The following is a 140848-nucleotide window of genomic DNA, read 5'->3' as shown; positions in this document are numbered from 1 at the left end:
GCTGGGAAGCCCAGACGTGGAGCTGAGCCCTTCGTGTGGTGGGGGCAGGCTGAACTCCCAGCCAGGCCCGAGATTTAGCACGCGGTTCTTATTCCTCCAGGCAATTTAGAAACTGTTCCGAAACAGCTTGCCTCTGAGAGATTTTTAATGATTTCTTCCTCGCTCCTTCCTAGTAGGTTCTGTGAGTCACTGGTGGCCAGCCCAGGCTTCTCCCTAGAGCCTTGCTCAGCGGGGCTGCCGTGTGAGAATGGCACCCTCCTCCCCGGCATGGGACACAGCTGCCCTGGTCCAGGGTCAGAGAAGCGAATTAATTACAGCAAGGGATGCGCTAGGGCATTAGTGGTGACAGACCCCCCTGAGCACAGCCATCATCATCATCATCGACACGATTATCATTAGAGTCGTTTCCACCACGTTTCTTAAACAGCACCCGGGGGTCCCAGGAGTGGCCAGCCAGCCTTCAATTCAGGAAGCATGTCATGCCCCTGGAGAAAGCCAGGCCTCAGCTCTGCCCTGCTGTCTCCCTCCAGCACTGTGGGGAGGTTGGGGTGTGATGGGAGGTTTGGTGCCCTCAGACCTGGACCTGAGGTGCTGGAGCCACAGGGAGAAGGAAACAGCTGCTTGTGGGGCACAGACAATCTTTAATGTGGCGGGCAGTTACTGTGGGCGCCAGGCACTGGGGTAGTGTGACCAACTGTCCCAGTTTGCTGGCACTGAGGGCGTCCTGGGATGCGGGACTTTGAGTACTAAAACCTGGAGCATCCCAGCAGACCGACAGTTGGTCACCCTGGGGACAGCAGGGAGCAAGACAGGTGGATCCCGCCCCTCTAGAGGGTGCCCCCTTCTCCCGGGGAATGCCGGCAAGGGAGCAAGTGGTCACATTGTGAGTGAGAGCCAGCCCCCGGGGCCGTGAGGGCAGCCTCACCCCAGAGCAGGGCAGGAACCTTGGCTGGGTCCTCTGTCCCCTCCCTGGGCTTCACCCTACCCACCCACCCCCCAGCCTGTGGAGCCGGGATCAGTGTCCCAGTTTTGCAGACGTGGTAAAGGGGACTCAGGTTGGCAAAGGGCCTCCCCCAGGATGAAGAGTCGGGGCAAAGCTGAGACCCCAGCCTAGCCTCCTGTTGAGCCAGGGGCTGGCTCCGTCCACGCCCCCTGCCACCCTGGCCTGACCTTGAGACCACAAGCACCCCCTCCTTCTAGAGAGAGTGCCAAGGAAAGATTCTCACCAGGAGCTGTGTTCACGGTCTCGTCTCCCCCTTCGCATTGCCCTGGAGGGCCAGGCAGAGCTGGGGGCCAGGGAAGGGTTAAAAAGGGCACTGCCAGGCAGGCTGGGGGCAGCTCTGCAGAGGAGCCAGAGGCCAGTCCTCAGCTGCCCTAGCAGCCGTGCAATTCTCTACAAGGGAAAAAAGAACAGAGACGTAATGAGCCAGCTACCCTTCACTGATTTGCACATAATCATATCTTTCCCTTAATGGAACCAGCAGCCGTGGCGCCCTGACACCTGCTCTCTCCGTTCTCCCATTTGATTCGAGAGGTTCAGACTACGCCTGGCTGGGTTCACTGTTCAGCAAACATTACTGAGGCCCACCTGAGCGGGGAGAGGGACTTCAGACTGACTGGCACTGTCATCATCCCCACTTCTCAGACAGGAAACAGAGCCCCCAGACGGAAGCCACCGTCCTGCCAGCTCTGGACCTCAAGAAGCAAGTCCCTCAGATGTTCGCCGTTTGCTGGGATGGGGGCAGGGATGATGCTGGGATGAGGACCCTCTAGAGAGACGTTTCCAGAACAAGAACTCACACCTCTCACACACTGTGGCCCACAGGGCCGTGCAGCACACGGTTATGTTATCTCATTACACTGTTAGTGGTGGTATCAGCTCCATTTTACAGAAGAGGAAGCTGAGGCTCAGGAGAGTGGTGATGTGCCTCAGGTCACACAAATAGAAAAGGCCAGGCTTAGGTCCCTCAAATCCCTGCTTTTACTGCATCCTCCGCTTTGGGATGTGCAAGGACACCTGAGCTGAGTCTCAGCTCCTGTGCAAAACAGAGCAGCCAGGAGGAACAAGAGCCAGTCTCTGTGCCCACCTGCTGTGTGTCAGGCACCCTGGGAAGTGCTTTATGTGTGTGGCGGATAAGTGGGTGGAGACCCGGCACCCTCAAGGTCATCCCAGCCTGGCCAGACTCGGCTCAGGTGTCCTTGCACATCCCAAAGTGTAGGATGCAGTAAAAGCAGGGATTTGAGGGCAAATCATGGCCTTAAAAACATATGTTGGGAAAGAGAAAGGTGTCCTCTCCTCCAGGAAGCCCACTCTGATGCCATCCTATGCCTACATTGAGTGAAGGGCCTCTCCTCTGGGCCCCATAGGAGGCACCCCTCCACACACACCTTTACTCTGTCACTGCAGCGTCAGCATGGCTGGACTCTTGCTTACCTCTCTTTGTTTCACTGGATCGTGAACTGTCTCAACATTAGGACTTGTGCGTCTCTGTGCTTCTCATCACCTTGGCCACAGGTGCTAGCAGGGGTTGAGGGGCATGGCGGTGAATGTTGGAATGAATGATTGCCAGCCAGTGATCTCTGCAGCCTCTCCCAGCTCCCACACAACCCTCCCCAGTGGAGGCTCTGCCCCTAGATGGGGTGGGAGCTGGTCTGGCCAGATGTGCACCGGGGTGGGGTTGGAGCATGGGGTGGCTTCTCCACCTGGGGAAGGTAGGGACAGCACAAGGTGCAGGCCCTGGAGCCTTCCTGGAGGGCAGTCTGCCCTGGTATCAGCCACTCTCAGAAATCTTTTTACTTTTGTCCCAATAATTCCATTCCTGAGAGGGTATCCTAGGAATCCAGACAGAGCTCGATGTAAAAAGTGTACATCAGAGGTATTTATATACTGAAAAAGTGGACACAATCTAAGAAGGGTTGAGTCAATAAATTATAATTTATTCCTTTAATGGAAACTTCTGCAGACTTTGAAAACGTCCTCACAAAAACGTCCACACGTAGGACATGCGTATGTTCTCAGGGTCCCAGAGAGCAGAACGCAAAACCATGCGTCAGCTCCCACAGCCACATTAGTAAATAAAGATGGAGAAAGATGAGGAAATATTCGCCATAATGCTAAGAGTGGTTGCTGGGGGAGGGGGCTAGAATTATGTAGGATTTTTTAAAAAATTATTTTTACTTCTATAAACTTTCCAAATTTTTTTATAATGTGTTGTAACAGTTTATGGCTTTAAAGAAACAAAATGTCGGGAGAGGCTTGACCTCAGAAGGCTTCCCCGGAAAAGTGGGCTTGGTGGGGAACTTGGCGGGTGGTCCTCTGACCTGCAGCTACCCCCCAGCCCACCCCCTAGCTTCCCGCAGAGCCCAGGGCGCTGGGTGCTCTTGCCCCCGGCCTCTCCCCGTCTCTCGTTCCCAATATGTTCTCTCTCTGCACACGACACTCTCACACACACTCAGCCCAGCCCTGGATTTGCTCCGGCAGCGTCAGCTGAAGAGATGCACACTGACCACGTCCGCATCCAGGGCTGCCGTAACAAATGACCACAGATGGGGGCCCTTAAGACAACAGGAATTTACTCTCTCGGTTCTGAAGGCCAGAAGTCCAAGTTCAAGGTGTCGGCAGGGCTGTGCTCCCTCCGGAGGCGCTGGGGGAGGATCCTTTCTGCCTCTTCCAGCTTCCTGGGCTGTGTCTGCATCGCTCCAACCCTGCCTCTATCTTCACGTGGGCTCTCCTCTGAGTCTGTTTTCTCCTCTTCTGTCTCTTTCAAGGACATTCGTCACTCCCAAATCCGAGGCTGTGCCTCCCACCTGTGCCTCCAAGCAGGTCCCCAGACCACCCCCGCCCCGCCATCCTGCTGGGATGTTCTGGTGGTCTGAGGAGTGGGAGTCGTGGCACGGCCCTTTCCAGTCTGCCTGCCCCCAGGCTCCCCGGCCCCGCTCCCCCCTTATTCCCTGCCTGAAAGGCTCTCATCCTCTCCGTGACGCCCAGACCTTTCCCCAGCTAGTGTCCTGCCACCTCCACGGTGCCCCCAGGGTGGCCCCAGCCCTCACCGGGGCGATCTGGGCAGGTCATTCTGCACGTGACTCAGTAGGAGCATGTGTGGCAGGGGCCCAGCCAGGTGCCTGCTGGCTCGTCGACCTGGACCTGGTGCACGGCCCCTTCCACGTTCCCTCCCCCGCCCTCTCCAGTTGCTGAGTCTCTCACCTGGCTTTCCTCCGCCTGCAGGAGCCCCTGGGGGCCATGGGCAGAGCTCAGCCCTTCCAGACAGGAGCATCTAGGAGGTCCTCCGGGCTCCCAAATGACCTTGGGGCCCCTGTGGCCTCGCTGGTGTGGCACAGACCCTCTGGGTTACAGCTCTGGCCCCCGCGCCAGTCCCTGCCAGCCTGCACATCAGAAGAGCAGGGACTGGGCCACATATCTGTGTCCCAGCACCCAGCCTGGCAGATGGGGCGGCAGCCTTGGTGGGTGAAGGAAAAGGAGTGAATGAATGAATGAATGAACAGGCAGTGGATGGATTAGTCAGGGGCCAGCTAGGTGGTACCCCTGACAGTCTCTGTCCCATGTCCCTTGCAGATGTGCTGGTGGACGGACAGCCTTGTGACTGCGAGGCGGCAGCCTGCCGCGTAGGTGACCCCGTCCGCCTGGAGGTGCGACTGACCAACCGGAGCCCACGCAGCGTGGGGCCCTTTGCCCTCACCGTGGTCCCCTTCCAGGACCACCAGAACGGCGTGCACAACTATGACCTGCACAACGCTGTCTCCTTCGTGGGCTCCAGCACCTTCTACCTCGACGCGGTACGTGGTCTGGGAGCGCCCCACCACCCCCACTCCTCCCCCAGGCGGTGGACCTAGGGGTGGGCAGACACTGGGGCTTCTCTGGGTGGACCGTCGTCTACTCGACTCGTGGAGAGACCTCAGACAAGTGCGTTTCTCTGTATCCGAGGCCTGGGAGGGAAACCAGGATGGTGAGGCCACCCCCTGAAGGTTGCTGAGAAGATAAGGTGAGCGGAGGGAGCCTAGGAAGGCCTTAGATCCCGCTGTGTTGCTATGGCAGTCGCCCTGCCCCACGTGGTCAGCTCCTCCCTGCCCAGCGGTGACTGCAGTGGGTCCCAGAGGGACTGATAAAGTCACAGCGCTCGCCCTGGCCCCCTCCTCCAGCCTCGCATGGCACCGCCCTCACGCTCCACTCCCCTGCTGAAATGGTGCCTTCACCCCAGCTGCTCCCCACACTACCTGAACCCCGAGGCAGCCCAGGGAGGGAAGTGCTGTGAGCTGTGTCCAAAGACGGAAGCTGAGGCTCAGAGAGGGGCAGCAACTTGCTGGGGCGGCACAGCAGGGAAGCCCTGGAGGGGGTATGGGAGCAAGGCCTGGGGCCCCCCCCGCCCCCTCCGTTGCCCCCACGTCCAGGCAGGGTCAGGGGTCTCCCGGTGGCTTTGTTGGCCTGGACCGACGCCTCTTCCCCTTCCCCGTCAGGTGCAGCCGTTGGGCCAGTCAGCCTGCCTGGGGGCCCTCCTCTTCCTCTACACGGGCGACTTCTTCCTCCACATCCGCTTCCACGAGGACAGTAGGAGTAAGGAGCTGCCGCCGTCCTGGTTCTGCCTGCCCAGCGTGCACGTGCGTGCCCTGGAGGCACAGGCCTGAGCCCGCTCCTGCCTCCTCCTGGGTCCCTGTTCCTGCGGGAGAAGTGACTGGAGAGCCACATGGCGGGGCAAGGCCTTCCCTGCAGCTCCGTCCCCTCCTCCCAGCCCCCACCCTGTCCTCCCCTTTCTCCTCCAGCATCCTTTCTGGGCTGCACAGGAGCCCCTAGACATGGCAGCCTCACCCCTTCCCATACTGTCCGCCGGGGCCCTTCTGCTGGAGCCTGGCGCTTAGGCGGACGCTGACCAAACCCCAGAGAGTGGTGCCCACTCAGCCCAGGTGGGGGTCCCTGCACCTGTTCCCGTGGCCTGGAGCTCACAGCCCAGCCAGTAGGAAGAAAGGCAAGCGTGAGGGAGGGGCACAGCCGGGTGGGCGTGGGAGCCTCCGTCAGCCTCCTCAGCCAGCCCTTGGAATCCCCTGAGGGCTGGGTTTTCTCCCAGAGGCCCCAAGGCAGCATAGGCAGGAAAGATGGTGCCACTATTGACACCGAGAGGGGCCACCTGCCCTTGCGGACAAATGCCTGGGCCTATGCTGGCTGTTCCGGGCCCTGGGCTGTTTCCAGGGACCGTCGCCTGTGTGTCTGTGTGTCTGTGCGTCTGTGCCAGATTCTCCAATAAAGACCTGCCTCGCTCCTCTGCTGGTCCACCTGCATCCATGCATCTGCTTGTCCAGTGCGGCCAGGGGCCACCCCACCCAGCCCCTCAGCCCCCAGCTCAGCCTTTATGACACACGGCTGGTGGCCAGCAGAGTCAGGCCTGCGTCTGGCTGTCCCTGGGACCCCCAGTCCCCTCTCATGCATGTGCTCTTTGAGCCTGGCCCCCCAAGCTGTCTCAGAACACTGACTCAAGCCCCCACGCCAGGGTCCTCAGCCCCCACGCCAGGGTCCTCAGCCCCCACGCCAGGGTCCTCAGCCCCCCACACTAGGGTCCTCAGCCCCCCACCATGGCTCTGGCCATCTTGGCCTCTTGCTTTCTCCCATGAGGTCCACACAGCATCTGTGTCTTCCTCCTGTTCCACACAAATACTCAGGAAATGCTCAGGAGCACGACAGCAGGAGTCAAGGAATCTGATGAGGCCACAGCGGCCCTCGGACCCACCATGAGGGCTGGATCTCCCCTACCCCCCTTCCCCCTCACTGCCCTGGGGGTCCCCCAGACCCCCCCCCCCATCCCCACCGTCCCTGGAACAACCGGCTATCTGCAGCCCTCACTTCCAGTCCCGCAGCTTCACAGAGTCCCTCCTCGGCCCAGCATCATCAGTCTCTCCAGCAAACATCACTCCCTGAGCAGAATTCTGGGGCCAGAGAGAGGGCAGGGGTCCCAAGGCACAGAGCAGGGTGGGGTGAAGCCAGGGGCTTCCAAGGCTCCTGGGGTCACCCTGTTTCCACAAGGCCACCAGGCAACAGGCTCAGTGCCGACTCACGTGGGGATGGAGCAGAATGGACAGTCATGGGGCTGTGGTGGGGTCTGAGGGGCATTGGCCATGGGAACCCTGTGACTCTGGGGACAGGTGACCTTTCACAGGGTCCGGTATACCCCACTTAAAAAACATCCCGGCGGGAGCTCCTAGCTCAGGGCAGGAAGAACTTTCCGGGCCCCACCTCCCATGGGGCTGCACCATGTCCGCTGGGTCAACGCCTCCCTGTGCCAGGCGTGGCTGGGACAGTCCGTCCCTGCTGTGCATTCTCAACTGCTCTGGGCTCAGGGGCCAGTGCCCCCATCACAGGGTGGGGAACCGAGTCTCCAGGAGCCCGGAGCACATAGCAGGAGGCGGCTGAGCAGAATGACACTCCTGTGTGTGTGCTCCCCACTGCCCGGGTGGTGTCACCCCCGTAGACACCGGGAGCGGCCACCTTCTCCCACATGTGGCCCTCTTGATGAAGTTTACAGTCCCTTGGGGGCTCCCGGGGCCCAAGCCCAGGCCTCACCGGCCATACTGCCGCTTGTGGTTTTCAGGCTGCCTGCTGCCCAGCAGCACCCACCGGGAGGGCCAGCCTTGTCCCGTGCGGGGCTGCACCACCCAGGGAAGGGGCACCTTATTCAAATTGCACGAAGCTACCAGACAGCCTGCAGTGGCCAGTTCCCTCTGCTCCATCGGCCCCACCCTCCCAGCCTCGCTTCTCAGAGAGCTCGGCCCTTCGCCCGCCCTCCCCTGCGTGGGCCGAGCTGCAGCTCCCTCCGCCCAGGGCGGGAGGAACTGTGCAGAGCCCTGGCCACACCTGGCTTCTCAGCAGAGGCCAGCCCGGGAGGGTCCTCGGGGTGCCCCACAGCAAATCCTGAGACCGAGAGCCCGAGCACAAGAGCTTGAGTGCAAAGTGAGGGGCCAGAGGGAAAGGACCAAGCCAGCACGGCAACATCGGGCCACCGCTGCAGTGGGAATCCTGGGGGGAGCTCAGGGGACAGGGAGAACGGACACTGCGGGACCCCAGCCCCAGGGCCAGGGGGCTGGCCTGCGTACCCTCCACCCCCTAGAGTTCACTCCTGCGTGCCTGCCTGCCGCAGGCACGAGCAGACCAGCGCCCCACACTTGGGGACGAGGGACACAGCACACGGCACTGACCCCACAGTCTCAGAAGCATGTCAGCTGCCGTGGCTTGCGACTCCTCAGGGAAAGCAACCCCAGGAGGCCTGCCCGTGGGTGGGGACCTGGGGAGGTCTTTTCAGCCCTCCCATGTGGGACATGCCAGGGCAGGAGTGTCTGTAGCAGAGATGGCCAAAGCCCTTTGCTGAGGACGCTGGAAAACCATCCATCCACGGCTCCCCCAGGACAGGGCCAGGCCTGACCCGCTCCCCATCCAGGGCGCTCCACACACACAGGTCAGATGGACAGGCCCCGTGCAGGGGCCCTTGGCCCGGGTCAAGTCCCAGGTCAGCCACTTCCCCAACTCGTCACCTGGGGTGACTCCAAAGTTAAGATTAGGCCAAGGATCTAAGCAAAGGGCTTCTAGCAATGCCCAGCACGTAGTAGGTGCTCAATAAACGGCCAGTCAGCCCCTTGGGCCAGGGTCTGAGAAGGCACCTTGCGTGTTCCCGGGCAGCCGGGGACTTCGGGCAGGAGGCCCCACTTGTGTGTGTTCTGGACACGCGTTACACGTGAGTCACCACCGGGGGCGGGGGCCATGTGAGGCTGCTCACCACTGGCTCGTGTCCAGAGACACCTTCAGAAGGAAGTCAAAGCAGTCCCCTGGCGTCATGGCTGAGCTCTGGGGGGGCCCCTGCCCAGCGCCAGGCAGGCAGTAAAGTGGAGCAACTGAAGGACAGGTCGTACCCCGCTCCCGGCCTGAGGAAGGAGCCCAGGACCCCTCCCCCTAGGTTTAACTGGACTGAACTGGATGCTGTGCTGAAAGCAGATGGGAGGCCCCTGCCCCAGCCAGGAAGTATAGGCGGGCCGGTGGGCAGGCGCACAGTGCCCATCAGTGGTTCCCGGAACACAGAGCCCGCAGTCTCAGTGGAGGCACCTAGGGAAACAAAAGGGTCTGTAGGCTGGGCCTGGGGGCCGGAGGATCAGCGAGGGCTTCCTGGAGGAGGTGGCATGGGGGTGGAGCCTGGATAGGTGAGAGGAGGAGGAACGGCTCTCCAGGAGTGTGGGATGGCTGGGTGAAGACCTGGAGGGAGAACAAGGGGCTTGTTGGGGACATGGTTGGCCCAACGCCACTCCACTCAGCCGCTGGTGACTGGGCCCGTGCTCTGCTAAGACGGGACCAGCAAGGCGATGACCTTGTGGGGACATGGAGGACGGGGGCCAGCTCTGTTTGGAGTCAGAGAAGCCTTCCCAGCAGGGGTGATGCTGAACTGGGCCTTGCTGGAGCTCACCAGGGGGAGAAGATGGAGGAAGGGTGTTCGGATAGAGGAACAGCATGTGCAAAGGCCTGGAGGCACGGGACAGACCTGAGGGGAGTGCACGTGAATAATTAATATGACAGGAAGTGCATGGTCCCGGGACCTGAAGAGAGCAAAGCCGTCCTGTGAGATAAAGTGGGGGTCCCTGGGGCAGGTGAATGCTCCCCAAAAGGATCCCAGGAGACGAAGATGGGGACGCACATGGCAGAAGAATGAAGAAGAGGGGACCCAGGCCAGGTCTGTTTGGCTGGGTCATGGTGACTCTGCCCACTTCTCTGCCTCATGTCCTCGCGCCCCCACCCTGCCGTGTACACAACGTGCTCCAGCCCCACCAGCCTTTTCTCTCTTCTGTCGCCGAGCCTGTTTCCTCCTCGGGGCCTGGACCACCCTCTGCCGGTATGGATGCTCTGCGCACAGACCCCACACGGCCACTTGCACTCCAGTCTCAGCTCCACGTCACCTCCCTTGAAGGGCCTTTCCTGACCGCCCTGGCTGGGTTGGTCCCAGCCCTCATGGGGGAGACGGCCCAACCTGGAATGATCTGTTTGCTCAGGCATCGTGTGCTCTGTCCTCTGCTGCAGCGCGAGCACCTGGGAAGGTGGCCGGCACCTAGAGGGCGGGGGTGAGAACTGGCTGAGAGCCATCCTCAGCCTGGGAGGCCCCCTGGGAGCACTGCCCTGCGGAGTGGGCGGAGCACGAGATGTGGCGCTCAAACAGTGCTCCAGCTCTGCTTTGCTGTGTGACCACGGGCCGGCCACTTCACTCCTCTGAGCCTCGATTTCTCATCTGTAAAATGGAGGCAATAACACCCACCTCAGAGGGCGTTGTTGAGGATCATATCTAAAGGGCCTGGAACAGAGTGGGCATGTCTGGGTGCCCAGCAAACATTTGTTGAATGAAAGAACAAACGGAGCCATCCACTGGCTTTGAGGCAGGCTTGTCCCTGCCACCTAAGAAGTGTGTAACCTCAGCAATGTCACTTCAGCTCCTTGGGCCTCAGCGTCCTGCTCTGTAAAATGGGATCTACCCCATTTCAGCCTCCAAATCCACCCCCGTAGAAGCAGAAGAGAAGGTGCGTTTGTGAGGGTCTCCTGACCCCCAAGGTGCTCTCTGGCATCAGATGGGGCCACTCCAAGGCAGGCAGGACCCCAAATTCCACCATGTGCAAAACCAGAACAGGATGCTCTTTGCTCTGTATTTGCCTATCCGCCCCTCATCCCCCAACACACACACACTCAGTGAAGAGGCCACAGGGTGGAGGAGAGGAGGTCTGGGCACAACTGTGCCTTAGGGGATGAGGAGCCTCGAGAGAAGGAGGCCCAGGGTGGTGTCTGGGCTCTCTGTACAATCCCGAGCAAAGCCAACTGCAGGCGCCCTGTTTCACCAACAGGTGTGACCCTGAGGACCCCTACCCACCCAAATAGAAAGAGGGGATTGGAAACCAGGAGAGGGGAAAATAGGACAAAGAACTTGGTCACCCCACAGAACTCAAGACGCCTCTTCATCACAGCCTGGTTTGTCGAGAAAAGATTAGTAACAACGTAAACGACGACTAACAGGGGGCTGGATGAATTAGCTGTGGCTTACGGAAACGAGGCTAAACAGAACCAACCACGTCTACGTACATCAGCCTGGCCCCGTCCCAGAGATGTGCCGTGCAGTGAAGCAGCATGTTGCTGCATGATGGGTGCAGCCCGACCCCACTCGGGGAAACTGCCCCCAACAAAAACATTATACATTTTCTGTGCATCAAAAGTGTCAATAAAAACATGTTTAAAAGAGTGAAAGGGTACACACCTCCAAGAGGGTGTCAGGAGCCAGCCCTGATGGCCTAGCGGTTAAAGTTCAGTGCTCTCACCGCTTCGGCGGCCCGGGTTCGTTTCCTGCGTGTGGAACGACACCACCAGTTGCCATGCTGTGGCGGCAGCTCGCACAGAACTAGAAGGACCTGCAACTAGAATATAGAACTATGTACTGGGGCTTTAGGGAGGGAGAAAAGAAAGAGAGATGAAGATTGGCAACAGGTGTTAGGGCAAATCTTTCCCAACAAAAAGAAAAAAAAAGGTAAGAAAAAGGGTGTCAGAATGGGATGCAGGTTGGGAGCACTTTAGTCATGTTGCAGTTTCTTTTTAAAAGTACAATAGAGAGAGAGAGAGATGATGGAGATGGAGATGATAGAGAGAGAGAGAGATGATGGACGTAGAGATAATAGAGATAAAGAAATAGAGATAGAGAGGGAGATGGAGATAGAGATGGTAGATAGAGAGAGAGACAAGAGAGAGATCATGGCGATAGCGATGAGAGAGAGATCGATTGAAGCTGAGGAGAGCTAAGACCCAACAGGAAAACGCTGACGTGTTTGATTCTGAGTGGTAAGTGTATGAGCAATTGTTATTCTTCTGTGATGTTTTCTATATTTTTTTAGTTTTCAAAAACAAATAAAAAAATACAACAGTTACCAAAGAAGAGACCGAATGCAGCGAGAGAAGGCTTCACGGGCAGGAGGCGAAGTTGTCTTCATGGAGGAGGGCGTGTTAGAAATAACCCAGGCACCCAGAAAAATGACCTGGATGGGGCCTGTGCTCCAATGCCCCCGGCCCTTTCCCGGCTCAGAATGCTCCCCACCCTGTCCTCCAGTGGAGGAGATGAACCGAGTCAGGACAAGGACAGCCTCGAGTGTCCTGTAGGAAGCTGGAGCTCTGTTGCAGGGTGGGGGAGCAAGGATCTACGTAGAGCAGGGGTGCTGGTCGGCCTGTGCGTGGCTGAAGCATTCCGCTCACGGGCTGTGTGGGTGGGTCGGGGCTGAGGCAGGGCACACAGGAGCAGCGTCTTGGTGATGGCACAATGTCGTGATTCTTCCAGGAGCTCCTGGCACCGCAGTCCTACAGCTGTATATCTAGAAGCTCCCTCCCTCCCCAGGGCCGGAGGATGCTGAGCCAGGAATAGACCTTGTCCTTCTCACTTCACCAGCAGAGCCCGCCTGGTGTTGTTCCCTGACATTTGCCCCTTTGGCCGGGACAGGCCTGCAAAGGCCCCACACTCACCTGGCTGTCACACTCTGTCATCTGAAATTCACGAGCAGGGCAAGGATCCACGGAAGATGTCCCAGGAGCTGAGCCCCAGCTCAGCCCCATGTCAACTCTGTGACCTCAGACAAGTCACTTAAATTGAGCCTCATTTTTTCTCATCTGAATAAATGGAGACAAAAGACTTATTTTCACAGGCACTTTTATATTAACAGTTTGATTTAATCTCCTCAGCGTTCCTACACGTGACAGCAACTCCTCAATAAAGACTGGCTCCCTTCTCCCACTTGTCCCGTCGCCTCTCTGTGTTCTCCCATCCACATGTCCAGCCCTGTGCCGGGAATCTCACCATTCCTCTAGGGAGCTTACCACGTGCCCTCACCGTTCCCCATCAGACCCCTGCTCGGGTTAATTCAGTAGGGAACATGAAGTAACATAAGGCGGATCTTTCTAACACAGATGCTCAGATAGGAACGGGATTGCCTGACAAAGGAGTGAGCTCTGTGGCTTTGTCACTAGAAGCTCTTCGCATTCAAGCAAAGGCTGGGCTTGTGGATGCTCTCAAAGGATGAGGCCTCTGAGCCTGCCAGCCCAGAAACCACTGTCGTCACAATGTCTTAAGAGCCAGCCTGGCCCCAGTAAGCAGAGAAGAGAGCGAGGTGCACGTGGTCACCTGCCTCCAGGGCCTCTGAACAATGTCTTAAGAGATTAAGACAAATAATAAATAAAGATCAAAAGAGGGTGTCAACACGATGGACTAGGGGCCCAGATGAAGCCTCCTACTGAAAACAACTAAAAATGACAGTAATTATATCAAAAATACATTTGCAAGTGCACCCATGGGCTGGTAGAAAAGTGAGAAATACTCACCCAGTACCTGTGGGAAGGCAAAATCCAGAGAGGTTTGATGCCAACTTTGACTTTGAGGTGTTTTGCCAAAGCAAGAGCATCGTTGTTGCAGTCTTACAAAACTGGAAGGAGGAAGAAAGATCTCAGGACCCACCGGGTGGGGAAAGTAATAGGAGATCGCTCCCCATTAATGTGGGACCTCAGAGGATTACACCCTTAGTAAAGTGTGAACTGAAAATACCCCAGACCCTACTTAGAGAGTGGAAGTAAAACTTCCCTGTGTCAACCCTTTGATTCCAACCCAAATTGGCCCCCCCATGAATCTGCAGTCCCAAGTCACTGTCCTTAAATGCCTCCCCCAAACCTCGAATCAGTCATTAATTTGAAAGTGGTCCTAGACACATAGTACCCCCCAACACATACCAGACATCTTACAGAAGGAAACACATCCTTTGTGGAGGAACCCACTTTCGTCCCAAATCTCCACGGGTTTCTACAAGGACAATGAATAATTCAGAGTTTTAAAAGAAAGAAAGTCATCAAACACACAAGGAGACAATACATCCTGTGTGAGAGCCAGAAGAAACAAAATCAGCAAACTCAGGCTTGAAAAAGAATCAGATATTGGCTTTATCAGACTTAGACTATAAAGTAAGTATGCTTAATGTGTTAACAAGAAATGAAAAGGAAGATTAAAATGGGTAAAGATCTAGAACATCATAAAATAATCAAATGGAACTCTTATAACTGAAAAATACAATTGAAATGATATACTTAGTGAGCGGGTTTAAGAACAGATTAAACCCAGCCGGAGGAGAACTAGTGAATGAAAGAAAGAGCTGAAGACGTTAAAAAAATGCAGCCCAGAAAGACCAGGAAATGTGAAAGAGACTTAAGAAAACATGGAGGACAGAGGGAGAAGCTCTCACATATCTAATCAGCATTCCTGGAGGAGAGGGTAGAGAGAGCAGAGAAAAGGCAGTATTTAAAGAGGTAACGACTGAGAACGTCTCAGAGCTGATACAGATAAAAATCCGCATATTTAAGAAGCTGGACAAATTCTAAGTAGCATAACCTTGAAATACGCAATAGATGCAGCATAATATAATTTCAAAGACTAGAGGCAAAGGGATGATTTAAAATAAGTTAGAAAGACAGACAAATTACCTCCAAAGAAGTGGCAATTTGACTGAGAGCTGACTTCACATTAGCAAAAACAAAGTCCAGAAGTCAGTGGAATAATATCTGAGAATGTGCTGAGTGACACAAGTACTTTTCAACAGGTGAAATAACAATATTTATATATAAACGAAAATAGGGTTTTCCACCACCAAAACTTCATTAAAGGAAATTCTAAAGAACGAACTCCAGGCAGAAGGAAATTGATACAAAAGAAAATCAGAGACGCAAGAAAGAAGGAACAACAAATAAAATGATGCATACATGAGCAAATCTAAGCAAACATTTACTGTATAAATAATCATAATTATGAATTATGGTGTTAAAACATAATAGAATTAACTTATATACCAAAATAATGAATAAATGTTGGTAAGGGGATAATTGGAATCAAAGTGTTAGAACCTTAGAAGGTGCTTTAATTTTAATTTCATAGGTTCAGGAGGAGGGTAAAGATATTGATTAACTTAGACTAAAGCTTTGGTCCTCTAATTATGGAAATTTCAATTTCTGGGGTAACCGTTAAGACAATGAGAAACAGCATGAACAGCTTCTAAAATAAATGCTCAAAAAAATGGAATACGGGAAATGAATTATTCAGTCCAAAAGAGGGCAAGAAAGGAACAAAAAAGGGCAAAAGAAATAAATGGAAATAGCTGAACAAGTAAAACCATAACCATAGTAATATTATTATCCTCATATTACAGTTGAGAAAAATGAGGCACAGAGCCATTAAGTAACAGCTAGAAGTGGTTATAGAATAAGTTGTAGAAACAAATTAAAGTATATCAATTAAAATAGACTAAATATCCCAGATCAAATACTAGACAAAACCCACAAAATCAGGCTTATGATGTTTACAAGAAAAACCAAAACAGAAGGATATAGAAGGTTGTAATAAAATGGTAGGAAAAGATGTGCCAGAAAAATCATAAGAAGAAGAAAGTCAAATCAAAAAGTAAATTACTTCCAGAAATAAAGACAATAGCATCATGATGACAAAGGTAATAACTCACCAGGAAGCTATAATGACTCCAAATATGTATGCAACCAATAATAAAGCCTCAAATACATAAAGCAAAACCTGGTAGAACTACAAGGAGAAGTAGGCAAACCTCTCTCAGTGACCAAAGGATCAAGAAGACAAAAATTATTAAAGATATAGAAGATTTGAAAAATTCAATCAATAAATTTGATATAATGGACTTATGTACAATACTTCTCTCAACAGCTGTAGAAAGAAATTTTTATCAAGCACATATGCTGAGATTTGCTTTATGACCTAGTGTGTGGTTGAAGGGCTGTTATCATACAGATACATTCTCTGAACCCAATATACTTAAGTAAGAAATCAGTCACAAAAATATTATCATAAAAGTCCTTGGAAATTAAGAAACACGTCTAGATAACTCAGAGTTGAAAGAAGACATCACCATGGAAAGTAGGAAATATTGAAATTGAACAATAATAAAACTATGTGTCAAAACTTGTATGATGCAGATGAATCAGTATTTAGAGGGGTGTTTTTGCAAACTTAAATGCTTATATTCAAAAGAGGAAAGTGTGCAAGTTATGAACTAAGCTACCCAGGAGCTGAAAAAGATGGCCGAAGAGATCAAAGAAAATAGAAGAATATAATAAAGATAACATCAAAAGTTAATAAAATAAGAAACGCACAATAGCAAAAAGCCAAAGGTTGTTTCTTGAAAAGGCTAATAAAGCTAAGAAACTTCTGAATAGGTTAATAATGAAAAAAGAAAAGGCACAAATAACCACATCACAAATAAAGAGGGGACATCAGATACTGCAGACAATAATAAGAGGGTATCATAAGAGGAAACCATGAAGAAGTTCATACACATAAACTTGAGAGCATAAATGAAATATACATTTTCAATAAAAATGCAATAAAAATTTATGATGATGATAGAAAGACTGAACAATCCTAAAGCCATTAAAGACATCAAATCAGTAGTTGGAAATCTTTTTGAAAAGAAAACTCCAGGCCCAGATGGTTTTTACCAATGAATTCTAATTCAAAGAACAAAAATTCCAGTGATATGATACACAAAATATTTCTGAACGTGGTGAAAGGGGAAAAACAGATACTTTTATGAGGCTAATATGACCTTGATATCAAAATCTGACAAAGCATGAGAAAAGAAAATTTCAGGCTAAATCCTGCATCAGTGTAGATGCAAAAAATTGAATCTAAATGTTAGCAAACAAATCCAGTGATATGTGAAAAGATAGCGTATCATGACCAAGTTGTATTTATTCACAGAATGCAAGGTTGGTTTTAAATTGGAAAAGATATTAATGAATCCACCACATTAACAAACTAAAGAAGAAAAATCATACGATCAGCCTTACAAACGTGGGAAAAGTCTTTGATAAAAGTCAACATCCTTGCATGACTTTCAAAGCCCCCAAAAGACTCTTAGCAATGTAGGTCTAGAAGAGAGTTTCCTGAACCTGATAAAAGGATATCTATATCTATATCTGTATCTATATCTATATCTATATCTATCTATCTATATATATGTATAAAGCAAACCTTATTCTTAATGTTGGAATGTTGTAAGCACTCCCTTTAAGATCAGGAATGATCAGGATACTCATTATCTCTTCTTTCATTCAACACTGTATAAGTGGTCCATGCAGCACAGAAATGCAAATAAAAGAACAAATAAAAAGCATAAGGGCCAGAAAGTAAGAAACAAAACTATCATTATTTGCACATTATATCATCAATTACATTTTTAAAAACGCTAAAGAATCTTCAGATTTATTAGAATTAATAAGTGCTTAGCAAAGTTGTTAGATACAAAATCAATATAGAAAAATGTATGGCATTTTTGTACCACAGCAGCAAACAGCTAGAAAATAAAATTATAAAAGTTACCATTTATATAACTACAAAAAATATAAAGAGTGTGATGGCCAGAATAACAGCATCTCAAAGATGTCCATGACCTAATTCCCAGACCCTGTGAGTATGTTGGGTTATCTGGCAAAGAGTAATTATGGGTACTGATAAATTTAAAGCTGCCAATCGTCTGACTTTAAATAGGGACATTATCCTGGATTGCCCAGGTTGGCCCAATATACTCACAAGGATCCTTAAAAGGGGAAGAGGGAGATAAAAGAGAGTGAGAGAGATGGCAGCGTGAGAAGAATTTAGCCCAATGTTGGTGGCTTTGAAGATGGAGGAAGGGGCCACAAACCAAGAGCTGCCCCGACCTCTAGAAGCTGTAAAAGACAAGGAAATAGATTCCCCCGCCTAGGACCTCCACAAAGAGTACAGCCCAGCCAACACCTTGACTTTTGCTCGGTAAGACTCCTTTTGGACTTCTGACTTCCAGAACTGTAAGATAAATTTTGCTGTTTAAGCAACTAAGTTTGTAGTAATTTGTTCCAGTGGCAATAGGAAACTAATACAGAAGCAATGAATAAATCTTTTCTTTAATGCACAAGAGCATTATGGAGAAAGTTATACAAATTTATTGGAGGACATTAAAGAAGATCTAAATAAATGTTTGGAAGACACTCTCTCATAAAGATGTAAATTCTCACTAAATTCTCACTAAATCTGATCTACAGATTCCAATGCAACACCAATAAAAATCTTAACAATTTTTTTTGGTGAAACTTGGCAAGCTGATTCTTAAATCTATATGGAAATGCAAAGGCCCAATAACAGCCAACATACTTTGAATAATAAGTCAAAATGTATTAAATGCTAAACAGACACTGTGGAATAGAAAAATGGACCAATGGAGAGCCCAGAAACAGACCCATGCATATATAAACACAAGATATATGAAATATTGCCATCACATGCCAGTGGGAAGAGGATGGATTTTTCCTTAAATAGTGCTGAGAAAGTAAATGAGTAGCCACAGGGAGAGAAAGACAGTGAGTCCTACTACACACCATATACAAAAATCTATTCTAGGTTGAGATCTGAATGTGAAAGGAAAAGTATAAAACATTTAGAAGACATTATAGATATGTTTATGATCTTGGGGTAGAGATGTACAGTATCCTAAATAAGACACAAAAATCACAAGCCATAAAAAATGATAAATTCCACTATATTAAAGTTAAGAACTTTCATTCATCAAAAGATACCATAAAGAAGGTAGAAAGACAAGTTACAAACTGGGAGAAATATGAGGAGAGTCTGACACTGTAATGAGATTACTCAACCTGGAAATAATGTAAGTCACTTATGCTTACAATCCATAGAGAAGAGAAAGTTACGTGGCCCCACCTGACTGCAAATGGGGCATGTCTCCTATAGGGAGGAGGGAAGAATGGGATAGAGTGATACACCAGAAGTCTCTACACTCCTCGTAAAGTTGAACTGGTTGTACCCTATGACCCAACGATTCCGCTACCATGTACGTATCTTAATGAATACTTTAGTGGCTTCTGCAACATGAGCCATGTACCAGAATATTTATAGCAGAATTGTTTATAATAGGAAAAAAGGACACAAAGTCATATGCCATGTTAAGAATGAAATGTATAAATACATAGCAGCATGTTTATATAGCAGAATACTATACAATGGTCAAAACACAACAGCATGGATACACTTCAAAAACATAAGACTGATGGAATAAAGCAGGCAGTGGAATAACACATGCAATATGATTCTAATTACATGAAGTACCAAAAGCAAACCCGTGTATTTATTAAGGCTATCTACACAAGTTTAAAAAAAAAAAAAAAGACCATAAACAAGTGAGTAGTTGACATAAAACTTAGCATCTATTCCCTCTGGGGTAAAGAAGAAGGATGGGATTTGAGAGGGGCAAACAGGGGGCTTTGGGAATTAGGAAACGTTCCATATTCACCTGGGCAGTGGAAACTTAATTCTATGCCTTTCTCCAAAAATTGAGATGTTCGATTCAGGTCCAGGCGATGAGAATTGTCAAAGACATGGCTTTTGGTAAAAAAAGAAAGATCCCTTGGCACTGATTCAGCAAACCAATAAAGAATTCTTCCCTTCTTCCACCTTTAGAATTTCGTTTGCCATTTCAAACCTGCTGATTAATCACGGAGTGTTCCTGGCAGCCGCCCAGGCCAGCTCCTCTGAAAACGGGTGAAGCTGGAGCCCTCGGGCAGGAGCACCTTCAGCACCACGGACAGCGACCCACAGCCGGCCCGGGAGAGACCAGCTTTACAAGGATCTATCTCAGAGTTGCACAAAGGCAGTCTTCAAACCCATGGCCCAACCCGCCAGTAAGCTGGTGGCAGAGCATGAAACAGAGCCCAGGTCTCCTGATAGCTAATCCAGTGTTCGTTCCTTTGCTCCTGGCTTTGGATAAACAGACCGGAACTCCTCCATGAACCAGGAAGTCACCGGGGGACTTCCACATGTGGCTGCCATGTATGCCACTGAAAGCTTGGACTTTGCAGCCGGTCTTAGCAGGGTTTAGATCTGGACTCTGCCCGCACCACCTGAGTGCTCTCGGAAGTGACTTCACCTCTCCAAGACTCGGTGTCAATCATAGACCCAACTCCCCAAAGAGTTGCTTCAAGAATTCCATGACATTAGATGCATCACACAGTCAGCACTACATCTTGTGCACTGGTGCTCAGTGAAAAACAAGAAAATTCCCTTATCCTTTTCTTGGTGGATTTCAAATTGAAAAGGAATTGGTTTTACGGAAGGTTTTAAAGATACTGAAACAATATTACCTTTTAGAGCCTGTTTTGGAAATAAATCCCATAAAATTCTGTATAAAATCTTGGCATTTGCTAATAGATATTAAAACTCCCTCAGATTTCTTAGTTCTGTTCAGTCCTGTTCACTTGAACCCCCTATCATCGCCTAACCTCCTTACTCTGTCACATCAAGAGAAGCTCAGAGAAGCAGGGTGACAATACGCCTGCAAAATGTCCCCAGAGCCGAGACGCCTCAACCGCACATCGCATACCACAGTAAACCTGAATGGTAGCATGCTGTTCTTTTGGTTAGTTACTGGATTCCATTTGCTGGCACTTTATTTAGAAATTTTCACCTCTATTCATAAGTGCCATTGGTCTATAGTTCCCCTTATTTTGTATTATTTGTATTAAAGTTATTCTAGATTCACAGAATGAATAAGGGAGTTTCTCGTCTACCGTTTTCTATGACCCAAAATAGTTTAAACAGCATTGAAATGATTAGTTCTTTAGCAATTAGATAAAACTCAGCTGTGAGCCTGTCTGATCCTGGTCCTTTATCACTGATAGATCTCCAGTCACCTTCTAATCTTTTCTATGGTAATTGGTCTATTAAAATTTTCCATTTTTTTTCTTGGACTGATTTTGGTAATTTACTTCTACTAGGCAATCGTCCATTTCCCTGAGGTTTTCAATTTGTTATCACAGAGTTGCATATCAAATTCTCTCATAATTATTTTTATCTCTCCTGTATCTGTAGTTATGTTGGTATGTCTGCCTTCTCATTCCTAATCTTGTCTAATTTTACTCTCTCTGTTCATTCTCCATAATTGGGCTCACGAGAGTTTTTTCTATTTTATTAGCCATTTCAAAGAACAAGCTTTTGCATTTACATATTCTTTCCACTATTTTAAAATTTTTTCTATTTCATCAATCTCAGTTCTTATCTTTATGAATTCCCTCTTTCTTATTTCTTTTGTTGTTTCCTTTCCTAATTTCTTGAGACAAGTACTAAAAATGATGGTGTGTTTAGTCTTTCCTCCTTTCTAATGAAGGCATTTCAGGCTGTGTGTTTCTAAGCTGTGTTAACTATATCTACTCCGTACGTATGTTTTAGCATGAAATCTTTTCTTTCTCTTTGTTTTCCAGATAGTATATAATTTCTCTGATTTTCTCTTTCATCAAGAGTTATGTAAGCATGTTTTAAATTTGCAAGTAGTTAAAGTGTTTTGGGCTCCTTTTATATTATTTATTTCTACTTGCCTTAGATATGGCCAGAGCAGGAGGCCTGTGAAAAACTCTGTTCTTGTGTTCTTGAATTTGGTAGAGTTTTCTTGCTGACCTATTATGTACTGATTTTCATCAGTGTCCTTTTGGCATATGAAATTGTATTCAATGTTTGAGTATATATATATATACACACCCCCACACACATTCACACTTATTGCTTGTATTATTCAATTCTGGTGTTATTACTCTGTTGTTTTTAAATTTCCAGTGTACAAAAAAGCTGAGAAACAAGGATAATGCATACTATATACCCATCACCAAGATTCAATAATTGTGTACATTTTGCCATACTTACTTTTTACTGGGGTATTTAAAATTAAATCATGGGCTTTATGGCATTTCACCCTTAGAGACTTCAGTCTGCCTCTTTAGTAAAGAAGGATCTTCCCTGTATGAGCATGATACCATCATTGTGCATGAGAAAGTCACAGTGATGTTCTAGGATCTTCTAAAACTCCATCCATATTCAAATTTCCCTAATTGTCCCTAAAATGACTTTTTAAAATCTGATTTGTTCGAACTAGGACCCAATCAATGGCCCTGCAATACATTGGATTGCTTCTTAATTTCTAACTCCTTCTTCATTTCTAATATGTCTGTCCATTTCTGATAAAGCTGTGCAGTTCCCTCTCATTATAATTTTATTTTCATCAACTTCTCTTTCCTTTTCTAATAGGCTTTGCTTTATATATTTAGCTCCTCTTTTTAAAAATAAAATACAATTTTATGGCTGTTTATCACTTCATTGTATAATGTTCTAATTTATCACATATAAATATTTTTAAACTTTTTTGAGATTAGTATCTGCCACTTCTACTTTATTTCCATTTGCTTTATCCTTGTAAATATTTTCCCAGCAATTTATTTGAAATATTTAAAATATCACTTTGTTTCAAGTGTACTTCTAATAAACAGCTTATAATTGCCTTTGTTCCTTTCTTTTGCTTGTTGAACTCAATATGAGTGTCTGTCTTTTAATGGGAGAGTTCAGTTCTTTGCATTTAAGATATTAACTCATATATTTAATGTGGTTTCTACAGTATTCTGTTGTTGATTATTTTGCATCATTGTTTCTTCCTCATTTTTTTTTTAAAGATTGGCACCTGCACTAACATCTGTTGCCAATCTTTTTTTTCTTCTTCTTCCTCTCCCCAACCACCTCCCCCCCCCCCCCCGGTACATAGTTGTATATTCTAGTTGTGAGTGCCTCTGGTTGTGCTATATGCAATGCTGCCTCAACATGACGTGACAAGCGGTGCCATGTCCACATCCAGGATCCAAACCGGCGAAACCCTGGGCCACCGAAGTGGAGTGCGCAAACTTAACAACTCTGACACGGGGTCAGCCCTGCTTCATCATTTTTGATGGTTTGATCAAGTTACTGTTCCTTCCATTCCCCTGTTAATTTGGAAGCCCTCACTTATGCCCATCTGTTATGGACAGAATGTTTGTGTCTACCCAAAACTGATATGTTGAAGTCCTAACCCCCAGTGTGGCTCTCTATAATTGGAGACGGGGCTTCTAAAGAAGTACTTAAGGTTAAATAAGGTCATAAGGATGGGGCCCAGATCCCATAGGATTGGTGTCCTTACCAGAAGACACACTGGAGCTCTCTCTCTCCGATTCCTCTCTCCAGTGGGTACACAAAGAAGAGGTCATGTGAGCACACAGCAAGATGGCGGCCGCCTGCAAGCCAAGACACGAGATCGCAGAATGAAACCTACCTTTCTGGCCTCTTGAGCTTGGACTTCCAGCCTCCAGATCTGCAACAAACAAATGTCTGTTGTTTAAGCCCCCAATGTGTGGTCTTTTGTTAATGGCCACTGGAGCAGACACGAAGACACCTATTGCATTGATGGCCACCCCTTCCTCCCTGTTTACATAACCAGACACAGATTTCTCTAGTAGTAGTTGAAAATAAGATACCAGCTATTTCTCACAATAAGATGTTCTATTTTCCCCTAACTGTTCTTCCTCAATCCAGTAAGATGACACTTCTAGAATTCTTTCATTTTCTTCTTCTCTCCTCCCCCGCAAAGATGAGATCCTTGGAAGGTTTATAATTTCCCCCTGCCCGTAACTCATGGATGTTGCTGAGCTATGATTTTTATAAATAGACTATCATTAGAATTTTTCCTTCCAGTACGGACCTTCTATTTCAGGAACCCTTACTTAGCACTTAGATTACATAGTCTAAGGCAGGGCCATCCTTACTCATTTTGATTTAATTTACCCGCATAACAAGGTCTGCTGCTTACCACCAAGTCTTTCCCTTTTCATCTTTCTTCATTTTGTGGGCTCTGTTCTGTCTCATTTATTCTTGGGTTTGAGTCCTCTCTTGAGTCTTTTCCTAAGGAGGGATGCAGGGGACAGACAAGGATTCAGGAGGTGCTCTCACAAATGCCTTCCTTTCGCCTTCACAGGTGAGTGAGAGCTTGTCTGAGGACAGGATTCTTGGTGAAGGTCTTTGCTGGGCTTGAGGTTGGACTGAAGTCCCAGGCTTGGCCGTATGGCATGCTTTGGCCAACACGATGTGTTCAGAAATGGTGTAGGACATTTCTGGGTAGGAAATTTCCGGACCATGGTGAGATGTATCAAGTTCCCTTTCCCTGTCAGGGATCATGGGAGCCCATGGCGGGGGGACAGTCTGTCAGCCTGGGTCTTAAAGGGACCTCGGTGAGCAGAGCTACCTATCAACTCACACGAGCAAGAAATAAGCCTTCGTAATTTTAGGCCACTGATTTTTTTAATTAAAAAAGATTTTGGTACTCCTATGTCTTAGTCAACTCAGGCTGCTATAACAAAATGTCACCGACGGGGAGGGTTAAATAACAGACATTTATTTCTCATAGATCTGGAGGCTGGGAAGTCCAGGATCGGGATGCCAGCAGATCTGGTACCTGGTGAGGGCTCTCATCCTGCAGATGGCCCCCTTCTCTTTGGGTCTTCACATGGCAGAGACACACACACACACCACACACACACACACACACACACACACACACACCACACACCCACACAAAGAGCTCTGGTTTCTTTCTCTTCTATAACAGATCTCTAATCCCATCATGGAGGCCCCACCATCATGACCTCATGGAAACCTGATCACATCCCGAAGGGCCCACCTCCAAATACCATCACACTGGGGGGTTAGGGCTCCAATATATGAATTTGGAGAGGACGCTAACATTCAGTCCATAACATGCTGTATAATCTCTCCCATCCCGATTGGTTCAGAAACGGATAGGATACTGGTTGCTCGCTCTCTTTCAGGGTTAACTGTGCCCCTCCTGCCTGGCTCTGAGCCTCCTGGGATGCTGTGAGTTTTCTTTGTCAGTTCTTTGGGGGCTCACATCTGGTTGCTGAAAGCCTCTGTGTTAGTCTGGGTCCCTCAAGCAGCAGATGTTGAGATGCCCTCCATCCTTCTCTGCTCCTCCACCTCCCTCTCCTTCTCTCTGATGCCCTGATTTTCCTGCTGCCGCCTCAGCTCTGCTGGGTTCAGAATTCCCCAGGACTTTATTTGGGGGTCACTGGTGCCCCTGCATTTGGAGAAGCGACAGTAGCTTACGAGAGTCAGTTCAAGGCTCGGGATGGAGACAAACACGACCAGCTCACCTTCACTCAGTACTCACCTGGATATGGTGGAGCCTTGAACTTGACTCTTAAGGGAGATCTTACGCCAGCATCCCTCGACTTCAGGGTGTAAAAGTCAGCGTTTCCCAGAGCTGGACCCCCTTGCTGAAATGGTGTGAACTTCCCTGGGGGAAAATCCTCAGGATTTGGGGGATTGTTTTTTCTTTTGTTTCTTCATATTTTCTTCTATTTTTTAGATTTATGCAAAAAGTATTGTTTGTCATCAAGAATAAATAAATAAAAAGGATAAAATGGGGGCTGGCCTGGTGGCATGGTGGTTAAGTTCACATGCTCTTCTTTGGCGGCCCAGGGTTCGCAGGTTCGGATCCCAGGCACGGACTTACACACCATTCATCAGGCCATGCTGAGGCACGTCCCACATACAAAACAGAGGAAGAGTGGCACAGATGTTGGCTCAGCCACAATCTTCCTCAAGCAAAAAGAGGGAGGTTGGTAACAGATGTTGGCTCAGGGCCAGTCTTCCTCACCAAAAGAAAAAAAAATGATAAAATGATTTTTTAAAAAGTCAGTGATTCAACCTGCCTCCATTAAAGAGGTTTTAGGCATGAGGTGGGGGTAGGGGAGGGATTTGGGGAACTGGGACCCCTTCCGGGTGCTGTGGGAATCGTGCCGTGTCTGCCAGGCCTGCCTTGGGGCATTGGGGTCCAGGCAGCATCAGAGGCTGCTGCGACTTCACCCAACTCACTGTTGGTGGCCCCTGTGAGTGGACCCCAGCACGCAGCAAGAGATACTTGGCAGTGGCCTCTGGGATGCTGGTGACAGGAGCCATGCACACTGCAGCCCCAGTGCCTTCACGGCCATCAGAGATGGCGTCCTTATTGTTTTAATTGGCCACCCATTTCTTGGGGGCCTTCCTTCCTCCAGGTCAGAGAGCTCCCTAGGCCCTGGCACACCCGTCCAATGAGGCGTGACGTGCCTCAGCTCCCCCCTCCACACTGTGCACCATGGACTTCTGTGATGCACAAGTGAATCCAGACTCCTCCCATGGCCTTCGTGATCTGCTCCTGTCCTCCTGGGGCCTCTGAACCCCGACCTCTGACCTCATCTTGTGCCACCTCCCCTGGGCCCACATCCCAGCGAGAGTTGCCTTCTGGCTACACGCTGAGCAAGCCACGTTCCTTCCCTTGACCCCAGGGCCTCTGCATCAGCCGCTCCCTCTGCCTGGATGCCCTCCCCTGGATCCAAACATGTCATTCAAGTCTCAATTCCAACTCCATCCCCTTGGGGAGGCCACCCTGACTACCAGACCCAATATCTCTGGGCCCACGGCACACTTTTCACTATTCCATGTCCTCTCGTCTTCCTGCAATCACCCGTCTCCAGCTCTTAGCTGGTTTACTGTCCACTCTCCCAGCAGGACATGTGCTCCGTGACAGCAGGAACCTTGTTGCTGGCTCCCCATTGCCCTTTGTCAGCACTGGAGGCAAGAGCTGCATTGATGACCTGTGTAGACAACCTGGGGACCCTCAGGGGGCCTGGGCCTGCGCACAGGGGACCCAGGAGGTGGATGGTGTCCCAGCTCTGCCGACAATGACTCTGTGACCTCCCGTTAGTCCCTGGACTTCTCTGGGCATGGTCTCCTTATTCATCAAACAAGGAAGGAGATCTAATTGCCAGTGCTCCTTCCAGCCCCAGGGGAAGGGACTTAAATCCTGGATGAGCCCTACTATGTGCTCATCCTCGGGGCATAACTGTGCCTGCTCCATGTTTGTAGCAACGGCGAGAGCTGGGGACTAGCCCGTTCCACAGCCTGGGGATGGCGGGCCAAAGTCCTCGCTGCTGGGAAGCCCTCTGGGGTCCCCCAGTCTAGGCTGATCTGGGCTCCTGCAGCCCCCATGTGACCCATGGGTCTCCACCTCCAGGCCCTGCTGTCTCCTGGTCATCTTGTCTCGCAGACCCCAGCACCCGGCCAGCAGAGAGACCCCCAGTCTGGCAGGTGATGTTGGGGGGCAGAGAGCAGCTCGGAGGTAGAGAAAGCACCTCAGAAGCACCGGGCACTTGCAGAGCCCGCCGGGTGTTAATTCATCTCAGTGGATGCTTCCCCAGCCCTGCTCTGTGCTGGGGACACGGACGGTGGCATAGGCCCTGTCCTTAGGAAGCCTGAGACCTAGAGCAGGGGACAGAGCACTAGTGCTGAGGACAAGGGCGGTTTGCAATGGGAGACCCCAGGGCCATGCTCGGAGCGAGCCTGGGGGCCAGGAGGCCTTCCTGGGGGAGGTGCCTGTGGAACAGGGGGCTCCGGGGCCTTTGGGGGCCTCTGGCAGCACCCAGCCTCTCTTCCCTCTCCCTGGGAGTTGACAGACCCATAATGATACAAACAATACACCTGCGGATCCCCCAAATAGCATCAGTGTGTACAGGGACGCCTGTCAGGCTGCGAAATTGCTGCCACCTCGGCTGCGTTTGCGAAAATACCTTCTGCTGCACAAAGGTGAAAACAGCAGAGGTGAGAAACAGGCTCCGAAAAGGGAAAGCACGGAGACGCCTTCCTCAGGGATGGACAGACTCTCAGCACGGCCCAGCGCGTGCCATGTGACCCGGCTGAAGGCAGCTCCCGCCAGGCGGAGGGCTGGCCGCTCGGTGGTCTCCGCCTTGAGCCCGGGGCGGCTGGCACCGCTCCTGGGCCGGTGGAGAGAGGAGGGCGGCGCACCCTCGACACCAGGGATAGGGTCCATGTTGACTGAGTGCCCACCGGCGGGCATGGGGCCTCTGCCAGGAGCCACACACACCTAGGTTCTCTTCATCCTGAGGGGGACGGCTCTCCTCCCCGTGCTTAACCAACCGGGGAAGAGGCACAGAGAGGGTCCCTCACTTGCTCTAGGTCACACGGGGAGGAAATGACAACCTTGGGATCTGGACTCTGGCCGCCTGACTTGGAAGCTGGTGTTTATTCCACAGCCTGAGTGCAACTTGGGTCCATGTGGGAGAACCGACACTGCAGATGGTGGGGAGCCTGGTCACACCAGGGGCGTGCTTCGGAGCTGGGCTGCCTCTGTGGAGACGCCCAGACCTGCCTTCATATCCTCGCCGCGTCTTCCTCTGTGCATGACCTTTCCAGGCGTTATTATCCAACCACATTCACAACTGCAGGAGATAGTCCCATCTCACAGCCAAGTTCAAGATAAGGAAACCGGACGGGGCTGTTTCCCCAAGTTCCAGAGTTAGTGCGTTCTCAATAAACTATTTTGTTTATTTTTAAGAGAAGATTATTATTTTTAATTTTTGTTTTATTTACTATCATTATTTTTAAGAAGGCAGAAGAGCTTGTTTCAACAAATGTCCCCTTTCTATGGGCAGCTAATTATTTCTGGCTTGGGTGGTGGGGAGGTGACTGGGAGAAAGGTCACCAATGCCATTTCCTGGCCACCGGTATGTCATTCCTGAGTCATCTCATTAATCTAGTCAGCAAATGCCCCAGAGCCTCTGCCCTGCCCAGCCCCAGGGGACCCAGGAGAGAAGGCCACGGACAAGCTGCCCTCCCTGCTGCCCAGGAGGCCCAGTTGTGGATGCGGACATGCTGCCCTCCCATCTCCTCTGCCTGGTTTGAGAACAGCCACCCACGGGTGCCGACCCTTCACTCGGACCACGGTTAATGAGACCCTCCTGGTGGGCACGGGGTGCACAGCCCCCAGCAGCCTCTCTCGGGAGCTGTCAGCCGGTGAAGCCTCTGCCGATCTTCCGATTGATCCTGGCAGCACCGGGCGCCGTGGGGAATGTGCTGGAGTTATTTATGGATCAGGTGTGGAGATGGGCAGTGGTTCAGGCCCCATTAAGAGGCCTGAAATCCACTAATCACATTTCCTCTAACAAAGTGAGGGTGTGTGTATGCATGGGGCATTGGGGGCGTCCTTGGCCCCAAGGAGGGGGTGCTCGGTCCGGCTTCACCTCTTTACCGCACCCCTCCATTTGCCATGCAGCCCTGAGTCCCAAGGAGGGCTGACTTGCTCATCCTCTCTTAAGTGATGTTTCCACTCTTGAAAGTCCTCTGCTCTGGGGGCACATCAGGTCCTCCCTGAGCCTGATTCTGCATGCCATGCTGCAACAGTTTAGATTGTGAACTGCCCAGGCGACTTTGCCCACATGGCCACAATTGGAGACCCCACCACACGCTGAGAACTTTGGAGCTCAGAAATCCCCAGTAAGACCCACCAGGGCCTGACATCTCAGGGAGGAGCCCCGGCCAGTTTGGGGCTCATGTCCTCCCCTCACCTGCCAACAGACATTCAGGGCAGGTGGAAGCTTGACAACCCAAAAGCTCACAGGCTCTGACTGTCCACTCTTGGAAACACTTCCCCTGCCCCCTGACATAACGTTCTGGAACCCTCTGGGCAGACCTAGCCAGGCCCGGCCTCAGTTTCCCTTTTCCATTGCTGGCTCTGCCTCTTGTATCTCAGAAGCCCTGGGCCGTTTTCCCACCTCCCCCTCTCCGACCCTCATTGCATCGGGCACCAAGCCTTGGGGCTACTCTTGGCATCTTCTGGATTTAACCATGGAACCAATGGAACAACTTTTAGCACCTACTGTGTACCAGGGGCTGGGCTGACCTTCCCTCTTCCTTCTCGGCCTTCCTGCTGCCACACTGGTCCAGCCCCTTGTTCCCCGTGCCTGGAGAGGAAGGACACAGCTCCCCAATTCCCACTCCCACCCCTACAAGGGCAGTGCCAAAAAGAGGACTTGGTGTCCTCAGCTCAGAGAGCCTCAGCTTTGTCACTGGCCAGTGGGGGTGATGACTGTCTCACAGAGTTATCACGAGGACCTGATGCCCAGCTCAGGCCCAATATCCAACAGGTGCTCGAGAAATGCTCACTTACTCAGACCAGCACACCAGGGTACCGTTCACCACCATCACCAGGCCGCCCTCCTGCTGCAGAACTTCTCATGGCCTCCTACGTCCTCTCACGTTGGGTGTAAACTCTTTTTTGCCATCTCAGCTGGGGCCAGATTGGTGATGGTCTTGAAAGAAAACAGGTCAGTGTTGAGCCCAGGATGAGCCCCGTGTGTACCTCTGTGTTCAAGATTCTCAGGCTGTAACAAATCCCAGCCAAAGACAGGGCTGGGGTTGATTAGCAATGTCTGCCAGGGGCACAGGCCAAGGAAAGGCAAACTCTCTGCCAACACTGGCCCCACCCCCCTCTCCAGGCTCAGTCCCCAGGCCTTTTGCTGTTTGTGCCTCTTTCTTGTTGGTTTCTTCTCTCCCACCTCTGTCTTTCTCATTCTTTGTCCTCTGTCTTCACTGCATTGGAGCCCCAGGGACATCCAAGTCAAGGCCTAAACCTCGGGGCTCTTGGGGTCCTGGCAGATGACGAACTCTGCCACCTGCACAGCTCTTTTTCATTTCGCTCTTCTGTACCTACTTCTGCCTGCCTTCCTAGGAGAGGTCTCACCTGGGACGATGACCTCAGACCCACTGGCGAGTGAACCCAGCCCTGTTCTTTAGTTCCCACCAAACATTTACTGTGCCCTGCATGACCCAGCTAAGGTCCCCAAGGCCCTGGCTCTCCAGGAGCTCACAGCCTGGGGGGGGACCTCAGAGGGGTCACTGTGATCCAAGTATGTGCAGTGACACAGGAGCCTAGTCCAGCCTGGGGACAGGAGAAGCTTCTGGAGGAGATGCTGCCAGAGCTGAATCTTGAAAGGTGAGGAGATGAGAGCGTGATAGGCCAGGTAAAGGAAGCAGGCAGAGGGAACAGCATGAGTAAAGGCACGGAGGTGCGAGGTGCTGAGGAAATGGCTGTATTGGGTGGCTGGAGCAGGAGGCGGGTGGGAGGGAGGCAGCAGCTGGGGCAAGAGAGGGTACCAGATGCCAGATCTGAGGGTGAGAACGCCAGGGGGAGGGCCCGACGTGACCCAGGAGCTCCTAGAGGGTTTCAGCACGGAAGTGCAAGGGTCAGTGTGTTCAGAAGGAGGTTCTGGCTACAGGTGGAGGAGAGACGGGGATGTCCAGCTGGAGGCAGGGGGGCCAGTGAGGGACTGGAGGCTGAAAGAACCTGAATGGGAGGAGAGCTTGTTCGTGTGGGACCAGAAGTGGAACCCAGGCCTCCTGCCTCCCTATGCTCAGCTCCCCGGGCTGGGCCAGCGGTTCCCAAAGAGTGGGCCCCAGGACGTGGGGCTGAGGCCGACTCTGGCCAAAGGCAGATTCCACGGTCAAGTGAGGTTGGGAAATGCTGCCCAGGCTCCTGTCTGGGTGTCATGGTGCCTGTTAGTGGGCCAAAGGCTCTGGGAAGTCCTGGATACACCTCTGTTAACCCTGTGTCCCCAAACTGTGTAACCACAGAAGGCTTCCTCGGTGACACACTTATTCACATCCCAAAGGAGAGTGTGAGATGCTCCGGAGGGGCCTGGCTGCCAAGTGCTTTCCTCGGGAACCCGCCACGGCGGGAGGTCCAGAGTGAAGACACGCCATCAGCCGCAAATGTATGGCCACGAAGAATGCGTGGGGTCTGGCAAAGCCAGGAGTACAGGGGGGAACCCATAGTGTTGGCATTCGGGCCCGAGGGTGGGCACGCTCAGCACAGCTCTTCTCTGTGACTTGGGGCCATGGGACTTGGTGCCTCGCCTACCCCACCTGTAAAATGGGGACGATGGTTCTGCATCCTCTGCCTATTTTCGAAGACGTGGGCATTAACATGACAAAGCACTAAACGCACCCAAGGAGTCAGGATGTTCTGGGAGCAGCAGACAGCTCTGGCTCCTGCCAGCAAATAGGACCTACCCTGGGCCAGCACCGCCGGCGATGCCTCTGGAGACACCTGGGCGTCAGCCTGGGTGGGGGACCTGGCGGAGGGTGCTGTGCCTCCCCGCCTTTAGCTCACAGCAGAATCAGTTTCACAGATGCAGTGCTCATTGGAAGAAGCACTGGATTGGGAGCTGGGTCCACTCTGACTCACTGCAGGCCCAGAATAAACTGCTCAGCCTTTCTGGGTAAGACAGGGTAAGAATACTCCTTAGGCCTGGGGGCTACGGGCACGCCCAATGTGTAAAGAGCCTAGCAAATAAGTTAGGCAGTGGAGGGGGAATTATAAAACCACGATGTTCTTTATTATCTAATCAGATAAATCTGTTTTTACTAAAGAAGACACTGAGGTCCAGGGAGGCCCAGGGACAGACTGCTGGAGGAGCTCAGACAGGCTGCCAGTTTCCTGGCATCAGCGGCACGCGTCTAGATTGGGACCAACTCCCAGTGGCCTAAGCTGAGGAGAAGAGAATGCGTTTGCTCCCCTCCAGGCGTGGCTCTTGCTGCCCGGTGGGCCTGCAGCCTTGGGACCTGCCTCCCTCCCTCCACCAGGCTCCTCTTAGAAATGCTTTCCCAGGGTTTTCACTGGTGGAGAGATGAGCCACACCCAGCCAATCACTGTGGCCATGGGGAATCCCGGGCTCTGATTGGCCACACCTGAGCTCTGAATCCTCCTCCAGTTGGGCTGGAGTTGATGCTCCCACAACCAGAGGCAGAGAGGGAGGTGGGCTCCCCAGAGGCACTGTCAGCAGCCTGACCTCTTTGTAGACTGTCTTGTGGCAGCAACCCACAGTGCTAGCTGGGCAACTGCCTTGGGGATGGCTGCTGGGGACACAGGGAAGATGTCAGGAGCCAGGCTCTGCTCCAAGGAGCTCACTTCCACCTGCAGGTCAAGACCCGGAAAGGAGAGCACAGGGTGAGGAGAGGTGGCTGACCACGGACAGACCAGGAAACCCTCCTCTCCCACTCCCCAGAGTCTGCCCTCAGGCCCCGCTCCCGCCCTTGTTTCTCCTGAGTCTAAAGGCCTCATTTTGGAGGGAGAAGAAAAGGAAGAACCAGTGTTGGGAGAGTGGTGTGTGGCTATTCAAGGCAGTGTGACCTTGGGGTCGGAAGGCTGCTGGGTCCGTGGAGCGCTGGACAGAAGCCGGGAGACGGTTCAAGAGCTGGTTCTAGATGGGAACTGCCTTGCGTCCCTGAGCACGTGACCTTCTCCGGTTGGAAGTGTTCCTATCTGAAAAACAAGCGGTTTGGACTAGTTTATCTCTGAGGTCCCTCCCAGTATGCACACAAAGCGGTTCCGTTTTCTGAAAAGCTGTATGTAAACCGAATAAAAGTGGCTCTCTGCGAAGCTTGGAATCTGCCGGTGGGGAGCATCCCATCCCCCGCTTCCGCACCTGCCAGCGGGGACAGCCTGGACTTCCCTGCGCAGCGTTGGCTCAAAGCGGGGCGACCTGTGGGTCGGAGTCCAGTGCCCCCTGGTGGCGCCCAGGCGCGCAGGCCGCTTCCGGACGGCGGAGGCCCGACGGCTGTGACTCAGGGGTGGCGCCGCTGCAGGGCGGCGGGAGGCCCGACTGGGGTTCCGTCGTGGGCCGAGCCACAGAGCAATTAATTACCAGCTGCTGGGAATCCTTGTCGCCCGCTCGCGGTGACTCACCGGGCGGCCAGACTCATTCGCGAGCGCGGGGGCTTCGGTTTCCAAAATGTATTCTGGGGAAAGCGCCTGCTTAGGGTGGGGCTCCCCGTCCCCGTGCCCAAGGGCGCCTGCAGACCCAGCGGAGACCCGACTGCCCAAAAGTCGCCCACAGCGCTGGCCCCCTTCTCCGGTGGGGCCGGGTGCGCAAGCACCTGCGAGTTCCAGAAATGGGGTGGAGTCTCGGTGAGGCACTGCGTTCCCAGACTCGCTCGGTCCTGCGGACGGCGAGCCCAAGACACGGCTAAAGGGGGCGACCCAAATGGGCCAGTGCTCCGGGAGCCCGCGAGGGGCGCGAGAGTTGATTCCCTGGACCTACTCTGCAACGCCCATGGCCACCTCAGGCCCGTCTCTTGACCCGCCGCCGGGGGGCGTCCCTTCCCCCAAGTCTCCATCTCTTCCTTGGCTGAGGTCCAAGGGAGGTCGCCTGACCCAGAGAAGGGGAGGTGGGGGTGGGGGCTTCTCCGCGGCTTCTGCCTACCCATTTCGAGCTCCACTGCTCAGGGAGATTAGGTGGCTGGTGGTCGAGAGAAACCCCCTCAACGCCCTGAAGGGAGATGGGGGCGGGGGGCACGGGAACAAAAGAGCAAAGGAAGCTGAAACGGCAAGAGGATAAATCAGGGCGAGGCTTCCTCTCTGGACGCAAGGAATAGCTGCACCCCGGTCAGAGCCTCCTGTACCCTCGCAAGGCTCGTCCAGAGAGGGGCCGTCGTTGCGCGGCGCATTGGATTGCGTTCCGGGTGCTCCCTGCGCCCAGCCTCAGGGAGCCAAGGAGTGTTTCTCTGAAAAGCAACAGGGAGGGGGCAGGCAAGGGGGAATGCAGCGCCCTCCCCTGAGGGCCCAACCCCAAGACTGGCGGCCTGTGCCATCCTCAGCGCTCTCCGAGGGAACGACTCAGGTTGGCAGGTGCTGGGCCACCCGGCCTGCGACGCTCGCGGGAGCTGAGGCGGCCCTGGGGACCCCACCTTGGGACAAGGAGGTGCCCCAGGCCAGTGACACGCGCCCGCGCTCGCGCCAGGTGGCTTCTGGTGGAACCGCGGGTGCCACCGTGCTCCCGGGTGCCCACAGCCCCCTCCCCTTGCGCTCCCCTCTCTCCGCCCGATCTCTTCTCTCCCGTAAGCCGCCTGTCTGCCTTCTTGGCTGAATCCCGTTTCTTTCTCCAGCCCCAGGTCCCTCAAACTCGCCGCCCCGCGTGGCTTCATGCGTTCTCGGGGAGCTGGGCTAAAAAGACCCAAGCAGCCTCATTTATCCTCCCATCCCCCGCTGAAACCTGCTGGTGGCTCCGCCCCCACCCTCACTAGGGCTACACCCAGTCCTCCACCCTCCTCCGCCAGCCCCCTCCCCGGCGGCACTGGCCGCCCCTCCCGGGCTCCCTCCGCGTGCGCCCTGAGCTGCGCTCGGTCTGCAGCGGGAGCCGCCGCGGCCGCCTCGCCAGCTGGCTGGGGACCAGGCGGGAGGTGCCGAGCCCGAGAGGCTGCGGGAGGGAGGGAAGAAAGGAGGGAGGGAGGGAGGCCGGGCCTCCGCGTAGCCCGGCCCCCGCCCCCCGCGGCCCTCCCGCCAGAGCGGGGCTGCCACGCGCGCGCGCGCGCGCGCACACACACACACAGACACACAGACACACACACGGGCACACACGGGCACACATACGCACAGACACACGCACACACACTCGGGCTCCCTCCGGCGCGCACGCACGCAGCGCCCCGGGCAGACCAGCGCCGCGGCCGCCTCCCCGGACGCTCGGACGCCGGAGGGCCCCGACCCCGGCGCGGCTCATGCGCCCGCGCCCACCCCGCAGCTCCGCGAGGCCCGCGGGACCCCTCCCGCCTCCGCCGCCGCCTCGCCCGCCGCCCCCGGAGGAACGGGCTGGCCGACCGCCGCCGCGCCGTCCCCCGGCCGCCCCCGAGGCTGCTCCGCCGCGGGCCCTGCCGCCCCGGGGCCGCGCCCCGCTCCCGCGCCTCGGGGGCTGAGCCGAGCAAACTTCCCGGACCGGCCGACGCCCGGCGCGGACCCTGCCGCGTCCCTGCGCGCCCGGGTGGGCGCGGGGCGCTCCAACCTTCGGGCATCGGGCCGCCACGCCCGCTGCACCTGCTCAGCCCCCTCCCTGCTTGCTGGGGACTCCGGAGACGCCGCCACTTCGCAAACTTTTGCACCCCCTTCGAGGGGGGACGAGGAGGGGTAAAAGGGGCAGGAGGTCCCGCGGGGCGCGCGCAGACCTGCGGGCTCCTAGCTGGGCGCCGCCGCCCGGGAGCCGGACCCGGAGGGGCGCGGGCCCCGGCGGCCGCCCTCCGGCCGCGCTCCGGCTCCCGCTCCCGCCCCTGCTTTTCCGGCGGGAGCGGGGGGCGGGGTGCGGAGGGCAGCGCGGCCCGCGCGGTCACCGGCGGGGCCGCCGTGCATGGCCCTGCGCAGTGGGGCGGGCTGCTTCGGCCGGGTCTGGCGCAGGGTGTCGGGGCTCCCGGACGCCTGGCCCCGGCGCTCAAGCAGCCTCCTGTGCCTGTCCGCCTTCTCGCCCGAGCCCGGGCCCGCGCCACCCCTGCCCCGCCAGCCGCCTCACGGTGGCGGCGGCTGTGGCGGCCCCGGCGGAGGGGGGCCCCCCCAGCCTCCCCGCCCCCCGCCTCCCCGCTGCTGCTGCTGCTGCTGCTGCTGCTGCCGCCGCCGCTTACAACTTGGAGGCGGCGGCGGCGGCGGAGGAGGCGGCGGCGGCCGCCGGGCGCTGCAGTGGGACGCGCGCGGCTGCGAGCCTGCGGGACATGCCCCCCGCGCCGGCTCCTTGCTGGCGGCCATGAAGAGGCAGAACGTGCGGACTCTGTCCCTCATCGTCTGCACCTTCACCTACCTGCTGGTGGGCGCCGCCGTCTTCGACGCCCTCGAGTCGGACCACGAGATGCGCGAGGAGGAGAAACTCAAAGCCGAGGAGATCCGGATCAAGGGGAAATACAACATCAGTAGCGAGGACTACCGGCAGCTGGAGCTGGTGATCCTGCAGTCGGAGCCGCACCGCGCCGGCGTCCAGTGGAAATTCGCCGGCTCCTTCTACTTTGCCATCACGGTCATCACCACCATAGGTAAGGGCTGGGCGCGCTGCCGCCGGGCTCCTGGCGCCCCGGGAGGAGTCCGGGGAGGCGGCTGAGCGCGCGGCGCGGGGCTGGGTGCGGGGCGCCGAGGGTTAAACGCAGCCTGTCGTCGGGGCCCCTCCCGCGGCGCCCCCTCCTCTCTCGGGAGCCGCTGCCTCTCCTGCGCCTCCGCGCCTCAGCCCTCTCGGACCCCACCCCGGTGCTCTCCTCCGCGCCGGTGTCTGGGCCGGGCGTGCAAGCCTGGAGCGAGCGTGCCGGAGCCGGGAGGGCGGAGGCGCCACTTTTGCGAAGAGAGTGGAGCGCTAAGAATAATCGCATAGCAGACACCCACCCACCCACCGCCCCGGCGCGGGCTGGTCTGCGCGGGGTTCCAAGCCTTACACTTACTACCTCTCCGGGAGTTGGAGAGGGCTGGCCTGGTACCCGCGGCGCGAAGACGGACTCAGGTGGCGGGGGACTGCTCCTGGAGCGTGGGAGGCGCTGACCCTCGCAAGCCTCCAGCCTTCTCTGCGCCCCGATTTCCTGCCTCCTGGCTCTTCTTCGGATTCTGGAGCCTGGTTGTGCCAGGCCCCTGGGAGGAGAGAGTTTGCTGTCTGCTGATTGGGTTGGGGGTGGCAGCAGGGTGAACTGCTCTAGGAGTGAGGTCGAGGAGGGGCCGGGCAGGACCTGCCCATCCCCAGGCTGTGACAGCGGCTAAGGCAGGTCTGCATATTGGCCAGAAACTGGGGAAGTTCAGCCCCAGTCTGGGGAGAGAGTCCAGTTGATACACCTTGGGGACTCCTGTGGGTCCTGAACCCAACCAAGGGTGCTGTCCGCGGAGCAAATCTCTGTGGGTGCCTGGGGTAGCCTGGTGTGGGAGAGCTGCAGACATTACACTTTGACAGAGACCTGTGTGAGCTGGAGCAGTCTCTTCCGCCCTGTGGATGGGGGGGTGCCCTCCGTGGCAGGGGGCAGGGTGGTGTCTCTCTGGTTTGCAACTTGTCCCCAGGGCCATCTCCTTGGACCTGTCAGGGCCACTGTGTTGGCTCAGGGTGGTCTCCTATCTGCTCCCTGCCGCCCTTTGTGCCCCTGTGCCCTGAGCCGACACCCCCACCTTCCCACCCTTCTCGGTCCTCCTGCCTTACTTCTGGACCTTCTCCTCCAGTTTTCCCCTTGGTATTTCTCTTTGTCTGGAAAGCTCTGCATGCTGAAAAAACAGGATTTCTCAGTGCCATATGCAACAGGAAGCGCCAGCACAGGACGGCCTGTCTTTCCTTCTCTGTTGAAAAGACTTTTTAGAGAGTCATCTTGTTTGAAATGTTTAATTCATTGGTGCAGGCTTTTATGTTGTTGGAAGGAAATTGTCCTTCTGTTGTCTGCATCACCAGCTTTGCTCCCGCTTGTCCCACCGCCCTTGGCCCAGCGGCCAGAACCCAGAAAAGTCCTTCCTTCCCCACCGTGTGCCTCCAGTGCCTGAAAGGGCCAGTTGGTCATTACCGTCATTTCTGTCTTTAAACTTGCAGCGGGAGCTGCGGCCGTAACACACAGATGAGCAGGGCGGTGAGCCTGTGGGACGGGGGCCTGTTGGCTGGAAAGCTAGAGGGCAAAGAGCTATGCCTCCAAACCTGACCGCCCCTGGGGAGGGGAAGAGCGCAACATTCCCCAAATGTGCATTGAGAGATCTAGACCCAAGCAGGTGAAGGCTGCCAGCACACCGCCCCAGGAGTGGCACCAGCACATAAAACGTTTGGCTGGTTCCGAGAGTTGGGCTACAACATTAAGGAGTGCATTGGAGTTAAAATCAAACCCAGAGATACTCCCATTTACCTGAGATGGATAGAGTTCTTATCCAGGTGTGTCTCTTGATTCTGATGGATCGTTCTGGGCGTGTGCTTCTACGGTTCTGGTGGTTAAGGCTCCAAAGAGAATGGGGAGGAACGTGTGGCTCAGTGGAGGGTGCAGTCTCAGCCAGGGCTGTGGGTGGGACTCGAATCGAGACACGGCCGGAGGGGCAGCTGATGACGAGGCTGATTTTTCTCACTTCCCTCACTGAGTTTTCAGCTGGTTTTCTGGAAAGAAAGGTTGGACTGTGTGTGTAAGCTGGGGAGGAGAGACAGTCCTGACTGCCCTGCAGTGGGAAGACACCGGCCGTGCAGCCCATTCTCCGGGCTTCGAACCGGAATCTCATCCTACAGGAAGACGTGGGGAGGTTGTTACCAGACTCCTACCTCAGTTTCCCCGCCTATTGAAGGCACTGACAGAGACCACCTGCAGGCTGACTGGAGGGCTGGTGCCGTCCAGCGAGATGCGCTTAGGGGGTGTGAATGCACGTTCTCCGATAGGCTGAGTCTTACACTCTTGCGTTAAGAAGCTGTTTAGCAGAGGAGCTCGAATTTATGGGAAACAAAGCACCTTTCTAGTTAATTCTGTTTGTTTTCTTCTTTTTTAATATAAATGCAAATTAAGGTGCTCCTAGGCCTAGAACAAAAACCAGCCCCACGCCAGGCCCTCCAAGGAATTGTCTCCTATCGGACAGCGATATTAATGAGTCTGGTGAATCTTCACGGGCCTTCTTATTTTTACCGTAACCTTGAGCGCTTTCTCCAGCGGGCTTCAACTTTGAGCTCAAGTCTCCAGCTGGGGCAGGAACCCCCGGCACGCACACCGTCCTCGAATGGACACTGCGTCTCACATGCAGTCCTTAGCTGACTCTGTGAAGTGGATTTTAAAAACGTATATAATCACCACTTCACCTCGGATCTGTGGCTGTGCCCTGGTGAAAGGGACGTCACGTTGAATCCCGCCCCGCTCTCCGAGGAGCCCCGGCACGGCCACCGTCGTCCTAAGGAGGGAAGAACTCAGGTCCAGCAGCTCCCAAAGGGCAGGTTCAGCGTCCTGCTTCATCTAGCTCTGGTCATCATTCTTCTCCACTGACTTCTCCTGGTGTCTGTGCCACTTGTAGCTGCTTCCCAGGAGATTCCATAGTTGAGTTCTAAACTTGGGAAGCCCTGAACCTTTGGAACTCCCCTGCGTTTAAGATGGAAAACCCTCCTAGGTACCCCGCCTGCTTGTCTGATTAGGAGGTGGTGGGCAACTGCCCTCCTCCTTCCTCAGCTGTGGGTGGAAGCGGTGGGTGTGCTGGCAGCACCCATATGGGCCTAGAGAGTGCTTGATTTGAATGTCCCTGCTTGGGGCTAAGGCCTGGGTGCTAAGGGACCCCCCCCCCCCCAACAAACTTGTAAGCTTCCTACAGGAGGCACTTTAGGCCAAAAGCGTGACCCACAATCAGCAGCTACTCCTGACACCAGGGCGGGAGTCCCCACGACACTTCTTTGAATCTCACGTCTGTGATCTAAGTTGTTGCCACTTTCAGGGTCATTAAAGAAGGAAAAACCATGCTCAGAATGCAGAGCTCGTCTGGGAGGACGATTTGAAAACTGGTATGCGTAAGGGAAGGAGGGGAGGAACAGATGTGGGTTTTCTGCTTTGGCCTCAGTTTGGAGGAGTGGGGAGACGCACGTCAGGGGCTGGGTCCCCAGGCCCTTTGGGCCCAGCTGCAGCCGAGGTGGCTGCTGCAGAATAGAGGAATAGAGGGGACTGGCTTAGGAGCCAGGGGCTGCTGGCTAGGGGTGGGGCCCACTCTGAGAGAAAGTTCTGGGACTCCTGCCGTTCCCAGGGAACCAGGTCCCACACCTGTGTGAAACCAGAATGCAAGGGGTTGCCTCCCTTTTCTCATTCATAAACTGAACCTCGAACTGAGTTTTCGCGAGGCGAAAGCGTTCTCCACTTTCTCTGGCACTCTGGGGTGTAGTTTTCAATCGTGGTTTATACTCTTGCTGTGCTGCTCTGAGGCTCTGGGGACAGTCTAGATGGCGAGATAAGGCCTGGCCTTGAGGCAGGAGGGGAACTGGAAACCCAAACACTTGGTTGCAGTCCAGCCTGAAGAGCGGGGACAGCTACTCAGTTAACCCGTCCCGTGCCGCCCGCAGTGATGCAGAACGCCCCCAGGGAGCCTTCCCCTTGGCCTTTGCACGGCTTGCACAGGTCCTGGCGCTCCAGGAAGTCTCAGCCTGCCTCTGCGCTCCCTGCCTCCCACAGTTCCAGCGTTGTCCATTCTGTTTATCCTCCCCAGGCTGACTGTGCCTTCTCCAGCACAGCACAGCACCCAGCAGGATGCCCGCAACAGAGAGGGCATCTCATAAAGGACTGCAGGACGGGAGGGGCCCAAACGGACCGAGCCAGGCTGGCGCCAGAGGGAGCGCGGCGCTTCCACACACGTGCGTGCACATCATCCTCGGGGCTAGTGGAAGGATTGCCCTACTGCACACATGAGGAAACTGAGGCCCTGATAAGGCAGCGCGCACTGAGGCAGAGGACCTTGAACTCTGTGATGCAGTTGAGAGCTCCTTACTGCAGGCTTCAACTGTGGCTTCATCCCAGGAGCCAGGGATGGGCCTGTGGAATATTCCATCTGTGTCTTTCTGCTTCTCCCATAACTCCACGGTTTAGGAAACCTGCTCAGCCAGACCTGGTTGAAAGACCTGCCCACCCAGCACACCGAGGGCTGGACAGGAGGGGTGGGGTTCCCTTGTTCCTTCCCAGTGTGGCAGCTGGCAGGTGCAGGAAGCATGAGATGCCCGTGGACAGCTCCTCCTCCCCAGGCCCTGCCCGGACCTGGCCTTGCTCGATGTAGCGCTGCCCTCCGGTACACATGGCCTATTTATAGACATCGTGGGGGAGGTGGAGAAGTGGGGCTCCTTTCTCTGGGTGACATGAAGAGACGGCTCTCCCGAGGTGTATGGAGACACCTAGCTGAGTGTGCCGAGACAGGGGCAGGTATCAGGTGAGGCCCAGTGTTCGACCGCCCGTTGCCTTCACCTGCTCTCTCCTGGGACTGCCCAGACCCTCACTAGCTAAGTCCATGGGGGTCAGAGCAGGAGGTGAACCAGGCCTTGGTCTACATCTCTTCCTCTATGCTCCTATTGTTCACACCTCCACCCACCCCTTCCCCATGTACCCACCCACTCAGTCCTCCGTGCACCTGTGTGCACACCTCCACCCACCCCTTCCCCATGCAGTCACTCACTCAATCCCCCGTGCACCTGTGTGCACACCTCCACCCACCCCTTCCCCATGCAGTCACTCACTCAGTCCCCCATGCACCTCTGTTCACACCTCCACCCACCCCTTCCCCATGCACTCACTCACTCAGTCCTCCGTGTACCTGTGTGCACACCTCCACCCACCCCTTCCCCATGCAGTCACTCACTCAGTCCCCCATGCACCTCTGTTCACACCTCCACCCACCCCTTCCCCATGCAGTCACTCACTCAGTCCTCCGTGCACCTGTGTGCACACCTCCACCCACCCCTTCCCCATGCAGTCACTCACTCAGTCCCCCATGCACCTCTGTTCACACCTCCACCCACCCCTTCCCCATGCACTCACTCACTCAGTCCTCCGTGTACCTGTGTGCACACCTCCACCCACCCCTTCCCCATGCAGTCACTCACTCAATCCCCCATGCACCTCTGTTCATACCTCCACCCACCCCTTCCCCATGCAGTCACTCACTCAGTCCCCCATGCACCTCTGTTTACACCTCCACCCACTCCTTCCCCATGCACTCACTCACGCAATCCCCCACGCATCTGTGTTCACACCTCTACTCACCCCTTCCCCATGCACTCACTCACGCAATCCCCCACGCATCTGTGTTCACACCTCTACTCACCCCTTCCCCATGCACTCACTCACTCAGTCCCCCATGCACCTGAGTTCACACCTCCACCCACCCCTTCCCCATGCAGTCACTCACTCAGTCCCCCATGCACCTGTGTGCACACCTCCACTCACCCCTTCCCCATGCAGTCACTCACTCAGTCCCCCATGCACCTGAGTTCACACCTCCACCCACCCCTTCCCCATGCACTCACTCACTCAGTCCCCCATGCACCTGTTTATTGATGCTCCATGCATCCATCCATTTATCCATCCTTCTATGGAGTCATTCACTGACTCACTCATTTGCTCATTCACTCACGCCTCTGAGGACTCACCCAGTCCTCCACTCACGCATTCATTCATTCCTCCATCACTGGGTTTTTCCTGGGCTCCGTTTGTGAGCTGCGGGGTGGGCACTCTGCTGGCATAGGTGCACAGTGGTGAAAAAGACGTGCACAGTGCCACTAGCAGGATCTCGGGAAGTGTCACTGCCTTGATGTGGAGATCTTCAAAGTGTGCCAGCCTCGTCTCCATCCTGCCAAATATCAGCCAATCACATCACTTTTGAGTTTTAAAAATTTTTAATAAAGTATAATGTTCATATGGAGAAGTGCACGTATCAGAAATGTATTGCTCAGTGATTCTTCTAAACAAACCAGGCCCATGTAACTGGCACTCAGGTCGAGAAACAGAACATTCCCCTCACCCCAGATCCTCTCCCATTAGCCAGCTTCTTCTTGAATACTTCTAGTGACAGGGAGCTCATTACCTCCCAAGTGATGAAGTGGTGTGTGTTTAGATGAATGTTGAGGTTATTGTGTGAGGATTGGATCTGGTGGGTCACCATGCAGAAAAGAGATATGTGTGTTGGGGTGGGGGGGCCTTCTCTTAAAGGGCTGGCCAGTCTCTATGGTGGTCACCAGAGGCAGAGCCCAAAGATCTCCTTTTAGAAACTGGAACTCGGGGGTCCTGGGCTCAGGAGAGGAGAGGAAATCCAGCATATGGATGCGTGAGTGAGTCTGGGGTGGGAGGGAGTGTTGAGGTGGTCCAGGCTGTGATGGGCCCCGGGAGCTGGGATGGACAGGTTGCCAGCCCCAGGGGACCTGCCCCTCTGAGTTGGAGCGCACAGCAGCGCCATGCTCTGTGTTTACACAGCCTCCCCAGAGGACAGGAAAGTGAACCTAAGCTGGTCCAGCTGGACCCTGGGGATCAGGAGGCCAGGACCCGGGCTGATAAAGGAGGGCCGTGGGCACTCTTGAGATAGGCCCAAGGGCAGAGGGCTTCTGGGACGTGAGAATTCTGGTGGGGGTCTTCCCCTCTGCCGAGTGGAGCATCCTCTGCTGTGAAGGCCATGGGGGAGGGTGTCTGGTGTTCATTTCCTTAAAGGATTTTCTTCCAGGGCCCCTTTTCCTGCCTGTCCCCACTCTGGGACCTCTGCCTATAGAGCGTTTTCCCCTTTTTGCTAAGGGCACCCACCCTGTTGCTCACAGTTCTCCAGAGGAAGGGCTGAGTGGAGCTTGGCTCACCTCCTGTCCTGTAATATTCTTTAGGAATTTGGAGATAGCCCAGGGACCCCTGAATTTCTTGTCCCTTTCCTCTGAGCAGTTTTGGTTGGTGTGTGTGTTGTCCAAGTCCTGTCTGATCATGCAGGAAGAGCAGAACATCACCTCCCCTCATCTAGGCACTATACTTCTGTTAATGTCCCCAGTTGGTAGGGCAGGTTTTCTGGGCAGCTGCCTCCCTGCATTGACATGTTTTCAGCTTCTAGTTCATGCAAACTTCTGTTGTGTGTTCTCAAGAGAATTCTGCTGTGTTCTCTGTCTTGGATTGGGTTGAACCCAAGTACAGTCCCTGACGTTGATCTCTGAGCACAGAACAGTTATGTGCTGTGGACCCAGAGAAGAGGGGATGGTGGATGGAAAAATCTGCAGCAGAGGAAGATGAGAAGATTTAGGAGTGTCTGTGAGTGCATTGGGCTGGCTTGTCAGGATATTGCGAGATGCCGGCCCCTGGGCCTGGGGGACACGGAGACTCCTCCAGCTGATGAGAATTTGCTGGCCTTGCCACTTCCCCAACTGTGCTCCTGCCTGGAGTTTGGGGTCAGCCAGGCCCTGAGACATGGCAGAGCTTGGCCGGGGAAGGTGGTACTGGCCAAGTGGGGTGGGCATGCCTGGATCTGTGCTCAGCATCTTCATGTCCGCAGCTCTGGGAGGAGCCAGTGGGTGGCAGTGGGGTGAAGGGAGGGTGGGGCCAGACTAGAGAAGGGTGAGCTGTGGCTGGCGTGGGGTGGTGGGGCGTGGAGATACTGTTGGTGTGGCAAGAGGGATGCTGGTCCAGGTCCGGGCCCTACCTCTGGCCTCAGTCTTCCTGTCTGGATGAATGGGTCGTGATGCCACCTGCCTCCAGGGACTGAGTGTAGAGGGACTCAGGGAGCAGACCCATCGTGGGGTCCTGGAGCCCCCACCAGGACTGCTCATGGCTGCCTGTCCTGGAGGCCTAGTCCTAGGCACGTTCCTGAGGCCGTGGCTTCCTCGTCTCTAAAACAGGGATGCAGAGCTTAGCTTCTGTGGCGCCATGAGCATCAGAGGACACACCTGAGAAAGGCTCCCTGGCTGAGCGCCCCGGGCTTGGCTGTCGTTGTCGCGATGACGATGGCTCGGAGGACGCCCGTGCCCTGTGCCCTCCACTGGCTCTGGGCAAAGTTGCAAAGTCGTCTTTGCAGTTTCCCAGCTCTGCTGTCCTGCCCACCCTCTGGGGGACGTCCCACCCCGTGCCACTCTCTGGCCCCCGCCTCTCCTGGGTCCCGTGGCCTTGAGCTCGGGAGGGGCTGCCCGGTGTCCACTCTGCATTTAGAGAGCGCCCTCGAGGTGGAGGAGCTCCCGCCCTCCGGCAGATGGAGGCTCTCGTCGGGGGATGCCAGGCCACGGGCTTCTGGGGCCACAGGGTCCAAGCCCGGGTGTTAGGTTTCCCCATCCGGGGGTCCTGTCGGGACAACATGGCTTCCCGGGACACCACCATGGCGACTAGTGGATGGCCATCTCCCAGGCCGTGTATCCCCTAGTGCCCCGTTCCCTCTCGGTCAGAGCCAGGTCCTCAGGCCGAAGCCCTGTTTGCTCCTCCAGTTCCCGCTGTGTCATTGTCCCCACCCGCTCCCCTCTCGCCGGCCCTGCCACCTCTTCCCCAGTCGTCCTTTACCCTCTGGCCCTGATCCCCTGGTTTGCATTTGGGCCGCAGCCTCCCCAGGAGATACCGAGTCCCCAGCACAGGCTGGGCGCTTACTGGTCTCAGGCTCCCCGGACCCAGGGGGAGCTCGGGGCACACCCGCTGGGCCCCAGACACACTCCCGGACCCCACGGGCAGGAGAACTGTGACCTGAGCCGTTCAGGTGCCATCCTTCCGCTCGGTCGTCTCAGGAACACTGGGCAGGTGCCGGATGGTCGCCCCAGCCATTTGAACTTGAGCTGTTGGTTTCCACGGAAGATGGCAGGTGAGGGACCCATCTTGCCAGATGGGAGCTTCTCACTCCCACGGCTCAGATGTGTGATCTTGGTCCCCAAGGCTGCCACTAGTGACAGGCCCCTGTGAGTCTGTCGGGCACAGGGGAAATGGCCTTTGGCTGTCACTGGCCCTGTCTGATGTGTGCGGTCAAGCGGTCAGGAAGGTGAGAGGCCTCTGAGTTGACAGCATCCCCAGGCCCTTTCCCGGGGTCGAGGGGCACAGGGGGCTGTGCGCTCCCCAGCACATCGTCATGGCACTCGGCCCTCTACCCACTGCATCCTTGGCCCTCCTGGCCCTTCTGGCCTCCTGCCCTGTGGCCCCCCAGCCCACTACCTGCCCTGCCTTGCTCAACCTCTTTCCCATGTCACTTGTCTGGTAGTTCTGAACTGGGACCTTGCCCATGCTGTTCTGTCCACCCAGCATGGCACAGTGTGCTCATAAGATGATGAGACTGTCCTCATGTCTGTCCCCTGGACACTGGTCAGTAGGTGACAGTGGTGCCTGGGCTGTGCTGGGTCTGCTCCCGTGAAAGCCGCTTGAAGGCTGGGGTCATGCCTTTTGTGTCAGTGTCCCTTATACCTGGCGTGCACTGGGCCCTAGAGGGTGTTTGTTGATTGACATCTGATGGCCTTTCAGGAACAGGACACTGTAGTCGGGTAGTGGGAACGTTAGTAAGTGTGTGAAACATGTGGCAGGAGTGTCCTTGGGTCCTGTTGGCCATTTGTTGGAGGTATGGAGGGTGGGCACACATGTGGGGTGCTGTGAGTTTTAGGGGTGGGTGAGGCTTGCTGGGGATGAGGGGCAGAGCCTGGGCTCTGGCCGCCACTGGCGGAGGCATCCACATGGAGGTGGTGGCTGCAGCCCTGAGGGGGTCCGAGTTGTGCAGAGTCACTCCCTGGCCTGGCCCCCAGGACTGTCTGCATGTGCACGCCTGGCCTCTTGCTCTCTGCCTCCCACACCTTCGAGCCCCGCGGTCTTGGCACACCTGGGAGCTTTGTGAGGGTCTGCCGGCGACTCTTAGAGCCTCTGTCAGGTACTTCCATGGTGCCTACTGGTAGTGTTTCCACCTCCATGGGCAAGAGAGCATGATTGCTTGTGAACGGCAGTGAGGATGCAGGTGGGAGCCGTGCAGAGAGCATGGGGCTGTGTGCTGGCCCTGGTGCCGGCCTGTGATGCCCTGGGTCCTGATCCCCACCCGGTGACCTCGGGCCAGGGCAGCGTGCTCCTTGTGCACCACTGACATCTGGGGCTGGATGCTCGTTTGCAGTGGGTGCCATCCTGTGCCCTGTACGATGTTCGGCAGCATCCCTCACCTCCACCCACTAGATGCCGGTGGCAGCCCCCCTGTCCCATTGTGACAAAGAAAAATGTCTTCAGACATTGCCACGTGTCTCCTGAAGTGCAAAATGGCCCCAGTGGCTTCTCTTCCCTGAGCCTCTTCTGCAGGCTGGGAGAACAAGCCCCGTCCAGATCGTGGCGGGTGGGGGCTGAGTGACATGGTGTGTGGGCGTGTGCACGTGTGTGCTTGTGCATGCGTGCACTTGGTTCCCAGTGTGTGCCTGGGAAGGTGGGTTCCTTCCTTCTACCTGCCCCATCCTTCCTGCCCAGCGGAGGCCCCATGAGGAGAGGCAGCCACATTGTGGGAGTTCCCGGGGGTGGCTCTTGAGCGTCAGGCACAGCTCCAGTGTGGATGGGGATGGGAGCTCAGGTGGAGATGAGGCCAGCTGGTTCGTGTGGGGCTGGGGGCAGCCCGCTCGGGGGGTGGGGGGAGCTCGGGGGTGTTGGGGACAACGCGGGTGGACACTTGGCTTCCACCCCTCCAGCAGACATGCCAGGCAGTGTTGTGTTGGAGGGCGCCCGGGAGAGCATGGTCCCTGCTCCATCCCGGCCGTGAGGCCCCAGGTGCGTCTGGAGGCAGCCCTGCACCCTGCAGCCTGTGTGTGCATTTTGGGGCCTTCACATCTCTTGGACTCCGTGTGGGAAGTGACCGCTGGTGATGCAGGGCTGGCTGGGGGGGCTTCGAACATGAGTCTCGTCTGGGCCCTAGGAAAGGGCCTGGCCCGGGGATGCTCTGGGGAGATTGGGTCCTGCTGGGTCTGGTCCTAATGAGGGGTCTCCCGGTGTGAGCACCATATCTAAAGAGAGAACGACTTCTTTGACCAACCCTGAGTGCTGAGGAACACGGGTGGTTGGCAGAATTGGTCTGGCCTCTATTTGGGACAGTGTTTAGGAGAGAGGGACTCAAAGTGAAGTGAAGCCCGGTGTGTGTGGATTTGCACGATAGCTCTCACCTCCCTGAAGAGGGGAAGTGGTAAGAGATGGCCGAGAACTTTGAATAAAGAGGAGAGAAAAGGCCACATGACTCTCCTGTGGTCCTGTGGTCACATACAAGAATGGCTTCAGCTTTTCATGTTCGCATTCTTGTCATTGCCCAAATGTGCCCGCTGTTTTTTATCATTTCATCAGAATAAATCAGTTAGGGATTGTGTTCAGCTGCCTGCAGCAGAGAACCCAATTAACAGTGGCTTGACGAAACAGCAGCTTTATCTTTCTCGGTTAAGAAGTCTAGGGCAGGCGGATGGGCTGACAGACAGCTCCACAGTGCCTTCAGAGACTCAGGCCCTTCTGTCTTCCTGCTCAGCCATCTTAGCTTGGCTTTCATCCTCAGGCGGGTGTCTCATGGTTCCAAGATGGCTGCATCACCTCCAGCATCACCTCTAGCATCCTTCCTGGCAGGAAAAAGAGGAAGAACAAATGACAGAGGCGTGTGCCAGCTGAGCTTGCTCTTTTCTAAAGAGCTTTCTTGGATGGCCCACCCAAGGATTTCTACTTACATCTCATTGGCCAGGACTGTGTCTCATGGCCAGCCCTAGCTGCAAGGGAGTCTGAAAAATGGGACCTGTTGCGTCTCAAACCAAACTATGGTGCTGATGGTGGGGAAGGAGTGGAGTCAGGTCTTGGCAGTCTGTGGCTGTATGCCTAGCGTTTCAGAGCCCCTTTTCCCTTTAAGCTTGTATCAAACCTCGTCTTGTGTTTCTGCGATCTTAAGGGAAATTTGTTTGACAGCTCCATATCCACGAAATGAACATACCATTATCTAACCACTCCTCTATTTATAGCAATTTAATGTATTTTTGTGCTGTGCGTGATTGATTAGTCATGTCTGCCCGGGTATAGAACAGCAATGGCAGCATGCTTGTCACATACTTGCCCACCTTGGGCTCCTGAAAGAATGTCAGAGGTGGCGGGCTTTTCCATCAATGACTCTGAGTGACGTTACCATGGATAGCTCTATGGATGTCACTTGTCCCTGGCATTGTCTAGTTTGTAAGGCAGGTTCCCATCCACTACCATCTTTTGTCCATGTAACAACTGTGAAATAGACAGGTCAGGGATTAACCCTGTTATGCTGGACCAGGCTCAGAGAGGTCCAGTGACTTGCCCAAGGTCACACAGTGGAGGTGGGACTTGAACCCAAGTCTTCTGGCCTCAAGCCCAACATTCTCCCCATTACACCCACAGCCTCTGCCTTGTGCTGTCCCAGACGCTGTTCACCCACCTGGGATCGGGGGTTGGATGGAGGAAGAGTTGGCCTCAGTGATTATTGTCTGGCAGTCAAGAGGACTCAGAGGTCGTCTGGTCCTCCCCTCTCAGGATGGCATCTCTGCTGACCCTCCAGGGACAGGGGGCTCACTACCTCACTAAGTTAGTAGGGAAAGGCAGATGTGGGGTCAGTATTAAACAAAAGAAAAAGACAAAAGTTCTCTCATCTGCTTGTCTTGGTCATGCTGAGCAGAGCTCCCCGGGACAAGTTTAAGCTCCATTCTCTTGCCACAACAATGGAGCTATCGTTCATGGTATGTCTGTGGGGTTCTGGTTTTTATAGACACTATCTCAATTAATTTCATCCTCTCAATAACCCTCAGAGAGAGATATTTTCATGTATCCCCAGCTTACAGATGAGGACATGGAAGATCAGAGAGGTTAAGCAATTTTCCCAAGGTCACACAGCTAAGAAGTGGCAGAGCCGGGAGTTATGTCCAGGCAGCCTGACTTCAGAGTCTGTGCTTGTAACAATATTGTTATATACTGCTGCTTTTGACCTTCTGTATTAGCTAGCTAGTGACGTGTAACAAATCACCCACAAATGTAGAGGCTTAAAACAACAACCGTTTATTATTGCTCATGGTTTGGGGCTCAGTTGGGCAGCTTTTTCTCACTGCTGGTCTGCAGGCTGACCGGGGCCCTTCTTTTCCAAGCCCTTGTGTACCACTGTGTACTGTTGTTTTGTTTTTTTGGTGGTGGCACAGGCACACTAGGGCAGTGAAAGCTAGTGAGGTCTCTTACACCATGACCCTGCTGTTGACACTGTCGTTTCTTTCACATACCATTGGTCAAAGCAAGTACATGACCAAGGCCAGCGTCAAAGCACGGGAAATACACCTGCCCAGAATGAGGCCAAGGCGCTGGTGAGTCTGCTCGTGCTGCTGGCTGACCGAGAGCTTGTCTACACCCCTGGCCAGGCCCCTCATGTTCTCAGTGATTAGCTGCCCGGAGCGGTGGAGAGAGTGCAGCTCTGGACTCTTATCCGAGTTCAAATGCTGCCCGCTTCACAGCTCCACGACCACACGCTGTTTTCTCATCTGTAAGACAGAGCACCGTCTACCTCTGTATCAGGCAGCGCCAGCTGCCGTGACGAAGCCCCAAGACTGAGGGGCTTAAACCATGGAAATTTATTTTCTGACAGTTCTGGAGGCGAGAAGTCTGAGATCTAGGTGTCCACAGGGCTGGGTCCCCCTGAGGCCTCCCTCCTTGGCTTGTTGATGGCGTCTTCTCCCCGTGTCCTCACGTGGTCATCCCTCTGTGCGTGTCTGTGTCCTGATCTCTTCTTCTCATAAGGACACCAGTCAGACTGGATCAGGGCCGCCCTGTGTCCTCATTTACCTTTATCACCTCTGTGAAGACCCCGCCTCCACACAGTCACGTCCTGAGGTGCTGGGGGTTAGGACTCCAACGTAGGAATTTGAGGGGACACCCTTCTAGGGCTGAACTATAAATGAGAAAACACCAAGTCCAGGGCCTGTCATGTGGAAGTCACCCCACAGATGCCGGCTCTCTGCCGTGTCCTGCGGAGGAATGTGAATTTATTTCATTACGGCCAAGGAGATTTTCTTTACCCAGCCTGTTCATTATTTTCTGGTTATTCTCAAAATCCAGTTATGTGTTGGGTCAAAAGGCCACCATGGCAGAGTGGACCCAACCCAGGATGTGTTGTCAAGAGACCAGAGCTCAGATCCCTGCTCCCCGTTACTGGCCGGGGCTGGAGAGCGAACCCCTTCGCTGGTCTCAGCCTCGGTGTCCCCCGTGTGTGGGCTGCGAGTGGTCCTGCCTCCTTCCGCGTGTTTTGGGCTCTGTGAAGTCCACTGGGGTTCTTTTAAGCTTTATTCTTAATTGGATTTTTTAACAGTAGCATGTAGTGCTTCTCTAATTCAAACACACACACGAATTAATGTTAATGTTTTGGTGTAATTATTTTATTATGGTTCCACGTAATAAATGTGTCCTTATCTTTTAGAGATATATACTAAAACATTTAGAGGTTAGATGTCTGGGATTTGCTTCAAAACAATCTGAATTGCACGGGAAGTGGGTGGGAGGTTAGATGAAATGAGGTTGGCCATGAGTTGTTAACTGTTGGTGCTTAAATACTTGTATAGTCCTGTGCTGCGTAATGATGTTTCGGTCAATGACAGATCGCATGTAAACCGGTGGCCCCATGAGATTGGTGCCACCTAGCCGAGATATGCAGGAGGCTGCACCATCTAGGTTTGTGTAAGTACACTCTAGCATGTTCGCACAACCGTGAAATCGCCTAACGACACACTTCTCAGAATGTATCTCTGTTGTTGAGTGACACCTGACTGTGTCTGGGGGTCTATTGTACTGTTTTCTCTTCCTTAGTATGTATTTGAAAATTTGCGGGGTAAAACTTAAAAAGACCCAACAAAACACAGAGTAGGAGTGGAAGTCTCCTGTCGCGGTCCAGGCCGTCAGCCCCACCTCCAGGAGGTGACGCTGCCAGTGGGCTGCTGTGTAGATGATGACAAAGCGCTTGGCTCTGTCCTGCTCATGAGCTTTCTTTGGTTCCTACCTTGACAATATTGAGAATGAGTCGCCAACATGTATTGATCTTTTCAAAGAACCAGCTCTTGGTTTTATTATATCAGTTAGGTTATCTATCTTATTGCTTTTTGCTTTTGCATTTGTGACATGTTTATTTTACCTTCTTTAGGTTTATTTTTCTTCTCCTAGCTTCATGCACTGACAGTTACTAGACTTTTGGTTTTTCACTAAATGTATTAAAGGCTATACATTTTCCTCTGTGTGCCACCGTGGCTGTATCCCACCGGTCTCCATTATCACTTATTTATAAATAATTTGCAAATGAGTACAGTTTTCCCTAATCCAAGAGTTATTTGAAGTATGTGTTTTAAAATTATACACATCAACACACACACACACGCACACACACACACACTTTTGTTAGCATAGTGATTAGGAGCACGAGCTTTGGACCCAGACTGCCTGAGGATAATTCCTGTCTTGGCTGTTTACCAACTGTGTGACCTTGGGCATGTAATGAAACCTCTCTGTGCCTTGGTTTTTGCCATCTATGAAATGGGGATAATATTAATAACAATAACATGACAGTAATTAATAATAATAATGGCAATAATAATAATATGCGTGTGTGTTTAAATGGCCCTGGAAGTTGTGGAGAAGATTTCAGCTACTGCATTCCAAACGTTGAAAATCGCCGAGACTTACTGAGTGCTCAGGATCTGTGGGCACATTTCGAATGCATCATTTCTATATTTTCAGATTTATTGGACTTTCTCTTCATAGCTCAGTGGTGACTTTTTATAGAGTTCCACAGACATTTGGCAGGAACGTTCATCTCTTCGTTTTGCATAAAGTTCTGCAGAAATCTATTAAATCAAACTTGTTTATTAGGTGGCTCAAATCCTTCTCAAGTGTTGAAAACTGGTGGGTACTGGCCAAATCAGCCTGCACGCGTGTTGGATTAAGAACATGTACAGTCACGTGCTGCGTAAGGACGTTTTGGTCAACAGATCGCATATATGACGGTGCTCCCATAAGGTTAGTACCATCTAGCCCAGTGGGCAGTAGGCTGCGCCATCGGGGTTTGTGCAAGTAACTCTGATGTTTGCACAACAACACGATTGCCTAATGATGCATTTCTCAGGACGTATCCCTCTCATTAGGCGACACGTGACTGTGGTGTTTTAAACCAACCTTATGTTGTTAACTTTTCTGCCTTCGAGGGAGTATGTGCTCTGTTGAGTTCTCCACTATCCCGTCGTCATTTCCTCAGGTCACCTCACTCGTTTACCTCAGCTGCCTGGCTCTCTAGGCATTTCGCCTCATGCCCTTGCTTTATGATCATCTAATTATTATTATTAGGCCGACTTGCTTTCTGAACGACATCCATTAACGTCTCTTTCTGTGCTTTGTCACTGTGGTTTGTCAGTTTCTCCTTGCGTTCCTGATAACTTCAGTTTTCTGTATTTTGAAGCAGTGTGGTTAGAGGCATAAAGGTTTCTGTTTGTTATTTCGTCTTGGTGGAGATATGCTTGCTTTTATACAAGCTTGTTTATTGTGTTTGATACTTTATGCCTCAAGTTTTCTTTTCCTGATATTATTTCTGTGCCTGTTTTGTTAGCATTTATTATATATATGTTCGTGTTTTTAGCTTGTTTTTACCCTTTCTCTTCTAGGAAGATTTGGACGTGGTTTATAACAAAAGGCATAGAAGTAAGGTATAGAGCCAGGTCCAGGAGTCTGGGGTGGGTGCCTAAATGGCAGATATCGACCTCCCTGATGGCTGTGATAGAAGTTCAGATTTACCTGGAGCTTCCTAGGAGAAAGGACGAAAAGAAACACGTCAATGTTATAGCTCCTGTTACAGAAACATTGGGCACTAAATTGCACAGGAACGTGCCCTCGTGCTGTTGTTGAGGGCTCACTGAGTAACGTGTTGATGTCAGGAACATCGTGGGGACCACGCTGAGATGTGGCTGACCCGGAGGCAACTGGCGCAGGTGGAGTTCCCAGGGGATGTCTGGGTGGAATGTCCAGGAGTGATGGCGATGGTGCTGGTCTCGGGGTACGCTGTCCAGGGCCATCTGGGGCCCAACCTCCTTTGATTTTCCTGCTTCGTCTTCCTTAGTGTGTTGCCATTTGTACTGGGTTGGTCACATCTCTGCTCCAGGCAGGAAGGAGAAGGGTGAGGCAGAGGTCAGAAGGGTTGCGCCAGCTGAGATTGCCCTTTGAACAAACTTTCCTGGAAGCCCCATCCAGCAACTTCTGCTTCTGCCTCATGGGGCAGGGGGTGGGTCACATGGTTACACTTAGACCAATCGTTGGAAGATGATGGAGAAGGAGGTGTGGCTGCACGCCCCATATTGCGCCTGCTTCGAGGCCTTGGGGATGTGGAGCCCAGGCTCCTGGGGTGGAAGGCACCTCCTGGAAGTCTGTTCAGGGCCCCTGCAGACTCTGCTCGCACCCTCCCTGTGACAGGGACAGCCCTCTGAGCCCTTGGCCATGCTCAGCTACCACATGTCCTGGTACATGACTCTGTCTGGGCTTTATCTCTCCGCGTGGGAAATGAGCCCGTGGTTGAGGTTGGCTCTGAGGTCTCCACTGGCTGGCGATGGAAACCCTCAGACCTGCTGCTGAAGACACAGGCCACCGGCTGCTTTATTTGGCAACTTGGGGTGTCCTAAGACTCCCGTGTCCAGGAATCAGAAGAGAAGATGGAGCTGAAATGGGGAATGCTGCTGGCAGGGGCGCACCCAAGAGCTGCAGAGCCGGGTAAGAGGAGATTACTCAGGGAGAGTCTGATGCTGGCGGGACAAGGCCCTCGTCTCCTTAAGCATTTCCTCCTGGGCCAGCTGTGACCCTCACAAGAAGGGATGTCAGGTGCTGCTGTCAAAGTCCTTTCTTTTCTCCTTCCTGTCAGGCAGGCATCGGTCATCAGCCAGGACCCTGTCCTCGTTGTACTTCGGAAGAGCCTGTCGGTGTCCCCTCCCCCCAGACCCGGGAGACCCGGCCGTCGGAAACGCTCTGGGATTTTTCCTTTGGGTTTTGTTTTCCAGCTCAGCCTGGGTCCTTTCTGGGCACACGGAGGAGCCCTCTCTAATTTTTGGCTTCCTCTGGCGATGACCTAAGCATTTGTTTTTAAAGGGCTGGCGGGAGGCCACGGGGCATTACGCAACACCGCCCTGAGACCACGTACCCACTCGGCTCTCCCAGCGCCTGCGTTTCCGAGATGGCTCAAGGCCTGCGCTGGTGTGCACCAGGCTCACCGTGGCCATCACCTCAGATCCAGTCACTACCCTGCTCAGGAGCCAGCGATGGCTCCCAGCCACCCGCAGCTTACAGGGGGTGGTCCCATGGCTCTTGAAGTCCCAGCTCTCGCCTGCCACTCACTGCTGCATGCAGTCCACCCTGTGCCGTGCAGACTGAGTCACCTTATGGCTGAAGACGCCTGCTCCATGCAGCCCTCTCTGGCTGGTTGGGTGCCCCTACATGTGTCCCTGAAGCACCTGTCACCCTGTGTCATCTCAGCTCCTGAGCCTCCCCTGCCCAGCCCCTCGCGGGCAACTGCCTCCTTCACTTTGCTGCGGCCCAAGAATTTGTCCGCCAGCATCTGGCACTGAGCGGGCCCTGGGAGAATGTTTGTTGAATGAACATAGGCATGTAACTGGAACAGCTTCCACGAGAGCTATATTTAATTGTTCTAGAATATTCTCCAGGTCTTTCAGAAAAGCAAATCCTTGAAGAACAGCAGCCCACGGATCCGAGCGGCAGGTGTTTGCACGAAGTGGTGGGCAGTCCAGTTGGGAGGGAGGGCTGTCCCCCTTTCCGTGGGAGTTGGGGGAACCCCTGCACCCCTCGTCCTCCGTGCTCATTCTGAGGTGCCTGCGGATTTTGCTGTTTTTCTTCCAAATCCCAGGGCACCTGCAGGGCCTGGCCTGCTTCCCGTGGGGCTTCTGTCTGGGCGGCCGTAGGAAGGGAGCCTTGCTTCCCCACCTGGGGGACGGGCTGGGCCCCTTAAACAAGCTAACTGCTCTCCTGAGCTCTGATGGGGCTCTGACTGTCGCCCATGTGGTGGCCAGTCCTCTGCAGGATCTCTGTGGCTGCTGATCCCTCTCAGTAGGGGCTGGGACAGGCGGCGCTCCAGGCTGCTGGCACCCTCCGCCCGCCCCATGGGGTGGGGTTGACCCATCGCCTCACCGCGGGAGCCCCTGGTACTCTCCATTCTTCCGGAAAGGGGGCGGTCCCTTGTGCTCACTGCTGGGCCATCTGCAGCCCTCCAGCCGGCCGCCCTGGCCTGGCTCCCAGACCCTCAGGGCTCCGGGAAGTCTGCAGGGTCAAGGCCACACTTCTGAGATGTGGGGACCTCCCCCAGGACTCCGCCCTTCTCTGCCAGCCTCCTCTCTCCTGCACGTGGAGTTCTGGTTCCTTCTGCATGGTCCGTCCTCCTGCCTCCCACCTTCGCTCAGCCGGTCCCTCTGCCCACCATCTTCCAGGCCACTCTGCTGTTTCTCCAGTCAACATGCATGTTAGAGAGAGGAGCACAGCCCAGTGGGTAGAGCCCTGTGGGCTGAGACCCAGTTGGTGCGCATCCTGGCGGCCCGCCTCTTTCTAGCTGTGCGAACTTGAACCCACTGTGTAGCTCAGGGTTTTCACATGTAGGACGGATAGAACAGTCGCTGCTTCCTAGCAGTTTTGTGAGGATTAAATGAGATAATGAGGGTAGAGTGCTTGGCCTGGTCCCGGGCACGTGGTACTTAATGAATGAGTAGTGCGTGCTGCTGCTGAGCATGTGCTGTGCTAGACTTTATGCCAGATGCTGCTGTCAGAGGTGAATGAGACAGACCCGAGAGCCACCTGTCTGCTGGGGAGACAGCTGTTGAACAAATAAAGACACGAGTCTGAACCTACAAATTGTGGGACGTGCTGTGAAGGGCAAGAAGTGGGTGGTGCTATGGAAGCAAGTGATGGGGACTAAATTCCTGTTGGGCGGTCAGGGACAGCCTCCCTGAGGAAGTGTCATTGAAACTGAGACCTAGTGACTTAGGGAGAAGTTACTTGCCCAGGACAAAAGACCAGCATGGCAGGTGCAAAGGCCCTGAGGCAGCAGGGTGACTGAAAGAAGGCTGTGGATGAGGCTGAGAGAGCCCTGGATGGGCGAGGCCTTGGAAGAGGAGGAGGGAGGTGGCATAGCTCTGGAACTAGAGAATTAGACCAACTGGTCGTGGCTCAGTCATTTACTAGTGATTGACCCCAGATAAGTTACTTAACCTCCTGTACCCTCGCTTTCTCAACTACAGGGTGGGGGTCGTAAGAGTATCAGCCTCAAAGGGCTGGGTGTGGATCCAGAGAGAGTACAGGTGACCAGCCGGCTCACAGTGAGTGCTCACCTACCTGGACACAGACCCACTTACTAATACCAGCTGTGACGTGGTTCAAGGTGCACTGAGAAAGCCGCCCTGGCTGAGGGGAAGGCGGGGCTGCAGGGCCCAGAGGGGAGGGCCTCCGGCGAGCGCAGATGGGGCTTTTGCCTGGGGTGTGGCCGTGGGAAGGAGAGAGGCCGACCTGGATCCTGAAGCTGGAGGAGGGCAGGACAGCTCCTCCCTGGTCGTCTCCTCCCCCAGGAAGGAGCTCTTTCTCCTGCCCCTCCCCTAGCCTAGGTGTGTCCCTGAGGTAGCCTCTGGTGCCGTCCACCCGTGGCCCTCCAGGTGGGCAGGACCCCCGCAGGCCTCAGGAGCAGCCACTTGCGGGCCCTGGACAGACCTCCACTTTGATCTCCGGGGGGACGTGGAGTGAGCCATCAGAGGCGCCGGGGCAGAAGAGTGAGCCTTGGTGGCCCGGGTGAAGGAGTCTTCCTAAGGAGGGGCCCTCCTGCCCCCATGCCACCCCTGGAGGACCAGGCACTGGAACTTCCGGTCCCTCCACTTTTGCCGCTGCTGGCCAGGGCCAAGCCAGGAGCCCGCACTTGGCTCGCCCTCGGCAGAGGCTGTGCCAGCCGGAAGGGAAGCTGCCAGCTGGCCTCAGGCATGACTCCCCGAGTCCCCACAGGCGTGGGATGGGACCAAGTGGCACAGGGGACAGGCCCCAGGAGCCTCGTGCCCCCAGACCATGTGCCCCAGGAAGGCACCGAGTCTGGTACATGGTGGGTGCTCACCTCTCCTAGGACACCCCCCCACCATGTGCCAAATAACATAGCGGGATGTGGTGTGAGGTGCCGCAGAGAAGGGGCCCTGCTGCCCTGGGCGGAGTGTGGCTGTGGGGCCAGAGCACTCGGTGCTTGGCACACAGGAAGGGCTTGGTGAATCTGTGCTTCTTCACGAGTGAATCCACGCGGAGGAGTCCTGCTCTGACCCCAGGCGTGTGGCTGCTTCCCCTTCTGTGAAAGAGCAACCTGGGTTCCTCTGAAAAGATCTGGGTTCTAATCCTGACCTTTGCCCTCACGGGCTGTGTGACCTTGGGTGAGCTCATTAACGTCTCTGAGCAGTTTTCTCATCTGTAAAGTGAGACTCCCAATGTCAGGACTGAGAAAATGCTAGCACACGGTAAGTCTTGGTGACTTTCGCTTGTTCCTGCTAAGCCATCCTTCAGTTTTATCCAGCGGCGTGCACCCCTGGAGGTCCCGGGTGGAGTGACCGCCACCTGTGTCAGGAAGGATGGTGTTGACTTTTTGTAAGAAAATCTGACTATTGCAGCTTAACCCGTTTGGGATTGTCCCCAAAACAAGAAGTTTGGGTGTCAGCAGGCCAGGCTGGGACAGTTTCTTGGAGAGGTCATCAGGGACCCAGGCCCCTTCCGGCCTCTGCTCTTCCTCATCCTGCCTCCACAGCAGGAAGAAGGGAGGACAAAGGCAGGTGTCCGTTGGGGCTGCACCCACGTGTCAGGACATCGGAGTTCTCCCAGGACCCCGCCTTGTGCGAACTTCTGCTGTCACTGGTCAGATCGTGGGCATGTGGCCACCCCTGGTATTTCTAGCTGGGCCCATGGCTGTTCTGAATAAAACCGGGGTTCTCTCAGTGAGGAAGAAGCGGGTGAGGTGTGGAGTGCGCAGCCTGCGTGTGGTCCTGCATCGAATGCTTAAGACTCTGGAATGGGCTTTTTAAAAAAAACAAAGCTGCAGGTGTATCGGGGTGTTCTTTCAGGTTGGGGTAGACGCGAGCCTCTGCAGTGGCTGCTCTGTTTCTGCCACTGCGTGGATGTAAACGCTGGTTTTAACCATCACCCGGTGAGGGAGGGTGCAGTTTTCTTGCCCACTGAAAGCCTGGGGAGAGAGGACGTTCACTGCTACGTCTTAGAGCAAGGGCCTTGGTCCAGGATGGGAGCCCACATGGCAGCAAGAGCCAAGTGCTGGCCCTCAGCCTGGCCATGTGGCCTCAGGGGCCAACAGGCCTCAGACCCCCAAAGGGAACGGTTGTCTGTGGCCTTTAGAACTGACCATGCGGTCACCTTCCCAGCGATGGCACAGAGGCCCTGGGAGGCACCAGGAGGATATCCAGGGACCTGGGGACCCCTATGGAAGGCCGTGGGCCTCGGAGCGAGACCAGAGAGGGCCCGAGCTGGCTGTGGACTTGGATCCAGATCCACTTTGAAGTGACTGTAGAAGGGTGTCCTGAGATTCCTGGGCGAACAGGGGGCAGTGGCCCCAGAGAGACAGCAATCTCGGGGCTCAGCCCACAGAGGGGAGGTAGGTTCAAATCCTGGACCTGAGAGGGGAGAGCCTGAGAGGCATAGCTGCCGGGAGAGACTTCTCCTCGACACCCTGGAATCCTTAACCCCAAGGGAGGGCAGCCCTTTGGATGGAATCTTGATTCCAGAGATTCCGAGGGGTTCTCGTGGCCCTGAGAAATGTGGGGAAGGAGCTGGAGCTCTTGGGGCCAGGAGTCTCCAGGCCATGCAGGTGTGGGCCGTTGGCAGGAGTGGGTGAGGAAGTCAGCTTGCTGCAGCTGGGCGCCCCTGGCGGGGCTGGCCGTGGGCTGGGCTCGGCGGGCGGGGTGGCAGCATCACTCTGTGGTCACAGGGATTCAGGAGTATCCGGTTTGTGTTTCCTCTTCCTCGTAAGGGAGTCTGATCCTGTTTTACCCTTCACCAAGTGCTTGGCATGTAGAGGAAATATGGTCTTGCCTGGCCTGGAGCTGCTTCTTGGGGTTTGAACAAACCAGCAGTCCGGGTGGTTTGCTGAATACTGGCAGGGTGATGAACACTTCTTGGCATTTGGGGTCAGACTAGCCTGCAGGACAAGTGTGTGGACACAGCCACGGGCCCTTGGGTTAGACAGGCCTGCTTGGAAGCCCAGCACTGCCCCTTCTCCTGGTGTGACTCAGTGTCTCGGCCTCAGTTTCTCCATCTGGCACATGAGGGTTTGCACACACCCAGGGGTGACAGTGTAAGCATCTAGCATCCGGTGCAGGCACAGATGCTGTGCTGCAGGACCTGCTGTGCCCAGCCTCAACCTCTAGTTGGAAGATGGGGCCGTGGTGGGGGGCACAGGGTGGCAAGTAAGGGAGTGGCTGTTCACCAGCTGGTGCAGAGAATTTCAGTGTTTTGGTTACAGTGTTCCTCTGTTGGTGAGAACTGCTAATGACATGTGCACCCACCTCTCAAGGGACAGTGGTGTCTGGGAGGCACCATGTGTGTGGAAGGCAGTGTCCCTGTAGGTCCCCAGGCCCCGGGGTGGGGTCCTCATTCTCAAGCCAGTGTGCTCCTGGGTGCTCTCAGGGGCCCACGGTCCCTCTCTGATGCCTTACATCCAGTTAGCTGGGGGGAAGCCCTTGTTCCTGCTTGATTCTCTGGCCGTGAGTTCCCAGAATTTGCACTCAGCTGAGCAGCACATGGGGGCAGCTCTGGGGACAGTGGACCCTCGGGTCAGCTGTGACAATCTGGATGTGTGTCTTCAGCAGGAGGTGGAGCAGGAGGGGGCATGGAGTGGGACAAGCACGATGCTGGACTGCCTCTCGGGGGAGCATGTGCATTCTGAGCCCCACTGCCTGTGCGCCTGCCAGCCCTGGGCTGTGGACCAGTGATTTACCTCCTTTACACCTCTGTTTTTGTGAACGGTGAAGCGAGCATGTCCTCGGGAAGAGTTTAGAACAGGCCTGGAGTGTGGCTAACACATCGTAATCACTTACTCTCGGAGAAGCAAGTGCACGCTATTGCTGGAAGCCCCTTTGGGGACGAACTTCTCATTTTGCAAGTGGCCCTATTCTGAGGAATTCTGGTGTATTTATCAGGCAAGATTTATGAGCGCCCACTCTGCACCAGCCCCAGCTAGGAAAGCAGAAATGAGCAAGTCACGGGTTGACTTCAAAGAGCTCACAACCAGGGCGGGAGAGAGACGAGACCCTGGCCACTGACGGCACAGAGGGCCCAGGGCTGGGAGGGCTCAAGGAAGGAGCCACCACTGGACATTTTTATTGTTGGGAAAGGAGTCCGGGATGTGTGCTAGTCAGCATAGTCCACTGCCATAACATCTACCCGCACATCTCAGTGGCTTAGCACAATGCAAGTTTATCTTGCTCTCCCATTAATGCAGGTAGAGGACAGGCTCTGCTCTGCTCCACTAGGTCACTCAATGCCCCAGTCTCCTTCCGTCTTGGGGTTCTGCCCTCCTCTAGGTCTTCCTATCCTCTCCATTCAGCTAGCCAGTGCGGAAGGAGAGCCTGGAGGTGTGCTCAGGGTGTTTTTCACGGGACTGGCCTGGAATTTCTGGAATTTCGTTTCTGCCCACATTCCATTGGCTGGCTCACAGTCACATGATCTTGCCTGACTGCAAAGGAGTCTGGGAAATGTAGTCTAGCTGTGTGTCCAGGAGGATGCACGTGAGGTTTGTGAGATTTGGCCAATACAAGCAGGGCATCAAAGGAGGCTTCTGGGAGAAGCTAAGGTTGACTCTGGCTGTGGAAGCTAGCCGGATGTGCGGAGGGGAAACACACTGTCCAGGCAGAGGGTCAGCTTGGGCATGGGCTCAGACTGCCTGGCAGGTTTGGGGAAGACAGGAAACCCAGGGAATGGGGTGGGTGGCAGGGTGTGCAGGAGGTCATCGATGTTTCCCCTCCCCTTCCCTGAGTGTTTCCAGTTCAGGTGCTGCCTGTGCCCCTGGAGGAGCAGGGCTGGGCATGGACATTATGACCTCATTCCGTCCTTCCACCCCTGATCTCTCTGGGGCTGGTGGACAACCAGAGCTCTGGGAGATAAAGTAATTTTCCTGTAGCTCATTCAGCCAAAAAGCATGGAGCCTGGAGTTGAATCCCAGTATGTCTGGCTGCGGCCAGTGCTGTTTCTAGTACCCTACACTGCATCTGTGTCAGTGAGGCCAAGAGGGCGTGGGGGGTCCCAGGGTGGGGAAGGCTCTGAGGGAGGAGGAGCTGTTCCCTGGGCTTTCAGGAAGTACTTCCCTTGCCCGGGGCCTCTGCAGCTCTGCCTGCCCCATGAGGAACCCTTATCTGCTACTCCACCTCAGGGCCAATGGAGTGTTTGAGCTTTGGTGACCCTGACAGCATTGGCCCCATCACAGCACCAAGTTCCCATGAACATGTCAGCAATGGAGGAGCGTCTCAAGCAGAGCAGAAGAGGCGGGGAGGCTGTCTGGCCAGGTCGGGGATGGCACAGGTGTTACAGGCAGAGCCGGGGCGCTGGGGTCGTAGGGTCCTGGATTTTAGTCCTGACTCCTCCCTCCCCGAGCTGTGCACCCCAGGTATGAGAAAGAACCTTGGGTTCCTCATCTGTGAAATGGGAGGACCAGGTTTCCTGCCTTGAAGACAGATGGTGCTGGGGGACACTGAAGTCTGTCCATCTGGCCCTGGCACCCTGTTTTAGCTCAAGTGACTATGACAAAATCCCACAGACTGGGTGGCTTAAACAGCACAGGTTTACTTCTCACAGCTGTGGAGGCTGGGGAGTCCAGGATGAAGGTGCCAGCATGGCTGGCTGAGTACCTTCTTCCTGGCTTGCAGACGGCCACCTTCCTGCTGCGTCCTCACATGATGGAGAGAGGCCTCCGGTCTCTTCCTCTTCTGATAAGGGCACTAATCCCATCCTGGGGACCCCACCCCCTTGACCTCATCTAAAGCTAATGACCTCCCAAAGGCCCCACCTCCAAATCTATTGCACCAAGGGTTAGGACTTCAACATCAGAATTTTTGGGGGACACAGACATTCAGTCCATAACACACCCCAAATGGGCTCTGGGAAATAAGCATGGGGTCCTGTGGCCCTGGCATGATATGGTGGTCTAGAGTCGGACGGATTGGAAGACAGCAGACAAAAGAGCAAGTGCAGGGCCGCAGTGGGGGTGAGCTGCCCTGGATGAAGTTGGGTTCCGGGAGGAGGGGGCCCCAAATCCGGCCTTGGAGGTGCAGGGGTGGTGTGTGGGGTGTGGGCTCAGTGTGATGCTGCAATGAATTCTTTTCTCTCTGTTGGACCCCGAGGTCCTACCCCTCTCCTGGCTGCAGCAGAAGGGAGGTCTGGCTATCTCTTGGGTGGCATTTTTGTCCCAAATATATACAGCTGACATTTTGCTTACGTACACAAGTTCTCTTCCCAGCCTGTGCGGCTCTTCTGAGCCTTTGAAGCTCTCCTAACCCGACTGTCTGCATCTGTAAAATGGGCTACGGGCGTTTACCAGGTCAGATCATCAGGGCCGTTCCATGAGACACTGACCGTCAAGGTGGTAGGTGGAAGGTACCGAGACCCCACTGCTCACCTGGCACCTGCCAGGTACTGTGAAGGTGTACCCTCATGATTCCTGGCACAGGGCTGGTAAGGTTTTCTTTCTTTTTTGTAGAAGTGTGTTGAGATATAGTTCACATGCTACATAATTCTCCCATTTAAAGTGTACAATTCCATGGTTTTTAGCATTTTCACAGATATGTGCAGCCATCCACAGTCAAGAACCTATTTGTCACCTCAAAAAGGAACCCTGTGCCCTTCGGCCATCACCTCTCCCCAAACCGCGTCCCCGATTCCCTCAGCTTGAAGCAACCACTGATCTCCTTGTCTCTATCGGGCAAGGTTTGGAGCCTGTTTCTGCCAGGTGTTGGTGTGTCCACTCAGGGGGAATCAGTTTCCTGAATCCAAGGACCGAGGGCTTCCTCATGTCCTTCTCTGTGCCTGGCATCCCTCTGCGTGGGCCGGGCGGGGTGTCAGTGGTAGGTGGGTTGGACCCATGGCTGTTTACTTCTCTCGCCTTGTCTCATCCCCGCCACTGGACGGGCTGCTCCCCAAGTCAGCCTCCCCACCCAGCCTGGCACCATGCCTCGTGCGATGCGGGGAAGACGGCTCAGGGAGCAGCCTGTGAGGGTTCCTCAGGCTTGGACTGCTTCTCCCTGTGGCCCTCCCAGCCCACATGCTGTAGGATGTTGGTGGTTCCCCCACTGGATCCCCATGCTCCTTCCCCATGCCGTCTCTTTCCCTGGAGAAGACCTAGGGCTTAAAAGGGGGCTGGGGCCCTCTCTCTTCCCGGGCCTGCTGGGGGCGGTGGGACGCCCCTCTTGACCCCTGTGGGCTGTGTCCCGGAGAGCCTGGGCCCACCCTGCCCTGTGTCCCCTCTGCTCCCCGGCCCTGGGAGGTGGCCCTCAGGCGCCGGGCCGTTGCCATGGGAATCGTGTATTGGGATCTATTTTGAGAGCATTTTGTAGCGTGATTTTTAATACTGCCTGGTGTTGGCTGTTGGTTTTTCTCTGTTTGCCCATGAGTGGATTTTGACCAGCCAGAGGGGTTTGGCTGGTTTTGTTTCTGTCTGTGGCATTTCTGAGCAATTAGTAACAGGTGACAGGGGCCTTGCAAGGACCCCCTTCAAAGGCTGGGCTCCCCAGCCTGCCACTGCTGGGTACAGAGCAGGCAACTCAGTGCCCCTCATCCAGCTTCTGCCTCTGGCCAGTTGGACGATATCATTGGGCAGGGCATGTGCCCTCAGGGACAGATGAGGAACCCAGGGAGCCACCTCCGGGCTCCTGGGAATTAACTGAGAGACTGGGGTGAGGGACTGGCCTTCGAGCCTGGGGAGGTCCTGCGAGGAGGCTGCTGTTGGCGGCAGCTCCAGTGGCCGCCGGCCTGGGGCTCTGCCTGGCTTTGGCTCTCAGAGCCCCTAGCCTCCCATCACAGCTTTCATCGGAGCATGAACTGCATGTGTTTATACATTATGCACTGCACACCCCATGAGGACAGGTGGGTCCGTGCTGCTCCACCATCCCCACTCTGTGCCGGGCACAAGGGAGCCGTGAATAAATACTTGCAAGTAAAAGAATAGACACAGGTGACTCGCCTAGGGGATGGGCTCCATGCTTGCCGTGCAGATGGATCTGCCAAGCCTCTTGCTCTCGGAGCTTCCGGAGGTCTCTCTCACCTTCCCTGGCAGGCTTCGGGGTCCTGCTGCTGGGGGCGCAGAACACAGAAGTGAGAACTTTCGCGCATGTGTTTGGGGAGGGCGTCCCCTGGGAGGGATGAACCGGGGAAGGGAGGGAGGGAGGGAGGGAGGCCCCCACTGTGGAGAGCCTGTCTCTGGGGTGAGGCCGCTCGGAGCCTGGGCACCCTCTGCAGGTGGCCTAGCTTTGCTGTCTGTGGCTCCAGGAGCAGAATGGCAGGTGACCCTCCTGTGTCCGTACAGGCCAGCTGTTGCTCCCATACTTTCTTCTCATTACTGATGTTGTTACTGCTACAGACGTGGATCCAGGAAGGAAGCCCACGGATGAGCAGGATGCTGAGCAGGGGACACTAACACTGCCGCTCTGCTGGCTCCGTGGTGGCAGGGGTGAAGGCGAAGCGGCCACAGGCGGTGTCACCAGCTGGCTCAGGTCCCATCCCTGCTCTGTGATGGGGACGTCCCTGGGGGGGGGGTCACCGAATCCCAGAGCTGGGAAGACTCAAGGTGGGAGGTCAGGCCACCTGAATTCGTCCCACCGTGATGTTTCTAACTTTAGAAAACAAAACATTTTAATCTCACCAGGAAAACATAACCATTGTCAGAAAAGTGAGAAAATAGATGTGAGGAAAAAGACCTCCTCGTCACCGAGCCCCAGATCTCTGGTTCTTAGACTCCAAATGTTATTGGTCCACACATGTCTTTTCAAATACGCACACACACGGCTGGCACCTGCTTCTTGTTCTTATGTTTATTTATTTTATAAGCAACAGGATCACACTATACATGCTTAACTATAACTTTGGTGTTTGCCATTTAATGCATCAGAACCTACTTTCATGGACTTAAACCCGAGACCGTGGATCCATAGCACAGCTTCGGTGGTCCGTCTGTGCAAGGGAATCGTAATAAGCCACAATTCACCATCCGCCTATGTTGGAGATTTAGATTATTTTAAGTTTTTGCCATTATAAGGAAGGCTGTGATGACCGTCTTGTGTGCATTTCTTTGCACACTTGTCCAATGTTCCCCTAGGATACATTCTTAGAGGGACAATTGCAGCGTCACGGACATATTCTGTAACCCCACTCCGTTCCATCTTCATGAAAGAGGCTTTCAGGGCTGGAGCTGCCTGGGCTGTGCAGGCGGACCGTGTGAGCAGTGGGCCCTTGCACAGCGAGTGTGGAGAGCAGCTGATATGTGGGGCGCTCTGCACCATGCCAGGGTCCCTCCCCTGGGAGCTGCTAGGGCTTCTTTGCTTGCACGGCAATCGTGCACGTGACCAAGAACCAGAGACTTAACTTCCCTGAGCCTCAGGCTTCTCATCTCTGGAACGGGGTTAACTTCCTTCCCTCCACGGTTCTCGTGCCTGTGAGATCTTATGGCGCCTGGCCCCTCCTGGTGTCAGGCCCTGGCCTCTCTAAGGAAATGCATGGATGGCACCTCTGGCTGGGTGCATCCCTGGGTGTGCCTTGAGGGTGGAAGCTGGATCTTAATTCTCTCCATCCCCAAGGCAGGGCCAGGTCTGCAGCAGACCCCAGCACAGGTCAGCAGAACCTCCCTGGGAGGGAATCATTTCCCTCTCTGCGCCCTGTGGTGTTTGCAATCGATTTTACAAAGGGGGTGTTCTGCAGGGATGGCATATGGGGATGGGGATGGCTGAGGGAGGTCCAGTGCCCTCCTCTGTCACCTTCAGTGCCACCTGAGGCTCCTGCAGATCCTCCAGGGAGGAGAGACAGTGTGGTTCCAGATGAGTGATCAGTGTCTTTGCTAAAGAAACGGTTCTGATCTGGTGGGTCAGAGGTATCAGAAACCTAAGGAATGAGGCAGTTCTGGGGTCTCTGGGCAGCCCTCCTTTTGGAGGGAAAGGTGGGGAGGGGGTTGTCCTGGCAAAGGCATTGTCTGTTAGCCCAGTCTCCCAAAGAGGAGAAGGAAGTGGCAGCAGGTGAGTCCCGTCCTGTGGGCAGCGGGGTCTCTGATGCAGCTGGTCCTGTGAGGCCATTTCCTTGGCCTCTTGGCCCGTGGCTCATGCGGACGGTCAGGTGCTTACATGTGATGCCCGCCCCCTACATGAGCCTGTCCTTGGGTCCTGGTCTTGCCCACAGTCCAGGAAGGGCACTCTGGGCGCCAGTGGACGTTGCTGTGCCTGAGCACACGGTGTGGGTATGTTTTGTGGTCCCAGAACCGTTTTTGGCTGACGCCAGTAGCAGTCCTGCCTTCAGGAGTGGGTGTGAGGTGCCCTTCGGGCCGTGCTGGGAAGAGCACAGGGACTGAGTCCATATCTCCTGCCGCTGGAGGTCTGGGTGCTGCTGGCTCCTTCTTGGCCCCGGACTGAGTCCTTATCCCACGTCAGGTTAAGGTGCTGGGCATGGGGTGCAGTCCTAGATGCCGAGGGACTTTGAGAGTGAGGAGGGGGTGTTTCCATTGACTCTGGGCAATGGCAGAATCATTGGAGGGGGCACGGAGGGTCCCCAGGGAGTGGCTTCCCTGAACTGCTGCCACAGGTCGCCTGGGGGCCTGGTGAAGAACCCATTTAATGGAGGCTCTGGAACAGAGTGCGTGTCTCAGGGTCCACACAGATGGGGCTCAGGTTGAATTTGGAGAAAATGTCCGTTGGGCCCGTTGTCTCACTGGGTGGTACTCTCAGAGCTCGTCTGTGCCCCTGGCTCCCTTCACAGCCGTGGAGCCGGGAAGGTTGTCAGGATTGTGCTCAAGGCCCCACGGCCATCGAGGGCCTGAGACCGGACTCCCGCCTGGGCCCACCCACCACCCCACACGTTCCAGAGATGGTGCTGCCCCCTGGGCTCCTTGGGAGGGGTCAGGGGCACATGCAGATGCTGCAGGTTGGGAGTGGGACCCCCCCCGCCGTATGCATCGTCTGGCAGGTGTGTGCACCACATCTACCCCTCGCAGGCATGGGTGATAGGATGCGGAGGGCGGGAGGGCTGCCAGCCCCGTGGGGCCTCCTCATTTTAACTGCGGGTCCCTGGAGGCATGGAGAGAGTGCTGGCCCAAGGCCAGGGTCTGAGTGCCAGCCAGTCTCAGCCAACCCCTGGCTGGGGGGCCTTGGTGGGCAGGACTCTATGTGGGGCCTCGGTGCAGAGAACGGAGGGGCTGTGTGGCAGCCCTCGGGGACTTCAGGCTGAAGGCAAGGGACACGTTATATACTGTGGCCCAGTGCTCACCCTCCTACTCTCGTGGGAAACGCAAAACACTTCCATGAAGCTGTGACTACGATGCCAGCTGAGCTGTGCTCAGATCCTTCTTCCTCTGTTCCCTCCCCTCCGCTCCTCCTGCCCTCCTCTCCTCTCCCCTCTCGTCTCTTCTGTTTCTTTTCCATAATTAGAAAAAAATGAGGATCACAACCCTTGACACTGATTCTCTCTCTGCTGCCATGGCCTGTGGGTCTTCCATCCAGGCCTGGTGGGCAGAGTGTCTGTTCTGACCCTGGGTGCTCCTCTCGCCTCTCCCCTGCCCCATCTCTCTCCCCTTCAGAATGCCCAGGGAGACGCCAGCAGAATTGGAAACTGCATTTCACGCAGGGCACCAGCAAGGCCTGGTTCTGGGGGCTTCCATCATCCTTGACCACGGCTCCTTCTCTGCCTTCTGGCCTCTGACTCCCAGTCTATAGGATGGAGGGCAGGGGGTCCCAGTGAGGCTGCCAAGGCCTGCACAGCCAGACCCAGCTGAGTCTTCTCACCCATGACAGGGGTGAGGGGTGTGGAGTCCCCCCGCCACACTGCATCCTCCCTTGAGGGGAGGTATGAAGTGCTTGACCCGTTGGAAGCTTTTAATAAGCTGTGACGTGTCGCCGTGTAGGGACCAGTCACGCAGAGATGTTTTAAGGTGTGGCAGCTTGGTGTTCAATAAATGGGCGCTTGTCTCTCTCGGTGTAAATCTGTCATTTCTGAAAGTCCTTGTTCTCTCCACATCAGTGGTGCCAGAACCATCCGTGAGCTGGGTGGACCCTGTGCCACGTTCTCTCTTGCATCACAGGGTTACTGATGGAAGGATTCATGTGGTGCTTTGTTTTACAAATGTGGGGACGGGGGCCGGGCTCCCATCCCACTCGTACACCTCTGAGACCATGTGGCCTTGGCCACATCATGTCCAGGCACTCAGGTGAGCCAGGCTGTGCTCCCCTACTGGGCCCTTTGGATGCTGGGCTGGGGTGGAGCGGCGGCCTGGGTATGGCCTCAGATGCAGCCACGGACTGCTGCAGTGGATGGGGTGGGGGCGGGGGGACGCCTTTGCTCAAGGGTGAGACCCAGTCCTCCAGGCCAGGGCAAGGCCACGGGCATCAGCCCCTGGCTTGGTATTGTCTTGAAGGAGGCACGTGGCTGAAGGTTGAAAAACAGATGAAGGAAACGTAAGTGGAAAGAAATAAAAATCAGACTAGATGTTGGTGAAGAGTTGGTGAAGCGCTGGTTACTACATACGGTTTACGGTGGATCTGGATCTTTCCGTGGAGCCAAGTCCCTCCTTTGATCAGTCAGCAGTATTTGAGCACCTGCTGTATGCAATGCTGTGGTGGCTGAGAGTACAGACTCGGGCCAGCTGCCGGGTTCGTGTCCTGGCTGTGGCGCTCACTGGCCTCGAGAGCTGGGCGACTAATGGACCCTGTTTTGCATCAGTTTCCTCGTCTGTAAAAAGGGATGATCACAGTGTCCGTGGAGCTCCCAGAGAGTGCCAGAGCAGTGCTGAGCCGCATAAACCTGCCAACACCCCAGAGGGAGGTGCTCCCGTGTGTGTGTTCATTTAAAGAGTGAAAAGATAGAGTCCAGCACCCCCCTGCATGGAGCGGGGTTTACTACATGATGGGAGTTTTGCATATTGTTTTAACCACCCGACACTACAGGTTTTATTCCCATTTCCCAGGTAGGGAAACCGAGGCTCAGGGACATTAGGAACTTGCCTCTGACACCCCACCAGCACATGTGAAAGATGGATGTGCACCTGTGTCCCTATTAGACTCTGTTCCTCCCTCTCAGTTTTCTCCACTCTGGAATAGGGACACCTCATCACCACAGGACGTGTGGCTGGTAGCCAGGTGGCTGCAATGAGATCCCAGATGGGTCCCGAGTTCTTCCCTCGCAAGCCTCAGCTTTGGGGGACGTGGGCTGACATTCCTAGGGCTCAGGGACAGTGCTGATGGAGTGGAACGTGGGCGCTGATGCACTTAGCTCGTCTGAGAGGTGGTACAGAGCCGAGGTTCTCACGCTCGCCATGCTACACGCGGTCCTGGCCTGCGGTGCTCGCCTCACCTGGCAGCTGGGTGGACAGGTACAGTCTTGGTCTTACCCAGACCTGAAGCTGCGTTCTGACAAGACCCCCGGGGACAGTGTAAACGTTCAAGTTTGAGAAGTGCAGGTCTGGATGGCGGGCTGTGGGTCTTCCTGTCTTGGCTGCTTTGAAGCAGATCTTGGGGGTAATGACGTTCCCCGTTGTGCCTTATCACCCATTTCACAAAAGGGGAACTTGTTAGGGGAGGGGTGGGTAAGGAGCTAAGCTCCATGAGAACCACCTGTGAGGTGTTCCGGGCAGGGTGGGCACCGGCAGTTGTAGAATAATGCCTCTCTCCCCCGGAAATGTCCACAAACCAGTGAACGTGTTCCCTCACAGGGCAAGGGGAAAGTGAGGCTGCAGATGGAATTAAGGTGGCTAATGAGCTGGCCTTAAGATGGGGCGGGTACCCTGGATCATGCGGGGGCCCCTTGTGATCACAGTGTCCTTATAAGATGGAGACAGAAGGTCAGAGTCAGAGAAGGAGAAGAAATGGTGGAGGCAGAGTCGAGAGAGGGAGAGGCGAGAAGATGCCATGCTGCTGGCTTTGAAGGTGGAGGGAGGGACCAGGACATGGAACCAGCCTCCAGAAGGCATGCAATCCTGCCGACCTTGATCTTAGCCCAGCGAGACGCATTTCAGCTTCTGGTCCCTGGAACTGTAAGAAGATAAATTTGTGCTGCTTGAAGCCACCACGTGTGTGGCGTTTGTTACAGCAGCCGTAATGAACCATACAGGCGGTGAATGTCGGCCGGATCACTGTGCAACCCTGTGCTGGTGCTGGGGTCTGCCCACTTTATTTTGGGAAGGAAACTTCCTCCCAAATCCCCCAGATAGAACTGTCCTCCGTGGGGGTCCTTTGTGGGGCGGGGAGAAGCTGGGGGCAAGGGACAGGCCCTTCATTTTGAACTCCTCCAAGCTCAGGGGGTCCCCCACCCACACTGGCACCTGAAGCTCCCAGGGTCCACTCCTGGCCTAAGGTTTGTCCCCCTCCCCTCCCACCGCACCAGGAGGCCAGACGGTGCCTCTTTTGTTCACCCCAAATGCTCGGTGCCCAGCGCTGTCCAACTCAGAGTAGGGACCTCACAAAATGCTGGAGTTGCTTTCACAGTGGTGCCCAGGCACGGCACCCTGGTGTGACGGTGCCTCAGGGCCAGGAGCAGCTGGGAGAGGAGGGGTGGGGTGGGCCGAGGCCGTAAGCCGGGCAGCCTGGGCACCTGAGGCCAGAGGCAGGGGCAGGGCGGTTTGGGTAAGGTCAGCAGCTGGGCGGTGGCCAGACTTAAATCTCCCTTTTTGCACTTCCCTGTCTCGTTGACCACAGCAGCTGCCGCAGCTCCGCATGAAGAACTCGCTCCCTGGACCTCCCTGCTCCTCGTCTCCACCTAGCCACGTGCCTGTGCCCCCATCCCAGATCCCTGGGCCACACCCATGCCTCCTGCATCCCTTTCCCCTCCGAGCCTCCTGTGGCTTCATTTGCTGAGCCCTGGGCAGGGTGGGTGGCACCACTGGCTGCCCTGCTCACTCCTCGGCCACCCTCCTGCCCCTCCCTGCCCTCAGTAGGGTAGGGCTGTGGGGAAGGAGGCTCGGCCTGGAGGCTGGCCGGGCGTGTGGAACCTCAGGAGCATAGGGACTGGGGGAGGCCCAAGGCCTGCTTCGGGGGAGGAGGCCATGAGAGAGGCTCGGAAGGTGTGGGACCCCTGTGCAGGCCAAGCCCAAGCAGTGGAGAGCGAGGGGCCTCTGAGCATGGGTGGGCGCTGAGCGGGCGCTGGGCGGGCGCTAGAGGAGGAGGGCGACACTGTCCGCCCCGTGCAGCTCTGTCCAGTCCTGAGCACCTTCTAGCCTCGGCTTAGGGACCCAGAGGCTGTGTCCACTTCACTACCTCTGATTGGGCTGCAAGGCACCTTCTGGTGGTTTCCATGGCAATGGGGCAGCAAGACTGGGTGCGCTCCCAGAGGGTGGGGGTGAGCGGGCTCGGCCTCCCTGGGTATCGGATCTTGGGCGCCCCCTGGAGGCAGTGGGGTCCAGGGGTTTCTTTCCTAAGCAAGAGGGAGCTGGGCCAGATCGCCTCTCTGAGCCTCAGTTTCCCCACAAAGAAAAGGAGGCAGTACTGAAGCCCTGGGTGCTCCCCAGTAGGCGTGGGTGTTAAAGCAACAGGCTGGTGAGAGGACTTCTGTCTGAGCGCTGGTTCTTCAGAGGGCAAGTTTAACCTCTCTGTGCCCCAGTTTCCTCATCTGCAACATGGGAGTGATGAAGATCATCATCATGATAATTGCTTCACCCAGATCCTCCAACAGCTTCCCCTTGCCTGGTTAGTGGCTCCCCCATCCTAGTCTCTCTGGCTAGAAACCTCGGCATCATCTGACTCGATATCAAAGCCTGTCGCTCCACCTGCAGGAGAGACCCAGCATCCGGCCCTTCTCCCACCACCTCGGCCACCATCCTGGACAGGCCACCACCACCAGCCCTGGCTTCCTCTCGCCCTGTACCTGCCCTGCGGGTCCCCTCCATCCAGAGTGAGTGAGATCCCGCTCGCTAAAGCTGGAGTCTGACTGCGTCGTTCTGGCTTTCATTCGGAGGGAGACAGAAGCTTCCAGAAGGTTTGAGTCAAGTCCTTACAGTGGAACACAGGGCCTTAGGTTACCTGCCTCCCATCCCCTCCCCCCCAGGACGTGGGGAAAGAGCAGGGGATTTAGTCACCCTGTGGCCGCCTCCCTGCTGTTCTGGGGACTCCCGCCCAGGAACGCATCTTCTCACAGAGATGCTCTTCCCATGGAGCCTTCTACTTCTTTCCCCTGTCCAATCACAAACCACCTGCCCACCTGGCCGCACCTGCCCGCGGCCCTTACACCCCTCCTATGTTATGTACCAATGCTCAGACCCTGCCTTATTCTGTCTCACAGACAAAGTGGTCATGTCTCCCCTTTGGGAACTCACCTTCCCGTGGGGGAGATGGCGCCCCCAACTCAGCATCCTTGGTGGCTGGGACAGGGCTGGCAAGAGGAGGAGCTCGGTGTGCGTTTGTGGCTGCATGAATGGCCCCTACTGTGCAGCCTGGGGCCTGGGGATGTGAGCTGGGGTTGTGAGCTGGCGCTCTGGGGTCCACCGCCCTTGGTTTGAGTCCTGGCTCTGCCATGTCCTAACTGGGACCTTGGGGGAAGTTATTTGGAGTTGAGCATTTTTGTTGCATTTCTACCAAAGATGCATGGAAGGTGCTGATGCCCATCAGGAGCTGGGGGTCAAGGAGGCTCCCCTGGGAGTGGGGTGGGGGCAGCAAAGAAGGCTTTGGAGCTGGAGGGCACTGGCCTTCTCTACCGACTGGCTCTGAGCCTCCTTAGGCAGATGCCTCTACTTCTTTGAGGCTTAGTTTTCCATCTGGAAAATGGAGATGGTCGTGGAAATGTAATTTCTCAAAGTTGATGAGGGAGTGGCTGGCTTGTGTGCTAAGCCCCTTAATGATGAGTAGCATGTGTTGATAATCAATAAATGTTTGTGGATTGAATGAAAAATATATCCAAGATATAGATTTTACCCAGACATTTTTGTGCTTTATGTGAACAAGTTGGGGCAAAATAGCACCAGGTTTCCTTGTGAGCTGTGATTCCTGAGGGTTGCTACCTGCAACTTGGTGGTCTAGGTGCTTGTTAGAGATGCTCCCATTTAGTCAACATCATACCCTTTACCTTTGGAAATGCGTTACTTGCCCAGCGTCACGTAAAAATAAATAAATAAAACAGCTCTGACGAGCTCTTTAATTGAGTAGATAATAATTTACATAGTTCTAATATTAAGACAAAGTACAGAGTGTTCATTGAGACAACTCACTCCCAGCCTGTTCTTTTCATCCTCTCTCCATCCACCCTGTTTTTCCCCTGTTCTTACTAATACAGAGGGAATCATTTGTGTCCCTATCTCGTGTTTCTGATGCAGACACAAATATATATTGGCACCCCTCCTTTGTTACACAGAAGACAGCATACTCGATCACTGCTTTATCTCTTGCTTTCTTCTTGTAACAATAAATCCCATAGATCTTTGCATCCCAATGCACAACTTCCTAATTCTTTCTTTTATTGACATCCGCGTAGTATTCCCTTATGTGAATGTCCCAGAGTTCATTCAGTGAGTCCTCTACTAATTGACGTGCTATTCCTAACAGCAAAGGATTGGAAACAACTCATGGATGAATAACTTTGCACACACATCCTTTCACAGGCATGCAGGTACACCTTTAGGATAGATGTGCAGAAATGGAATTGCAAATGCATTTGTAATTTTGGTAGATGTCGACAAATTCCCCTACCGGGCTCGTACTGTTGTGCCTGCCCACCAGCGAGGTATAAGTGAGAAATGATAGTTTGTGTAGCTCAAGTGTGAGGCTGAGCATTTTCCCCTATGTTTAGTAGTTGTTTCTTTTTTCCAGGAAATTGTCTGTTTATGGCATTTGTCCATTTTTCCCCCTGTGGTGTTGGTGATTTTAGTGCTTTCCCTCTGGAGGGCAGGTCAATGGAGAGGTGAAGAGCCTGGGCTCTCGGTTTAGACTGCCCAGCTTCACATTGCAGCTCTGCTAGAAGTTGAGAAGAAGTGGAGAGTAATGATAAAAAGAGAAGGGGGCAACCTTTGAGAAGAGTCCCCAGGAAAGGAGTGCCCAGTCCCTTGCTGATCACCTGGCCACTGGTGTTGGATGGCCAGCAGCCTGCAAGCATGGCACAGTGACAGGGTCCAAGCTGGAGAGATGACAGGGGCCCGGCACCCGGTTGCTGGAGAGTAGGGACAGGGCAGTATTTTCTATTTTTAATCAACATGGCAAAGGGAAGAGGGGAACCTAGCCTGTACCCTCAATGCTAGGCATGAGCCCTGTCTGAGAAATTTAAAGGGGGACCCATGTGGTAGACTAGAGAATGCCTTGGGTCTCATCTCAGGGGTCTGGGCTCTAGCCTGGAGCTGCCCCTAGCAGGTGGGGGACCTTAGGCCAGTCCCTTATGGGCTGCCTTGGGTCACAAGCACTTTCTTACCTATGAACTCATTTGACACTCACAAGGCCCCCAAGCCTCAGTGGCTTTGCACATGCTGTTCCTTCTACCTGGAATACCTTCCTCGATAACTTGTCTTCCCTCAACATTTTAAGTTTTATATTGAATCACCTTTAATCTCATCCCCTTAGGGAGCTTTCCAGGACCGCCTCCTCCACCACCCCCTGAAAACATTAAGCCTCCCCACCCTGTGTTATCCTCTGAATTTGGGTTATCTCAGCACCTTGGACAGCGCCCGAGTCAGGCAGGACATAGAGGGCAGGACCAAGGGTGGTGACAAACTGGGGTTTAGGCAGGGACAGTCCAAAGGCAGGGCTGCCTCACCTAGCCGATGGGCACCCAGAAGTGACTGGACGTGGGTCCTTTCCACTCCTGCACCGTGGGACCGTGGGACCATGGGTGCATCCAGGCTGGTTAGCTGCCGAGCTTGGGCTCCATAGTCTGGTGGCCCAGGTTACAGGCGTGGTCCCTGCGGGCCCCTCTAGCTTGTGACAGTGGTAGCCAGAACCAAGGGCTTGCTTTTGGAGGGTGTGGCTGAACCCCGGAAGGCAGGAGCTTGGCTGTGCTCTCCCCTCACGGGTTTCTTTTCCACTGTGGGAGGAATGAGAACTGGGGAATTGCTGCAGGGGTGGGCTGGCTGGGCAGTGAGGGGATTCAGGGCTGGCCCGCATGGCGTGAGGTCTGAGCCTGTCTCCATCCAGCTTTCTTTGTGTTCTGAAATATCATGGGGGTTCTAGAGGAGTGAGCTGTGGACTGGTTTCCAGGAAGGTGCAGCCCACCCAGGGACCCGGGCTGCTTCTTTGCTGCTCCATCTCTGTTCAATGCCACTTCTCCAGCAGTCGCTGCACCTGCTCCCCTTGCCTGGTGCTCCCACTGCTGGCCGCTCACTGAGCTGCAGCTCTCACGGGGCTGCCTTTGGCTCCTCAGACCCCCAGGTGGTGGCGGCTCCACCTTGCCATGCCTCGAGGCCACACCATCCAGTCGGCGCCCTCAACCTCCCCTTGCCTCTGCGAGCAGCTCTCTTCATTGAAGACTCTTGATTCGATCCGAACGGCCTCCTGTTTCATGCCATGACCTTGACTTGAGACAGCCAAGGACTTTGACTTTATTCTAAACCCAGTAGGGAACCACAGCCCATGTCCATCTGTTCACCCACCCACCTAGCATCCCCTCCGTCCCTTTTGTGAGGATGTGTGAGAGCAGAGGCTGGGCAGTGTTCTCTGCCGTGTCCTCAGCCTGGCACGGGGTGGCCTGCTGGGATGGGGGACAGTGGAAGAGGCTGCAGAGAGGCCTCCTCACCCCCCGTCCCACAGGGCAATGATGTACCTCCTGTGTGAGGAGTTAATTCATGCAAAGATCCTGGAATGGGGCCTTGTTAGCAGTGACCACGCAATGCCCCGTAGCAGTGGTACCTCTGCTTGGCAGGTGGGGAGCGGGCTATGCCAGCCGGCGGCTGTGCTTGCAGACCTGTTCGCCCCTTCCCCTGCGCTGTGTGGCAGGGAACTCATTCCCAGCCTCCCTTGCACGCTGGTCTTGGGGGTTTTAGCTCAGGGGAGGCAGCGGTAGGGGTGCAAGGGGCAGGGTGATGAGAGGGTGCACGCTGCAGTCTCTCCTGTGGCATCCCTGGCAGCTGTTATGGGTCCTCTGTGGCTCTAGCTTCATGTGGACAGTCCCGTGGCTTCTGCTCTGGCCAAGTGACCTGACCCCAGCCTGCCTCCTCACACTGCCCAAGCCTGGTGGCAGCTTCTGTGCTCCCCACTCTGGGCTGCCTCAACTTTCCCATCATCTCTGTGACTGGTGCTCCAGGTAGAATTCCCTCTGTTCTAAATTCAAGTGGGTCCTCATTTCCTGGTCAGATCCATGAGAAGTTAAACTCAGAGAGGTTCAGCCCCGTGCCCAAGGTCATACAGGCCATTTGTTAGGAGCAACAGTGTGCTTGAGTTCAATCCTGGCTCAAACCACCACCTGCCTCCCTACCGCTCTGTGTGCCCTGACTTTCCTGGGGACATAAGGGCAGACGTCCCAGAGGCACTGACATTGGAGCTGAGCCCCAGGGGGAGAGAAGGACTTAGCCAGGAGGACCAGGCAGGATGGTGATGGGCAGTTCCTGTTGGAGGACAGAGCAGGTGCAGGGGTGAGGTTTAGAATGGATCCCAAGGCCAGGGGGCTGCAGGGAGATGAGGCTGGATGAGGGGAGCACAGGCTGTGCCAGGGGTAGGGGCTAAGCCCGGGCGAGGAGAGGGTGCCCCGGCATGGGGGTGAGCAGGGTCAGGGTATGATCTGATTGGTGTTGGAGATCACGCTGGCCATTGGATGGTCTGGCCCATGGGACAAGGGATATGGGGAGGCCATGAGGATGTGGTGTGTGTCCAGGTGGGAGATGATGGAGGCCTGAACCAGGCTGCTGCAAGGAGGCCGAGAGAACCAGTGGGTACGGGAGACGATCATGATCATTTCGGGAGTATTTGTGGCAGTAGACGGAGCCTTGTGTGGCTTTGAGCTCCTCCAAAATTCAATCTAAAGGAGAAAGTAGTCAATTGTTTCCAGGGAGGTGAGGGGGAAAGTGGAAGTTTTCCTGGAGGTGGGGCCATCGGACAAGACTCATTGTCTACTATTCGGGGCTGGGAACCTGTCAGGGAGAGTGGCCATGGCCACGGCCACTGTGGTCCTGCCTGAGATGGTGAGAGAGAAGAGAGTGTGGTCCTGCCTGAGATAGAGGGAGATGAGAGTGTGGTCCTGCCTCAGATAGAGGGAGACGAGAGTGTGGTCCTGCCTGAGATGGTGAGGGAGAGGAGAGTGTGGTCCTGCCTGAGATGCTGAGGCAGGGCTAAGTTCCTAGAGGAGAATGGGGAAGGGCTCTCTGGGCAGGAGGAACAGCATGGGTGAAGGCCCAGAGGTGAGAGAGTGCTTGTGCATCTGGGCAGCATTCATGGCAGGGTGGTGGGGGCTGGAGTAGGCAGGAAAGTCAGGGCCCTGGGCTGAGCCCCCTGTGGCTCCCCGCTCAGGCTGCTCTGTTTTGCTCTCTTCCTGTGCTCCAGAACGCCAGGCTGGCCACAGAGAGGGCCTGGCAGCTGCCTCTGCTCAGGCCTGGGCACCAGGCCGCGTTCATTCACCTGCACCTGGGGCATCAGCCTGCCTCCCCCCACCCGGCTTCTCCAAACCTCCCTGGCTGTGCCCATGAGGGTGGCACAGAGGGGCCCTGAGTCACCTGTGCGTCTCCTGGGCCTATGGCTCAGTGCCCATTAGACGGTGCCCCACTCGCCCCTAGCCTCTGTCTGATTCGAACCTCACCTGACCTCCCTCCCTGGGTTCTTGTTCTCATTATGCAGATGAGGAAGCTGAGGCTCCAAGGGCTCCAGGAACTTTCCCAAGTCCCTGCAGGGTAGGAATCCTCTTTTGAATCCTGTCTTCTCCTCCAGGAAGCCTTCCCTGACTACCCTGGGTTGGCCCGCTGCATCTGCTTTCTCCCCTCTGACTCTCGTTGGCAGAGACTTGGGATGAGGAGGCCCGGGGGCGTGGAAAGAGCAGGTTGTTGGAGTTCGCCATGCCTGCTCATGCGACCTTAAGCAGTTACTTCCCTTCTCCTGGCCTCAGTTTACTCGTAAGAGAAATGGGGATGACAGGGTGGATTGCGGATTCAGCACGTGGTGATGCACAAGGCTTGGCGCTGCTCAGCTCCCTGCCTCCCCTCGGAGGTGATGCTGCCTTGTCATTCTCTCTCCTGGACCCGCTGGGAGTCGCAGCCTCTCCCACGGCCCCTTCTCTCCTCCCCACCAGCTCAGGGCTCTAGAAAATCTGCCTAGTCAGGTTGGACCGAGGGAGACCAGCCAGCCAGTGTGTCTGGGTGGCGAGAGAGGCTATTTTGGGAAGGAGCCGGGAAGGAGGGTTTTGTTTTGTTTTCTCCTCGTGATTACAGGAGGTGGCAGCGTCCTGCCTCTCCTCCCCTGGACACCGAGGGAGTCTGAGCTGGGGATGGGCGTGGGAAGGAGGGACGCGGTTCTCTGTGAGATGGACTGTCAGACATCACGACAACCGGAGGCCACACGGGTCTGCAGCCTAGCCCCCATCACTCGTCACTGTCAGCCTATTCCCAACGGTGTCTGAGGGGCCGGGAGTGGAGGAGGGGAGGGTTGAGTAAGCAGGGAGCGCGGATCCTGACACACCAGGATTTTATTTCCAGCTCTGCCATCTGCCCGTGCGTCCACCCATCCACCCACTGACCTGTCTGTGTCCAACCAACCATGCTCCCTCCCGTCATCCACCCACCCATCTATCTACCCGCCCATCCATCCCCCAACCATCCACCCACTCATCCATCCATGTGTCCATTCAAACCATCTATTCACCTGACCATCCATCCATCCACCTCTCTCTCCATCCACCCTCTCACCCCTCCATTTACCCACCCAACTATCCTCTCACCTGATGGTATTCATCTTCCTATGTATCAACCCACCCATTTATCTACCCACCCATCTGTCCACCCAATCACCCCCTCATCCATCCATGCTTCTGTAGCAGACACTGCAGGTGCTCCACAATCTGTCCTTGGCGTCGTATGAAGCCCCAGGATAGAGTGGTGAACAGGACATACCACTCCCACCGCGCCTTTCCCGCGAGAGGCCATGATTAGACCCCTAACTCGGCATTTAATGCCTCTCTTTCTGGACCTTACAGTACCCCTAGGTGCTTGGAAAGATTAGAACAAGGTGCTGTGTGAGGGAACCACATAGGCGCCAAAATGAAAGAGTCCTGGAGGAGGTGACATTTCAGCTGCGACCTGGGGAGAGTCCAGGTGTCAGCCCAGCAGGCTCCTCCACTGCATCACCGTAGCTGAGGGAGGAGCCTGGGGGAGCCCCTGAGGTGGGAAGGGGCTTGTTGTCAGGAAGCTGAGGGTCTGGAGCTCAGTGAGGGAGTGGAGGGGTAAGAGTGAGGGGGTGGGGGGTCAGACCTCGCTGGGCCCTGGGGGCTGGAGACTGTCTGTCTGCCCATCAGATACAGTCCGTGGCGGCCTGGCAGGGTGTGGGCACCTGTGCACAGGCTCTGAGGCCGGCTTCCTGTCCAGAAGCTCTGCTGCTTTTGACCAGGCAGGGCCGTCCCCAGAGGAAGGGGGCTGGGGCAGGGGGACCCAAGCATCTGGTGGCTTGTGTTTTACTGGTAAAGGTTACACACACTCCCTGCAGCCTTCCCAGGCTGTCTAAGCAGAAAATTCAGATAAACCTCAGCTACTCCTAGGATACCCTTAGTCTTAGTTAGAATTTTATTTTTCTTAAATAAAAGCTTCTTCCTTTTCCTCCCCAGGTGCATTAAACCGGAAAGCTCTGTTCCTGAGGGAATTGAGTGGACAAGGCCTAGGGTGTGGGGCTCAGCATCCTGGCCTGGGCCTTGACTTGCTGTGTGGCCTTTGAGCTCCCACTTGCCTGCTCTGGGCCTCTATGTCCCCCTGGCTGAAAGGAACATGGGGATTAGATCTGGCCCTTTTTGCTCTGAGGCTCTGGGGGTTTGGGGACTCGGGGGTCGGCGAGGCCTCGTCCACATGGCGCAGACATTCTCGGGGAGCAGGGAGCGCGGGCAGCTGAACTGAGGCGGTGTGGGGGGCGTGGCCTCTGGACTGCGGCGCGCGGGAGGCGGATTCATCTTGAGCCGCGTGTTTGTAGAGCGATTTAGGGATCTTAAAAGTTCGTGTCGTCTAGTTGGAGTTTTGAGTCTGTTGAATGCGTGTTTGCGGATAGTGGACGCGGGAAGTCAGGTCCCGTGGGGTCAGGAGGGGTGGGGCTGGCCCTGCCCCAGGGGCTCACACTCCCCCAGGGGCCTCGGCCACGCCCCAGCAATACCCAGAGATAGGGGGAGGAAGGGCGGGTCTCTGGGGGGGGGGAGGGGTGGCTCTCAATGTGGACCCTGCCCTTGGGAGGAGGGTGCCCTGCGGAGGGAGCGGGACTCGCTCAGCCGGGGCGGGGGTTGGGGAGGACCTCGATTTGATTCAAAGCAAATAAGATGCAAAGAGAAAGAACATTCAGGCGCTCCTTTTAGGGACATTAAGATAAAGCCAGATGTGTGTAAAATACCTTCATAGCATGTTTTATTCCCGGCTAGATATTTGCGATCTCTTATAATAAAATACTTTAAAAAGAATGGTCTCTGCCGCTTGGAAACCAGTCTAAATCAGAGACCGACGGGGCTGCTGGCTTTTGTGACTCTTCTTTATCGCTTCGCACAGTGAACGCTGAGCGGCCGGGGTGTGCCAGGCGCAGGACAGGACACGGGCAGGCCGCCCCTCCTGCACCCCATGGCATGGACATGATAGAAATATTCGAGGAGAGATTGGCTGCGGGGGTAGGGCAGAAGGAGAATCCTTAGGTGGCCCACGGGGTGCAGCAGCAAACTGTCATCACGGCACACAGTACCCGTGTGGCAGCGGCTTCATCATCCCCAGCCCCCAAGATCCTGAAGTCTGACCCCAGGAGAGAAGGTGAGGTTGGAGCCAGTCCCGGGATCCCCTGCCTGCTCTCTGTGGCTTTGGGCTCAGAGGGACCTTCGGCCGCTGCCAACTAAGAACCCAGGTTTGGGGAGTGCCCAGGGTGTGCCACCTGCTGACGGGCGCTCCCAGCAGCCAGCGGCTGACAGCGTTTGGCTGCACAGCCCTTGGTATATTTATGGACCCATAAAATATTAAATTATCATCACGCAGCACTTTTTCTCCTGAAAGCTCTTTAGGGTCCGTATTTCCCCCATTTGGAAGGCAGAATGAATAACCATTTAATCAACCTCCAGCTCCCAGCATGAGAATCTTGCCCTGGGTGGATTCCAGGGCGAGCAGCTCCCCACTCCCTGAGTATCAGAGGAGGACCCCCTGCATTTTATAGGGAGGGGTGCTGGGGGCAGGCAGCAGGCCAGCGGCAGAAAGGGGACTAAACCCTGAGCCCCTGGGACAGCGGAAGTGCCAGGGAGGGAGGGAGGGCGCTTCCCCCAAAGTGAGCAGCCCCCACGTGCATGTGGTCAGCTCGCCACGCCCACTTTGCTCAGGTGTGGTTCTTAGCTGTATTCAGTGGAGCAACACTTTTTTGTGATGGAGGACACACAATCCTGGAGCCGTGCTGGGCTGAGGTGTGAGCGCTGGGCTTGGAGTCAGGAGACCCGCGAATGAAGCCACCCGTACCAGTGCATTCGCAAGTCAGGTCTCAAGCATCCCCATGTGTGCCCGAAGCTGGGCCGTCTTAGCGCTGGTCCGCTGAGAGCCGGGACGGCTAGGCACCTTGTGGACGGTCCAGGGCAGGCGTTTTTCACCTGCAGCCCACAAGCCTGTGCCTGCCTATGCTATCAGCTCACTTAATTTTGCATAAAACTGGGCATCATGTTAGCCACCTCATAGGGGTTTGAGAATGAGGACATTTGAGTCTCAAACTGGTGACACAGGGGTTTCACAAGATGGGGAAGTTCAGGAGTAGACCAGATATCATGTACTTGGGGGCCTGGGGGCTCAAAAGATGTTGTCAGAGCTAAGAGAGGGAGGCCTGGTGTTCTTCCTGCAGTGGGGAGGGCACAGTGGATGGGTGGGCCTCCTCTTGGGGGCTCAGACCGCAGCATTAGTCCCAGCAAACCACTCCAGAGCAGAGGCAGCATCCTTATACGCAATACCAGGGCAAGACTCAGGCCAAGGGGCAGGACGGGGCTGTGTCTGGAAGCCCCCTCAGGACCGCAGACTGGGGGTGGGGTGGGGAGATGTTGATCCCAGAGGTGGACCAGATGGATGCCTGCGTCTCTGAGCCTGCGATGTCGGCCCCTGGTGATGGAGGCTGAGTGGGGATGCAGAGTGTCCTGCAGTGGCACCGTCTCCAGGCCTCCCTCTGGCTCCGACCCCTCCTTGCACATCTGGGGACTGCTCAAGGGAAGTCGCTGGGCCTTGGCCTTGCAGCCAGGAGGAAGCGAAATGGAATTGAAAATGCGTTCTCTGGACCTGCAGCGCAGCATTCTTGCTTTTGCACTCATCCAGATATTCTGGAGCTTTCCATAGTAGTAGGAAGGAATGTTATTAGGGTGGGTGGGGGGGCAGGCTCTAAAGGCCATCCCCCCAGGCTCATCTAGAATCACTTGCGAGGGGACGGGGGTCGGTGGAGTCCAAGTGGTCCCCTCGCTCGCTCTCCTTTCTCTCCTTCCTCAGGTTGGCCTCACTTAGTGGGAAGGATAAGGAGGAAGGATGGGGGAGAGGAGGAGCAGCCTCCAGCACCAGAGCAGAAACAGGGAGCTGCTCTGCTCACCCCCTCCCCTGTTCTAAGTCAGCACCTGCCCCCGCCAGTCCACCTCGGGCTCTTTGATGTCCCGTTAATAATCATAATAAGCGCTTAATAAACCGTTGAATGTGCCAGGCTGTTGCAGTGATGGAGGCTTGGATGGGAGGGGAAATTACTCGTGTCTCATAGAGTGTCATGCAGGCAACATGAGTGAGCTGAGGCTTTCCCCGTGTTCACAAAAGTTGCCCCCCCTTTGCCCTCTACAATCTATTTTTCAAACAGAAGCCAGAATGATCCACTGAAAATCGAACTCAGCTTCACTCCTCTGGATCTTATTCTTGGTGAAATGAGAAGCTTTGGGGAGTTTTGAGCCAAGTTCTTCCCTTGGCCACAAGGCCCCATGAGATCTTAATTTGCCTGGATTAGGTTGCCCCTGCCACAAGGCCTTTGCACGTGCCATTCTCACTGCCTGGAATGCTCTTCCCCAGGTTATCTGCCTGGCTTGCTCTCTCACTGCCTTTAGAGAGATGAGAACAGAGGGGCCTTCCCTGACCACCCCTCTGCACCCCAACCTCTTTCCTCAGTAGTGTCCTTCTCAGCTTCCGTGGATCCTCCATTCTTGGGTAGAGACCGTTCACTGTCTGTCAGGTGGCGCTGCTTTGTTCTCTGCTGTACCCCTTGATCTTAGAACATGCTAGGCACTCAGTAAATCTTCTCTTAATGAATGATTGAGGCAGAGAGGTTAAATAATTTTCCTACACAACTAAGAAGTAGGGTAGGGCTGGGATGGGAAGCCAAGCAGTGCAGTCCTGGAACTGGACCCTGTTGTCTTGCAGGTACTGGGGAGCCACCAATGGCACTTGAGCAAGGGAGTGCCCTGGTGGTAACTGCAGGAGGAAGGATGGGGAGTGGGAGTTATCCCAGGCCACTTAGCAGGCTGGGGCTGCCCCAGGGCTGGGATGAAGAGCCCGCAGCAGGCAGCCAGTGAGGGTCGGCACACGTGTGAGGGCACCTTCGCGAGTGAGTCTGGCCCAACTGGTGACTTTCTGTTTTTGCTAAATCTGCCCTCTTTCTACGCCCACAGTGTCCACTTGTTGCCAACCCCCCATCAACCGACTGGAGCTAGTGGCTCAGGCTCCAGCCCCGGGCTTCAGCGTTTGCATAATTAAACACGCACTTCCGACACGCCATGCGGGCCAATTTCCCAGATCGGATCTACTTGAAAATCCTGTCATTTCCCACCAGCTGAGTTACAGTGAAAAAGGATAATTTAACCAGAGTGTATCCATCTTCAGTGGAAGGGAGCAATTCGGCCCATCTGTAGTTGAAGGTCCCGAAATGCGGGCTGCGGGAGGGGACACTGTGGCCTCGGGGAGGGGAGATCGCGCATCTTGGAGGGGGCATCTCAGCCCAGCCTCCTTTGATTATTTGAGAGGAATCTTTGCCGCAAGTGAATTATGAAAATCGATGGAAACAATTCCTTAGGCTTTTAGTGGCTTCTTTCCCCTTATGAGTAGATGATCACCTGCTGCCGGGGAAGGTGAGGTGGAGACTGAAGTCAGGAAAGACTTCACCCCCAGCTCACCCCCCAGGACAGAGCGGTGGGCAGGCCGGTGTGCCCCTGGGCACGCAACCCTGGGGCTCTGTAGCCCGGGGTGGGCTCATTGAAGGCAGGCACCATGTCCTCACATGTCTGCAGGCTGGGAAGTCCTTTTTTGCTGTTAATGCCACCAGGCACTGGGCTGAGACACAGCTGCTCAGGGACAGGCTGGTGCCAGCGGGGGTGTATGGTCAATAGTCAGTGACGAGCCAGTTCCCAAATTTCTGTTCTGAGCTAGTGGCTTCTTGCGCCGTTGGTTGGGGTGGGAGATGGGAGCCCCGTGTGGGAGGTGACATTGCGGCTACCACCGTCTTGAGTCTGAATTGCTGGGGCAGGCCCCCTCACTGCAGTAAACAGAGTACCATAAAATCAGCAATTTCAAAGTGTACAAGTCAGTGGCCTTTAGGACATCACCGTGTTGTGCAACCATCACCTCTGTCTAGTGCCAAAACATTTTCATCAGCCCAAGGGACACCCCGTACCCATTAAACGCTAACTCCCATTCCCCACTGCCTCCAGCCCGGGCGGCCACCAATAATCTGCTTTCTGTCTCTCTGGATTCGCCTGTTCTGGACATTTCATAGAAGTGGACTCATGCGATTTGGGGCTTTGTGTGTCTGGCTCCTTTCACTCATCATCATGTCTTTGAGGTTCCTCCACATTGTAGCAGGTGTCAGACCTTCGTCCCTGCCTCCGGCTGAATGACAGGCCGTTGCAGGGACGGACCATGTTTTCTCATCTGTTTGTCGGCTGATGGACTGATGGATCCTTGGGTGGTTCCACCATTTGCCTGAAGTGAACACGTGTACAGGTGTTTGTCTGAGTCCTGTTTTCCGTTCTTTGGGGGGGTCTACCCAGGAGGGAATTGCTGGCTCATGTGGTGACTCCGTTAACTTTTTGAGGCACTGCCAGCCCGTTCTCTACAGCGGCCGCACCACGTCATATTCTGCGGCAGCTTCTTGAGAGGGGGCGCAGGTCAGATGTGGAGACCAGCGGGTTTCTTTTAAAATGGAAGTCAAGGCAGGACTTCTTGGGGTTCAGAACTTCTAGAAGCTCCCTGTCTCTCTCAGAGTAAAAGCCAAAGCCTTTACAATGGCCCACAGGCTCTGCCAATCAGGTCCCTGTGACCTCCAATGCCATTGCCTCTTCCTCCTCGCCAGCGACCCCCAGCCACCCTGGACCCTCTGCTGTCCTCCAGCAGGCCAGCACGCTCTTGTCTCAGGGCCTTTGCATGGCCATCCGTTAGCCACGGGGGTCGCTGCAGGAGAAAGTGACATGTGCCCTTATGCCTTCTATCTCACTGTGTAATCTACTTATTTACCGTGTTTGGTTTTCATCGTCTGTCCCCCACCCTTCCCCTTCCCAAAAGAACCCAAATGTAGAGATGTTCGAGGTCCAGACCGTCATTCCTTTTGGGGTGGCCGCATCAGTGTATTCTATTAAACTAAGGGGTACCCGTTAGGGCTAAGTCTATGTTTGTGCCATAAACTTAGAGACCCTTTTTGGCAATTCATGTTTATCATGATTTATTTTCTCTTGTTAGGTTCAAGATTTTAAAATGTTGGAAAGAGAGCCAGAACTGCCACCCAAAATATCATTGGTTCATTCAGTCAGTCGGTGAGCAAAGGCCCCTGGAATACCTATTGTTCCCATGTCTGGGACACTGCTTGACACAAGACATGGTACCATCTCTAATGGCACTGGCCACCTGCTGGTGGGCTGGCCCTCACTGCTCTGTGTGAGAGGCTTCTTCCGGGTCATTAGCTGAGTCATTACTAAAAAGTACTGCTCAGGTCACGTCCCAGGTAGAGCCCTGTGGCTGGCCACTAGGGACCTCCTTCCATGAGAACCTGGTCACTAGAGTCCCTGTTGTGCTTATTAACATAAATTCAGAGGCCGCTGACCTCTCCTCTGCCCATAGTCACCTGTCTTCTCTGCAGAATACCAGAAGAGACTCAAAAATTGACAAATTTGGCAAAAAGTCTACTGTTCGTAGTCTTTGCAAACTGAACTGGCACCGTACACCTGCGGGAGCTGGCACAGGCCGGCAGGGGACCACAGGGCGGCCTCTGTGTGGTCAGGCTACCTCCCCGGGGTGCACACGAGCCGTGCGGAGGGACCGGAGCCAGAAGGGCCTGCGCACAGCGTTTCCTGACAGGTGCTGCCCAGGCTCCTCCTGCTCCCTAGACCCAGGGCTTCCTGGGGGAGGGGACATCAGACTCAGGCCTTGAACACTGGGTACAGTTCCAGCCTGAGAAGGGTGGGGGAGGGATCGTTCTGGAAAGGTGAGCCCCAGGGCCATGGGGCAAAGGTGTCAGAGAGAGTGGGCAGTGGGGAAGCAGTGAGTGTCCCCGGGGAGCTCTGAACATGGGGGGGATGGGTAAGAACTGGAAGGACTCGGGGCACCAAGCTAAGGCAGGGGGTGCTGTCTCAGTAGTGTTGGGGGAGTCTTTGAGGGTCTCCCGCAGGGTAGGGCAGCATCTGCTCTGAGGTTCGAGAAAGCCCCTCTGGCTGCCGTGGGGTTGGAGGCTGAGGAGCAGAGGGGAGCAGCGGGGAGGAGCCAGGCAGTGATGGCGGATTCCTCCCGGACTTCAACCGGCAGGTGCTCAAGCTGGATGGCTAACTGGCTCCAGGTGACATGAGGGCGCTTCGGCTGGAGCCGTCCCTGATACCAACGTGTGCCAGGCTGGCGGTGGTGGTCCCGGGGCCGGGCGTGTGGGGGATGGGCGGGAGGGCAGGGACTGGCTGCCACGAGCACCCCACGTCGTCGGGTTCAGCGTTTTCAGGAATGCCTCCTCCCGTAGAGCGCTCTGCCAGCTGATGGGGAGGCCATTCAGGCCTTGATCCTAGACAGGGAAGCCCAGGGCTGGGGAGGTCCCAGCTCTTCCACTGCCTGGCTTTGCCAACCTCCTAACTGCTCAGCCGGGACCCTGGAGGCCCTGCCCTTTTCAGTACTGAGGGCAGGTGGTCATGGCCGGGAGGGGCTGGCGGCTCTACCCTCTGGAGGGGAATCCTTGAACTGGGGGGGGCCTTGGGCTCACTAGGCCAGCCCCAGCCTTTGGAAGGTGAAAGAATCCTGACCTCTTCTTGTAGGTGGGACTGCTGGGGCCCAGAGAGGGTGAGCGAGGTGCTTAACATCACAAAGCGTGAGTCTTCCAACCTCGGTGCTTGGGGCTCCAGGGTCACTCATGGAGTGCCTCCCTGTGACCCTCTGAGGCTCCTCTGAGGCACTTGGCAAGTGCCCCTACTGAGGGGGCTGTGGTCCATGGTTCCTGCTGTGCACTCTTGACTCTGAGACAGCAAGACCATACAGAGTGCAGGCGGGGCAGCCTCGCATGCCAGCCTTCTGCTTCTGCAGCTGCCTCCTGCCCGGGGTGGACCCAGGAAGGCCTGGCTGCAAATCCCCTGTGCTACCTGTGGCCACTGAGCAGGTCCCTGGAGCCTCGGTTTCCTCAGCCCGGCTTGGGGGTAATGACACCCTAGGAATGTGAGTCCAGGCCCCAGGACCTCCTTGGACATTTGAGCCCGCTCACCCCCCCAGCCCACCCGGATCCACCTTGGCCGAAGAACCCTGTCTGGGATGTTGTCTAAACCGTGGGCTGTGATCCATTAGCGGGTCCTGAAATCTAGTTAGCGGGTCACAGCCAGAATATTAAAAAACCAAACCGAATAGAAGGGAATCAGATAATAGAATAGAAAGAGGGGAGCCGCACTAAGGAGAGTGCTGCCTGTGAGACCTGGGGCTGCGGGGGCAGCGTTGGACTATCTGGGCTGGACGGTCAGTGCTGCCACCCACAAGCTGGGGACCCTGGCTGGTTCCTCCCGCTCTGTTCCTGTGGGTCAGACAGGGTTGATGAGAATAATAGTACCTACGCCCCGTAGTCCCTGAGAAGCCCTTATTGGCAGAGTGCTCTGCACAGGCCTGGTCCTTCATAATCACAACAGCATTAACGATAAAGGGATTGTTATTCTTCCAGCAATAGCCCCCAGCTCCCCAGTGTGGATACTATGGGAAGGGTGGGGACCACAGCCACGGCCCGCTGAGACCACCCTAGGCCCAGAGAGCTGGAGTCCAGGGCAGATGCGGAAAGAGCCCTCCCCAGCCCCGCCCTGGGTGCAGACAAAGTGCCGGGCAGAGGGAGGGAGTGCTTTGGCTGGGCTGACCATGGAGGCCCACCTGGAGGAAGTAGCAAGTGAACCGGGGCTTGAAGGATGGGAGGCTTTGGGCAGGGGGTGGAGGTGGGGTTGGAGGGCTGTGGGAAGAATTCCAGGCAGAGGCCCCAGGGAGCAGAGACCCCAGGGAACAGAGGCTGGGTGAGAGGCCCGCTGTGCATCTTGGGGCAGGGAGCTGCCCATGGGGTGGTTGGACTGGAGCCATAGGAGGGGGATTGTGGGTCTTTCCAGCTGACAGCTGCCAATGGGGGACACTGCACCCTGATGAGGGTCATGTCCCCCTCCTCCTCCCACTATGTCCCCCCCCACCCCCCGCATCACTGCTGCAGCTGGTGGCTGAGTGCCAAGCCCTGGGCACCTGTCAGCCCACTGCATGTGCAGTAGTCCCAGGTGGGGACATTTTCAGAATTCTGAAAGCCATTGTGCCTGTGTCGGGCTGCCTCCTACCCCCATGCCCTCTTGATCCCTGGAGCACCCCTCCCTGTGAAAGCCCTCCCCTTCATCATCTCACTCGGCCCCCAGCTCAGGAGAGGTGCACCCAGCTCCGGGAGCACAGGGGTGACACCAGCCCCACTCCCCACCCCTGGCCATCCTTAGACACTCCTTGCTGGGTCTCACGCAGGCTCTGGCTCAGACGGTCCTTCTGTCTGGGGTCCCTGCTTCCTCCCCACCCCAGGGTTTTGTCTAGCTGCGGCTGAGTCCTGAAGGGGGACGAGGTTTGGTGTCATTTCCTCCAGGGAGCTCTTGCTGCATCCCTGTCTGGGCGAGGCGTGCCTCCGGCCAGCTCCCGGGGTCTCTACGTCTCCTCCCACAGCCCTTGGACTGGCCAGGATGGACTTTGAAGCTGGCTTCCAGAGTGGGGGGCGCTGGCTCTGCCCTGACCAGTCCCACCCTGTCCACCGAGCTCTGGGCTCCCAGGACGCCTGCATGGGTGGGTGTTCAGCAACGAGATGAATGTGCACGGCAAGGGCTGCTTCCCCCCGCCTTCTCCAGAGGGTTTCCTGTAATGGGGAGCCTTACGGAGTGGGAGTGGGAAGGCTTGGAGACACAGAGGCGGGGAGATGATGCAGGCAGGAGGTGGAAACTGCCCTGTGAGGAGTACTTGGAGGTGACCGGCTTGGCTGGCCTTTGGGATTTTAAACTGTTCACTGAGCCTGGTACTGGGAGGAAGTCCCCGCTTTGTGGGACAGTGATGGGATGGGATGTGGGACAGATGGGGAAGCCTGTGACCTTGGCAAGCTGGCTCGCCACACGCCTGCAAGGGGGAGAGGCAGGAGGATGAGGCCGAGGGTGTGGGCAGGGCTCACAGAGGCCTAGCTGGGCTTCAGGCAGGTGGAGAAAAGTCTCGACTGTCAGACCCAGGGCTCTGGGCCTTGGTGGAAGGCCTGGGGGCCCCTGAGGGTATTTGAGCAGGGGATAGATGGCAGTCGTCCCCTTACTGATCACAGGACACAAGTCACATTCATCAGCCACCTGTCCCCAAGCTTGTCCTCCTGCCCAGCAGAGGTGCCTCTGGAGCCCAGAGGGGATTAAACACTCAGCTGGGGCACAGAGCCAGCCGGATGGACCCTCCCCAGCACGCAGGTGGTATTTGGGGGGATTATTTTTTCTTTTCGAGGAGTGAGATGGCAAGGAAGGAGGCCAGAGGAGCTGTCCTGCTCGACAGTTTCACAGTGGAGAAAGTGACTGGAGGACAGGGTTGGCCTCACCCCCACACAGCAAATTCAGAAACAAAACCACCCCTTGGCCTCCTGGGTCCAGGTTCTGGAATTTTCTTTGCTTTCACCCCCAGCCCTGACCCTTGCAGTGTTCCACCGTCATGGGATCCAGCTTGGGGCTGCAGCCTTCCCCCTGCCACTGGGCTCCTCATTGAAGGGACATCCATCTCTCTCTTCCCCAGGAAAAGGGGGGGCAGTGGTTTAGCACAGGGGTACCCACCCCCACCCTCGCTCTAGAAGTCCTATGAGGGGTCGGCTCTGCAGCCAAGAGAAAGGAGCATCTCTCCATGGGGACCCTAACTTCCCCCTAAGCTTCCTGCTCAGGGTCCCTCTGGAGTGTCCTGTCCAGAATTGTCTGTGCTTGGGGCCTTTTGACCGCCAGGCCACAGCAGGTGCGGGAGACCCCGGGGAGAGCACAGTGAGGCCATGCTGACTTGCAAAGTCACTGTCGCTTTGCAAAGCCAAGAGTTAGTTCAAAACCCATGGCATCCTAGGAGAGCCTCTTTTTTTTTTTTTTTAAATTCACAGAAGTTTTTTAAAACATGCATTTCATTGCGTTTGAGCTCCCTAAAATTGTTTATAGGTTTTGATGACAACAAACAAGTGAATTAAAGTTCTTCTTTTTCACAATTAATTTTACCATTTTGGTGCTTTTTCCAGTTTTTGTAGGTTGGGGTAGAATTGCCTTTGTCCGAGGACTGCTGGTCCCAGCCACGTTCTCAGCATCTCCTGAGTCTGGGCACTTATCTCTGAAGGAGCCACTAAATTTGCACAGGCTGCTCTTGGTGGGGAATGGAATTTGGTTGAATTCAATTTTAGGTGGATAAAGGCTGTCCCTGAGTCATGGAAGGCACTTGGGGTTATAGGAGCCCCTGAGCTGGAGTAAGGACACTTCAGAGTCCCTTCTCTGATGCAGGAATCTATTCTGGACCATCCTGGGTGAGTGGTCGTCTGGCCCTAGTTTGCATACTCTCAGCCATGGGGAGCTCACTACCTCACTGGGCTGTGGCTGGCTGGTTCCACCAGGAACGCAGGGCCCCAGCTGCTGAGCTGACATGGGCATCTGTCTGGCAGAGCCTGAGAGGAGGCCTGTTCATTGCACAGGCTGAGCCGTGCCAGCTGGATTGCTCCTCCAGTGGGCTCTTCCAGAGTGCTTATTGCCCATCTCCTGCGGCACAGTCCTTGCCCTCAGGAGCTTCTGGCTAGATGTGGGCTGGAGCTGGGAAAGAAGCATATCACCAAGGGGATCACAGCCCTGCCCAGGGGCAGAGGTCAGGCACTGGGCAGAAGCAGGGTCAGGAAAGTTGCGATGGACGAGCCGGCCAAGGTCAGCTCATTCTGTGATCACAGGGGCAGAGGCTCCTGGCGAGAAGGGGCTCGGCGTGCTCAGGGACGAGAGAGTGATGTGGTATGTTGGAACAAGTGTGCAGAGGAGAGTGCCAGAGAGGTGGGTGAAGGTCAGAGCAGAGAGGAACGGAGGATACCATCATGGGGGGTGACCGTCGTGTGCCATGCCTGTGCTGGCAGCCCCGTCCTTGAAGCCCCCACCTGTTCCCTCCATGAGAAGAAAGGTCATGCTGTGCATTTCACCGGGGCGGAGGGAGACTGAGGACGCCAGGGCCGGGCCCAACATCCCCCCAGAAATCAGCTGCAGGCCGTGCGGTCTGCGCTGGCCCTGCACGCCTCAGTGGGGAAGGCCGGTGTGCTTTTTAGGAGGGCAGGAGTTGGAAAAAGAAGTTCTGAGTGTCCTGTGCCTCGAGGGCATGCTGGGGTGACCTGGGGTTCAGCTTCAGAGCCTGAGCGACAGGGCGGGCCAGGCCTGGGGTCCTCACTGCAGCGTCCACTGTCTCCCCAAAAGTGCAGGTGGCAGGGTGCCCCAACTCACCACGAGGGATGGAGGACTTCCTGGAGGCTCCTCTCGAGCTCTGACTTGGTGCCAGGGCGATTCCCTGGTGATCTCATTTGATCTCTAAGAAACCAGTAAAACTGAAGCAAAGGTATGAAAAGAATGTCTAAAAATGGGTGATCTGGTGGAAAGTGTACTTCTGGCCTGATGTGCTCAATAACAAGAATTGTGGTGAGCTCCCAGGGATGATGCATGTCCTCGATGTCTCAGGATGTGTCCGACTGTGAACTTGGCATGGAGATGTCTCCTGTTTCTGTTGACATCGCAGTGACAGCTACGGCTGACCCCTCTCTGGCTTGTTGTTCACCTGCATAATAGGAAATGCTAAATTTCGGCCAGAGAGTAGTGAAAATGAAGATGGTGTATTTTTTTCCCTATCCAAGTTCTTGGACCCTCCTCTGAATGCTGTCTACAGATCCCCAGGGTGCAGGACCCCTGTCCAAGATCGTCCTTGGCCAGCCCTGAGGGCAGCAGCCGCATGGTTTTAGGAGGGACAGACCCCAGTGAGCCCCATGTGGCTCTGAGTACAGGTCTGTGACCAGGACAGGCAGCATTGAAGAAATAGAATCCTCTGGGTGGTGGGCTCCGATGCTGGCCAGGACCCCCAACCCAGTCTTGTGGGTCTGTGGAGATGAGCCCTGACTACCATCTTGGAGAAAGGGGTGTGAGGTGTCAGAGGCTGAGGGACCAGCACATCCATCATCCCTGCAGCTGTCAACAACTTGGCTTGTCCTGGGAACAGAAGTGCACAGTGTGGCAGGAGCTTGGGGCCTGTGCAGAGCTGAGCCCAGGGCCCGGGGCCTGGGGCCCACAGATGCGCGTAAGTTGAGGTTGGCTGGTTTTACTGTTGTTCTGGGGCTGGAAAGAGCACTGAGCCCAGGAGGCCTGGTGATCTGAGCCTTGTCTGGAAGACCAGGGAGAGGCTGGGATCTCCGTGGTTGGAGGTGTGTGTGAGCAGGCTCAGTGGATGCAGGTGTGGGAACCAGGCGAGCCGTGGGACTGCGGCTCGGCCCTGGCACAGGCACAGCCTCTCCCGATGACATCTCTGTGATTGACGGGCCACAGCTGGGGTCCTTACCTCATCTCACAGATGTGGACGCTGACCTCAGAGAGTTATGTGCAAGGCCCAGCTGGGCTGTCCTGCCAGTCTGGCCAGGGCTTGCTTGTCCAGTGGTGGCTAGCTGCGGGGTGGGCTGGGGACTGGCTGGCTTGGGGCCTCAGCTGGGCCAGCTGCTCCATGGGTCTTACTCCTAGAGGGCTGGGGTCTTGTCGCACACGCGGAGGCTGGCCTTCAGAGCAGGGAGGGCAAGCCCTGAATCAGAAATGCTTTTCCAGCCTTTTCTTGCATCACATTTGGTACAGTCCCTTTGGCTAAAACAAGCCACATGGCCAGGCCCAGACTCCAGACACTTAGAGCTGTGGACACAGAGCCAGGGCCCGTGCAGGGCAAACAGCTTTGTTCCTTAGTCTCATCTTTCCCCAGTTGCTTGACACAGGGCATTTATTCAACCTGTGGGCCTCGGGGTTTGTTGGTGCTTTGGGACAGAGAAAGGAAAGCACTAGCATTGGTTGGTCACCTACAATATGTGGGCACAGTGCCAGACACACTTGCAAAATGTGTATGTAGTCAGACCACCTGGGTCCGAGTCCTGGTGTTCCTGTTTGCTAGTGGCCTGGCCCTCGGTGAGGCCCTGCACCTTCTCTGCACCTCCATTTCCATTTGCAAAACAGGGATAATGCTGGCACTTGCCTAGGGGACTATGATGAGAGTTATCAGGCTTGTCCATTTAGCATCAGACTAAGCGCCTAGTGAATGTTAGCCACTAATATTTTATATATGAGAAAAGTGGAGCTCAGAGAGGGGAAGTAACTTTCCCAAGATGGCACAGCTAGGTACTGGGCTTCAAAACTCATGTTTCATTCTCTTCACGCCCCTCCCACTTACGTTAATTCACGTCACACATGGAATTTCTCTATAAACTGTAGAGCTCTGTGTGAATAGTATTGCTTTGACATTTGGGGGAAGTTAACCTTGCAGCGAGTGCTCAGAATATGTCAGAAGTGGCCGAGGCCATGGGAGGGGGCATGGGGCAGCAGTGACTCAGCAACTCCCGGCAGAGGATGTGGGTGCTAAGGCCTGGCAATGGACACGGGGTGTGGACTGAGGGACACGGATGGTGGAAGGCATGAGACTGACTTGGGGGCTGGTTGGATGTGATGTTGGAGGCCAAGGAGGCGTCAGTGACACCTGATTCTGACCTGTTGACTCAGGCAAGGGGCAGATCAGCATTTCTAGCTGTGCATTATGGCTGTGCATCCCTGCCCAAGGATGTGGGAGGGTCCTTTGCATCCAGTTGACCCTGAGGAAGGAGAGTGGCTGGGCTTCCGTGGTGGCTGCTGCCTGGGGTAAGGGGACCCCAATGGCAAGAGGTGGTTGGTGTGGGGGCACTGATAGCGCCCGGGGAACCCAGGCATGTGTCCACAGGAGTGCCAGTCCTTGGCCGCCTGCAAGGCAGAATTAGCAAAGAGGGAGTGACAGATCAAGGGGACAGGACTCAGCTCTTTCCTGCTGTCTTTCCCTGGTCTCAAACAAGGCTGGGCCTGTGAGGGAACGGGGAGGAGGTATGTCAGCCAGACCGCGGGTCCCCCTCCATTTCTCTCTGTTCTCAGTCAGGATCCCAGCCCCATCCTGCATTCGGGATGGAGGAGGAGACAATAGTTAAATTGAATCTGAGATGACACGTCAGGCTTTCTTGAGGTTTGAATAACTGAAAAGGACTGGAAAGTTATGGACTCTTCCCCAGATGTCATGAAGGGATGTCGGGAATGGGAGAATTATCAGGGCGTAGTTGAAGGCGGTGACTGGAAAAAAACTAACCAGTTGCTATATCAGTGAGGTTCTGTTTCACGTATTTTGGGACTCTGTTGTTAGGTCATTCACCCTTCTAATTATGATAGCTTCCTAATAGATTAAATCTGTTATCATTGTTAAATGTCCTTCTTTGTCTCTTGTAAAAATTTTTGTCTTAAAGTCTCTTTTGTCTTAGTATAGCCACTCCAGCTCTTTTGGTTAATTTGCTTGGTATATCTTTTTTACCATCCTTTTACTTTAAGCCTGTTGGTGTCTTTGAATCTAAAGCATGTCTTTTGGATCATTTTTTTTTTTTTTGTCCATTCTGCCAATTTCTGCTTGTTGACTGTAGTATATAGTCTGTTTGTAATTATTGATAAGGTAGGATTTCAGTCTGCCGTTTTGCCATTTGTTTTCTGTTCATATTATGTATTTTTTGTATCTTGATGCCTCCATTACTGCCACCTTTTGTGTTAAATAGGTATTGTCTAGTATACCATTTTGATTCTCTTGCTTCTTTTACTATATATATATTTTCAAATTATTTTCTTAGTAATTGCCTTGGGGATTAAAATTAACATCTTAACTTTGAAAAGTCTGGTTTGGATTGATACAAACAATTTCAGCAGTATACAAACGCTTTGCTCCAATATAGCTCCGTTTTCTCTCTCTTCCTTTCTACTATTATTGTCTTACAGATTACATCTCCACGTGTTATAAAGCCCTTCAACAGTGTTTTATTATTATTGGTTTATTCAATTATCCTTTAAATCAGGTGGGAGAAGAAGAAGGTTACAAAGAAAACACATTTGTACTTTCTTATGTATTTCCAATGTAGTTACCTTTGCTGGCACTCTATTTCTTTGCGTGGGTTCTGTTACTGTTACTGTCGAATGTCCTTTCATTTCAGCCCAAAGGATTCCCTTTAGTATTTCTTGTAGGGCAGGTCTGCTACCAATGAACTATTTCAGTTTTTGTTTCCCTGAGAACATCTTAATTTCTCCTTTATGTTTCAAGGATAGTTTCATTCTTGTTGATAGACTTTTTTTCAGCACTTTGAACATGTCATCCCACTGCCTTCTGGCCTCCGTGGTTTCAGATGAGAAGTCAGCTGTTAATCTTGTTGAGAATTCCTTGTATGTGATGGGTTGATTTTCATTTGCTTCTTTCAAGATTCTATGTTTATGACTTTCAGTAGCTTAACTATGATGTGTCTAGATGTGGATCTCTTTGAGTTTATCCTGCTTGGAGTTTGTTAAGCTTCTTTGATGTGTAGATTAATGTTTTCATCTAATTTTGGAAGTTTTTGGCCATTATTTCTTTACGTATTCTTTCTGCCTTTTTTCCTCCTCTCCTTCAGAACTGAGATGAAATAAATGGTAGATCTTTTATTATAGTCTCACAGGTCTCTGAGGCTCGTTTCATCTTTCTTTTTCATTCTTTTTTCTTTCTGTTCCTCAGACTGAGTAATCTGAATTGACCTGTCTTCAAGTTCACTGCTTCTTGCTTCTGCCGGTTCAGATTGTCTGTTGAGCACTCTAGTGAATTTTTCATTTGGGTTATTGTACTTTTCAAACCCAGAATTTCTAGTTAGAAAAAAATAATTTTTATCTCTTTACTGATACTATTTGGTAAGAAATTGTTCTCATGCTTTCCTTTAATTCTTTAGATATTGTTTCTCTTAGTGTTTGAACATATTTATAACAGCTGATTTAGTATCTCTACTAATCGCTGGCTTTCTCAGGGCCAGTTTCTATTGGCTGCTTTTTCTTCCCACGTCAACAAGCCATACTTTCCGCTGTCTTTGTGTGTCTTGCAATTCTCTGTTGAAAACTAGATATTTTGAATGATATAATATGGTAACTCTGGAAATCCAATTTCCCCTTACCCTCCAGGGTTTAATGTTGTTACTGTTACTTTTTGTTGTTGCTGCTGCTGTTTCTTGTTTACTGACTTTCCTGGATGAATAGAGATGAAGTCTATATTCTTGTCACGGGTAGCCATGAAGTCTCTGCTTGGTAGTTTATTGATCAGCTAATGATTGGAAAGAGATATCCTTAAATGCCTTGAGCCAGTAGATCTCCCAGTCTTTGCCAAGGGAATCTGTGTGTGTGTTGGGGTACACAAGGCTCTGGTAGGCAGTTTACAACTTTATCTTAGCCTTCACTTTCTGCTTGTGTAGAGTCTGATGGTCAGCCAGAAGGGAGAGATTAGGGCCATGTCAAGTGTTTCCTGGTAACATCCACAGCCTCGTACATGCATGAGGCCTTCTAGATGCCCAGGAATACATCAGAGCTTTTCAAAGCCTCCTACAAATCTCCCATTCCCTAGTGTTTCCTTTTAGTTTTTTGGTTAGTCTCTTGTTAGCACCAACTTTGTAATGCTACTTCAGGCAGCTGCAATGTTAAAAAACATCCTCTGATTGTTTTCAACTAATGGCCTGGGGATATGGTTTCTCATTGAGCAAGCTCTGAGTCAGGTCAAATAAAGACAAGCTATGGGATTGGAACTTTTCAGGGAGGTGCCAGCCGAGTCAAAGAGTGACAGTTCTCTGAGAAGGAGGCTTTTGGGGAGTTCCAAACCTACCTGCCCCCTCCTCTGGCAGCTGGGATTCTGTTCCTCACAGCTATCATAATTGCTGAGCTGTTGGCTTTCAAGGCTACTGTGTTGCTGGAGACAGGGAGATGGAACTAGGACACGTTAAAGCACCATAAAGCTTTCCTTTCTTACTGAAATTTAGTTGTTTTTCTTGAATAAACACTTTTGAATTGTTGCAAGCCTTTAGTTAATTTCCAGAATTCAAAAAATTTGTGTTTGACCCTTTTGGCAGTGTTCTCATTGTTTTTATGGAGAAGCAGATTTTCAGAGGTTCTTACTCGGCCGTTCTGGAAGTTTGTTGCCCATCAGTGAAGTTCTGTGACCTAAGAAAGCACATCAAGGATTGGGTTCATCAGCAGTAGCAGGGATCTGCTTCCGCTGAATAGAAAGGGCCATAGAGAGGGGGAAAAAGATATTCTAGATCTGGCCAGGTGAGAGGCTCAGGAAGTGACCCTACCCCTGGGAACATGGCAAGCCCCATTCATCGCAGCCTGGATGTCTTCAGCCTTGGCTCTGACCATCAGCCCACCAGCAGAGAATAGCTGGGGCTCCAGGGTCGGAGAGGTGAGGCTGGGAATCTCAAAGTTGCCACTCACTAGCTGTGTGACCTGGAGCAAATCACTTGACCTCTCAGAGCATGTTTCTTCATCTAGGAAAATGGGACTGATCATCTCTAGCAGTGGGAAGAAGGTTCTCATTAGACTGTCCTCAGAAAAGGGGACAATGAAGGATCTTTATCTTTTTACTCTCTTGCCGTGCTCAGCCCAAGTTCTGGCATTTCATTGGTTTCTGGTCTTTTTATGTGATGTGAATAAAATCCCAAGGGCCAGAAGTGATGTGCTTTTGGCTAAAACACAAGTGGTTATTAGCTACAGAGACAAATTGGAGATGAGTAGATCCCCTATTTAGCCTATTTAGGTAAAGAAATTATGGCACATCTACTTGGAGTTTATGAAGTATTAAAAATGATATTTATGGAGAATTTTTATTGGCAATATAATGGCATAAGCATTTTCTTATAAGTAGAAGGAAGAAGGCTACATAATTGCTTATACAGAGTTTGCCCTCTGCCATGGAAGATATATTTAGGAAATGTAACAAAATACTTACAGGTCTGCCTCTTGAGTGGTGGGATTGTGGGTAATTCCTTCCTGCTTCTGTAGACTTCTTTTTTTTTTTTAACTTTGTGATTTTCTTTAGTGAGCGAGCGTTATTCCAACAATTAGCAAATTACAAAACAGAAAAATCTAAAAAATAGGAAACAACATAAAGTACAGTTGCTGAAAGCCTCGGAGATAGATTAAGGAGGATCACTCAGCGGGGGTTTTTCCATCCCTTGTTTAATGTTTCAGTTTTTGATCTCTGCAAGGTTAGGTAACTTGTCCAAGGTCGCACAGCTGAGACATGGAGGAGGTGGTGCCAGGACCTGGGTCTTCTCTAACAGTTATGACAGAGTAATTATGGCCATAAAGCATCCCACTCAGAGATACCAGCCCGCTCCCCTCACTGGTGGTGTCCAATGCTGGAAGGTGATGGAAATTAGTGGTGACAGATTCAGGCGAGAGTGCACCCCAGCCACTGTCACCCTTGGCTTTTTCAGGAAGGGTATCAAGGGCAATGCTCTGGTCAGGCATAATTTCCTCCCTGTGGGGCTGATGCAAAGAAGCTTAAATCAGTAGGTGTTTCCCTTTGGGGACCCTGTGGGCTTCCATCCAAACCACACAACCCTCGGAGAGCTATCCCCGTTTCTACCTCACGCCAGGCCCCAAAATGGGTGCCACACCCAGAGCTCAGCTTATGGTGGGGCTGCGGCTCTCCAACTCCAGTGTGAGTGGTTCTGGAATGCAGATTCCAGGTCCTGCTCCCCCGGTCCTGACTCCATAGGTCAGGGGCATGGCCCAGAATCTGCATTTTGGCCAGCACCCAGGGATTCCCATGCTCTGTGGCCACACTTTCAGGAACATTGGGCTGAGGAGTGCATGAGTGATTGGCGTCTCAAAAGGGAGGGACTTGGGACTTCAGTGTGCTCAGCCCCGGGCTGCGAGTGTCACATACCGTGCATGCCTCACCTGCTGTGGAGAGGACGTGAGGCGTTCATTCCCTTTGGCAGATGAGGGAACCAAGGTTCCTGGAGGCTCAGCAATTTGTTCAGCCACACGACCAGGGTGAGGACCACACATCCAGCTTCAGACCTGCCAGCACAGGGCTCCCTGCATGTCACCTCCATTCTGTTGCCAAAGGGCGGGATGGGCTTTTCCGCTACAATATGGACCCGGCTCTTCCAGCGGATCGTCCTGGGAGGACCAGTGTTCTGGGGCAGGTTTGGATTGGGGGCAGGGGGGCGATGGGAACCGGGAAGGGGAGAGAATTCCACTAACATTTGCAGAGAGCCTGTGTACTGCGTACCTGTGATGCCGTTTCACGTCAACTGCCATGCTCTGAGGAAGTTCGGTAACAGATGGCCACGTTGTGTTGTTTTTAGCGTTAACACAGCAATTTCTATACACCTGGTGCTGTTTTATCAGAGTTCAGGTGCTTTGCCAGGTTACCCCATTTAGCCCTCCCAGCCCCCCCAGGCAGCAGGACCAATCTCATTCCCAAGGGACAGAGGGGAAACTGAGTCCCAGAGAGGCAGTGACCTTCCTGTGATCTGAGCCCCATGTTCTTCCCAGGCCTGTCTTTCAAAGCCCACCTTCACCAGGGCAGTGGCCTTGTGGCCAGCATCTGGGGTTCTCCAGAGCAGCACCATGCGGCCAGGCGGGGACCTCACCTGTAGGAGCCACAGACGTGGAGCGGGTCCTTATTTTCCCCAGGGGCCGAATGGGGCAGAGCCCATGTCAGCAGTGAGCATGGCTGTGGGGGCGGCCAGTCTGCATATCCCTGCAGGATGGGATGGCCCTCTCTGGTCCAGCTCCCTTGGCTGAAGCTGAGGCTTTCGGATACCAAGCCACTAACAAGACGGATGCACGGCTGCTCTCATGGTCCAAGGGCCATCCCTCACTCACAGACAGCTGGGCAGCCACTTTAATTAAAAGGGTTCCATGGCCCTGGAGAGATGAATTGAGGCCAGCTTCTGCCTCTTGCAGCAGGCATGGCTCTTCTCCACGGGACGGGCGGGTGGATGGGAACCCTCCCCTCCTCAGATGCTGAGCCCAGGGCCAGATTCCCCATTTACAGACAGGTGCTGGGCAGAGGGATGGGCACGTGAGACCCTGGGTAAGTGACGACCTCTCTGTGCCTCAGTTCCTCGTCTGTGAGCTGGGTATATTATAGCACCCCTGAGAGCTCTTCTCTCTCACCCTTTATAACACCCTCGTGATTACTGTGCCTTCTGCTGACAATGCAGCTGATTTACAGCCTTTAGAACAGTGCCCAGTACAGAGCATCATCCTCATTGTCATCATTGTGTTGTCATCATCATCACTGTCATTGTTGTCATCACTCTCTTGGGCTCCCCAGTGCCTAGCACAGTGACAGACATATAGCATCACCATCATCACCATTCTCATCCCCATCATCATTGTTGTCATCACTTTCTTGGGCTCCCCCCTGACTAGCATAGTGCCCAACACGTGGTAGGTGCTCAGCAGTTACCTGTTGAATAATGAAGGAATGAAATAAGGTGCCCACATGCACTAGGCATGGGAATCCAGAGATGAAAGACACAACCATTTCATGCACCGAGACTTGAAGGAAGGAGACGCCCCCTGGGCTGTGACAGGACAGTCTGTTCACATAAAGGCAGGTGTACACCCCTGGAGAGTTTTGAGCCATTAGCCCTAATGTCAGGACCTCAGCCTTCCTCTCATCCACTTCACCACGCCCCTCCTGCCTTTCCCCCTTTTCCCTCCTTCCTGCCCTGGCCTCCTCAGGGCCCCACCCTGCACCTGCTCCTGCACCTGCTCCCCTCAGCTGGTTGGGTGGGAGGGGCTGGGCTCCCCGCTTCCATCCTCCCCACTTTGTCCTAGGTGGAAAACTTGACCACATCCTGGCGGCAAGGTGGCCCAGGGGACAGGGGTTGGGGGCAGGCAGGTCTGCGTCTGATTCCTCGCTTTGCCGTGTTGACAGCTGGGTGACCTTGTGCTAGTTACTAATCCCCGCGCCTCAGTTTCCTCATTTAAAATATGGGTGTAGCATCATGCCTACTGTAGGTACTTTGGTGTTTAGAGCAAGCTGACACCTGTTATGCACATAACGGTTTCTATTTATTCATTCATTCATTTCACAAATTTTTATTGAGGTTCCGCTCTGCACCAGACACTGGGGCTTCCTATGGCCGAGAATTAGACAGGCTCTAGAGTGCTCTGTGATGGGCCCTGCGAGGCCCCTCTGCCCAGAGACTGGCCACCACCCTACCTTTCAGAAATCCCTGTGCAGCAGGGGGATGCTGCAGATGGTGACCCGAGTCAGGGGCCAGCCTGAGGCTGCCCCTGGATCCCTAGCCAGTGTTACAGGTGGTCCCTACCCAGCCACTGATCACCTCCTATACCCCAGGCAGCACGCCTTCGACAAAGACCCTGAAAGTTCTCGGTGAAACACAAGTCCCGTGGTGCACTCCAGGAGAGGGTCCCTCGCTGAGTCCCACGGCAGACCTGGCACACCTCGGCTATTGCTTTATAATCTAACTCCTGTCTCTCCACCCCAGGATCCCATTTACTCACAGTTTCAGTCCCGTGTGGGATGACACGGAGCAGGAGAAACACCAAGGGGACCTCCCCTGTCCAGCCGTTTGGCAAGCAGCTGCCTCCCTCATGCCAGGCTTGGCCCTGGGGCTCCGGAAACAAATCAGGGTCAGAGCCTGCCCTTGAGGTGTTCCCGCTGGTCTGTGGAGGACAGATGGCCCAGCATGGCACAGCCGGCCCCTCCAGTGCAGATAACCAGGCGGCTTCCGTAAAGTGCCCTTTACCGGGGGCAGGAGGGGCGGGAAATCTGGAAGATGGTGCTGTCCTGCAGGACTGGTGACAGTGGACGTGTCGCCCCCGAGATCCGCGGGCCGAGGGGAGTGAGGGCTACAGGGAGGACAAACGGCAAACCCCCAGGTGCACAGACATGGATGTCTCCTTGCTGAGAGAAAGGGGAAGACTCATCCATAAGGCAGGGGCTTTGCAAATGTTCTGTCTGTGGCCCATGCGCAGATGCATCTGGACACCTGCCTTTCTGATAGGAGGAAGGTCAGGCCTCCTGGGCCATCCGCCTTCAAAACAGTTGCCGGCTGCAGCTACGTGGTGGCTGTCACTTAGATGGCACACGCTCTCCCCTTTGTCAGGGTCTCCACCTCCCTCCGACCTCTCAGAAAGTCCCACTTCCACGTAACTGGCACTCACCTGGTCCCAAAGGCATTGGAGCTTGAGACCACTGGCCTAAGGGAGCCAAGACGTAGGGGCGCCTTGACTCAACACGGTGGGTCCCCTCTGCTGAGCTGTCCCACCCAAGGCTGAGGGACAAGGGAGTGAACCCACAGGTGAGTTGTGGAGCAGGGGAGGCGTGTCAGTGTTCAAGCCAGCAGCACAGCATGAGCAAAGGCCCTGAGGCATAAAGCAGAAGAAATAAGAATTGCGTGTGCCTGTGACAAGTTCATTTACGACATCTACAAGGCGTCTGGGCAACGGAAGGCAAAATCAAAAACCAGAAGGGCCCAGGGAGAGCCCCCGACATTAGGGAGGCCCGTGCTGGTGTTTCATGTCTGTTTTCCTTAACACTCACAGTGAGCTCTGGGGTGGGAGGACAGACCAGGCCAGGTGCTGCAGCAAGTTCTTGAAGCCACGCAGATGGACAGGAGTCCAGCCGAGCTGGTCTGCCTCTAAGCTGGGGTTTTTCCACTCTGCCATGAGCCTCAGAGACTCCATGGGCTGCTGTTATGTAAGGGAGGGTCTGGGAGGGCCGTGCTCTGGGCTGTGTGTGTCTGTGTGACTGTGTGTGCATGTCTGTGTGTGTCTGTGCGTGTGTGTGTCTTCCGGCAGGTGCTGGCTGCAGCCTTTTAGAAGGAGGTCGACACAGGGTGGTTTGGGGGCAGTCGAGGATTGCACACATATCAGGTGTGTGTCCTTGGGCAAGTGACTGGCTGAAATCCTTTAATCCTCACAGCTCCCGGAGGCTGGTACTATTATTATTCTTGATTTGCCAACAAGGAAACTGAGGACGGAAGGCTGTGAGCCGAGCGCTGTTCTGTGCTTGTTGTCAGCGCTCCCCGTTAATGCACGTTTCCTTTAGCAATTAGGGAGCGAGGGGCTTCTGAGAGTCTTCAGTTTTATCTTGTTTCTTTTCTATCACCCTCCAGCAGAGGGTCTCGGGCCACAGAGGGGGTGTGTGTGCATATGTGGCTCTGAATGTGTGTGTATCTGTGTGCACATGCATCTGTGTCTGTGTATGCTTGCGTGTGTGTCTGTGTGTGTGCGCACCTGCACGTCAGCATTGTATAGCAGGCTGCCATGTGCAGTCACAGCCACGTCCCAGGCCTCACCCCACTGTGAGTGGGACGTCCCCAAGATCACACGGCTAATGATGTCCCTGAGACCCAGCGGTCTCACCTGTGAAAGGGACATGGCCAGCCCTGGCCTGAGCACCCCTGGCAGATGTGAGAACGGGGCACTGGCGGGCTTGTGGACTGCCGCGTCCGCACCGAAGTGCAGGTTCTCCCCCGGCTCCTGTCGGGCGAGGGGCACGGTGCAGGCGATGCCGGTCTGTACGCATTTTCTCTTCAAGTTCAGCCTCTATGCTGGTAAGTCACAATCTCAGCAAAGTCTTCCTGCGAGTGAGGTGCTGGCAGACACATCCCCGGTATCACTGGCTCATTCAATAAGTCACTTTCCTTCTCGTGCCATACTCCCTGTATCTTGGCAGCAGCTCTGTTCCATACGGTCATTCAGGAACCCCGGCTCTGAGCAGCTGGAGGCTTCGTCCTCCCCGAGGTCCTGAGTCCTCTCCATCTTTAGGTAGGGGATGGAGGAAAGGACGTGGAGAGGGAGAGAGAGAGACTGAGAAAGGATCCCATGACGCAGGTTTTTAGGGGCCAGCCCTAGAACCCTGCTGCCTGGCACTGAATCATAAGGCCACGCCGATTTGCAAGGGACTCTGTGGGCCAGCTGTGTGCCCAGGAGCAGGAGGAGGGCACGGATGTGGGTGGGCATCGGCAGTCTCTGCTAGAACCCACCTGCTTCTGTTGCTTCTTGATGAAATGAGCATCTTTCAGCACGCGAGGCTCTGGACGTGGGTTTGCTGCCGGCACACTGCAGCATGGGCTGACGTTGTGTGCACCCCGAATGAATGGGCTCAATCTAACAGCCGAGATGTGCTGAGAAGAGGCTGGTGGCATCTCCTAGGGTCCAGCATTGACCCCATCAGCTGTGATGTGCCCCTGCTTCTCTTTTCACAAGAGGTGAGGTCCACGGAGCTTGTCAGAAATGCAGAGTCCCCGGCCCCCAGCCTCCTGGCTCAGGACCTGCACGGTAACGAGATCCCGGTGATCCACGGGAAGCGATGCTCTAGAAGCCACAGGTGCCACACTCTCTACCTTCATTTCCATCGGTCGGGTCCCTGAGAGGCACGGACATGGGGAGTTGACCGTTTTGACTCTAAATGCACCCGTGCCTTTGCTGTCTCTAGATGACGCCATGGGCTTGCATCACACTTATTTCAGAGATGGGTGACGTGATGCTTGGCCTCAGGCCTCCCAACTCCATGTCGCTTAGATCCCTATGTGTCCAGAGCTCCTTAGGGAATTTGGAGTGAGAGGAACACTTTCCTGGAGAAGGAGGCCTTGAGCTGGGCCCTGAAGGAGGGTAGGAATCTGTCCTGGGGAGGGGCAGGAAAAGTCTGAACAAAGCTGTGGACTCGGCACACCGGGGCGGGGGCTGTGGGACCATGGCCGCCCGCCTTGTCTGGCCAGCACTTAGAGCCATGAGTAATTTGGCGTTCAAGGCTCTCTCTACTCTATCCCATCGGATCTTTCCCGTGCGAATTCTGCCTTCTTCATCCCTCTCATCCACTCCAGGTGAATTAGCCCCAAAAGAGATTCTCTACAGCAAACAGAAACAAAGCATGAATTAACATTTTTGACTTGATTTCACTTCTTTAAAAAAAAAAGGTATTGGGGCCAGCCCAGTGGCATAGTTGTTGAATTCACATGCTCTGCTTCCGTGGCCCAGGGTTCATGGGTTTGGATCCTGGGTGTGGACCTAGCACCGCTCACCAAACTATGCTGTGGTGGCATCCCACATACGAAAAACAGAGGAAGATTGGCACAGATGTTAGCTCAGTGACAATCTTCCTCAGGCAAAAAGAAGAGGAAGATTGGCAATAGACGTTGGCTCAGGGCCAATCTTCCTTACCGCCCCCCCCCCAAAATGTATCAGTTATCACTTGAGTGGGTATTAATGGATAGTAATCTTGACTTTAAATTTTCTTATTCTACCATAGACTTTTCAAAAGTCAGCCAAATTTTATGTAAATTTTTTCCATGAACGTTATTTTTAAATTTAAATTGGTTCCCCCACCTTTGTAGGTTTTTTTGGGGGGAGGGAGGGGTTATATACTGGGGGCAAGGAGAGGAGAGGGGAATGGAAGAGCGAGGAGCATTTTATTTTGAAGAGATGAGGAGATCAGAAGGGAGGCACAGGCTTCAAGCAAGCTCCCTGACAAACGTGACAGCATCGGGGCTGGCTGAGAGCAGGGCCTTTGGCTGGGAACCCCACCCCGGTCCCTCTAACTGGGGCTTAGAAAGATAACACACTGGCTCCGTGTTTCTCATCCGTGCTACGGAGATAGCACCACTCACCGTGCAAAGAGTAGCCCTCCGAGGGAAGGAGTTAAGAAACGTAGAACGTTTGTGCTCAGATCCTGGCACGGTGTATGCCCTCAGTCAGTGGTGCTTGTGGTCATCATCATCATCGTCATATTATTGTGGTTATTACGTTTCGTCAGTGCTCGCCTTGATTGATGGTGACTGCTGAGAAAAACTTCGCCACGTGACACATATCATCCCTGAAAAAGATGAATGACTGTTCCTAATGATTCCCGGGTCTGGAAGCCGTCCCAGGAGAAAGGCGGGAGTCGCGTTTCTGCAGTCATCGGAGCGCCCGCCAGAGGGCGCCCTTGCATCTCCGGTCCCTAACCGGCGGTCCGCGGCTCTGCGGCGAGCGAGCCTGAAAATACTCTAGACTGCAGGCTTTAACGATCGTTTCAACCCTTTAAACTCTTTTTTGACCACATTTTATATGAATCTGTTTAGAGCAAACTTATTTGGTGGATGGAGGACCTCTGGCCTCTTCCAACGGTGTGGGGTGTGGTTCCAAGCTAAGATATTCGAGTGGCTGCGGGGCTGGGAGGGGTGTGCCCTGACCGGGTCCTGCTCCCGATGTCTGTCCTGTTCAGGTCAGAGCTGAGATCCTGCTGGGTCCTCGTTACAGCCCCGATAGCCCTCTGAGATGGGGCTGCATTGCCATCTTGTGGATGGAAGGTCCTGGCTGGGCCCCCACGATTCTCCCAGCCTTGTCTTCACCCGCTGCTTAGAAGGGCTCATCTGGGCACGCCCGAGCCTCAGACCCTGGTCCAGGCTCTTCACCACACTCTCCCACCCGGCTGCACCCTCAAACCTGTGCTCCAGGGGCCTTCTGTTGATGGAGGTGGCCCATGGCTGGTTCAGGGCTGATGTCTGTCATGTGCATCCAGCTCCCCCCCCCCCAGCCCCCGGGGTCCCCAGTGTGGAGCAAGTCTGGGCCAGCTGGGCCCTTCTTTCCAGGACCCCACAAAGCCCCAGGGCCTTAGCCAGTCTCCCACCTCCCTCATACTTCCAGGCTCCTTTTCCCCATGTGCAAAATGGGAAGAGTTTGGCTTTAAAAATAATGGGTTTTTTTCCTTTTTCACTGAAGTAAAATTCACATAACATAAAATTAACATTTTAATGTGAACACTTCACGTGGCATTTAGTACGTCCACAGTGTTGTCCAACCACCACCTCTGTTTAGTTCCAAAGCATTTCATCACCCCAAAAGGAAACCCCAGACCCATCAAGCAGCCACTCTATCTTCCCCCCTCCCTCAGAGCCTGGCAACCACTGATCTGCCTCCTCTCTCTATGGATTTGTCTGTTCTGGACATTTCATATAAATGGAATCCTACAATATGTGGTCTTTTGTGTCTGGCAGGTTTTGCTTTGAATAATGTCTTTGAAGCTCATCCACATTGGGACATATGTGAGAATGTCCTTCCTTTGTAAGGCTGAGTAATATTCCATTGTTGGGATGGACCATGTTTTCTTTATCCGTTTATCCATCAATGATCAATGGACACTTTGGTTGCTTCCATTCTTTCTTCTTTTTTTTTTTTGAGGAAGATTAGCCTTGTGCTAACATTTGCCACCAATCCTCCTCTTTTTGCTGAGGAAGATTGGCCCTGAGCTAACATCAGTGCCCATTTTCCTCTACTTTATATGTGGGATGCCTGCCACAGCATGGCTTGATAGGTGGTGCGTAGGTCCACGCCTGGGGTCCAAACCGGCGAACCCCAGGCCACCAAAGTGAAGTATGCAAACTTAATTGGTGTGCCACGGGGCAGCCCCCATTCCTTCTTTTTTAAGGCTGAGTAGTAGTCCATTGTGGGGATGGACCACATTTAGGTATTATTACCCATGCATCTGTTGATGGACATTTGGGCTGTTTCCCCCTTTTGGCTGTTGCTAATGGTGCTGCTTTGAACATTCCTGTACCAGTATTTGAATACTATTTGTAATTCTTTCAGTGATATATCTAGGAGTAGAATTGCCAAAAATAATTTTTAAAGAACATATTTCTTCATTACTTGGTTCTGCACTGAGTCGAAAAGTGCCTGAGCAAGCTGTCTGGCCCTGCATTCTATGTACCCGCTGACTCCTGGGCTGGTTGCCGCCGTCTACAGTGGCGTCATCCCACCCCTGTGGTGCACCCCTGGATGCGTCTACACCCCCATCTGAGGGGTTTCCTGATGCCCGCCTCGCCAGGTCATTGTGGGGGCTAGAGGAGAGGGGCACGTGGCTTCCCAAGCTCAGATTCTTCATCCATAAGATGGGGATGGTAACACTTCATTTGATCCGCACTGGATCCTCATAACATGAAGGAATCGGGGCCCAGGAGGTGCAGCCCCAGAGTCGGGAAGAGGCCCAGCTGGAGTCTGGACCAGGGTTTCTGTGAGTCCACCGTCTGCGAGGCGCTCCTGAGTGAGAACCAGAGAGCAGCCCAGAGATGAAGTGTCCATTTCGCACAGTCATGGGGAGTGGGTGGCAGGCTGTCTGCTGAGTGTGGAGGCTCCCTGAGGCCAGGCAGCTCTGCCCTCACTGGGGGCTCCTCTTCCTGGCTTTCCCAGCCTTCCAGGAAGGAGCTCTCTGGGCTTGCCCTAGGGGGTCCACACGAGGCCACACGTGGGACGGGAGGAGACAGGCCTGTCATGAGCTGTCGTTGGAAGCATATGCTTTGCAAGCTTGCCTGTTTTTTTTAAAAAAACATTTTTAGGTCCCCTTTCCCCCTTAAGACATAAAATCAAGGGAAACCCAAAGGCAACTTTTTGGGAAATTAATAATAATAAAAAAGCCTATGAGGGAATTGCTCATTCATTAAATAAAACACCAAGTCTGCGAGATTTTCCTCCAGAGAACGAGAGTGCCAACCCTGGGAATAAGCAAGTCGCCAGGGCCTGCAGGGGCTCCGGGAAGTGCTGTGACTGTGGGACTTGGAATCTCAGCATTCCCATCTGTGACAAGGGTTCACGCGTCCTATGGGGTAGGGTTTCCCACAGGGATTGTGGGAGGGGCCTCAGTCTCCCCAGATGACCATGCTCAGCTCTCCTCGGTGCTCTGCACGGGGCAGAGCTGACCTCAGCCCCCTCGGGGAGGCGTTCTGCAGGTGATGCCACCTCTTGCTGCCTTTATTTGTGCATCTGTGGAATGGAACCCACTGGCGACTCTGGCCCCAGCGGGCTCACAGTGATGGAGAGCAGGTGAATGTTGGGGGTGAGGAGGGGCTTGGCGGTGGGGCCACGGTCTCCCACTGACCTCACTGGCTGCCCCCTGCTGCCCGCCCTCCCTCCTCCCACCTCTTCTCTTGTTCTCTCTTCTCCATTTCTGGAGCATCGTAACCTCTAGTTTTAGACAAACAGATGGTCTGTTTTGTCTTATTTTGTTTGGCCTGTGCCACATTTTAAAATGTTTAATTAGACACCAGTTACATCCCACGTTTAAAAAAATCCGTATTCCCAGCTTCTCTTTAAAAATCAGGAAATGGGGTCGCCCTGGCCCACAGCCCTGTTGCTGGGCTGGGGAACAGCTGCTCTTTCAGAGGACCTGGCTCTCCAGCTGGCCACTGTCCACCCTCAGACCTGGTTCACCTCACCTACCCATCTCCCCTCGGACACATCTGAGGCTGCTTGTAAGAGGAATCATGTGAGGTGCAGGGGCGTGTGCATTGCAAAGCGCTTTGTTCTGCACATGAAACTGTTATTCATTATTTGTAGCCATGCTAAGGCGGAGGACATATTGACTGTTAATCAGTTGCAATCAAAACACTGGCTGAAGCCAAAAGATTTCCCGGGGGACAGACTGGAATGTCTGTGAGGAGGGCTGACTCTAGGCTGACCTCACACACAGGGGCTGGAATGATATCCCTCATTTCTCAGGTCAGAGCATTCTCTTCTGTGGTTGGGCTCATCCTCATGGTGATGAAATGACTTCAGTGGCTCCGGACATCACATTCTGGCACCCTTTGAGTTTGGCAGGAAAGAGCAAAAGTCTTATTGGTTCAAGGCTTGGCTGGTGACCCAATCAGAGCCCACAAGAAGCATCACCCTCTCTCGGGGATTGAACGGGAGACCTGCACATAAGCCCAAACCCATGTGGTACCCAGTGGAAATCAGGGTTCTGTTATATTGCGAGAAGGGTGACTTGACCTGGCGAGGCAGCTGCAACAAGGGAGATCCCTTTCAGATGAAAGAATGAATGCGGAAAAGCTTTGTAAAGTGCCATGTAACTGGAAGGGACTGCTTCAGGCTGCATTACCTTTATGGAAGAGAAAGTAAGGCTTACAGAGTCTAGGTGGCTTTCCCAAGGTCATGCTTGATAAGTGGGGGATGCAGCCAGATGCAGACCTTGGGGCTTACTGCTTCCCACCCAGAACCTGCTAAGGATGCTTCCTGCCCACTCCCCCCACCTCCCCGTTCGCCACGGGGCCCATGAATCATTTTCCTTTTTGGTGTTTGCAAACACCCGGCTGTTAATAATCATGCGGAGCTCATTCAGGGGCTTGAGTGGGGCCAACGCCATGGGAGGATGGACGAGTGGGATGCTTGTTGCTGGCTGAAGTGGGAACCAGCCAGGAAGCATGAGGGGCCGAGGGCAGCTCCCTTCTCCAGCAAAGCCACCCTGAGTCATTCTTTAATGAAATTTGTGCCTATTTTAATTCCTATCAGCACAAAATCCTTACATGTCCTTTATAAATATTTCATTCTAGTCCAGCAACAAATTTCCTGATGCCCACATGCCTGTGTGACCATCTCCTTCCCTGTGCTGGGCAGTCGGTCCCTCGCCCCAGGCAGCTGTGGGCTGGAGGAGACAGTCATGACCGCCCTCACTGGGCAGTCGGCCTTGATGGCCGCTTCTTCTCAGAGAGCAGCCAAGCCTCCCCAGGGAGGTCGGGATCACAGTGAACTGGACAGGAGAGAATGAGGAGGCCTGGGATGGGAGGGGACCAGCCATGGTCCCTAAGGGGCAGAGTCAGGGCTTCAACCCAGGTTGGCTCAATGTCAGGGGCCAATCTTGTCCACTCCACTGCAGTGTCCCGGAGCAGGAATTCAAAGCAGGGTTGATGGCTTCTTGTAGAGGGATCAGGGCGGGCTTCAGGGAAAGGCACTCCACAGTGGGAGAAGCTTTGCAAACTGTGAAGTGCTGTGTAAGTTTGAAAAGGTCATTTTTGGCCAGCTGTTGATGTGCCTAGATGTCCAGGGAACTCGAAGGAGCCACAGAGAGTTCTTAAGCACCGGAGTATGGGGAGCAAGGCTGGTCTGTGACCCACGTTGCCCAGCCGCCTTATTCACAGGGGGCAGAGCCTGCTGGACACTAGGGCATCTTTAAGGAGGTGCTGCCCAGAGCAGGAACGGGGCCTGGAAAACGTCTCGTACCTGGTGGCTGTCAGGCTTCTGGAAATCTCATCGAAGTCAGCGAGGAGCACAGGGTGTCTTGCAAGCCACAGCTGGTTCTGCAGGGAGCCCCAGACCCAATAGAAACGATTAGTTTTATTACCCTCCTTCCCTGCCTCTCTCGTCTCTGGGAAGAGGGAGCCTATTCATTTCGTTTTATTTTGTTAGCCAGCTGCAGCCGAGAGACTCAGGCCTCTTCTCTGCAAAGCCTCTCCCAGGACAGATCAAAGAGACCTGTGAAGGATATTAGAGGGACTGTGAAATCCGGCTGGATGGTGCAGTGTCTTGGGCGAAGCTGCCCCCAGCCACACTGGGCTCAGTGGTGGGCTCAGGGGTTGGCTTGGACCTCCAGGCAGGCCCCGGAAGACAGAAATCATTTGCATGGTGCCGCATCCCTCTGAATTCTGAGTGCCTCCTCCGTGCCCGGCTCTGGGACCTGCCATGGTGAATCAGGAGTGGCCTCTGTCCTCCTCGGGGCTCATGTCTGGCCAGAAGGCCATGGAAGGAAGGGAGGGAATGACCTCCCACCAATGGCTGGGTCTGTGGTGGCCTGAGCTATGACTCCCAGCGGGGTCGGTCAAGGTCTGTGGGTGACTGAGGAATGCAGTCTGGGTGGTAGTGCTGCCTTGGGGGTCCCTAGCCCCCATTCTGGGTTTGGCGATGGGAGCAGACAAGGACTGAGCCCACTGAGAAGGCCCTGGAGAAGCAAGCAGGCTGCTGGTCATTCCATCATGCCAAGATGTCATTGGCCGAGGACCTGCATGGGCGTTGGTTGCTGGCAGGCCTGCACCCAGTGTGTGAATGCCAGCCCCGGGTAGGGGCTCAGCTCCAATGGGGCCTTGGCTCAAAGGCCACAGAGACCAGCTCTAGATGAGGGCATGGAGAGACGCCCGTGAACCTGAGGTCAGTTGTGGGTTGTGTCTTAGTCTGCTTGGGCTGCAATCACAAAACACCAGACTGGGCGGCTAAAACAACAGACATTTGTCACAGTCATGGAGGCTGGGAGTCCAGGAGCAAGGTGCCAGCAGATTTGCTTGGTGATGGCTCTCTTCTTGGCTTGCAGATGGCTGCCTTCTTGCTGTGTCCTCATGTGGTGAGAGCGTGAGAGGGCGAAGGCCAGTCTCTTCCTCTTCTGATAAGGGCACTAATCCCATCCTGGGGGCCCCACCCTCATGACCTGGTCTAACCTGAATGACCTCCCAAAGGCCCCACCTCCAAATACCATCCCAGTGGGGGTTAGGGCTTCAACATATGAACTTGAGGGGGACACAGGTGTTCAGTCCATAGCAGGTGGTGACCTGGGACCCTGGTGAGGGGTCGATGCTCATTCCAGCTCTGTCTCTCTCTGCTCCATGTCCTTGGCCCCATTTCACAGATGAGGAAACTGAGGTGTCCTTCTAGGGTGCTTAGCAGTCATAGAGCAGAGTCCAGAGTCAGGTTTTCAAGGTGGGGTTTGTTATTTTTACAGTTAATATACCCTTTTCGGGGCTGTGTGTTAGAAAGCCCATCACCGGCCTGCCGTGTGGAGCTGGGCAGTGCGGCCCTCTCTGCTGGGTGGGGCGGTTGGCTGAGTGACGTGGAGGCTCCCTTGTAGGGCTGAGTTCATACATTCCTCTCTTAACAAATAACCCTTTCCAGCTCTTACAATGTTCTAGTCCCCTCCAGGCTTAGCAAGTGGGTGCCCTCCTTGGGGGCTGGTTTCCTGTGCTGGAATATGGGGCTAGGCACAGGATCCTCCTTTCGATTCTCCTAAGCCTTCTTTGCTGCACACATCCACGTTCGCTCTGCTCCCGTCGCCACCTGCCCTGCCTTCAGCGCTCCTGGCAGAAAGGCCAGGGTCCTGGGCTCAGACCCCAAGCAGAAGCCCATTCCCTCTGCCCTCGGCCCGGTCCTCAGCCCTGCCACCTGCTGACGAGCCCGAATGGGCAGTGATAACCCAGGTCCAAGGAGAGGGGCTGGCCGGTAAGACCAAGACAGGAGCTGAAGCATTGAGTGGTGTCGGAATTCCAGCAGAGGGGTGGCCTGAGCAAGCCCCACCTACATCTTCTCCTGGCCAATCCCCATTCATCTGTCAAAAGTCTGAAGCTCCTTGGAGCCAGTGGCCTCTGAGCTGATGCCCTAATCTGACTTGGGTGTTTCTCTGTGCTTCCCCAGCACCCAGCATGGGCCCCGTGGTGAAACCTTACAGCAGGCAAAGCAGACGATTCTGACATTGTGTTCTGCTTTCTCTGGAGTTCACAGTCAGGTCTTTTGTTCGTCTCAGATTCTCCAGCAGCTCACATAGGTCCTGGCATGGAGAGCCCGTGTTGCCAGTAGGTGGTTAAGCCACAGCGCCCTCGTGTGCCCTCCCTGGCCCCAGGTGCTGGCCCCACTGCTCAGGGGCACTGAGCCACATCTCAGATGCTGGGGTCATTCTGAAAATGGCTCCTCTTCTCATCATGGCAGCCAAGGGCCTTGAATTTGATTCAAAAGCTGTGTCCTCATCAGCTCCAGCACTGGGCCAGGAACCTGTGAGCATCTTCAGGGTGGAGCCTTCAATTTGACCCAGCACCCCTCACCTGCTTCCCATCCTGGGCACCCTATGGTGTTCTGCAAACACTACTGGGTGGAAGAATGGGGAGCAGGGGCTTGGCCCTGGATGGGAGGTTGGGGCGACAACAGGTGCTGTGAGCCGAGGGGTGAGGACACGGCAGAGGCTGGGAGCTGGCAGGCCCAGGGAATTGGGGTGGGTCATCACTTGACACTGACTTTCTGGTAACTCATAGGAGCTCTGGGGCCCTGAACTGAGCTGCTGTCCTGAAACTCAGGGAGCATGGCATTTTGGATGCAGCCGCTGTGTGTGCAGCGCTGGGGGTGGCTTTTTGGGCTGCCAGTGCAGTCACTGTGCCCATCAGTGGCCCCCATGGCTGGCCTCACACTTTATGGCCACCCAAGTAGACCATCGAGGCCAGCACTGGGGCCATGAGCAAGTGCGTCTCTGACTTTGCACACATGGAGATTCCAGCAGGAAGGGGGAGGCCTGAGTGGGCACGGATGAACAGCACAAGGGGCTGTGTCCCCTGTGTGCAGCAAGCTTTGCACCCGGTGGCCTGTGGCCTTCGCATTCCCCAATTGGTGGGGCTCTGCGTGGCAGTCACGCTGGCCACTGCTGGGAATCTACAGGGGGTGCCAGGTATGGAGCTGGGCAAGGATGACGCCTTTTCTTGCATGGTGGCTGTGAGCTGGTCTGATCTCCCCCTTTCAGCCTCATCCTCTAGATCCATCAAGTGAATTGAGAGACTCTGCCAAGGTCATGTGGCAGCAGCCCAGAGGCATCCATCTGGGGCTACCTGGTCTCAGCATCTCCTCTGTGTCCCATGCATGCCTCCTGATCCATGTGTAAATAAATTTGAGACATCTCTTTGCCAAAATGATGAATGATTCATTTATGATGATGGAAGGATGAACAGTACAGTTCCAGGTGGGATTCCTGAAGTTATGTCACCTCTTCAGGGCTTGGAGGTGGAGGAGGAACTGGCTCCAGGGGCAGGGGATGGGGGTAGGGTGAGCCTGGGGTCTTAGAGCAAAAACCCAGATGGCGATGTGGCTCCTGCCCTCCCAAACTGGTCCTCACAGACGGGGTGGGAGGCGACCAAGGAGAACAGTTGGCCCAGCCTGGGAGTCATCAGTGGCCTTGAGATACCCATGCCCCCAACCTTTGTCAAACGCTCATGCATGCTGGGCACTGGGTGGGGCTCTGGGCATGCGCTGGCTGGCTGGAGCCCCTTGGGAGATTTTGGTGGAAGAAGTCACTGTGGATCCCCTGTGCCAAGCACAGGACCCAGTGCATAGTCAACACTCTGGAAATCTGAATGGATAATGAATGAATAGATGAATAAATATGGCTCCCAACCCAGGAAGGCCAGGATGCATTCCTTCATTCACAGAAGAAAAAAGCACAGACTTTCAGGACCCAATTTGTCACACAGGTGCTATGAGAGCATCAAAGATTTGTACCTCCTTCTCCTTTTGGGGAGGGCTCAGCAAACATCTCCCTCATGTATGTTGGGCATATATGCATTTTATATGTTCTACTCTGTGTATCTTATACATGTAACCTATAGATATTGTGTGTGCTCCTGAAATCTAAATATGTACAAACAATCTTTGCAGCACATATGTGCATGTGGCATACACATCATGGGCCTCCAGTGTACTCTAAATTCACACACATATACTGCAAAGACAGAATTTGTTCATGAACATGGGTATGCTATGGGGATACTGTATATGCTTTTAGTATTTTGGTCTAATATGTATAAATGGTATGTGTCTTGTGCCTATATGTTCCACGTGCATGTGCATTTATTCAGCACAACACACATCTTGTTAATGAAGTTCCAAGTGTACGCCATGTATATTCTGTAGAAAGAATGCTCAGATGCCATGTCTGTGTGTTCCATACATATAAGTGTGTCCCATGCAGACACTGTACGAATATTCTCTATGTAGACCTGATATGTGTGGACCCGTTTGCATGCAGTGCCCACAGTGTTGTATCATATGCAGACATAGTAAGCAGACCCAGTGGAGAATACACATGGCATATCAGTTAGGGTCTTTGCAGGAAACAGCCCTCTCAAGTTGAGCAATTAATTAATGGGCTATTCTTAAACTTTTCTGCAAAGAGTGGGTAGGATGGAGGGAAAGCAACAAGGGAAAGTGGGGGTACCCCAGCATTAGCAACAACGGAGAGCTGTCAACATGCTTGGGACATAGTTACTGGAACTTGTAGAGAGTAGCTCTATGTTGTGAGTCTGCTGGCAGATGCAGCTAACTGCCAAGGTCCACATCTTCCTTCTTTCCTCTGACCTCCTACTGGAGCTGTCCACTGGATGAATTCAACTGGAAACCGAGGGCCAAGGAACGCTTGATGGGGCTCATGCAGGCTTGCCTCCGAGAGAGGAGAGAGGGTCTGGAGACGGATGCATCTCGATGAGGAAATGGCAGATGTCCTGCATGACTTTCATCTTTCGGGAAGGCACTGCAAGTCCTGCAACTTGCCTCTCAATTTGTAGGAATAGTCCTGTGCTGCAGACCACTAGGCCCCTAGGAGATTTATTTATTAGTGTAGGAGGCCCTAAACTTCGATGGTGTTCATTTCCCACACATGTCTCAGTAAAGAATGGCATTGCTGTAATAGACCAGTGAGATATACTGTTGAGTGTCAAAATGATCAATTTCTTTCATTCTGTAGTATGACAGATAGCAGGGGAATTGACATAACCCTGAGACAGGATATACAGCTGGACTGCTGTTCAGGCCATGTGATAGAAAATTGCTTCTGATCACCTTTACTGAAAGGAATGGGGTGGGGGATGCACCTGGTATGCAGTTTTGACCCAGCAAATGCTGTGTTGGTTTCCTCCAGTAAATATATCATGTCCAGAACTGTTAGGTAATATTACCACCTTGTTACATTTCCAACAATCTACTGTTCTCCAACATCCACGTGGCTTTTGTGTCAGCTACACAGGTGAGCTATATGGAGATGTAGTGGGATTCTCACCCCTGTGTTTTGTATAAATATAAACCCACTTGTTTACCAAGATGGGCTTCATTCTTTCCTGAAGACCTGTGTCCATCTGGTCTGATTTCCCTCCAGGCAGAACTTCCTTTAGTAATCGTGCCATGCAGATCTGCTGGTAACAAGTTTCTGTTAATCTTAAATGTATTTTTCCCTCATTCTTGAAGTATATTTTCTCTGGATATGCAATTCTGGGTTAATAGTCTTGTTTAGAAGCTCTTTAAAGATGTTATTCCACCATTTCCTGGCCTCCACTGCTTATGATTAGAACTAAGAGATTATGAAATTGTTGTTCCTCTGTAGTGATGTGTTGTTTCTCTCTGATTGATTTCAAGATTTTCTCTCTTTGGCTTTCAGTGGTTTGACTCTGTTGTGTGGGTTTTTTTTTTGTATTTATCCTGCTTGGGGTTCACTGAGCTTCTTCAAACCAAATTTGGTTAATTTTGGCTATTATTTCTTCAACTTTTTTTGGTCTCATTCTCTCTTTTCCTTCTGGGGCACCTTTGGATATTGTCCCACAGGTCTCTGAGGCTTTGTTTATTTATTTTTGATGTTTATTCCTCTCTGTTCCTCAGATTGGATCATTTCTATTGATAGATCTGTTACTCTTCAGCTTTCCGTTTCCCCATTCTATCCTTCCTGGCTTGACTCCAACTTTGTCATGCAATTTATCCACTTTCGTAAGGGCTATGGGGTTTCTGAGGGGTCAGAGCTTAGTGCTGGCACAGTGGGACTGAGGGTCAGAGAGGATGAGGAGAAGGCCTCCTGGAGGCAAACGTGGTTTATCTCTAGGGAGAGCTTGGCCGCCCAGGCAGGTAGGACATAGCATCTATTCATGCCAAGAGAAAGACAGGCAGATGAAATGTAAGTGATGAAGCCCTGGGAGAGAGGTGTGGGCTAGAAAGATCAGAGTAGGCTTCCTGTGGGAGACAGTGGGAGGGTGGAGGTCTCAGGGTCTGGTAGGTACTGAGTACCAGGTGCTCTCTGATCTCAGTAGATCCACACAGCAACTCCACCTGGGAAATATTATTATCCTATGGAAGAGATGAAGAACCCAGGTTGAGACAGGTTTTCTGGGGCCCTAGATAATGCAGCCGATTAAGCGGCCATGAGACGTGAATGTGTGGCTCAAGGTAACATGAGGTAGGGAAGCCTTTCTTGATGGGGCAGGATTTGAGATGTTGGAAGACCATGCTCATCCTCTGAATTCTCAATCCAAATACTGCTCGTGATCCAGGATTTTTTCTGGGCAGTATTAGTCCCAGAACTTGAACTAGAACCTGCTGGATCCTGTGTTCCTTCTGCCATATTGTGCAGATGCTATCCTGGCTCTGACATTAGCATTGACCAGCTGGGTGGCCCTGGCAGGTAACTTCATCTCTCTAGCACCACCATCCTTATTTTGAGTGTGAGGGAATACAGACTTGACTTTGCATAGTTGATGTAGGGGATCAATGAATTAATGTGCTGTGAAGTTGCGTGAAAAGTTTCAAAAGCACTTACACACATGAGGTCTTTAAGGATTATTTGTTCCCTCTTTTTTTTTGACAAGGCCACATTCATATAGCAGCACAAACTTACTCATTCCTTTAGTAAAGAAATATTTTATGTGCTAGGTGTTACTCTAGGTGTGGGTATACAGCAGTGAGCAGAACAGATAAAAATCCTTTTCCTCCTGGTGTTTATGTTCCACTCTGCAATTACCTCTCTTGGTTTAAACCTTGTGCTTTTCAGCCTCATTCTTGGTGGCTGAAAACTCTGAAGAAATCAAGTTACCCAGCTATTACATAACTAACTCAGTTTCCTTGTCAGTGGTGTCAGAATCATGCCTATTTTACAGGGTCATCATGAGGTTAGAATGAGGCGATGTATGACAAGGAGTCAGCACAGAGCCTGGTGTGAAGCAGTTAGCATTCTTGACTACTCACTCTGAATGTCGATCCATGGTGGGCACATTTAATTTTCCCCCTTGGGCTTGCTACTTTTGCAGTTTCCTTATCAGTGAATATGTGGCTTTTCTTTTTAAAAACTTTGTGTTGCTCTAAGAAAAACAGTGAAATGCTCCCCGAACTCCTCCTCTGAACTGCCCCACAAGAAATGCTCCAAACCACCAGTCCCAACTCCAGACCTCACGTGACATCTCTTCACTGGTTCTCCCTTGTTTTTCTTTTTCCCTCCCTCCAGGTTATGGGCTCCAAATCCCCTCCCAACTGAAACCCCTCAAGCCTTATCCCACCCCAAATGCCTCGAATCCCCTCCCCACTGAAACGCCCCAAACCCACCCCCATCCCAAACCTCATAGGACCTCTCCTCACTCTTCTGCCTGTTTTCTCGCCCCCTTCCCTCAGGTTATGGGCACGCAGCCCCTGGCACCGACGCGGGCAAGGCCTTCTGCATGTTCTACGCCGTGCTGGGCATCCCTCTGACGCTGGTCATGTTCCAGAGCCTGGGCGAGCGGATGAACACGTTCGTGCGCTACCTGCTAAAGCGCATCAAGAAGTGCTGTGGCATGCGCAACACGGAGGTGTCCATGGAGAATATGGTGACCGTGGGCTTCTTCTCCTGCATGGGGACGCTGTGCATTGGAGCTGCCGCCTTCTCCCAGTGCGAGGAGTGGAGCTTCTTCCACGCCTACTACTACTGCTTCATCACGTTGACTACCATTGGGTTCGGGGACTACGTGGCCCTGCAGACCAAGGGCGCCCTGCAAAAGAAGCCACTCTACGTGGCCTTTAGCTTTATGTATATCCTAGTGGGGCTGACTGTCATTGGGGCCTTCCTCAACCTGGTGGTCCTCAGGTTCTTGACCATGAACAGTGAGGACGAGAGGCGGGACGCTGAAGAGAGGGCGTCCCTTGCCGGAAACCGAAACAGCATGGTCATCCACATCCCTGAGGAGGCGCGGCAGGGCCGGCCACGGTACAAGGCGGACGTGGCGGACCTGCAGTCCGTGTGCTCCTGCACGTGCTACCGCCCACAGGAATACGGTGGTCGCTCGGCGGCACATCAGAACTCCGTCAGCGCCAAGCTCGCCCCCCAGTACTTCCACTCCATCTCTTACAAGATCGAAGAGATCTCACCAAGCACATTAAAAAACAGCCTCTTCCCATCCCCCATCAGCTCCATTTCTCCTGGGTTACACAGCTTTACCGACAACCACAGGCTGATGAGAAGGCGGAAGTCCATTTAGGGTGTGGGGAGGGAAATACGAACAGAAAAAGTCATTTGTCGTATTTGATGTTATATTCCATCAGCCCAACTCGTCTTTTCTTCCTTATTTATTATTATTATTATCCTTTATTATTATTATCATTGTCATCATTATTACTTTCTCTCCTTTGTTTCCTGGTTTCATTGCTCCCCCAACTTCCCAGCGAGACAGAGCAGGCCAAAGGGAAAAGAAAGGCCCGTCCTCTGAAACTCGCAGCTGAGCATGAAGCATGGATTTCTTCCTTCCTTCCCAGCGACGTATGCCTTACATTTCTCCCCAACCTGCCCCATCTCTGGGGTGGCTTTCCCAGGACAGGTGTGAGACCAGGACCAGGTGACAGAGCTGAGAGGATACCCAACCCAAAGTTGCACACCAGGCTGAGAGCTTTTGAGCGCCCACCCACAGTGGTGTCTCTGACCTAACTCCTTTCTCTTTTCCTCCCAAGCAGTGGGTGGCTATGTATGTGTGTATGTGTGTGGTTTGAGTGTGTGTGAATGAATGCACACGCGAGTGTGCTTGTGTGTGTGAACCATGTGACAAAATGGAAAGTATCAGGTATTCATTCTCCTTTTCCATCACACAATTTTGTTAATAGCCTGCTTTTGGCTGCTTCCAAACAAAACGGGAAAACAAAACCCACGAGGTTTTTGATTTATCATTTTGCCAAATCAAGCATGTTCCATAAGCAGTCTTTATCCCAGATGTGTCATGACCATATTTTTAAAATGCTAGGTTCTAAATTATATTAACTTCTTTTTAGGGGGTGGGTGGGCAAGAAGACATGGATCATTTTAGCTTGCCAGTTCAAAAATTTTTTAAAAGCATGCACTTTGTTAAACTGGTATGCATTATCAACACAAGAAAACAAAACTAGCAATGGAATAATCAAAAGCCAATAATAATAATTTATTAAAGACATTTTTAATTTTGTCATCTCTGGTTCCAACAATTTACCATGCAACTGGAAGTGTCAGGAGAAACTGGAAAATTGTTGGAACCACAGAGTATCTATTTTATTATTTCCCTCTTATTTAGATGATGATGATGATGGTGATGATGATAATGTTGCTGGTGATTTGTGCAGCATCAACCTGCATGAATAAGAATTACAGTTTGGGATGCTTGGATGAGAATGGGTATTAGAAGGTGGATGTAGTTTCTTTTCCTAATAAAAAAATGACAGGGCATTCCTTGTTTAAAAAAAACTCCGTATATATGTATTTCAAGAAAGATGGTCTCTAGTTGCATTTGATTTGTAAATAGGGGAAAGTTCATGTTGGTCTCAGGAAGAGTTTAGAGGCAAGAAGCTGTGTCTTGGCCTGCTGGGAACTTGTCAGTCTCAGGGGAAGATTTGTCTGAGTAGTGGAGAGATTCCTCCCCACTCTCACTAGGGGATGACACAAAAGAGAAGGCCTGCTAATATCCTGGGGTACAGAGAGGCTATAGAACATGGCACATTGGAGGCCCCTTCAATGACAGGAATGAAGGAAAGTCTGATCTCCAAATTCCCAGAGGGGAATTTCCTTTCCCCGTCACAATCCTGCCATTTCTAAAAATTACCCATCCTCCCGCTCCTTTTTCATAAACTGGAAGTTCATGGCTCTTGAATGGAAATGGGCTTTGGCAGTACTGCTCAGAAGGAGCCCCAGTGGGACCTCCTAGAGTGGAGGATCCACTCCCTAGAAAGAGTAGACCTACTAGATTTTTTAAAGGAGATAGCACCAAATGCCACCAGTCCCAAGCATTTGGGCCACTGGACTGAAACACAGTACTCAAGACTCCTCTGAAAGGGCATGCTCTTTACTGTTGCATCCCACGTAGAAAACGGCCCCTTCGTCCAGGACATGGGGCCTGTGGAAGGAGTCTCTAGGCCAAAGTGGACAATGATCAATCTTCAAGGTCTGTATTGATTTACTTGTTTATAAGATTTTTTTTTTTTTTTAATTTTAGGGCTCTAAAGTCTGTCCAGAGAATAGAAGCAGTTGCTCTTAAAGTTTCTTTTTTTCTCTTGGGAGAGATTGTTGGCTCTAGGGGGTCATAGGCACAAAAATACTAATGCATCTTTGGAGGGTGCTTCATGCTTTGGAGGGGGCTGCTTGGAATAAGTGTGGGGTTTCTCCTTTGTAAGATTTGCCCTCAAATGGGAGTGTGTGTGATAATCTTTAATCTGTAAAAGAAATTGAGGCACAGGGAGGATGCGTGATTCGCTCAATGTTACACAGCTGGTCTTTGACAGAACTGAGACAATAGTCTCAGTCTGGATCCCAAAAGGGTCCAAGAAGCTGACTCCACCATGCCATGGCATCCTAATTCGTCCCTCAGATGAGGGAAGCTGCTTCCCTTTCTCCACCGGTAAATGCACCAGGCTCTTGAAGTCAGTTTGAGGAATAAGGGCTCGACCCTTCATCCAGGACTGGTTCCCCCACTAAAACATCCATGTAAAGTGATCATAAAGTGGCCTGCTTCTGCTTGAAGACTTCCAGCGACAGGGAGCTCCTCCCTTCCCTGGAAATTTTGGAAAATATTCCATATTCCCTATTCCCACAGAGCTGACTCTTCTTGATAGGATTAAGGATTGTAGGATGAAGTCTTCTCTTTCTGTGATGACCACTGACTGAAGCATCTGAAGCAACTTGGAATTTGTCTTGGTTCTATAGCCCTCTTCTTTCTTCTCCCCTTTGCCACCAGTTTGACCCTCTGAAGGACAACAACCGAGTCTTCCCTTTCAAAGTGAAACATCCTTGTTGATACTCAGAGCGTTCAGGGGGCAGAGCTGACACTTGGCTTGCTTCCCTCGTGATGTCCATCTTTTCCTCAGGTGGTCCATCTATCCCCTACCATCGTCTCTGGCCAAGGAGTTCCCTAGGTGCATCCAGTGAGGTGCTCTCATGGGGCTCTGTGGGACTCTTCTCTCTTGTTAAAATGGGACTGGGGCATCTCCATCTACAGCTTTGCCACCCGGGACCTGCTCACTCAATCAGAATTAGAATCCTCAAAAAGTCTGAGTCACCTCGATGAGCTCCCTCATTTTCAGAGGAGGAAATAATTGAGGTCCAGAAGGGGTGAACGCACATTTAAGGAGTACAGAGCCAGAATCTAGGTCTTCCCACTCGTTTCTCCTTCTCCCATTTTCTGGGCTGCTTTGTTATTGCTGTTGCTTATACCCGCCAAAGATCCCTCACTGCTGGACATGTTAGCATCTCAGGCCCAGGTCTCTGCTTCCTCTTCTGCCAGTTAACCATGCCCATTCAGTGAGGGGAAGAAATCACACCAGCTTGTTTTTGGATACGGGCTTCGACTTCTGTTAGAATGAGCTGAGGAATAACCAAATTCCACCAGAATCCCAGAAGGTTGGCCCATCACCCAATCCCTGGGGTGGGGACTAGAAATTAATATGCCTCATAGAAATTTAGAGCCCCCACTTGGATGTTTTCCAACTAAGAAATCTCAATCCATCCACTCCATCAAAAACAGGAGGAAGATGGGTAGTGGTATGGATTATCCCAACAGCTCTTGGCTCCCTGCTTTCTAGAAATGATTCCATTTTAATCTTCTTCACACCTATCCTGGGTAGACGGTACTGTCATATCATTGGACTGTTAGATTCATTTTGACATAGAAGTGAACCAGCCTGTCTGGGTGGTGAGACTCCTGGTTAGCTGTGGAGCTGGGGTGGGATCTCTTCTTTCCATCTGCACCACCCTGTCCTGAAACCCGGGCAGCAGCCTTTTAAGCGCAGTGGGCTGCTTGGTGCTCTAAATTTAAATGCTCTCTCTGAAGTGTCTGTTGTGCTCCTGCTGTGCATCACCGATTGGGAGGAGGGGGCCTCTGCTTCAGGCATGATCAGAGTAGAGCATTTGCAGCCCAAGAATCCCCACTGGGTCCCTAGTTCTTCCAGGAGAGGAAGCAAATGGATGCAGACTGCTGCCCAGGAGGCCCTCCTTTGCGGTGCTCATTAAAAACCCATCCATGAAACAGGAGATTGACTGCTCAATCTCGGCTCACTGTTTGTTCTCTGCACACAGAGCCTTATTTAGGAGAACATCTGGACAGTAACTCAGAAACCCACAGATAAGCCTAGGTGGGTCATTTTTCTCAGCCTCATCCAGATCGGGAAGCCTTATGGGTCCTGATTCCTAGTGATGATCACCAGCAGCTGGAAGCTGGAGAGAAGGGTTTAGAGGCATTTGTTGTCTGTGTGCTTTGAGTTGTAAAGCGAGGTAAGAGAGCAAAAATCATCAAAGAAGGAAAAATCCCCATCACTGAGGTTTATGAGTCAGTTTCTTTATGTAACCTTTTAAAATAATAGGCCCTAATTAAGATACCCTAATTAAGGGCATCCACAGAGATGCTAGGTCTGAGACCTGTGCTGGAAGATGTCCATTCTGTTAGTGTGATAGGTGCTGCCATCTGCGAACGCTCCAGTGAATTGTGGCTTTGCTCTGAAAGGGGTGTGACTTGGGGCCTGTCACATGCAGGCCTGCTGCTGGGGTCTAAAGTGTGTTTCTTCCAGAGTCACGGTTTGTGTGGGACCCAAGAAGCATCCCAGGCAAGCAGAGGTTGGCAGGGCATGGACCTGGCCCACAGCTTCTGCTTCGCTGGGCTTCTGGAAGTCATTTCACTTCCCTGGGCCTCTGTAGCTTCCTCATCAACATAATGGGACAGTTTGGGTGAGATTTATGAGCATTTAGCACAAAATGAATTTGACGCATGAAGACATTTGGCCTGGATGTTCTGGTCACTGAGCACATTTGAAGGTTGAGCCACCAAAAAGAAAACCAAAAATCATTTTGTTTGGCAGGGTACTGGGAGCTGGGAAGATGGAGAGGGAACAGGCCATGTAGCCATAGCCCCGTGCATTCTGGGTTCCCAAGTGCCCTGGGCATAAATCCATTTTATGTGGTTCTTTCTCAACCACACCTTGGCAGAGGCTGCTGTTTCAGGGGAAAAAAAATCTATTACCATGATTTCGTCCCCACCAACTTTGTTTTGAAAATTCCAGATTTACAGAAAAATGGAAGGAATAGTGTGATGAACTTCCATATGCCTCTCACCCAGACTCACCAGCCTTCAGCACTTTGCCCCATTTGCTTAATCCTCTCCCACCCTCCCCACCTCCCACATTCACACTCAGAGGTATTTGAAGGATGAAGTGATGTCCATGACTTTTAGGTGGTTCAGCCGAGAAAGAAGTCATCTCCCAGGAACAGGAGCATTCTCCTAGATAACAGTGCTATTATCACCTCTAAGAAAGTTAGTATTCATACAAAATATCTAATATCCCACCCATATTCAGATTTCCCCAATTGTCCCCAAAATGTCCTTCAAAGCCTTTTTGTGAGTCTGAGATACAATCCAAGATTGCATCCCATGTTGCTTCTCTGGTTGCCCCAGACTCCCCAAATCTAGGACATTCTCCCTCACCATTTTTGTCTTTCATGACGTTGCCATTTTGAAGGGTCTGGGCCAATTGTCTGTGGGTTACGCCGTGATTTGCTTCTGTTGGTTGGCTTCCTCAGGTTAAGGAAGTTTAGGCAAGAGAATGACAGAGGTGATGTTCTGTGGCCATGATTAATGCATTTGATAGGTTTGGCACTCTGGAGACCTCTGGGATTACCTCTTTCATGGTAGATAAATAAGTCATATTAAGCGGTCTCCTCTGTTAGAGAGACTAAGAGAAGCTTCAAAAGAAGTGTCCACGAGCCCCTGGACGCTGGGTCCCATTGCCAGAGCTGAACAAGGCTCTGCTCTTTCTGATTTCACACATGGATCTCTCTTCTGTGCTGAGCAAGCATCAGCAAGCTTTCCCCTAAGCACCTGTGGGGATGATCCAGCTATAAACAGACCTAGAGCACAGAGACGTGCTTTCATCAATTGTAAAGGGCGAGCAGGTGTAACCCAGGAGGGTTGCTGTAAGGATCCCTGTAAGCCAGTTGGGGTACTTTGGCCCCAGTAGCTTTTCAATGTGTGGGAATGATTGCCAAGGCTATCATTAGTAATCATAAAAATGTGACTTGTTATGGCTGTACTCTTGGCCATTATTAAGGCTATAATTTGTGACCTCTGTCTCTGAGATATTTACACTGGAAAGTTCAGTAGCACAGCCTTCTCAGTTCTGATAACATAAAGAAGTCCACATGCTCTGGTTAAGTAACCTTTCAATTTTGATCAAGAAAATATGTCCATGTGGATTCTCACCTCAGAGCCTTTGCCCATACTGTTCCCACTACCTAGAAGTTCTTCCTGCTGCTCCCAAGCATGGAGGTGGAGATGGGAGCATCTCACTCATCCTTTAAAAGTCTCTCCTGACCCTTTGCCCCCTGATGGACTCAGTGATGCCCTCTTCTGGGCTGCCTAGTCCTTCTTTCAATTGTGGGTAAACACACTGGGAAGCAAACCGTGATGGCCCTGGCCTTGGGAGCTGCACGTGCTGGGCAGCACCTGCAGAGCGGAAGAAAGTCAGAGTTCTAGCTTCTGGCCTTTGTGCCATCTGTCGCTGTCATCAAGGCATATCTTAATTTCACTGTAGGCATTTACCCCATCCCTGGAAACCGGTGCACATTAATGTGATGAGAACCCATGACCCACTGTTGGCTATTCAATGGCATTGGCCTGGCAGAGTAGCATGTGCCACAGGGCCATGAGCTGTCCATGGCTAGACATTTCCCATAAAGTGGGTGATTGGTACGTCTTCAGACTCCAGGAGCACACCTGTGACTTTTCACCCTGCAGTGGGTGGGCCCTGTGATGGGGAGGTCACCAGGAGCTAGGTCAGCACTGTTTTCTCATGGATGTACTTCTAATAGAGGCTGAGCAGTGTGGGAAAGTGTGCAGTGAATGACAGGAACCTCCAGCCGTGGCTCTGCACCTGCCTAGCACTGCCTCTGGGGCCCTGAGACAGAGGCAAGAACAGATTCTTCTTGCCTCTATGGAGCAGCGTGGTGGGGTGGAATCTAAGCTGCTCAGGTCATGGCCTCTCACACACCTGAGACCCGCTTCTGCCATTCTCAGGTGGGTGGTGGTTTTGGCTCTCTGAGCCTCAGTTTCCCCATCTTTAAGTTGGAGATTATAAACAAGCCCTCCTGTACAGAGGGGCTGTGAGAAGTAGCTGTGATGAGATTTCCTGGCACCTATTCTGTGCCTGGCACTCTGCTAGTTTTCTTATACATGCTTGCATTTCTCTTAAGGACCAGGTCCAGTCTCCTACAAGGTTACTCCTGAAAATAGATCCAGGAGTCTCACCCACCTTGAATTCTGTGGAGTCCTATTATTTAGGTGGAGTTAATTTTTTTTCTCTTCTGGACATTAGCCCTAATTTGCATGTGTGGATATTTCAGGATAAGATCTTCTTAGTCTTTCACTTAAGCATCCTGGGGGCTTGTTCTGTGAAGTCTTCTAACAGCTCTGCCAAAGATCAGCATGAAACTATCACAAGGAAAATGTCGTGTAACTCTTGGGCATGAAGAGTTTGCTGTTTCCTGATCAATTCTATGAACAACAGATTTTGTGACTCCCTGTGACCAGGGCCTGCCTCATCGGAGCTTGAGATGCTGGTATGGACCCTTGCTCTCGTTCTGTGTTTCTCCCCTGGAGTTGGAGCCTCTTGTGGGTCTGGTGCTGAGGGCAGGGTCCTTTGAGTAAGGGTGTCAGCAGAAGAGCTGGGGGGTGGGGTCTGCTGTCATGGTGAGTGCTGGTAGCTCAGGGATGAAGGTTCACTCTCTGTTCCTTAGACCTCTCTTCTTACTGGTGTGTCGAGAGTATGCACAGGATTTACAGCCAAGGTCAAGGAGTGGCATCTCCCGGTGTGGAGTGCCCCCTGTCCCCAGGCAATGCAATGTGGACTTTGATTTTGAGATGTGGCCTCTGGGTGGTGAGAGAGGCATTGGCTGGGTGGAAAGAAGTCTAGCCTAGGAAATATGGGATGAACCACGACTCAAACCCTGCCTTTGTGATTTGCTGTGTGACCTAGGGCAAGTCACTTGACTTCTCTGGGCCTGAGTTTCTTCCTTTCCAGACGAAGGGGCCAAGGTCCCAAGTTCCCAGGCCCCATCCCTTCCTAGTGCCTGCCTGGTTCTCTCTGCCACCAACACAAGCCTGGGGAGGACTGGCTGGGCTGATGTCAACCAGCGTCTGGAAGTATTTCCCCAGACACCTTCTGTTGCAGGCGACTCTTTCCCTTCAGATGCTTTTTTTCCTGGCACATGGCTCTTTAAGTAACCAATAGCTCTGTGCAATGCCTCTTTGCTTCACTTCCTTGATGGCTCTGCCCCATCCTCACTGCACGAGGTGCCTGATTCTAAAGAGAGAAAGCCTTAGCCTTCGGAGCCGTGGGGCTTCCACAGCTGCAGAGCTCGCCTTTCCTTGTGAGGAAAGGGTATGGCTCCTCAGGACTTGCCTTCTGATTAAACCTGAACATCTGTTCTGCCCTTCCACCTACCTCTGCTCTTCCCTGCCATGTCCTCTGCTTGTCCTTATTTCAGGGCTCTCTTTGCTTCCTGGGAGGAGATGTCCTCCATTTACAGGAGCCACTGGCCCAGCACGGGGCCTCATGCCGGGCCCCATCTGACTCAGGTCAACTGTCTTTGCACTGCGGGGCCTGAACCACGATGGGACTCTTAGACCTGCGTGCAGTGCAGCACTGCGCACGTGGAGACGTGACTTCCCGTTGCTCATGCACTCTTCGTGTGCTGGGCAGGGGCACCCAGAGCACCCCCATCCACAGGAGGTGCCATGAGACTTGGAGAAGTGGCAGCGCTGGAACTCAAAACCAAGTACCCTGATGGCACGTGCCCTTTCCTTCCTCCCCAGGCTCTGTGCTCAGGCTCCCAGGGAGGGTGGGTCCCTGTGGTGCCACAAGGAAAGGATGCAGGGGATATGCCCTTGGAGAAAGAGGAAGGGGGGGTCACTTCCAGGTAGATGGGGGAGGCTTCATGGCTGGGGGGGCGGGGTGCGGGGCAGGCATCGGAGAGGAGAAAGTTCCAAGCCAGCAGGAAGAGTATCTGCTGAATCTGCCAGTTCCTTCACCTGGTTCAAAAGTCCAGGGACAAAACCCTGAGATGGGAGCCACGCTCAGCCCCAGCCCTTGATTCTTATGATTATCCATGCAGACCTTTGTCCTCAGGCATCTTTTCTTAATAGCAGGAGACCCCAGATGGCAGACCCGAGACCAGCAGTGTGAGTTCTCTGGCATGAAGACTGGGCTCGCGGACCCGAGCGGGATGCAGTTTGAAGTAGAAAGTGACTGCAGGGGGCAGCCTCCCAGAAAGGCTGTGGTGTCCCCCTGCACAGGACAAAGGGCCCAGCCATGGGGGGTGAAGGAGCGTCCCTTGAACCCCCTCCATAGTCTGTGCCATGTCCCCTGGGCAGGTCACCTTTCCTGGGAGGTAGGATGAGAATGATTTAGAGGAGGACTGTGATCTTCAAATATGCCATCCCAGTGAATGTTGCCATCTCTCAGGGTCTTTATTTCTCCATCTATGAATGAAGGATCTGGAAGGGTGAGTTGTTCCAGAAGGAATAGGGGTGGAAACCCATGTGCTGCAGATGCTGGTGGGACGAACCTTCTAAAGCATGGGGTGGGGGACCTGCCCCCAGAGTCTGCCTGGGTTCTGTCTGAAGCTTCAGGGGACACACAGGTTGGCACGGAATTGGGGGAGGCCAAACATGGCTTTTCTGTCACCTGCACCTCCTTGACTGGTGACATTGGTTTCAGCACGAGAGGGATCAGGATAGAGGGAAGAGAGGAGGGCACCTTTGAGGGAGAGGTGACTTTATTTGGGAAATTTTTGTTCTTCACGTCTTCCCATTCACTCTTGGATCCTAACTAACTCCAGCCTCCCTGGAGGTTCTGGTCCAGTTTCTTGGAGACCTCTAAGCATCCAAAGCTCGGCTCTTGCCTTTGAGGGGGGAGGTATTGTGAAGTTTGGCTACAAACCCTGGCCACTAAAAACGTAAGCCCTCAGCCTCACCTCTTCCAGCTCCTGGTGCATCTGGTGTGGTGGAGACATTGGGGCTTCGTAAGTGCCTGGCTGGCTGTGGCTTCTTTTCCTTCTTCTTTGTAACCAGGCCATGTGGCCTTAGGCAAGTCACTTCTTATCCTCTTCTACAAAGAATTTGATGGCCAGGTGAGAAGCAGGTGTGTCCCGGACAGATGCTGGTGAGGATGAAAGGACGTAAGTGTCGTTGTGTGCTAGGCTCTTAGTTGACGTTTCAGTGTGGGAGGGTGCTTTGGAGGAGGGACAGGACCAAGTCCTCTCAACATTGGGTTCCAGAGCAGGGCCAGCTCTTCTCTCCTGGGATGTCACCTTTTTCAGGTACAGTGTTCTATAGACCTCCTCACACCAAAGAATCATGTCTCAACCCACCCGCTCTGATCCTTCTCTTGATTGGGTCTCTTTCGTGGCCCCAGCTTTCAGTTCCCAATGGACCAGATGCTTGGCGATGGTGGGTTGGGACATTTTCCAGCAAGCCAAAGCCCTTTCCCCTGACAAACCTTGTGGGAAGTCTTATCTTTCCCTAACCTGAAAGGATGAAGAGACTACTAGAAGTGAGCTGCAGCAGCGCTGGGCCTGGGGGCTCCTCAGGGCCCCCTCTGTGCAATAGTGCCTGCTGATCGATCCATTTATCCGGTGATTATTTACATAGCATTTGGGCATCTGCTATAAGCCAACTTTAGGGAGAGGCCATTGTGGTGGACTAGACGGTCAAGGTCCCTGGCCTCATATGGCTAAAGTTCTGATGGACCACATCCAAGATGCACAAGTTCTAGAAACAGAGTCAGATGAACAGGTATTGGAATCAGAATATGCCTCAGCAATTGGTGCGTTTTCTCAAGCTGAATTTTAGAAATTGGGTAGAAAGATAAAAATCCAATGAAAGGAAAAACACGATTAGTGGGAACCCAGTGAAGCAGAACCCACAATTAACAAGATTTCTCTATAATTTGATGGCTCCTCAGAGAAGAACACACTCCTGAAAAAGGCTAATTATATATTTGTTTATTCAGCCCACAAACAGCATTTTGACAGCCGTTTTGGGCCGGAAGGGGCCCTCAGAGGTCCTCTCAGTCCACCCTCTGCTGTATCAGAAATCTCCATGGAATAGATAATACATTAGATTAGGTGAAACTATTGGCGTTATTGAGCAAAATTTAAATAGGAAAACAGACTAATCCAAACTGGAAAATTTGAGGCTCTCTCCTATGTCCATAAATGTTGATCAGAAGGTTAACATTTAAACAAACATGGGAGACACAGGCAAAGACATCAAAGATGATGAGTAGATTTTAAAACACTGAATTGATTAACATTGAGGAAGAATTTCTAGTCTATCCCCAGCAGGCCAAGAAATTGCTGATACTCCCTCTAAGATGTATAATTTTTAACTTTAGCCAACTGTGTACCCTTGTACCTCAAAACATTAAAAATAAAAAAAGTGTCATTTGTGCCCCCAGGTGTAGAAGAAGTTAAGCTTGAATTAGTTCCAAACTCACACCCATAGAAATGATTGGCACATTTGCACAGGGGGCTCATCCTGCGGGGTGGGGGCACAGAGATGTGGATCCTCATGTATTCATTTGGGGCACGTGTGTGTGTGCACTGACTGGGTATCTCTGGGTCTCTAAATTTTTTTTTTCTTTGGCATTCCTGGACATTTTTGTGACTGTGTGGTAAGAGGGCCTGTGTTTGGTTATGATGGTGGTGCTGCTGGAGGCCCTCCAGAACATTCTCTGGGGAGGGTGATGGAAATCAGGAAATTTCTACCAGAAGCTGGGTCAGCCTGGCCACATTCTGGGAGGATGGAATGGTTTTTCCTGAAACCCTTGCAGGGGCCTACCTTCCCGTGTTGCTGGGCATTTGCGATTTGGATGATGGACCCAACTATGGGTGAGGCATCAGACCTTTGGGGGGAACCCGCACCAGATTTGGCCAAACCGGTGATTCCAACTGGACCCCAGTGAACCAAATTCAAAGAAGTCTACTGTCACTGTAACTGTTCGTTTTCCTTTCGTTTTCTTCTCTGGCCTTCTCCATCTGTGGAGAGGGTGCTTTCACAAATGGCCTTAGAATGCCGTTCTGAAGTTTAACAGAATGAGACAACCATCAAATGAATATCAGAGGTATCTATTATTGCAGCTTACCTGAAGAATGAAAAAACAAAACAAGACTGTATCACCAATGTTTACAAGTCCAAGTAGACATCCAGCCCATGTAAAATATGTAATTTATGCAAGGGATTGCATCTTTCTTTTGTAACGAATGCACTAAGCAACCTTGTATATATTTTACAATGTCTTTACAGAAAAAGAAAGAATCATTTACTGTAGTGTTGTAAAATAATGCACTTTTCTAATTTTTCATTAAAATCTCTATGGCACGTTTGCAAATGTGTCTTGGTCTTCCTTCACTGAGAAAGGCTGGACAGGGGCCGCTGTGACACAGCCTCCCCCTCTTTGAGCTGCCTTCCGAAGGCTGGCTGATGTGAGGTGGACAGACGACCAGTGGCACGGTACATGCTCTCTTGGTCTTCCTCCCAGCAGGCCGGCTCGCTGATAAGCCTTTCCCTAAAAACCCGGCAAGACCTCAGCTGAACTGAGACCTGATTTGCTGATTTTTATGTTTCTTTTCTGGCTGAGGAATCTTAGTTCAAAACATGAGATGACCCCTTTTGCCCTTTCTCGCCTGTATGTGGAAGAAAGAAGGAAAAACAGGCAGATAAAAGGTGCTCAGTGTGATCTCTATGGCGAAAGCAATATCCGTTCCCTACAACCTGCAGGAGCTGCCTGAACGTCAGGGGCTTCCTGACGTGGCTCGTGTTCTGGGGGCATGGGTGTCCAGAACTCCATCTGAGGATGCCAGGGTCAGAGCTTTCCCCAGGGCCATGGCTCTCCGACTCCCCCTGGAGAGCTCCTGAAAACACAGATGGAGCACCCCACCCTCAGTGTGGATCCAGGATGGGCCCCAGAGCATGCATTTCTAACAAGGCCTCAGGGGATGCTGCTGGTGTGGGGACCACACCTTGAGGACCATGGTCTTCTCCAGACTCTTCCAGTTCTGTGATTAAGAGGAGACTCTGGCCAAAAGCATATCACGGCCACAGGAGGGGCTCCACAAAGCCAGGCTCCTTTCTACCTGTCTTGTAGGAAACCCACTCACTCCTGGAGCCCCTGCTGCCCTCCTCCTGGCACTTAACCCAAAGGCTCATACAGAAAACAGACCTGACCCTGGCCAGAACCTTAATTCTTAATGATTTACATGACCTCACTACAGTTTGTTCCTGTAATAGGACACCTTGTTTCAGGAGCTGCGTCTGCTAAGCCAGGGCTCAGAAAAACTGTAAAGGGCTAGATGGTGCATATTTTAGACTTACAGTGCCATAACCCAGCTCTGCTGTAGCAGGAAAGTGGCCAGAGACAATGCACAAATGAATGGGCGTGGCCATGTCCAATAAAACTTTACCTATGGAGGCTGAAATTTGAATGTCATATTTTCATAGGTCGCAAAATATTCTTCTGATTTTCCCCCCACTATTAAATAATGTGGAAACCATTCCTAGTCGATGGGCCCCACGAAGACAGCAGCCGGCTTTGGCCTGGAGGCCACAGTTTGCAGATCCATGCTCTAACCTCTTTTCCATGTATGGACTCATTTGATCCTCCCTCCACCTTCAAGGTTGGCACTATTATGACCCCTCAGTGTCTTCATCTGAAAAAGGTCGTGATGGACCCAGGACTTGAGGGCTGTCAGTCGGGTGCAGGTACCCTGCTTCTTACAAGGTAGCGAGGGCTAAAATTAGCTCACAGATGGGAGGAGTTGATTTCATCCATCCTTCTTGGTCTTCTACTTCTTAGGAGGGTTCAGAGAGATGGTTAGTCTGGCCCAGGACGGCCTTCCATGACCCTCAGCCCTGTTTCCTCTCATTGCTCTGCACCCACCCTGCCTTCCACCCAAACAGCAAACATCAGCGAATTCACTGCCATAAATCGGCCATCATTACAGTTAAGGGCCAGATGCAGCATCAACCCTGTAGATCAGGGCAGGAAAGGAGGCCGTTGTCCCAAATCCTGCCACCTCTCAGAGAGCCTGCTCACAGTATGTCTCCAGGTCCTGCCTTTTCAGGGTTCCCAAGAAAATTATATGCAGCATCTGCCAGGATTTTACAATATGTGTTGTTGACACTTTAGAGGTGATCTCGTCTCTCCTCTTTGAGTCACAGTGTGCAGTGACAGGTCTCCACCTAGTGTGACCCCAACCAGGCTGCTGAGGACATAGGTGATCCTGGATGGGAAAGTACTTAGATGTGGATTCCTCCTGCTCATCCGTCCTCATCCTCCTCCTTCCTCTCCTTCTCTCCCTTCCTTCCTTCCATCCAATAAACGTTCATAAGAAGCTCCAGTTTGGACATCCACATGGTCACTTGGACTTCTACTAGGCATCTCAAACTTCACGTGGCCAACAGTGAACCCCTGTCGTCCCCCTCCCCCACCCCCACCCCCAATCCCGGCTTCTCTTGAAGGGCTCCTCATCTCAATAAATCAACACCATCCTTCCAGCTGGTCAGAACAAAGAACTTTGGAATTATCCTCGACTCCTCTCTTTTCTACCCCAAATCCAATCCCTCAGAAAAATCCAGCTGGCTCTACCATCAATATTTACCCAGAATCTGACCCCTTCTCTTCACCTCCACCAAACCTCCCTGGTCCACATGCCCAGGTCTCCCCTGGGTTATTGTGTCAGCCATCCCCCCGCTCCCCTCCCCTGCCTACCCCACAGCATCCTTTTGCATTATAAAAATCATGTATATTGAGGCATAATTTACATATGGAACAATTTACTCTTTTTAGATGTGCAGTTCTTTGAATCTTGACAACACAGAGGGTCTTAAAGCAATCCTTTTAGAGTGTAAGTAAGGTCAGGTCACCTTCCCTGGTCCACCCTCCCTTCTGGCCCTGCTGGCCTCCTGGCTGTGCCTCAGCACCACTGCCCAGCAGCTCCCTCTGACCAGAACATGTTTTCTCCAGCCCTCCACCTCCTTACCTCCCCCAGAGTCTATACTCACATGTTACCTTCTTGGTGGGCTCTCTCGGACCCCCAACCCCTGTAGCCTCCTGCCCCTCTCTCCAGCTTGCTTTCTTCCCATAGCACATATCACCGTCTGCCACTTCCTATGATATATTTTGCACTTATATTGGTTGGTTGCGTCTTCCGGAGAATGTAAGCCACGTGAGGGCAGGGATTTACACCTGTTTTGTTCACTCCTGTACTTCAGCACCTAGGACAGAGTCCAGCATCTAACAGTCATCAAGTATTCGCTGAAAGCCTAACTGACTGAATAAGGTCAGAAGCGGAGCCCACGCACGCCCTGCAGACTGGGCGAAGCTCCCGGCATCCTTCCGTTCTTTCTCTACTCCTCCCATCCCTGTCATCGGCCTCCTGGCATGTTCCAGGCCCCAGAAGACATGTTCATAGCCCAGAGATGGATTGGAGAGGCTTAGAGAGCCATCCAGACAGAGGCTCAGGCCTGGAGCCCCTACGAGAGGCCATGTGAGGACTGTCCTAGTCCCCGAGACAGGGTGCCTGTGCGCACAGTGGGCAGCCTCGGGAAGGACTGTCATGGAACTTTGTAGTGGGGGTCGAGTGGCTCCAAGTTTGTGGACTGGGGTTCCAAGACTGGCTTGGCTTTTAGTTCATGACCCAAGGCAGAACTCTCTGGAGAGAAATTTCTATTCTCAGTGAATGAGGATGTGAGTGCTTCCTAAAAACACTCTGTGCTTTCTAGAATCTTCTGGAGGGATAATATGGGCAGGGCTCCTTTCCCATCTTTTCTGTAATTATCTTAGCTACGCCCCACCCAGCTCAGAAGGACACCCAGGGCGTTGGCAGCTGAGGATCCGCAACTTCTTGTAACCCCACTTGGAGCTCTGTATGCAGTTAGAATACCTGGGTTCTAACCCACTTTGGCGCTTCCCCTGGGGTCCCCTGCTCATCATTAGTTAGGACACACAGGGCGTTATGCGGCTGACTTAACTGGAATGCAGGTACAGCTCCCTACCTGCCACAGGTGCAGGATGGCAACTCTGGATCCTATTCCAGGAATCCTCTTCAGCAACACTGTCATCATGGCTGTCATCATCATCATGCACCTATTAATAAAATTAATGGTCATTTCTAATATAGTTAATTAAATATAATTAAGTTTCTGTATGTTTTTCTGTTTGTTACTGAGGTTAGATTTTCACCACGTTTATAAGATACGTTTGTGATGGCCTGACATTAAATATAAGTATACACAACACTCACTTTGGGGGCCCCTCCCTGAAGAGGACCCCACTCCACGGAAGCTGAGACCAAAGAGGACCTGTGACTCCTGATTGGGAGGCCACAGCATAAAGAACATGAGGTTTTGAAGGTTTTGTTCTCTCTTGCCACAAATGAAAAATCCTATAATCAAAAGCCACAAGGGCAGATATTCCAGAATACAGGGGCTGGTTTTCAGTTGAGCTGCTTCTCCTGTGAGCACCTCTGTGTTCTGCTCCAGAATGAGTAGTCAAAGGAACTTCTTTTTTATGATGATTAATAATTCTTATTCATATAAGTCAGCTCTACCATTTGCCATCCATGTGTCCTTGGGCGCTTTCCTCATCTGCACCTGGTCAGGGCGACACTATTAAATAAGAAGGTAGTGGCTCACCTTCATTGAGCAGTTACTACCATGATCGTGTGCCAGGCACTGGGTGCTAAGGGCTTTTTCAGCAGGAGTTTCAGAATCTTCTTTACTTGTATGCATCTCTTATTTGATATTTGTTTCCACCTTTTCAAAAAGTAGACTTTATTTTTTAGAACAGTTTGAGGGTCACAGCAAAATTGGGAAGAAGGTTCAGAGAGTTCGCATATGCCCCCTACCTCCCCAACCATCAACATCCCCCACCAGAGGGCACATTTGTTCCAATTGATGAGCCCACATCAACACGTCATTGTCACCCAGAGCCCGTAGTCTACATCAGGGTTCACTCTTGGTGGTGTACACTCTGTGGGTTTGGGCAAATGTATAATGACGTGGATCCACCGTTAGAAGACCATATAGAGTAGTTTCGCTGCCCTAAAATCATCTGTGCCCCACCCCTTCATCCAACAAGTGCTTTTCTTGTAAGAACTCACAGCATTCCCCAGAGTGTTCCACGGAATGCTAGTCCTATAAGCTGCTCCCCCCAAATAGGTTACCTGCATGGCTGTCTTCTGTATCCCTTTCCTGGAGATTTACAACCCACCACACCACAACTTCTCACAGCCTTTACTGCCCTAGGAAACTTTTGAGCTTTGTTAACCCAGTGGTTCCTGAGTATATTTGACTGAGGAAGCCTTTCTCCCCAGCACACCTGTTTACATGCATCGGGACCCCGCCCCCACACATCGGCGATGCTGTGCATCAACTCCTTCCAGCTCCCCACCCTCAGGCACACGTCAGGTCAGACTTCCTGGTGCCCTGTGTGGGTGGGATTATATGACTAGTTCTGGCCAATAAGTCCTGAGTGAAGGGACATGGGTCACTTCCCAGCTGGAGCATTAATTGTTGGTATGAGACCTTCTGGAACTTTCTTTCCTTCTGTCATGCTGACAGGTGTCAAGATAGTGGCTACAGAGTTTAGGTCCTGAAGTGAGGAGTCCTCAGCTGGCCTAAGGTAGACACAAAGTCAGGGAGAAAAATACCTTCCAATAACTAAGATGTTGGAGTTGTGATTGTCTACAACCTATGTCCCGACAGATCCACATCTCAGGATGCTGGTTCCTCAGGCGTTTAGTGACTGGGACATGGTTTGTTCATAATAAATATCTATCGAATTAGTGACTGGCCCACAACATCTTCCTGGAGACAGTTGCATGCAATGAAATCCCACATATGAGTCTTACTTATCTGGGTTAAGCATTGCCCACTCCAGTCCCATCCCTATTCTAGGGACAAAAAAACCCAAAAGGCATGTCTGGGATTTCCCCCACATCTGGAGGAGGCCACATCAGGGGATGGGGTGTCCTCTTCAAATGAAGAAGTCGAGAAGCCACTTCCTCGCCTGGATCCTCAACATCCTTCAACCAGCGGTGGCAGAAGGTGAAGCTGGAAGCACTGGCATGGATAAAATCTTGTTTTTCATCATGTATCTAGAGCTGGTGGCAGCAAGGAACAAGCCGAGCCTCAGCTGTGACTCCAGTCCTGCCAAGCCCTCAACAGAGCCCAAGTCAGTCACTCCCAGAGAGAATGAAGAGGTTTGGATGGAGATGGAAGCACAGGGTCACTGGTGCAGCCTGGACAGCCTTTTCAAGTCCCTGCTGCAGAGTTCGAAGGCCTATCGACTCAGCTATTGAATTTCCCTGAGAAGCTCAAGTCCACTGTCCTAGCAGCTCTGATTGACTCAGCCCCAGCCAGGCCGAGAATCGTGTGGACAAACAAACCCAAAGAGCCCAAAGAGAGGAGCGTGGGGCTCCATGACCTGGCCCACCTGAAGGGCCAGGCGGGGTCACAGGGAGGGTGGGAACTCCCAGGTAGGGGCCGGGTCAGCTTCCTGGCTCAGCACCCACAGTCTTAGGCAGAAACGCTGCTTAACCTCATCGCACCGCAGGTTGCTCATACGTAAAGCAGGGCTCTTTTGAGGAATTGTTATTATTAACATTGCCCCATGAGTCAAGGGACCTACTGAAATAATATATGGCATGCTCATGATAAATGCTAGCTGTGTGCCAGGCACCGTTCTGAGGCGCTGCTTCTGTGGTTATTATTTCCGTTCAGCTGTACGCATTCCAAACATGTTCCCTTGGCCATGTGTCTGCCACGAGCTCTGTGTCTACTGTGCAGAGAGACTTCTGTGTGGCTATGGCCTGGCTCCCTTTTGCTCCTTCTTCTGGTGAGAGTCCAGACTTCAGCCAGTTTGCAGACCCAGAACCCCTGAATGAAGGGGAGGCCGGGTCCCCATGAGGGAGGCTCCAGCTCCACTGACAACAATTTATACTATTCTTCCTAGCCTTTCCTGAAGGGACCTATGGCCATTTACCAGGATGGCTGCACTGGAGAAAGGGGAATAGTCAGATTTTTGGGGATTACTGGACACAGGCTCTATGCTGACACGAATTCCAAGAGAATGAAACAGTCACTTTGGCCCACCGGTCAGAGCAGGGGCTCATGGAGGTCAGGCGATCAACGGAGTTTAGCTCAGGTCCACCT

General features: G+C 53.4%; 2 protein-coding genes and 2 long non-coding RNA genes across 17 annotated transcripts in view; 2 read left to right on the top strand and 2 right to left on the bottom strand.

The window, feature by feature from the left end:
• The window catches only part of TRAPPC9 (trafficking protein particle complex subunit 9), a 623416-nt gene extending 617128 nt beyond the window's left edge, over window positions 1–6288 (top strand). For 6 of the 13 annotated variants that reach the window (XM_070481654.1, XM_070481664.1, XM_070481657.1 and 3 more), the window contains 2 exons: window positions 4574–4794; window positions 5473–6287. In XM_070481654.1, coding sequence (XP_070337755.1) covers window positions 4574–4794; window positions 5473–5640 — 389 coding nt within the window. In that variant the 3' untranslated portion in view covers window positions 5641–6287. Of the gene's footprint in view, window positions 1–4573; window positions 4795–4942; window positions 5001–5472 lie in introns of all 13 variants that reach the window. The other 7 variants (XM_044781131.2, XM_044781133.2, XM_070481660.1 and 4 more) reach the window with 2 other exon arrangements.
• Window positions 6289–12559: 6271 nt separating this feature from the next.
• Window positions 12560–13835, bottom strand: LOC123275822 (uncharacterized). Its single transcript, XR_006511914.2, has 3 exons — window positions 13775–13835; window positions 13373–13473; window positions 12560–12664 (listed from the first exon to the last, which is right to left on the bottom strand). It is a non-coding gene; the product is annotated as an uncharacterized lncRNA (long non-coding RNA).
• An 18332-nt stretch (window positions 13836–32167) lies between these two features.
• On the bottom strand, window positions 32168–37245 carry LOC106828685 (uncharacterized). Of its 2 annotated transcripts, XR_001397449.3 has the most exons (5): window positions 37032–37245; window positions 36413–36721; window positions 33281–33593; window positions 32986–33117; window positions 32168–32769 (listed from the first exon to the last, which is right to left on the bottom strand). It is a non-coding gene; the product is annotated as an uncharacterized lncRNA (long non-coding RNA). The 2 variants fall into 2 exon arrangements; XR_011493403.1 differs by lacking the exon at window positions 33281–33593 and having other exon boundaries at window positions 37032–37161.
• On the top strand, window positions 35836–122836 carry KCNK9 (potassium two pore domain channel subfamily K member 9). Its single transcript, XM_014837352.3, has 2 exons — window positions 35836–36641; window positions 120777–122836. The coding sequence occupies exons 1-2, from the start codon at window positions 35972–35974 to the stop codon at window positions 121616–121618; spliced, it is 1512 nt and encodes a 503-aa protein (XP_014692838.2). The 5' UTR covers window positions 35836–35971; the 3' UTR covers window positions 121619–122836.
• The last annotated feature ends 18012 nt before the right edge of the window (window positions 122837–140848 follow it).

Source organism: Equus asinus, chromosome 12 (assembly GCF_041296235.1).
Source record: "Equus asinus isolate D_3611 breed Donkey chromosome 12, EquAss-T2T_v2, whole genome shotgun sequence".
Taxonomy (NCBI): Eukaryota; Metazoa; Chordata; class Mammalia; order Perissodactyla; family Equidae; genus Equus; species Equus asinus.
The sequence above is the reverse complement of the archived record's forward strand: the minus strand, read 5'-3'. Positions and strand labels throughout refer to the sequence as shown.

What these genes read in the sequence shown, in the direction of transcription:
- KCNK9 (XM_014837352.3), top strand. Translation starts at nt 35,972, where the DNA reads ATGGCCCTGCGCAGTGGGGCGGGCTGCTTCGGCCGGGTCTGGCGCAGG. An exon ending in CACGGTCATCACCACCATAG is followed by an intron (nt 36,642 to 120,776) that starts GTAAGGGCTGGG and finishes CCCTTCCCTCAG; the next exon opens with GTTATGGGCACGCAGCCCCT.